The 121,896-nt window shown below is 54.2% G+C and overlaps 7 protein-coding genes across 19 annotated transcripts; 5 read left to right on the forward strand and 2 right to left on the reverse strand.

The window, feature by feature from the left end:
- Positions 1-5,799: 5,799 nt before the first annotated feature.
- Positions 5,800-15,648, forward strand: HYAL2 (hyaluronidase 2). 3 transcript variants are annotated; one of them, XM_038772276.1, is made up of 5 exons: positions 5,800-6,075; positions 7,831-8,026; positions 9,395-10,412; positions 12,792-12,881; positions 14,728-15,648. In XM_038772276.1, the coding sequence occupies exons 3-5, from the start codon at positions 9,477-9,479 to the stop codon at positions 15,136-15,138; spliced, it is 1,437 nt and encodes a 478-aa protein (XP_038628204.1). In that variant the 5' UTR covers positions 5,800-6,075; positions 7,831-8,026; positions 9,395-9,476; the 3' UTR covers positions 15,139-15,648. The 3 variants fall into 3 exon arrangements, with proteins under 3 accessions (XP_038628204.1, XP_038628203.1, XP_038628205.1); XM_038772275.1 differs by lacking the exon at positions 7,831-8,026; XM_038772277.1 differs by lacking the exons at positions 5,800-6,075; positions 7,831-8,026 and adding an exon at positions 8,626-8,644.
- Positions 15,649-16,997: 1,349 nt separating this feature from the next.
- Positions 16,998-23,824, forward strand: HYAL1 (hyaluronidase 1). Of its 2 annotated transcripts, XM_038772571.1 has the most exons (4): positions 16,998-17,119; positions 21,095-22,094; positions 22,379-22,468; positions 22,963-23,824. In XM_038772571.1, the coding sequence occupies exons 2-4, from the start codon at positions 21,135-21,137 to the stop codon at positions 23,272-23,274; spliced, it is 1,362 nt and encodes a 453-aa protein (XP_038628499.1). In that variant the 5' UTR covers positions 16,998-17,119; positions 21,095-21,134; the 3' UTR covers positions 23,275-23,824. The 2 variants fall into 2 exon arrangements, with proteins under 2 accessions (XP_038628499.1, XP_038628498.1); XM_038772570.1 differs by lacking the exon at positions 16,998-17,119 and having other exon boundaries at positions 20,891-22,094.
- Positions 23,825-27,612: 3,788 nt separating this feature from the next.
- Positions 27,613-30,167, forward strand: NAA80 (N-alpha-acetyltransferase 80, NatH catalytic subunit). Its single transcript, XM_038739948.1, has 2 exons — positions 27,613-27,772; positions 28,734-30,167. Exon 2 carries the CDS (start codon positions 28,835-28,837, stop codon positions 29,672-29,674), a length of 840 nt encoding a protein of 279 aa, XP_038595876.1. The 5' UTR covers positions 27,613-27,772; positions 28,734-28,834; the 3' UTR covers positions 29,675-30,167.
- A 2,620-nt stretch (positions 30,168-32,787) lies between these two features.
- Positions 32,788-46,961, forward strand: HYAL3 (hyaluronidase 3). Its single transcript, XM_038771716.1, has 5 exons — positions 32,788-32,837; positions 36,701-36,762; positions 36,889-37,796; positions 46,359-46,448; positions 46,683-46,961. The coding sequence occupies exons 1-5, from the start codon at positions 32,788-32,790 to the stop codon at positions 46,959-46,961; spliced, it is 1,389 nt and encodes a 462-aa protein (XP_038627644.1).
- A 7,216-nt stretch (positions 46,962-54,177) lies between these two features.
- Positions 54,178-65,871, forward strand: IFRD2 (interferon related developmental regulator 2). 3 transcript variants are annotated; one of them, XM_038740759.1, is made up of 12 exons: positions 54,178-54,395; positions 60,873-60,989; positions 61,256-61,340; positions 61,857-61,981; positions 62,244-62,401; positions 62,936-62,986; positions 63,295-63,464; positions 64,199-64,304; positions 64,531-64,668; positions 64,899-65,027; positions 65,213-65,308; positions 65,667-65,871. In XM_038740759.1, the coding sequence occupies exons 1-12, from the start codon at positions 54,338-54,340 to the stop codon at positions 65,745-65,747; spliced, it is 1,314 nt and encodes a 437-aa protein (XP_038596687.1). In that variant the 5' UTR covers positions 54,178-54,337; the 3' UTR covers positions 65,748-65,871. The 3 variants fall into 3 exon arrangements, with proteins under 3 accessions (XP_038596687.1, XP_038596689.1, XP_038596688.1); XM_038740761.1 differs by having other exon boundaries at positions 63,406-63,464; XM_038740760.1 differs by lacking the exon at positions 62,936-62,986.
- A 1,863-nt stretch (positions 65,872-67,734) lies between these two features.
- On the reverse strand, positions 67,735-70,922 carry LSMEM2 (leucine rich single-pass membrane protein 2). 2 transcript variants are annotated; one of them, XM_038740263.1, is made up of 4 exons: positions 70,622-70,922; positions 68,668-68,781; positions 68,359-68,553; positions 67,735-68,177 (listed from the first exon to the last, which is right to left on the reverse strand). In XM_038740263.1, the coding sequence occupies exons 1-4, from the start codon at positions 70,695-70,697 to the stop codon at positions 68,044-68,046; spliced, it is 519 nt and encodes a 172-aa protein (XP_038596191.1). In that variant the 5' UTR covers positions 70,698-70,922; the 3' UTR covers positions 67,735-68,043. The 2 variants fall into 2 exon arrangements, with proteins under 2 accessions (XP_038596191.1, XP_038596190.1); XM_038740262.1 differs by lacking the exon at positions 70,622-70,922 and having other exon boundaries at positions 68,668-69,350.
- Positions 70,923-72,361: 1,439 nt separating this feature from the next.
- SEMA3B (semaphorin 3B) lies at positions 72,362-121,696 on the reverse strand. 7 transcript variants are annotated; one of them, XM_038772861.1, is made up of 18 exons: positions 121,684-121,696; positions 87,299-87,512; positions 82,092-82,249; positions 81,573-81,635; positions 78,809-78,928; positions 78,468-78,561; positions 78,138-78,257; positions 77,610-77,755; positions 77,212-77,329; positions 77,032-77,101; positions 76,312-76,456; positions 75,945-76,164; positions 75,769-75,860; positions 75,383-75,424; positions 74,847-75,004; positions 74,401-74,456; positions 73,544-73,683; positions 72,362-72,846 (listed from the first exon to the last, which is right to left on the reverse strand). In XM_038772861.1, exons 2-18 carry the CDS (start codon positions 87,396-87,398, stop codon positions 72,394-72,396), a joined length of 2,295 nt encoding a protein of 764 aa, XP_038628789.1. In that variant the 5' UTR covers positions 87,399-87,512; positions 121,684-121,696; the 3' UTR covers positions 72,362-72,393. The 7 variants fall into 7 exon arrangements, with proteins under 7 accessions (XP_038628789.1, XP_038628793.1, XP_038628792.1 ...); XM_038772865.1 differs by lacking the exon at positions 121,684-121,696 and adding an exon at positions 94,444-94,634 and having other exon boundaries at positions 87,299-87,499; XM_038772864.1 differs by lacking the exon at positions 121,684-121,696 and adding an exon at positions 94,444-94,526 and having other exon boundaries at positions 76,312-76,453.
- Between the last annotated feature and the right edge of the window lie 200 nt (positions 121,697-121,896).

A 121,896-nucleotide genomic window follows, 5' to 3' on the forward strand; every position in this document is an offset into this window, starting at 1 on the left:
GGGACAGGGTGGGGAGACTCACCCCCACTGCCACTCTGTGGGCATCAGCAGGTGGAGGTGGAAAGCAACCGTAGTGGTCCAACATCATCATCATCAATCGTATTTATTGAGCGCTTACTATGTGCAGAGATTGCGGCTGAGAGTTGCCAGCCTGGTGATGTATTTTGGGCACAGCAGAGACCGGTCAGCCTCAGAAATAATGGCGGTGGCAACAGAGCCTGTGTTGGCCCCCGTTGCTGCCTTTGAAGATGACGAGGACTCCGGTGGTGGCTACAGCTGCTGCCACCCCAGTTTCTGTCTCTCAGTGGGTCCCGCTTTAGGCCTGTTGGGTAGCATGACTCGTTTTCTGCCAAGTGCCCAGGCACCTTCAGTCAATCAATGATATTTATTGAGCCCATACAGTGGGCAGAGCCCTGACTAAGTGTTTGGGAGAGTTCAATACAACAGAGTTGGTAGACACGGTCCCTGCCCACCAGGAACTGGGGGCAAGAAGGAGCCTCGACAAGAAAGTTCTGTTCTCTCAGACCAAAGTCCACCTAACCAACATCCCACTTTGGCTGCAGCTGCTCCTTGGAGGCCTCCCTTCCACAGGGGCCCCTGCCCAGGTTGCACCGGTCATCAGGACAGCACTTTTGGATCCATCAGTATTTTCCCTCTTCCGCTTCCCCTCCAGCTCCTGCCCAACCTCCCTCCTTTTTCCCTCCACGCATCCCCTGTGCACACCCCCTTCCGCCCCGCTCTTTTGAGAACTCTTTCCTATCCAGCTCCTACTCTGTCCACTCCAAAGAAACTGCCCTTGTCGAGATCACAGGTAGCTTCCTCATGGCCCAATTCTCTAATTCTCTAACCTCTTTCCTGCCTGGTCCTCCTCTACGTCTGTACTGTGGGTCTTAGCACGCTCCTCAGGACCCTTTTGGACTTCAGTGTCCCATCCCTCCTGCCTCACCTGCTTTGATTTTCCAGCGGCTCCTACAGTGTCTCCTACTCTCCAACCCCTCCTGAAAGGGGGTAGGAGCCCCCAGTTTCAGTACTGAGACATCTGTTCTTCTTCCCACATGCCCAGACCTTCACATCATCCTTTTCCACAGATTCAACTCACAACCGATCTCTCTGCTTTGGCCCAAGCCAGTGGCATATACTAACTTCACCTAAACACAGCACAGACATTCTGATTTACTCTTCGTGACCCACCCAGTGTCAATCAATCAATTGTATTTATTGAGCGCTTACTGTGTGCAGAGCATTGTATGAAGCACTTGAGAGAGTACAATATAGCAATATAATAGTAATAATAATGATGATGGTATTTGTTAAGCGCTTACTATGTGCCAAGCACAGTTCTAAGCACTGGGGTAGATACAAGGTAATCAAGGTTGTCCCACTTGGGGCTCACAGTCTTAATCCCCATTTTCCAGTTGAGGTAACTGAGGCACAGAGAAGTGAAGTGACTTGCCCAAAGTCAAACAGCGGACAAGTGGTGGAGCCGGGATTAGAACCCATGGCCTCTGACTCCCAAGCCCATGCCCTGGTAGGCACATTCCCTGCCCACAGCTAGCTTATTACTGTGGACAGTGCTGTATCACTGACCTCCCAGGCAATTAATCCTCAGTCATTTTTGACTTGTCGCCATCAATAATAATCGTGGTATTTGTTAAGCGCTTACTATGTGCCGAGCACCGTACTAAGCACTGGGGTAGATACAAGATAATTAGGCCCCACACGGGGCTCACATTGTAAGTAGGAGGGAGAACATGTATTGAATCCTCATTTTGCAGATGAGGGGACTGAGGCACAGAGAAGTGAAGTGACTTGTCTAAGGTCACACAGAAGACAAGTGTTGGAGCTGGGATTTGAACTCAGATGTGCTCTAGGCTTCTAGATGTGCTCTGCACATCTAGTCTTTGCTAAATTCTGCCATTAGAACATTAACATCTGTCCGTTGTACCCTTTTGAGGCCAGATCTTGGACCTCTTGCTGGACTATTGGAGCTGACCCCTCTTAGCACTCCCAACTTCCGGGGAGCTGGGAGAGCCTATCTGAAACCCATTCCCCCACTCCCTTGGTAAAATAAGGAATCCACAAGCACTTCCCTCCTCTTTCCTCTCTCAATTACAGTCGCAGCCTTTGGATGCCTGGGTCCGTTTGTTAGCGAAGGGGTGCTATCCACCTCTAGGTCTTTGTAGAGTGAGTGGGTGAGTGAGTGTGTGCGCGCGATCGTGCATCCGCGGTAAGAATGGAAACAAAGAATAAAAAGTTTCCTCAAGAACCTCCGGTGGTTGCCTATCCACCTCTGCATCAAACAGAAACTCCTTACCATTGGCTTTAAAGCACTCAATCACCTTGCCTCCTCCTACCTTATCTCCCTGATCTACTACGCCGCAGCCCGCACACTTCACTCGTCTAAAACCAACCTACTTAAACTGTACCTCGATCTCCTCTATCTTGCCACAGACCTCTTGTCCATGTCCAGCCTCTGGCTTGGAACGCCCTCCCTCTTCATATAAGGATAATAATACTAATGGTATTTGTTAAGCACTTACTACGGGCCAACACTGTTCTAAGCACTAGGGTAGATACAAGGTAATCAGGTCGGACACAGTCCCTGTCGTACATGGGGCTCGCAGTCTTAATCCCCATTTTACAGATGAGATAACTGAGGCCCAGAGAAGTTAAGTGACCTGCCCAAGGTCATACAGCAGACAAGTGGCAGAGTCAAGATTGGAACCCACGTCCTCTGACTCCCAAGCCTGTGCTCTTGCACAGCCGAAAGACAATCGCTCTCTCTACTTTCAAAGCCTCATTAAAAACACATCTCCTCCAAGAGGACTTTGCCAACTAAGCCCTCATTTCCTCTTATCGTGCTCTCTTCTGCCTCACCCTTGCAATTCAATTTGCACCATTTATTCACCCCTCCCTGTGCCCACAGCACTTACGTACATATCTGTAATTTATGTATTTATATTAATGTCTGTCTTCCCCTCCCCGCCCCCGCCCTGCCCCCAGACTAGGCTTGTTGTGGGCATGGAACTTGACCACCAACTCTATTATATTGCATTCTCCAAAGTGCTTAGTTCAGTGCTCTGCACAGAGTAAGTGCTCAATAAATACGACTGATTGATTGATTGATTGATTGAAGACTGGATAGGGAGGCTGTGGCAAGGAGGCGGAAGTCAGGTGGGATGGGAAGGGGATAGGATCACATCCAGGATCTTTCATTGAGGCATCTTGACCCAAATGCTGTAGCCATAGACTCTCTTGGGAGGGGGCTCCACCCAAGGATGGAGATGGAAAGGGAAGAGGATGAAGGGCCTGACACATAGGAGGAATGTAGGTACCCGTCCCCAGGGCCCCAAAAGAATGGTTAGGTAGGGGGTCACAGCAGCTGAGGGACCTCGGAGTTTCTGTCTGAAAGGGGCCAAGTAGCCTAGAACTTCCTGGAAAGTGGGGGGTAATGATCCATCAGTAGTATTTAATCGAGGATAATAGCGGTAGTAGAGGGGATCCCTGCCCTCCAAGAGCCTTCAGTCTGGTGAGGAAGACAGATGTTAAAATAAATTAGAGATAGAGGAAACAATAATGTTTAACGGTAAGAATTTAAGTGCTATTGGTTGGTGAGTACTTAAATGCTTAGGTGGCACAGAAGTGCACACTCCCACCCAGATACTGGCACCTTCCACCCATTGCTGTCACTATTCCACAGGCTGAGAGGCTGCCAGTCCTGTCCCCCGCCTTTAATTCTAAGTATTACAGAACGGGAACTTGGGACTCCCCTGACCCAAATGTCTCCCCACCAACAGGGGATGGAGGACACTCCCAAGGGAGGGATTGCTGCATCTGACCCTTGGAGCTGCAAACAATGGGGGTCAAAGTTGTGCTTTCCTCCCTACCCCTGCCGGTCTGAGCTCATTTCCTTCCTGCTCCTAGGGAGCCTCCCTGCCTGCCTAGCCCCTTCCCCAGCCTGAGCCTTACTCCCCACGCTGCTTTTTTCCACGGTCTGGGTCCTGGGCCTTTGTGTGGGTCCCTTCCACCAGCTAGGATCCCCAGATCCCCTCCCAGCCTCTCAGGCTAGGGGTTTTGTGCCTTGGGTGTCCCCCTTCCCTAGGCTCCAACCTCATTCACTGATCCCCCAATCTCAGTCTTTTCCCTACACCTCCTCTCCCCTCACAGCCCTTCCCCACCACTCCCTTGGGGAGCGGGGCCAATTGTTCCCATTTCACAGCAGGGGAAGCTAAGGCACTGCAAGGGGAAAAGGGGTCCACTGCTGCTAGCCAGAGTCAGGAAAAGAGTCCAGGCGGGGGAAGGCCATGCTGCTTAGAGAGGAGACTCCGGTGGATTAGACGGGGCTCCGAGGGTCAGACAGAACGAACATCTTCATGTGGAAACCTCTTCCCCCTCAAGACTTGGGGCATCTCGCCCTAGGGCTAGCCGGATCTGAGTTCGCCACCTCTCCCTTTTTGCCCAGTGAAGAAAATGAGGTTCACCTGGTCTTAGGTGTGGGGCGAGACCCTGGCTGGCTGGTTGGGCAGAGTCAGGGGTCCATCACACCCAGAGGGAAGGAGTTGAATTCCCACCCTCAAGCACTCACAAACCCACAGTCACATGCATTCAGACACAGTAACACACCCACTCAAAATAACATACTCTTCAGCCTTACCCTCACATTTTCTCACCAATACTCTTTACACCCCCAAATATACACACTTGAGATACACACATATAGATACACACTGGCTTGCGCGTGCGCGCGCACACACACACACACACACACACACACACACACACGACGGAATTTCCCTTCCCATCTCAGTGGAAAAAACCCGAGTCAGCTTCTGGAAGCTCCAGCCACCCCCACCACAGACAGACGCAGCTTTCTTTCTTAGTGAGCTGCTGCCAATTCTGCTCCCTGCCAGTAGCTCCTGACTTGCCAGCACTGCCCAGCGAGGGTCTGTCTGCCTGCTGTTCCTTGTCCCACAGAGCTGGTGCCACCTAAGCAGTGCCCTGGAGCCTCGGGATCTTAGGGAACCTGGTGCCCCTTTGGTGATTGAGTCTTCTGTGCCTGGTGGCTCCACACTGCTCATCAGTGAACCAGGGGCTGCTCCATCCCTCCCTGAGACAGTTCACCACGGGCCCCTCTCTGCTTCTGTCTACAGCCCCCAATGTCGGGGACTATTCCGCTCTGGATCCCAGAAACAAGAGGCCCTTTGGATGGGGAGGGCGAGTCTGGGGATGGATGGGGCCAGGGTATTGAAGATACTACTGTATACCCTCGTTCTCGCCCAGTGATCCTCCAGTCTGATCCTGGACTCTGCCTGCTTCCTCCATTTCTGCTTGAGTCTGATGACAGGGTACAGTTGCAGCTAGATAGTTTGTGCCCTTCCCACCCTCCCACCCCAGCCCCACCACTCAAGACTGCCCCGGGGCCTAAGAGCTATCACTAGGTTTGGGGCACTCCTCCTCCTCTTCTGGCCAGGGAGGATCCAGGGAGCCCATCTCAGCAAAAGGAATGGCTTGAGGGCAGAGGACTGGAGCTTGGAAAGGGCCAGCTGGTGAGGATGCTAGAGGGGATGCCGGAGGGAAGTACCGTCCATGTGTCTAGGGGAGGAAGTCACTAGGGTCCCCTCCTAATCCTGGATTCTCATAGTCACTGGATCGCTTCCTCCTGGACAGCCAGCAGGAAATGAGGCTGGGTTCCGGGAGAAAGGGTTTCCAGGGGATGGGGAGGGGAGGAAAGAGGAGGGGAATAAGCCAGAACCCTCAGCAGAGGGGAACAGCACGCATACAGAAGGCAGGAGGCAGCAGGGTGCACTCTAGGGAGCAGGGGAGTGGAGAGAGCAGGGAAGAGAGCAGGAACAAAGGAATTGATCTAAATAACGGAAGAACCGAGCGGAGGCAGCGGCAGAAAGAGTAGCAGGAAAATCGGACCTGGACTAGGAAATCTAGGTCAGATTGCAAGACACTCCTGCCTCACCCCAGTCCCGGGCCCATTTGGCTCTCAGCAGAGGCTCTTCAATCCAGCTGGTGTCCAGGACATCAGCTCCTCCCTCCTACAGAGAACACGGGTCTCTGCTGACTCAGGTGAGGAGACCCTGACTTGCCCTGGGGGGAGGGATGAGGACACCAACTACTTTGCGCCAGGAAGCCTGGCAAATGGGCATCGCCCGAGGGACTAGGTGGGTGATGGCTCCAAGTGCGCCCAGTTTCTCATCGACCAAGTAGTTGTGATTTCCCCCCACCTCCCAGGATGGGTGAGGGGGAAACAGGAGGGAGGGGGCCTCCCCGCTTTAGTCAGTCCGTCAGTCAATCGTATTTGTTGTGCGCTTGCTGTGTGCGGAGCACTGTACTAGGCGCTTGGGAGAGTACAATGCAATAATAGGCATATTCCCTGTCCACAACAAGCTTACAGTCTAGAGGGGGAGACAGACGGTAATATAAATAAATAAATTACAGATATGTACATAGGTGCTGTGGGGCTGGGCTGGGGGATGAATAAAAGGAGCAAGTCAGCGACGCAGAAGGGAGTGGGAGAAGAGGAAAGGCGGGTTTAGTCGGGAAAGCCCTCTTGGAGGAGATGTACCTTCAATAAGGCTTTGAAGAGGGGAGAGAGTAATTGTCTGTCGGATATGAGGAGGGAGGATGTTCAAGGCCAGAAGTGGGATGTGGGCATGAGGCCGGGGTGAGATAGATGAGACTGAGGCGCAGTGAGAAGGTTAGCATTAGAGTGAAGTATGTGGGCTGGGCTGTAGTAGGAGAGTAGCGAGGTGAGGTAACGGGGCAAGGTGATTGAGAACTTTAGCCGCTTAATTCTGGATGGAAACCTATAGTCCCAGGGGCCTAGGTTGAAGTCATCATTCTGGAGGCTCAACATCCTTGCTTAGGGAAGGGCGCGGGTGAGGAAAGCAAAGCGAGGGAGAGTGCAACCCTCAGGACCTGAGCGGAGTCCTTGCCCATTTCCTGCCCATTTACCAGCGCCTCTGCACAGGAAGCCACTCTTCCCTTCCCTATTGTTCTGTCTGAGGCCCTAGGCTGTCAATGGTCCCCCTCCCCCCCCAACTACTCATGCCTCCCACCCATCCAGCAGGGATATGAGGAGGAAGGGGCCCATTAAAGGCAGTTCTGGAGGTGAGCTGGAAGTGAGGAGGAAAAGAAGAGATTTGGATCCACGTTCAGTGTAGGGATACTTTGGGTTTGGAGCCGAGGGGTGGGGAATTCCATAGGGAAAGACTTGGCTGGATTGGGCAGGTGGGAACCCAGAAGAATCAAGCTGTACTGGGCATGAGGGGAAGTCGGGGAGATGGAGGGGAATGGGCTACAATTTTCTCTGTTAAACAAGGAGACAGCAACTGCCCTGGCGAACTCTGATCTACCTTCCTAAGGGGTCCTTGCAGCAATAAGTAGCCAGGGAGGGGGTGAATTCAAACTTGGGTAACTACCCACTCAGCCGCATACTCCAGGGGCAACCTAACTCTAAACTCTAGCTCAATGCTAAAAATGTTATTCCTTCGACTTGTTTAAACTTTTCACGCTTAGAAAGGTCTATCCGCCTGTGCCGTTAAAATGAAAATAAGACCACCAGAGCCGGCAGGTCCGGAAGTGATGGGGTGGGTGGGGGCAAGGCTGGGAAAGGACAGGCTGGCGAGATCTTGAAATGAGCAGGGGTTGGTCCCTCTGCCCCATTCCTTGGGGTCAGGCTCCTATCGTTTTCAGACTGTGAGCCCACTGTTGGGTAGGGACTGTATATGTTGCCAACTTGGACTTCCCAAGTGCTTAGTGCAGTGCTCTGCACACAGTAAGCGCTCAATAAATACGATCGATTGATTGATTGATTTTCAGGCCACCCCCTCTGTCTTGCTGAGGCCAGTCTCCTCCTCATTCCAATGACCGCCCCAGGCAGCCCATTCAATCTCCTCAGTAGGATCCCAGCCTCAGAAACTGAGAGGTCCAGAGAAGGAATACAGATGGCCCAAAGCATTGGCTCTTCCCGGGAGAGGAGGGGGCCGGCACCCTCAGCTCCACTGCAGCTTCAGAGGTACTTCTCATGCCTAGCCCACTGCCCTTTGTCCAAGGCCCAGCGAAGCCAGGGCAGCTGGTTATCTCCTTTATCCAGGGCCTCCATCGATCCCATGGCACTCAAACACCTCCCCCACTCCCCAGATGCCCGGTTTATTTCTTTAAATGACTACAGAGCCTCGCTACAGAGTGGACTGTACCATCGCCATCCAGCTGGCGGGAGGAGGGGGGGGGAAAGGCAATCACACAGTCGCGCCTCCCGGGTGACATTCCGGCCTTTCGAGGTGCCGTAACTCTTGGTCGAGGGCCGAGACGGTAGAAGTCGCCGTCAGGTTCCCTCAGGGGGAAATCCCTTCGGGCACGCGGCTTCCCGTGACCGGGGAAATCTCTCCCACCCCGTGGAGGTTCCCCCTCCCGCCCCCTTTCCCGCGAACCGACGGCCTTCCTTGAGCCCGCCCTCGCTCTGATTTTTTAAAGGGGCAGCGTCTCCGGCCCGCCGAGGGGGCGGGTGAAATGTGGCGGGGCGAGGGGGCACTTTAAGACGCGAAGGGGCACAGGTTGGGGCCGCACTCGGCTGGCGGAGCGGGGAGAGGGAGGGGGGGCGGGTATGGAGCTGGGCCCCCGTGTGCAGCGCTAGGTGAGTTTGGGGGCGAAAGGTAAGGGGGAAGTCAGTGTACCCTCTGGCCCCAAAGTTGGCATCGCCCCCTCCCACCTCGGGGGCTCGATCTTGCTCAGTCTCTGCCCCCCCCCCCCCCGCAAAACTCCGGGAGCCGGTCACCGAGGGTGCGGGGGATCTTCTCCCCGACCCCAGTTCCCCTCCCCCGGGCCGGCTACTAAGTTTGCTCCAGTGGCTTGGGACCCACGTGCAGTGGGGGGGGGGGGGGGGGCGGGGGGAACGCAGACCCACCAACAAAGGGGGCTTGTTCGGCCGAGGGGCCCGGAGAGGGAGAGCGGGGCTGGGGGGTCCGGGGAGGGGGAACGTGGGCCTGGAGGGGGGATCGGTGTGCCGGAGCGCCGGGGGAGGCGGCATTCCGGGCATGTTTGCTGGGAGCGCCGCGCTGCCCCGGCCCGACCCTGAGCGGTCCCGCCGTGGGAGGTCTATTCCCGCACCCGTTCCCAGGGGATTCCCGCTCCCCCCCCCCCGGAGCCGAGCGATACTTCCCACCCTGATTCCTGGAACTGTCTTTGTGCCCCAGTAGTCTTCTTTCCTCCCCCCTCCCGGCGCCGCTGGGGAGGGAGGGGCTGCGAGGGGCCCGAGGGGCGGTGATGGACAGGGTGGGGGGGAGGAGGAGGAAGAAGAGGCGGCGGTAGCCGCGTTGGCCAGAGGGAACTTGGGCCAAAGACTCGTCCGGGTCAGGGTCACCAACTCCAGCCTCTCTCCCTGCAGGTCCTGATCTGGCTCCCGACCCCTTGGGCCACCCTGCGACCCTCCCTCTAGCTGCCAGCCAACTGGCCAGCCAGCAACCAGGATGTGGACAAGCGGTGGGCCGGTGCTGGCAGTGCCCTGGCTCCTGGCCCTGGCGCTGGCCGGTCCCTGGAGTGAAGAGGGCAAGCCCACAGCCAACCCCATCTTCACCCGGCGGCCCTTTCAGGTGGCCTGGAACGCCCCCACCCAGGACTGCCGGCCCCGCTTTAAGGTGCAGTTGGACTTCACCGTCTTTGACGTCCAAGCATCCCCAAATGAGGGCTTTGTAGACCAGAATCTGACCATCTTCTACAAGGAACGGCTGGGCCTCTACCCCTTCTATGACACGGGGTCAGTAGCGGTGCATGGGGGTGTTCCCCAGAACAGCAGCATTGAGAAGCACCTGGACCGGTTGCCCGATGGGGTGAAGCGCTACATTCGTTCCTCAGAGCGGGAGGGCCTGGCTGTCATCGACTGGGAGGAGTGGCGGCCGGTCTGGATCCGCAATTGGCAGAGCAAGGACGTGTACCGCCAAGCCTCACGCCAGCTTGTGGCGTCCATGCACCCGGGCTGGCCAGTCGATCAAGTGGGCAAACAGGCCCAATACGAGTTTGAGTTTGCCGCCCGCCAGTTCATGCTGCGGACCCTGCGCCTGGCCAAGGACATCCGGCCCCGCCAGCTCTGGGGCTTCTATCTCTTCCCTGACTGCTACAACCATGACTACGTGCAGAACCGGGACAGCTACACGGGCCACTGCCCCGACGTGGAGGTGACCCGCAATGACCAGCTGGCCTGGCTGTGGGCGGAGAGCACGGCCATCTACCCCTCGGTCTACCTGGAAGAGGCACTGGCCTCCTCGTCCACCAACGTCTGCAAGTTTGTGCGCTCGCGAGTGCTGGAGGCGCTGCGGGTGGCCCGGGAGCACCACCCTGTCTACTCCCTGCCCGTCTTCGTCTACACCCGGCCCACCTATACCCGCAAGCTCACTGGGCTCAGCGAGGTAAAGCCGGGGCAGGGCGGTGTTCGGGGGACCGAGGGCACCCACGTTCCCCGGCCTCGCTCCCACGTGCGCACGCGCTTGCACGCTGCCCTGCTCCCAGCTCTGCCTGGGGTTCGACTTGCACACGGGGCTAGGACTGGGTGGGGAGGTCTTTCTGCAGTATGTGGGCCCCGCCGACCATGTCTGTGGCCTTTTCATTTCCCTGGGAAGAAGGGGGCTACTAACGTCTTGTCTGTGCCAGCCTCGGTTGGCCAGCCAGCATCTCTTGTGGTCCTCCTGGGCCCTGCGGTGCCCAGAGGGAGATTCCCACAGTGGGGTTTCCCTGTTGGAAACTCTTCCCCCTTGGGTAATAATAATACTTGGGGTATTAGTTAAGTGCTTACTATATGCCAGGCACAGTTCTGAGTGCTGGGGTAGATACAAGGTAATCAAGTTGGACACAGTCCTTGTCCCTCTTGGGGCTCACGATCTTGATCCCCGTCGTATAGATCAGGTAACTGAGGCACAGAGAAGTTAAGTGACTTGCCCAAAGTCCCTCAGCAGACGTGGCAGAGGCAGGATTGGAACCCATGACCTCCAGCTCCCTGGCTCGTGCTCTTTCCGCTAGGCCATGCTGCTTGCTCTTGGGTACCAGTGAGGACCCAGGGAGATGTGAGGTCGAACCCACCCTCCCACTTGGCTCCCAGGCCGGTACGTGGTAAAGAGGTAGGGTGGGGGTTTTTGGTTTTGTTTTGTTTTTTTAAATGGTATTTGTTTACCGCTTACTGTGTACCAGACACCGTACTAAGCGCAGGGGTAGATACAAGCTAATCAGGTTGGACACAGTCCCTGTCCCACATGGGACTCACAATCTAAATTTCCATTTTACAAATGAGGTGACTGAGGCACACAGAAGTTAAGCGACATGCCTATGGTCACACAGCAGGCAAGCGGTGGAGCCCGGATTAGAATCCAGGTCCTCTTGACTCTCAGGCCCGGTGTCTTTTTACTAGACTACGCTGGTTCTCTGGGGACCCCAGAGGCTCTTCTGGAGGGACACGGTTTCTCGCTTTGAGGAGCGAGGTGTCCACTTGCTGCCCTGTCTCTGGCTCAGTGAGGCTTGGGGCCCGGAAAATAGGCTGTTGACATATCCGGCTTGAGTTTGCACCCTCTGGTGCCTTCCCTGTGGTCTCACCACTTCCTATCCCAAGTGTGCGGCTTAGGGGCCATCTCTGGGGCGGGGGTGCCTGTGGGAGGGCTGGAACCCCAGCAATCTACTTCCTGGGTGTTTTCCCCTTCTTAGCCCAGCCCAGCTCCTCACAGCTCCGTTGGCAGCATATCTAAATTGGGCAGATTCTTGGAGCTGGCCTGGCTGGCTTAGTCCTAGGTGTCTGCCACACCAGTTTTGCGGGTCAGCCTCATTAACTCCCTTCCCTTCTGCCACTCCTTCTCTCCCCCCAGCCCAGGCTCGGTTCATGCCCTGACCTGCCAAGCGTCTGGGCCTGCCCGCGACCCCGGCTCCAGCCTTTGCTCTTTGGCAGCCTTGGGCCTGCGCCAGGGAGGTGAGGGTTGGGAGGTGGGCTCCATGTGGCCCATGTGTGATTAGTTGGGATCACAGTCCCGGTTGTGTGTTGTGGTTTTTTTGGCATGTGTGTGTGTGTAGTATGGGAGTGGGAGGCGGCTTTCTACATACACTCTTCCCCCAATGGTCAGGAAGATGAGGGTCCTTCTCTACAGGACAGCCTCAGGCCCCAGGTGACCAGCTGAGGGAAGGGAGTTTCAAGGGTATGAAAGTGCCAGGTCCTTGGGAAAGAAACCCAGCTACCCATTCCCCTGCTGGGCTCAGCTTGCGTGGGCCAGCGGGGGACCCAGGGCTGGAGAAGAAAGGAGCTGACGGAGGGGAAGAGGTAGGTGCTGTGGGATTCAGCCATTGGAGCCCCTGGAGCTCGTCCAGGGTTGTTATCAAGCGCCGTCGAGTCATTTCCGATTTATAGTTACTCTAAACGGTGCTTCCCCGCCTCTCAGGGCCCGCAGGACGTAGCCGTGTAAATGCAAGGGAAGGAGGTGGTAAGAGGGTCCATGCGGCCTGCCTGGCTCACAGGCGCCGCGGCTCGAGAGGAGGGTTGACAGCTGAGTTGGGAATGAGGCCCGGTGCTCCCTGCACTGCACTAAGCTCCTCTTTCGATCACTGGTGCTAGGCTGGCGGAGCCTCTCCTTTTCCCTGTCGATCCCTATCTTCCCTACTCCTTTGGAATGGAGGAGGGCCCAGCGGGGGCTGGGGGCTAGGCCAGGCACCCTTTCATTTGGACCTTACGCGATGGGCAGGGGCTCCTCTCCAATCTGACCTCTTTTCTCCTTCCCTCCTTTCCTGTCCTCCATTCTTCCTCTCTCTCCTCCCAGATGGATCTCATCTCCACCATCGGGGAGAGTGCAGCCCTGGGGGCGGCCGGCGTCATCTTCTGGGGAGACACGGACTACACCAAGAGCCGGGTACGTGAGAACCGGGGACTGCTTTCCCCCGCCTGCTGTCGGGAGCAGCCTGGGGCCGGAGCAGTGGGGTAGAGGGAGAAATCTTTCTGCCGAGGGGTGGGCTGGTTCCCTCTTCATTGCCGACCAGGTTCCTCGAGTGCCGAGCCAAGAGAGCCCGGGCCAGGCCAGGCCAGACGTGGGCAGCCTCTCCACCCGTATTTCAGGCCTCTTCCAGTTAGGCTAGGAGGCCGCCGTTCAAATGGACCCACTTACGGCCTCGCTCCTGTCCCTGCCCAGAAGTGAGGCTGGGCTTCAGGTCAGGTAGGGGCTGACCCTCCGCAGGGCTTGGTTTGGGCCAAGCTCCAGAGTTTCACCCTGGGTAGGGCAAGTCTGCTCCTTGCCCCCCATGACTGGATGAATTGCAGCTGTTGTCTGCTGCCCCCTCCCCCAGCTGAGCCACATGGGTTTCACATCCGTGACCCTAGGGGATTCATCCACTTCTCCCTGCTGCTTGAATCCTGTCCAGGTGCTGAGTCAGGGAGGGGCTGGAGCCTGCCCATCCGCAGAGGGGAAGGGGAAGTGCTGTAGCAGCTGCTCCTCTGCTCTGCCTTCCCCAGGGCAATTGGCTGCCTCTTCTGGCCTAGTCTGGGTGCTTTGCTCTGTCCTGGGTGCCCCTCCCACCTCCGTTTCTCCTCCCTTCCTGTGCCGGGCGGAAAGCCAACCAGACGCCTGGTGTGGCATATCCGGGGTGTGGGAGCTTTTGAACCTGAAAAAGTGGCTGGCTGGTTCTGGCATGGGGCAGTCTCTCTGTCTATCTGTCTCTGTGTCTTTCTATTTCTTTTTCGTCATTTTTTCTTTCTCTTTCTCTTCGTCATTCTTCCCCCTCCCCCCAGGTTTTAATTTGGAAATGGGGGTAGGGATTTTGTCCTGGGTGCCACCTATATAGGAAGAAGATGGGTGGCCTCAAAACAGCCAGGGCTGGCTTTAGACATTTGCTCTACCCCTCCCCTTTTTCCATATGTGATGGAATGTGTATGATGCATGCCCCCAACATAATATAATGACATCATGTACAACTTTTGCATTTCGCTGTCACCATACAGTCCCCACAGCCCCCTCTCTGTTTCAAGACCCCGGGCTTTCTACCTGCTGACAGATCCCTTCTGTCCCATCTCCATCTTTGGAAAGGGCACTGCCATCTCTGGGAGGGACTGTGGTGTCCCGAGGCAGTTGTTTACCTCATTTACTACAGCTTTGACTAGGGGGCACTTACGGATGGGGGCTGGGGTATTTGGGGGATTGCTGGCTTTATTCCTTTACTCTTTAAACTCGCCTTTGCTCTTTAAACTCGCCCGCCCTGCCCTCAGCTCCGTGAGGGACCCTGCTTCCTGCCCTTAATTAAACCTTCAGCCAGACGTGGTTGTCTCTCAGACAAGCTGGCTGGTGGGAACTGCTTGCCAACTTTAGCGGATTCATATTCTCTCTCTCCCTCTCTCCCTCCCCACGTGACTTGAGTGCCACAAGCTCTCCTGTTCTGTGGTTGGAGGGCCAAATCATTTCTCCACTTTAGAGATGAGCAAACCGAGGTCCAAAATAGAAGGGCCTGCTTCCCGGCTCTTTCATTAATTCATTCAATCGTATTTATTAAGCGCTTGCTGTGTGCAGAGCACTGTACTAAGCACTTGCGTTACCTCCCCTCCCTAATTAACTCTAGACTGTAAGCTCATCGTGGGCAGAGAATGTGTCTACCATGTCTATTGTATTGTACTCTACCAAGTACATAGTACAGTACTCTGCACACAGTAAGCGCTCAGTCCATACCATGGATTGATTGATTACCTTTCTGCCCTCCCTCTCCTCCCCCCAGGAATCGTGCCAGAGCATCAAGGACTATCTAGAACACAAATTGGCCCCATACATCGCCAACGTCACCACCGCTGCCCAGCATTGCAGCCTGAGCCTCTGCCATGGGCATGGGCGTTGTCAGCGGCGCGATAGCAACACCAGCACCTTCCTGCACCTTAATCCTGCAAGTTTCCACCTGCGGCACAGAGCCAACCTTGAGGAGCCCCTACTGTGGTTCGAGGGCCAGCTCTCCCCTGGCGACGTGGCTGGCCTCCGGCTCCACTTCCGCTGTCAGTGCTACCAGGGCTGGCATGGGGACAAATGCCAGCACAACCAGAGTTCTCGTGGTGGGGCGAGGCTGGGGCAAGGTGGAACTTCTGGACTCCTGGCATTGCCTGCCTTGATCCTCCTTGCCTTTACTGGGGCACAGTAGACCGAAACTGCCCCTTTCCCCCGACCCCCTCCGGGGCTGGTGTGCCAGCAGAGTGTGCAATTGGGCAAGTGAGTCCGAGGAGGCAGAGTCTAGAAAGGGCGTGTGTTGTAGCAGAGATGTAGTTGGGGGTGGGGTGGTGTTTTAGAGATGGCCCTTATGGTCAGGGACCCCTAGGACCAATGGGGTGCATTGGTTCCTCAAGCAGAGAGAATGTGAGGTGGTCCCCATGTCCTGCTGCCCAGGCTCTAGGGGGTAGGGAGCTGTTTTCCCTCTTCCCAGTACAGTAGGCCCCGGAGCTAGGATCCTGCTTTGGGGGTAGGGGAAGCTAGGCAAGGGTCCCCAGCGTGCTGCCTACTCTTACCCCTGTTCTAAGGGGGTGCTGTGGAGGTCCTCAGTGGGGCTTGCTCCGACCAACTGCAAGCAGCTGGGAGGGGGAAGGCAGAGGGCCCTGGGGCAAGGGCATCCCTCTCATTTGAGACTCTCAGCTCTCACGCCCCTGGGGGGGGGGAATCTGGGGCTTTGGGGGGGGGGGGGGTTGAGGACCTGCCCTCTGCTGGCCAGCGGGGGGCCTGGGTGCGGCAGGGCCGCGAGGGGGGGTGGGGGGTGGGGGTGGCCTGGTCTCTTCTCCCCCTCCTTATTTTATTATTTTTTGTAAATTAAAAACAAAACCCAAAAGTCTGTTACTTTGGAATAAAGGTTGTTAGTGGGGGTGGCCGAGGAGTGTGTATGGCGGGGCGGGGGGGGGGGACGGAAATGCCGGGCCAGGGGGAAAAAAGGCTGGGAGGGGAGTCCTGCTGTGATAATGCCTGCCCGTGTGTGTGTGCTTTCCTGGGATTTGGGCCAGAGCCGCTGTCCACCCCCATTCGTGTCTCAGGGAGGGGCCACCCCTGCTCCATCATCCTCCTTCTCTTCCTCCGCTTCCGCCCCTGCCAGGTCTGGGAGCCACCCTTCCTGATTCCGGACCAGCCCCTACCCACTAGGAGGGACGGCCCGCTGGCCCAAGGCCTGGTTCCCCCACCCCGTCAACCTGCCTTTTTGGGGGGTGGGCTCAGTCAGCAGGGCCGCAGGAGCTGCCAGGAGGGGAGAAGGTGTGGAGGGGGATGTGGCAGTGTTGCTCTCTAGCACCTTGTTCCCCTAGATGGGAGGTCCGGGGTGGGGAGAGGGGGACAGTCAATGCCGCCATCCACTGTGAGGGCCAAGAAAGGGGAGGGGGCTCTCTCTTGGCTCTAGACCAGGACTTGGCGCTTTTCCCATGAGAACCGTGCCCTTCCGCTCTTTTCTCTGGCCCCTTCCTGCTTTGTTCCCAACTGGGGTGCGGTGCCTGGCCACTAGTCCCCACCCACCAGGACTCTCAGGCCTTTTGTTCGGCCGGGTGGGCTGGGACTGGGGGTCCCGGGACAGCCCTCCCCGGCCTACCTCTCCCGTTTGGGACCGGGAGATCCCGCCCATCCGTCCCATCTGCAGCTGGGCCGCCTCCTCCCCCGCATCGGGCTATGGGGCCAGCAAGGACGCCCTGTTCAGCCCTGGGGCAATCTCGGGGCTCGCCCGCCCGGGGGGTGTGAGGGATGGGGAGGGAAGGGAGGGGATATGTATCGCCGTGTATCAGGCCCCTCGGGGGCCCGGGACAAACTCGTGTCTCTTAAAATGTCATCTGGCCGCCCTCTGGGCCCTTCTCGGGCTGCCATCGGGAGCGGGGCAGGCGAGGATCGGCTGGAAGGCGGAGAGCCCGGGGGAAAGGATGGGCCGGGCCAGCCTTCCCGGTTCCGCTTCCTCCCCCGGGAGGAGTAGGGAATGGGCGGAATCTCCGGGGAGAGACGCCCTTCCCGGCCCTCTAGCTCCCAGTCTGGAGCTAGGAGGTCCCTGCCGCCTGGGTTCCCTTCCCGGCTACCGCGCCGGCTCGCTGGACGAGGGTGGAAAAAAAAAAGAGAGAGAGAGAGAAAGAGAATAAAGTCCGTGTCTCTCCCCTTCCTCGGGGAGGAAGGTGGGTGGTCGGGAGAGTCCGGGGGGCGGGGGCGCGGAGTAGATGGGGATCAACTCCCGGGGCGGGGGGGTCGGACGGAGGTGCTTCTCCTTCCCCCCCAGTCCCGGTGCTCCGCCTGCCAAGAAGTCCGCGGGGGGCGGCTCCGGTTGCGACCACTCCGGGGGGGGGGTCCCAGCTCGGGGAGAACATCCGGCAGCTGTGTCAGCCTTCCTACCAGCGACCCCCTCCCCGCGCTAGTCCACAAGGGCCTATCCGAGTCATCTACCAGCCGCAGGGCTCAGCTGCCCAGCCAGGGAAAGGCCTGGAATAACAACAATCAATCAATCGTATTTATGGAGCGCTTACTGTGTGCAGAGCACTGTACTAAGCGCTTGGGAAGTACAAGTCGGCAACATATGGAGACAGCCCTACCCAACAGCGGGCTCACAGTCTAGAAGAAAAAGCCAAGGCCGGGCACAGGGGGTAGCTTGCGTCTGGGGCAGGAGGCCCAGGAAGGGGTTGGGAGCAGAGAAACTTGTAGGAGTTTGGATGGGGATGGGAAAGGCAGTAGAAAGAACCCCCTATAGGGGGTTGGCCGCCCTATAGAAAAGCCACTTTCCACATATCATCCATAGACGGTGCCGCCCTTTACCAGCCCTACTCCTTCAATCGATCGAGGGCATTTATCGAGTGCTCACTGGGTGCTGAGCGCCGCACTAAGCTCTGGGGAGAGTACAGTGCAATAGAGTTGGGAGACACGATCTCGGCCCAAAATGAGTTTACAAGTCTACAGGGGGAGGCAGACATTCAGATAGGGGAAGTGGTAGAGTATAAGGATGGGGACCTAAGGGCGCGGGGTGGGGTGAGTATCTCAAGGTCCTTAAGGGGTACAGATCCAAGTACACAGGAGATGCAGAAAGGAGGGCAAATAGGTTCATCAGGGAAAGCTTCTTGGAGGAGATATGATTTAATGAGGCTTTGAAGAGTACTGTACTCTCCCAAGCGCTCTGCACACAGTAAGTGCTCAGTAAATATGATTGAATGAATGGGGAAAGGCGAAACCTGCCGGTCTCAGCTCCACTACATTGCCAAGATCCGCCCTTTCCTCTCCATCCATACAGCTACCCTGCTCATTCAAGCTCTCATCCTATCACGTCTAGACTACTGCATCAGCCTTCTCTCTGATCTCCCATCCTCGTGTCTCTCTCCACTTCAATCCCTACTTCATGCTGCTGCCTGGATTATCTTTGTCCAGAAACGCTCTGGGCATATTACTCCCCTCCTCAAAAGTCTCCAGTGGCTACCAATCAATCTGCGCATCAGGCAGAAACTCCTCACCCTGGGCTTCAAGGCTGTCCATCACCTCGCCCCCTCCTACCTCACCTCCCTTCTCTCCTTCTCCAGCCCAGCCCACACCCTCCGCTCCTCCGCCGCTAATCTCCTCACCCTACTTCGTTCTCGCCTGTCCCGCCATCAACCCCCGGCCCACGTCATCCCCCGGGCCTGGAATGCCCTCCCTCCGCCCATCCGCCAAGCTAGCTCTCTTCCTCCCTTCAAGGCCCTGCTGAGAGCTCACCTCCTCCAGGAGGCCTTCCCAGACTGAGCCCCTTCCTTCCTCTCCCCCTCGTCCCCCTCTCCATCCCCCCATCTTACCTCCTTCCCTTCCCAACAGCACCTGTATATATGTATATATGTTTGTACATATTTATTACTCTATTTTACTTGTACATATCTATTCTATTTATTTTGTTAGTATGTTTGGTTTTGTTCTCTGTCTCCCCCTTTTAGACTGTGAGCCCACTGTTGGGTAGGGACTGTCTCTATATGTTGCCAATTTGTACTTCCCAAGCGCTTAGTACAGTGGTCTGCACATAGTAAGCGCTCAGTAAATACGATTGATGATGATGATGAAGGTAAGATGGCCTGATTCCCAGCACGGGGCTATCCCCACACAACGGAGCTTCCTAAGGAACCGCATGGGTATTGGACCTGTCATTGAGCGTTGTTTGTTGCTGCTTCCTAGTGCATCTGCTGCCAACTGCTATTCCCAGCCCATGCCAACTGCTGCCGGGCCCAGGAGCTGCTCCTTTAGTGCCCAATCTGGGCCCGCTACTGCCTGGCCTGGGGGCTCCCCGAGCAGTATCCAGTGTGTGCCAGCATCTGGCAGCCTGGGAGCTTTCTCAGTTGTGCTCAGTTTTTGCCAGCCGACAGCCAGCCCGGAATTCCTAGAGGGAGGCAGCAGGGAAATGTGAGGGTCATCTTTCTACTGCCTTTCCCCTCCCCTCCCACCATCCCCATCCAAAGTCCTACAAGTTAATGAGGTTGGACACGGTCCCTGTGCATGTGGGGCTCCCATTCCCAATCTCAAGAGAAGCAGCGTGGCTCAGTGGAAAGAGCACGGGCTTGGGAGCCAGAGGCCATGGGTTCTAATCCCCACTCTGCCACTTGTCAGCTGGGTGACTTTGGGCAAGTCACTTAACTTCTCTGAGCCTCAGTCACCTCATCTGTAGAATGGGGATTAAGACTGTGAGCCCCGTGTGGGACAACCTGCTCACCTTGTATCCCCCCAGCGCTTAGACCAGTGCTTTGCACATAGTAAGCACTTAACAAATGCCATCATCATCATCATCAATCGTATTTATTGAGCGCTTACTGTGTGCAGAGCACTGTACTAAGCGCTTGGGAAGTACAAGTTGGCAACATATCATCATCATCAATCCCCATTTTATAGATGAGGTAACTGAGGCGCAGAGAAGTGAAATGACTTCCCCGAGGTCACACAGCAGACAAGTGGCGGAGTTGAGATTCAAACCCAGGTCCTCCTGACTCCCAGTCCTGTGCTCTATCCACTAGGCCAGGCTAGGTGACCTTGGGTAAGTCACTTCCCTTCTCTGCACCTCAGTTATCTCATCTGTAAAATGGGGGTGAAATGCCTGTTCTCCACTCCTCTTTAGACTGTGAGCCCTATGTGGGACAGGGACTGTGTGTCCAACTTGATTATCTCGTATCTAACCCAGTGCTTAGAACAGTGCTCGGCATGTAGTAAGCGCTTAACAGATACTATTATTATTATTATTGTTATTATCATTATTATTATTGTTATTCCCCCCACCTACACAGCCATGTTCCCCATGCTTGCCCCCCAAATAGCACTGCCATTGCTAGTTCTTCCCTGCCTTACCCTGGCAGGTGCAGACACCTCAAGCTCCAGCACATGACTGTCCCCACACGACCTGACTTCCTGAGGTCCATAATGAGAAATTATGCTTTCGCAGAGTTTCAGGAGATATTGACGGCATCACTCTTGCTTTCCGTCATAGTACCTGTCTATGCCAGCTGCCGTGTCTGGCCCGTAGCCATGCCAGGTGCCGTCCAGCTGCCCCCGAGCCTGAGCGCTCTCCCCAGATGCCTTGGTCTGTGCCAGCCGCGGCCTGGCCTGGGTGCTTCCTCCACTGTGCCCAGTCTGTGGCAACAGTTTCTCGAGTTGGGGAACCTCCTTCCCTTCCCCCCACCACTGTAGATGTCCTGTCTGTCTCTCTGTGCCCACCGCTGCACCCACCCCCACCCCTCATTGTCCCTTTGACCTCCCTTATCCCTTGACTGATGAATGATGAATGTTTAACTTGCGCTCAGAGCGGACAGGCAGGTCTCTGATCTGCAAACAGTGTTTTCCTGGGTCTGGTCCCCCCGTCCATAGTAGGTCCGGGCATAATTCGGTGGAACAGAAGTCGGGCTGGAGAAAGAGAAGGCACCGATGCCAAAGCTGCTAGGGAGACAGTACCTTAGGGCCCCAGCGGCCTCCGGGACTCTTGTCCCATCGGGTGGCATCCTGTCAGGGGATATGGCGGATGAGAGAAAGCCAGGAGAGGAAGGGGCGGGATCCTCGGGCTCAGGAAAAAAACAGGTGTATGCTGCGGATTGGGCAGATTCTGGAGTGCCCCAAATCCCACCGCCCCGTCTCGTCACGCCTCGAACTTGTGATTTCCCCCGCATCAGGACTCAGAGGCCTCCGCGCTGCTCTTCCTTCTTGCACGCTATGGCCCTGACCACCTTCCTGGCTGGACTGCTGCTGCTGCTGCTGCTGCCACCGCCTCCACTACTGCCACCGCTGCCGCCCAGCTATGCTCTCCTGCTGAACCTGCCCAGCCTAGGCCACGCACTCGGGGGCCCAGTGGTCTCCAACCATCCCTTTACCACCATCTGGAATGCCGACACCCACACCTGCCTGGAGAAGTTTCACGTGGACGTGGACCTGGATGTCTTTGACGTGGTCGCCAACCCTGGGGAGGAGTTCATGGGCCAGGAAATGACGATCTTCTACAGCAACAAGCTGGGCCTCTATCCCTCCTACACCGCCGGCGGACAGCCTCTCCATGGGGGACTGCCCCAGAATGCCAGCCTGGCAAGCCACCTGGCCCAGGCCCAGCTGGACATCCAAGCAGCCATTCCCAAGCCGAACTACCGGGGCCTGGCGGTCATCGACTGGGAGTCCTGGCGCCCACTCTGGGCGCTCAACTGGGACTCCAAGGAGGTGTACCGGGAGCGCTCGCGGGCCTTGGTCAAGGAGGCGCACCCTGACTGGTCCTCCTGGCAGGTGGAGGAGGAGGCGGCGATCCAGTTCCAGACGGCGGCCCGGGCCTGGATGAGCCAGACCCTGCAGCTGGGGCAGAGTCTGCGCCCAAGAGGCCTGTGGGGCTTCTATGGCTTCCCCGCCTGCTACAACTATGACTTCAAGAACCCCAACTACACGGGGGCCTGCCCTGCCATTATTCGGCCCCTCAACCAGGAGCTGCAGTGGCTGTGGAACCGGAGCCGGGCTCTCTACCCCAGCATCTATCTACCTTCGGAGCTGGAAGGCACGGAGTACACCTGGCCCTTCGTCAGGGAACGTGTGCGGGAGGCATTCCGCATGGCCATGGGCACCGGGGATGCCAGCCTGCCTGTGCTGCCCTATGCCCAGATCTACTATGATAAGACCAACCACTTTCTACCCTTGGTGAGGATGCCTGCTTCTCCTTGCCCCACTTCTGCTCAAGCCTACTCACCTCCTTCGTCCATCCATCCCTCCCTCCCGTCCCCTCTCCCCCCACCCTCCTTTCGTCTTCCCTTCCCTCCGTTCCCTCCCTCTACTTCCCACCATTCCCATGTATTACTGGGACTGCCACCAGCCCCAGTAGGGATGGTTGGGGACTGCCTGAGTCGGGGGGGAGAGGCTTCGGCAGGGAAAAGGACATCTGCCTCCTTCTCCGCCCCCCTCCCCCCAACCCCTTTTCTTCATAGGAGGAGTTAGAGAACAGCATCGGGGAAAGCGTGGCTCAGGGAGTGGCCGGGGTCGTGCTGTGGGTCAGCTGGGAGGACACCCACACCAAGGTGAGTCCCGAGGGCTGGGGTGCTCAGCCCAGGCGCTGGGGGAGGGGCTGACACCGGGAAGAAGGGCTGGCCCAGGGAGCAGGGGCTGGGCCGGGGGTGAGATAATAATAAGAATAGATATGGTACTTGTTAGCGCTTACTATGTGCCAAGCACTGTTCTAAGCGCTGGGGTGGATACAAGTCAGTCAGGTCGGACACAGTCCCTGTCCCACATGGGACTCCCCAGTTTACAGATGAGGTAACCGAGGCACCGAGGAGTTCAGTGACTTGCCCGAGGTCACACGGCAGATGTTTAGCGGAGCTGAGGTTAGAACCCAGGTCCTTCTGCCTCCCAGGCGTGTGCTCTGCCCACTGAGCCACGCTGCTTCTCTGATTTGAGCCCCGAGGGATAAATCCCTTCCTGGGAGGGTGGCGGGTCTAAGGAGGGAGTGCGAGGGCTCCGGGAGGGGCCCCGCAGGCATCACTGAGATGTGAGGCTGCCTTGTGCCCTGCAGGAGTCATGCGAGAACATCAAGGACTACGTGGACGGCACCCTGGGGCCTTTCATCTTGAACCTGACCAGCAGCACCCAGCTCTGCAGCCAGGCACTTTGCTCAGGGCACGGGCGCTGTGCCCGACGGCGGGACCACCCCCGGGCCTTTCTGTACCTCAACTCCTCCAGCTTCTCCATCCACCGCCCCCGGGGCAGCCGGCACTTGGTGCTGACGGGCAAGCTTCCCAAAGAGGACCAGGCCAGGATGATGATAGAATTTGAGTGTCACTGCTACAAGGGATGGAGAGGGGAGCAGTGTGAAAGGAAGGAGTGACATAAGCACGCATATAGTTGTCCACCCAAGACACCTGAACACACACACTGTACCCACACCCTTAGTTGTACACCCATGCCCGTACACACGTGCCTCCTCCCAGATGCCGTCATACCTCTACACACACATGCACGCACACCCACTCATTTCCCACAGAAACATACCAATGCAACCCTGGCCATCCACTCATGTATCTAACCTGTGCCTCAGCCCATCATCTCTCCCATATGCTCATGCATCCTAGGAATCCGCCTGCTCATGTGTGCGCATACACACACATACACAAGTACAAGTATCACCTACATTCCTTGCCCATCACCCATCAGAGCCACTCAACCTGCAACCAAGGGGAAGGGGACAAGCTGGTCAATCACTCCTCCAGTTCCAGGTTTGGGCCAGGGAAGTCCTTGTCTCCTATCCTTATTTCTGAATGGTTAATACAGAGATCTGGCTACTCTGGGCTGCTCTGGAGAAAGAACAATAATGAACCAAAAAGACCTATTGGATTCCTCACCCAACTCAGATCCCAGAAAGCGGACACGTAATAAAGCAAACGTTTACTAAAGACCTTTGGGTTTTGGGGGGTTTTTTAATGGCATTTGTTGAGTGCTTACCGTGTGCCAGGCATTATACTAATCACTGGGATAGATACGAGATCATCGGGTTGGACACAGTCCCTGTCCCACATAGGGCTCGCGGTTTTAATCCCCATTTTCCAGTTGAGGTAATCGAGACACGGAGAAGTTAAGCGACTTGCCCAGGGTCACACGGCAGACCAGTGGCAGAGCCGGGATTAGGACACTGGTCCTCTGATTCCCAGGCCTGAGGTCTTAGAGAAGCAGCGTGGCTCAGTGGAAAGAGCCCGGGCTTTGGAGTCAGAGGTCATGGGTTGAAATTCCGGCTCCGCCAATTGTCAGCTGTGTGCCTTTGGGCAAGTCGCTTAACCTCTCTGTGCCTCAGTTACCCCATCTGTAAAATGGGGATTAAAGCTATGAGCCCCAGGTGGGACAGGGACTGTGTCTAACCCAATTCGCTGGTACCCGCCCCAGCACTTAGTGCAGTGCCTGGCGCACAGTAAGCGCTTAACACATTGTTGTTGTCTTATGCTGTCAGGTCATGCCCGGCCCATAGCGACGCCATGAACACATCTCTCCCAGAATCAATCAATCAATCAATTGTATTTATTGAGCGCTTACTGCGTGCAGAGCACTGTACTAAGCGCTTGGGAAGTACGAGTTGGCAACATATAGAGACAGTCCCTACCCAACAGTGGGCTCACAGTCTAAAAGAATGCCCTACTTCCACCCGCAATTGTTCTGGTAGTGTATCCATAGAGTTTTCTCGGTCAAAATAGGGAAGCGGTTTACTATCACCTCCTTCGGCGCAGTAAACTGGAGTCTTCGCCTTCGACTCTCTCCCATTCCGCCGCTGCCCAGCACGGGGGAGTTTTGACTTGTAGCAATCAATCAATCAATCGTATTTATTGAGCGCTTACTGTGTGCAGAGCACTGTACTAAGCGCTTGGGAAGTACAAGTTGGCCACATATAGAGACAGTCCCTACCCAACAGTGGGCTCACAGTCTAAAAGATCTAAAAGTAGCAGATTGCCATCCACTCGCTAGCCACTGGCCAATTTAGGAAATGGAACGGGTGGGCCTCGGCTCGACTCTCCCTCCCGTAGTGGAGGGAGAACTCCTGCCAAATGGGGATGAAGACTGCGAGCCCCCCCGTGGGACAACCTGATAATAATAATAATGTTGGTATTTGTTAAGCGCTTGCTATGTGAAAAGCACTCTTCTAAGCACTGGGGGGAATGCAAGGAGATGAGGTTGTCCCACGGGGGGCTCACAGTCTTCATCCCCATTTTACAGATGAGGGAACTGAGGCACAGAGGAAGTGAAGTGACTTGCCCCAGGTCACCCAGCAGACATGCGGGGGAGGCGGGAAGCGAACCCGTGACCTGCGACTCCCAAGCCCGCGCTCTTTCCACTGAGCCACGCTGCTTCACCTGATCACCTTGTAACCTCCCCGGCGCTTAGAACAGCGCTTTGCAAATAGTAAGCGCTTAATAAATTCTATTATTATTATTATATTACCGCGGTTTTCCTGTCCACTCGGCCGCAGAGGCGTGAGGACGGGTTGGGGGCCCCGGCTGCGGTGGGTCCTCCGGGACGCGAGGGGGCGCACTCGCGCGCCGGGGCCCACGACAATGGGGCGGAGCGCTGCGGCGGTTTCCTTCGAAGAAACCGGGGCGCGGAGCGAGGCCGTCAGGATGTCAGTACCGCCGCCGCCCCCCCCCTCCCCTGCATCCCCCTACATCCTCCTCCCCAAAGACCCCGGTTGCCCCCGCTTCCCCTCACACCATCACCCCAGCCACCTCCCTCTATTCCCGCCGATTCGCCCCCGCCACCCTTCCCTCCTCCTGCCCGGGCTCCGGGGGCAGGACGGGGCCCCTCTCTTCGGGAGATGGCGGGCCGCCAGAAAAGGTTTCGAGGCGGGGGAAGCCTGGAGGCCGGGGAGCTGCAGCCCTCCCTCAAGGGCAGCAGAAATAAGAACGATGGGGTGTCTATTAAGGGCCTGCTATGTGTCGAGCCAGGGTAATCAGGTTGTCCCACATGGGACTCCCAGTCTTCATCCCCATTTTACAGATGAGGTAACTGAGGCACAGTGAATAATAATAATAATGGCATTTGTTAAGCACTTACTATGTGCAAAGCACTGTTCTAAGCGCTGGGGGGGATACAAGGTGATCAAGTTGTCCCACATGGGGCTCACAGTCTTAATCTCCATTTTACAGATGGAGTAACCGAGGCTCAGAGAAGTTAAGTGACTTGCCCAAGGTCACACAGCAGACATGTTGCAGGGTCGGGATTCGAACCCATGACCTCTGACTCCAAAGTCCGTGCTCTTTCCACTGAGCCACGCTGCCCAAAGCTGACAAATGGCGGAGGAGGGATTCCCCCCCCCGCCATCCCCCCCATCTTACCTCCTTCCCTTCCCCACAGCACCTGTGTATATATATATATATATATATATATGTATTTGTACATATTTATTACTCTATTTTACTTGTACATATCCATTCTATTTATTTTATTTTGTTAGTATGTTTGGTTTTGTTCTCCATCTCCCCCTTTTAGACTGTGAGCCCACTGTTGGGTAGGGACTGTCTCTATATGTTGCCAACTTGTACTTCCCAAGCGCTTAGTACAGTGCTCTGCACACAGTAAGCGCTCAGTAAATACAATTGCTTGATTGATTGATTGATTAGAACCCATGACCTCTGACTCCCAAGCCCGGGCTCGAGTAAAGAAGCATCAGGTCAGACACAATCCCTGTCCCACATGGGGCTTACGTCCCTGTGCGTGTATGTGTGGGGGGAACAGGTGTTTCATCCCCATTTTGCAGATGGAAACAAACCCAGAGAAGTGAAGTGACTTGTCCAAGTCACACAGCAGGTAAGTGGCAGAGCCAGGGTTAGAACCCAGGTCTCCTGGCAACCAGGCCTGGGCTCTTTCCACTAGGCCACACTGCTTCTCTAGTGTTGAGTTGGGGCCAGGACACAGACCTCCTGGAGAGAGGGGGGAAAAGTGCCGTTGTTCCCTGCTCATCACTCCAAAGGGAAGGTCAGCCATTCTACCTATTGACATTCAGAGAGAAGCCACTTGCCTTAGGGTACATTTTTGAGAAGAGATGGCCCTGTCTTCATTCATTCAGTCGTACTTATTGAGCACTTACTGTGTGCTGAGCACTTACTGTGTGCAGAGCACTGTACCAAGCGCCTGGAAAGTACAATTCGGCAACAGAGTTGCTACCCAACAACTGGCTCACAGTGTAGAAGGGGGAGACAGACAACAAAACAAAACAAGTAAACAGGTGTCAATACCATCAAAATAGATGAATAGAATTATAGATATATACATATTAATAAAATCAGTAGAGTAATAAATATGTACAAATATACACAAGTGCCGTGGGGAGGGGAAGGGGGTAGGACAGAGGGAGGGAGTGGGGGTGATGGGGAGGGGAGGGGGGTTCAGTCTGGGAAGGCCTTTAGGGAGCTTCCTGTCTGTCAGTGGAGACAAGACAGACTGATTGATCTGACATTCTGGAGTGACGAGTGCGTGTGTGTGTGTGTATAATTATACACACACATATATATGTATGTATAGACATGTATATACACACATATACATATATCCACAGTCATGACAGGGAACAGGTGAACTTTTATTTTAAAAGAGGTATGAGACCAGGTCATTTTCCAGCCCACCGGCAGCGTGTCCAAGTGGCTCGCTCTCTCAGCCAGCACCGAAGGAGTTAAACCCAAATTGTCCGAGGAGAGAAAAAACCGTTGCTGCTTCCTCCCTCCTACCAGAACCTGAGCTGGTGCAAAGGAGAAGCAGGAGGAGGTTGCAGGGTCTTGGCCAAAGGCTCCCACAGGGCAGCTGGGTGGGCCTGGCGAGCACGGTGGAGGCAGAAGCTACGGCCTGGACAGGTATCGTCCCTTTTCTTGTTCCTTTACCTCCCACTTCTCTGCAGGGCCCACCTCTCTGTATATGGTCCTCGAGAAGAGGCCGTTGGCAGGACTTTGGGGCTAGACGGAGCGTGCTACGTGGCTGTGACTTCTGTGCTGACTGGAAACTTAGAGCTGAGGCTAGCAGAGTGATTCCTGACTGGTGGTTGATGGATTTGACCTACACTTTATTGGGAGCCAGATGGAGCTGGCTCTGCCCTGGGGTCAAGGGGGTGAAATCTGGTCTGTAGGGGCAGCCTTCTGACCAGGCCTGTAGCACGGGATTGTTAGATGAGGGTGGGGCTCAGGGCTCGGAGCGGGTCTGAGGGCACGGGAGGAGTGAGGGGGAACGGAGGGGTGTGGACTGTTGAACCTCTGCACAAGAGGGGCGGAAGCTATGTGTGCTGCCTAGGCCCTGGCTGGGGCTGGCTGTGCAATTCCGTGGGCATGAACCGGAAAGGGAACTCGGCAATGAAGCGTCCCTTCTGGAAGGCAGAGGCCCTGGGTCCCGTCCCTCTGAGAATTCGGTGAAGACCCGCTGAGCACCCGGGCCAGCGAGCCAGATCTCGCCTTTCAGCCGGCCGAGCTCGAGACCGGGCCTGGCGCCTGCTCCCGGGATCTTCACGGGGAAACCGTGGGGAAGCACGTGCCCTCTCAGCCTGCTGCTGGGGGGGCCGGGTTCCTGGGGTTCTTGCCCCCAGCTTCATCTCTGGGTGCAGTCTCCTCAGGGCCTTTGGAAAAGGGGGTCCCCTCCCGATGAGGTCTCTAAGAGACATGGAGGGCCTCAACCAGAGCCCTGAACGGTTTCCTCTTGTGCAACCCCATAGATGCAAGTCGGGGGGATTTGGGCGCAAGAGGATCCTGGGGTGGGGCCTCCCCGGTGCGGTGGAAGTCAGACTGGGGGTAGCCCGGGTAGGACCCTGCTTCTGTCGTTGACTTTCAGGCCTCCGGTCCATCTGTCGGGAGCCCTGGGCTGAGCCAGGACTAGGTTGGCACCGGGGCCCAAGCTGCCTGTGACGGGCAGCTGTCCCTACCGGAGAGAAGATGGGCTCGGCCCCCGAGGGGCTGACCCTGGAGCCGCTCCACAGGCACCCGGACCTGCTGGACGCCTGCGTAGACCTCATCAATGAGGAGTGGCCGCGCAGCCGGGCCTCCCGCCAGCACACCCTGCGCCAGTCTTCGGACACCTTCCCCCTGTCCCTGGGGCTGCTGCAGGCTCCCTTGGCCCCCGGAGCCCCCGTTCGCCTCCTGGGTCACGCCCGCCTCTCCCGGGTCACGGGCCAGCCCCACAGCCTCTTTCTGGAGACGGTGGTTGTGTCCCGGGCCTGGCGGGGCCAGGGTTATGGCCGCCGGCTCCTGGAGGCCACAGAGGGTTATGCCCGGGCCCGTGGCTTCCGCCAGCTGCACCTCATTACCCGCAACAAGCAGCACTTCTATGCTCACCTGGGTTACGTCCTGAGCGAGCCAGTGCGAAGTGTGGCTTTCTGCAGCACTGCCCTACCCGCTGCCTTCCTCCAGGCCACCTCCGGCCCAACCTCCCTCCCCAGAGATCCTCCTCAGGGGCCTAGTGGTCTGAGGCCTGGCCCCCCAAGCCTTCCCAGTGCGAAGGAGGGGCTCGGTCTCACCCCCACATCACTTCCCGCAGCCCCTCCTCCGCCTCCTCCCCCTCCTCCTCCTGCCCTCCCCCGATCTTCTACTCCTTCCTACGCCATACAGGTTCCTCCTATACCCCCACCATTGCCCCCAGATCTCCCTACTGATTGCTTCCGACCTTCAGTTCTCTCCCATCATGGGCCCGTGTCCTGTATGGGACAGACCCTCTGGAAGACCCCATACCGGGACCTGCGGGGCCGCCCCATCTTCTGGATGAAGAAGGATATCTGATGGCTGCGGGGGCTCGGGAGGAGGGCTTACAGCTGTCTGCCTTCACCCCTTGGGCTGGGCAGTTACAGGGTCTTGTTGTTGGGGGCCCTGGGGGAGGCCCCGAAAGAGCCCAGGTGGTGCCAGCTTCGTGGAGTACTCTGCCCCCGGGCAGAGGGAAGCAAAGGCCAAGGAGCCCATGACTTGGGCAGGGCCCTCTGAGGAGCTAGCGGTCTGACCCTTCCGGGATCCACGAGTGGCCATCGCCGAGAGCTGGAGAGACCCAAATTGGAATCTTGGACCCCCCAGCCTCCGTCTCCCTAGCTGCCCTTGGGAGAGAATCTGCGCAGCCCCAGCCACTCCCTGGTGGTCCCAAGCTACCCTGCAGCTGCCTGGGAATCGAGGCGACTGGGAGACGGGAACCAAGTCCTTTCCCCCACGTGGCCCCTGAGTCGCTCTGTCTAGGGCCATGCCAGCCCACAGTGTTGAATGTGAATAGCTGGAATAAACCTGGTCCAGGAGGGTTAATGACTTGCTGTTGTTTCGGTTTCATGTTTAGCGGGCATCCACTCAATCAACAGCATCTGTTGAGCACTTACTGTGTGCAGAGCACTGTGTTAAGTAAGCCGTTGAGACAGTACAGGAGAGTTAGACACGATCCTTGCCCTCAAGGAGCCTCCGGCCTAGCGGGGAGTGGGGAAGCAACAGCGTTTCAAGATGTGTACTTATAAATCAGTCAATTGTACTTATTGAACGCTCACTGTGTGCAGAGCACCGTACTAAGTTCTCGGGAGAGTACACTATAGCAGAGTTGGTAAACAAGTTCCCTGCCTACAGCAAGCTTATAGTCTAGAAGGGGAGACAGATGTTAATATAAAAATAATGTGGATATCAATCAATCGTATTTATTGAGCGCTTACTGTGTGCAGAGCACTGTACTAAGTGCTTGGGAAGTACAAGTTGGCAACATATAGAGACAGCCCCTAACCAACAGTGGGCTCACAGTCTAGAAGGGGGTGACAGAGAACAAAACCAGACATACTCACAAAATAAAATAAATAGAATAGATATGTACAAGTAAAATAAATAAATACAGTAATGAATATGTACAAACATATATACAGGTGCTGTGGGGAAAGGAAGGAGGTAAGATGGGGGGATGGAGAGGGGGATGAGGGGGAGAGGAAGGAGGGGGCTCAGTCTGGGAAGGCCTCCTGGAGGAGGTGAGCTCTCAGTAGGGCCTTGAAGGGAGGAAGAGAGCTAGCTTGGCGGATGTGGGGAGGGAGGGCATTCCAGGCCAGGGGGATGACGTGGGCCCGGGGTCGATGGCGGGACGGGCGAGAGCGAGGCACGGTGAGGAGATTAGCGGCAGAGGAGCAGAGGGTGCGGGCTGGGCTGGAGAAGGAGAGAAGGGAGGTGAGGTAGGAGGGGACGAGGTGATGGACAGCCTTGAAGCCCAGGGTGAGGAGTTTCTGCCTGATGCGCAGGTTGACTGGTAGCCACTGGAGATTTTTGAGGAGGGGAGTAACATGCCCAGAGCGTTTCTGGACAAAGACAATCCGGGCAGCGGCATGAAGTGTGGATTGAAGTGGGGAGAGACACGAGGATGGGAGATCAGAGAGGAGGCTGATTCAGTAATCCAGACGGGATAAGATGAGAGCTTGAACGAGCAGGGTAGCGGTTTGGATGGAGAGGAAAGGGCGGATCTTGACAATGTTGCGGAGCTGAGACCGGCAGATTTTAGTGATGGCTTGGATGTGGGGTGAATGAGAGAGCGGAGTTGAGGATGACACCAAGTTTGCGGGCTTGTGAGACGGGAAGGATGGTAGTGCCGTCAACAGTGATGGGAAAGTCAGGGAGAGGGCAGGGTTTGGGAGGGAAGACAAGGAGTTCAGTCGTGGACATGTTGAGTTTTAGGTGGCGGGCAGACATCCAGATGGAGATGTCCTGAAGGCAGGAGGAGATGCGAGCCTGGAGAGAGGGGGAGAGAGCAGGGGCAAAGATGTAGATTTGGGTGTCATCAGTGTAGAGATGATAGTTGAAGCCGTGGGATATGTACATAAGTGCCGCAGGGCTGAGGGAGGGATTGAATAAAGAGCAAAGCCAAGTGCAAAAGGTGACACAGAAGGGAGTGAGGGAAGTGCTAAGTGCTTCGGGCTCTTCCCCCCGCCATTAATACCCATGTCACTCTGTCTGATTTGTCCATTTTCTCCCTGTCCGAGGTGAGGAACTGCAGAGAGGGAAGAGCTGACCTTCCTAAACTGAGCGTATTGTTGGGACACCCACACACCAATTCCATTACAGCTGCAACAAAGATCTGGTACTAATTTTGAAGGCCTTGGGGACCAGAGTCCCTTTTACTTACCCCGGTAGTGAAATCGCCCATGTTTCTGGCTCAATCTGGCCCAGGGCCTGTCTCCCTCCTACAGACCCCCCAGGGTAGGCTAGAGAGACTCCCTGGGATTCAGACCCCTGGCCCTGTCTCGTCTCGGGAGTTACTCAGCTCCTTGCTGGGGCCCGAGATCCCAGAACATCTCCAGAAGGGAGCAATGTCTCGAGGTAGCACAGAGCTCTCTGCTTAGTTCAGCTCATCTGACATCCATGCAAGCATTTTCCCTCTCCTGCTAGTCATGGAATCAGCCTGAGTTCTCCCGGACATGCTCCCACCCCTACATTAAAGGCTCAAGCAAGAGCCTGGGCTTGGGGGTCAGAGGACATGGGTTCTAATCCCCGCTCCGCCACTTGTCTGCTATGTGACCTTGGCCAAGTCACTTCACTTCTCTGGGCCTCGGTTACCTCATCTGGAAAATGGGGGTTAAGACTGTGAGCCCCATGTGGGACAACCTGATTACCTCGGATCTATCCCAGTGCTTAGAACAGTGCTTGGCACATAGTAAGCGCTTAACAAATATCATCATCATTACCATTATTATTATTATCAACGGGATTTATTGAGCACCTCATGTGGAAAAACCACCACTTTGGGGATCAGAAGACCTGGGCTTTAGTCCTGGGCTCTGTCTCCTGGGGCCATGCCATCAGGGTGAAGGTTTTGGACCGAAGCACCCCCTAGGGCATTCTGTGTTGGGGATGGGCCCAACAGGAATCTTCAAAAATACCTGCCCCTGGTAAAGACCATGGTGGCTACCAAGATGTCCACCTTCTGGGTTATGGAGCTATGGCCCAGGTATGGCACTAGGCAGTGGTCACTATGGCTATAGTTGGGCCCTAGGCTTCAAAAAAACCTTCACAGGTACCATGTTACTTCCCTACATTATACTCCACGCCCCAGCGGGAACGTTAACTGACAGGGAAGAAAGAGTGTAAGTAGCACTTTGCAAACCACTGTAAAGTATAATTTATTAGTATTATTAGTATACTAATATCTAATACTATATATTACTATATATTATATATGCTATATATTACTATATACTAATAATGGATATCCCTGATGACTCCTCTGCCGCCCACCTTCTATCTCTCCTCGACGCTGCCAACCTCTTGCTCCACCCCACCTCACCCACTCACCAACTTGGTCATACCCTCGACCTCATCATCTCCTACTGCTGCACTGTGTCCACCCTCACCAACTCTGAAATCCCTCTCTCTGATCATAATCTTCTCACCTGCCTCCTCACTCACACTCCTTTCCCCTGTAAATCCATATTACTCCCTCACAGAGATCTCCGCTCTCTTGTCCCCATCCATCTTTCTGAGCGCCTCACGCCCCACCTTGCCTCCCTCTCCTCTCTACCCAGTCTTGATGATCAGATTACTGCTCTGAACTCTACCCTTTCTACTCAGCTAGACTCACTTGCTCCTCTTTCCCTTCGCTGCTCTCGTACCACTAACCCTCAGCCATGGATCACTGCCACTGTCTGCCTCCTTCGCTCTTATGCTTGAGCTGCCAAACGCTGCTGGCGAAAGTCTAAACACCATGCCAACCTTGTTCACTTCAAGTTTGTCCTTTCCTGCCTTAACTCAGCCCTCTCCTCTGCCAGACAAAACTATTTCTCCTCCCTTATTGACACCCATGCCCATCATCCCCGTCAGCTCTTCCGTACATTCAACTCCCTTCTCAGGCCCCCGGTCCCTCCCCCTCCTCCTTCCCTCACCCCCAACGATCTGGCCTCCTACTTCATTAATAAAATTAAATCCATCAGTTCCGACCTCCCCAAAGTCACTCCCCGCACTTCTCCAAGCCCCCGGTCTCAACACTCTCTGCTACTCTCCCATCCTTCCCAGCAGTATCCTCAGAGGAGCTCTCCTCCCTCCTCTCAAGTGCTACTCCGGCCACCTGTGCTTCTGACCCCATTCCTTCTCATCTCATGAAATCTCTCTCTCCGTCCCTTCTCCCCTCCTTAACTTCCATCTTCAACCGCTCACTCTCCACTGGTTCCTTCCCCTCTGCCTTCAAACATGCCCATGTCTCTCCCATCCTAAAAAAACCCTCTCTTGACCCCACCTCACCTTCTAGTTATCGCCCCATCTCCCTCCTACCATTCCTTTCCAAACTCCTTGAACGAGTTGTCTACACGCGCTGCCTCGGATTCCTCAACACCAACTCTCTCCTCGACCCCCTCCAGTCTGGCTTCCGTCCCCTACATTTCACGGAAACTGCCCTCCCAAAGGTCACCAATGACCTCCTGCTTGCCAAATCCAACGGCTCATACTCTGTCCTAATCCTCCTCTACCTCTCAGCTGCCTTCGACACTGTGGACCACCCCCTTCTCCTCAACACACTATCCAACCTTGGCTTCACAGACTCCGTCCTCTCCTGGTTCTCCTCTTATCTCTCCGGTCGTTCATTCTCAGTCTCTTTTGCAGGCTCCTCCTCCCCCTCCCATCCCCTTACTGTGGGGGTTCCCCAAGGTTCAGTGCTTGGTCCCCTTCTGCTCTCGATCTACACTCACTCCCTTGGTGACCTCATTCGCTCCCACGGCTTCAACTACCATCTCTACGCTGATGACACCCAGATCTACATCTCTGCCCCTGCTCTCTCCCCCTCCCTCCAGGCTCGCATCTCCTCCTGCCTTCAGGACATCTCCATCTGGATGTCTGCCTGCCACCTAAAACTCAACATGTTCAAGACTGAACTCCTTGTCTTCCCTCCCAAACCTTGCCCTCTCCCTGACTTTCCCATCACTGTTGACGGCACTACCACCCTTCCCGTCTCACAAGCCCACAACCTTGGTGTCATCCTCGACTCCGCTCTCTCATTCACCCCTCACATCCAAGCCGTCACCAAAACCTGCCGGTCTCAGCTCCACAACATTGCCAAGATCCGCCCTTTCCTCTCCATCCACACCGCTACCCTGCTCGTTCAAGCTCTCATCCTATCCCGTCTGGACTACTCTCTGATCTCCCATCCTCGTGTCTCTCCCCACTTCAATACATACTTCATGCCGCTGCCCGGATTGTCTTTGTCCAGAAACGCTCTGGGCACGTTACTCCCCTCCTCAAAAATCTCTAGTGGCTACCAATCAACCTGCGCATCAGACAGAAACTCCTCCCCCTGGGCTTCAAGGCTCTCCATCACCTCGCCCCCTCCTACCTCACCTCCCTTCTCTCCTTCTACAGCCCAGCCCAGCCCGCACCCTCCGCTCTTCTGCTGCTAATCTCCTCACCGTGCCTCGTTCTCGCCTGTCCTGCCATCGACCCCCGGCCTACGTCATCCCCCGGGCCTGGAATGCCCTCCCTCCCCACATCCGCCAAGCTAGTTCTCTTCCTCCCTTCAAGGCCCTACTGAGAGCTCACCTCCTCCAGGAGGCCTTCCCAGACTGAGCCCCCTCTTTCCTCTCCCCCTCGTCCCCCTCTCCATCCCCCTGTCTTACCTCCTTCCCTTCCCCACAGCACCTGTATATATGTATATATGTTTGTACATATTTATTACTCTATTTTACTTGTACACATCTATTCTATTTATTTTATTTTGTTAATATGTTTGGTTTTGTTCTCTGTCTCCCCCTTCTAGACTGTGAGCCCACTGTTGGGTAGGGACTGTCTCTATATGTTGCCAACTTGAACTTCCCAAGCGCTTAGTACAGTGCTCTGCACACAGTAAGCGCTCAATAAATACGATTGATTGATTGATTAGTATTTGTTAAGCACTTACTATGTGCCAAGCAATGGCATAGATGCAATACAATCAGATAAGACACAGTCCTCCTCCCGCTGTCTGAGGGGGAGGGAGCACAGGTATTCTGTCCCCATTTTGCAGATGAAGCACAGAGAAGTGACTTGCCCAAGGTCACACCACAGGTGAGTGACAGAGCCTGGATTAGAACCCAGGTCTCCTGACTCCCAAGCCCGTGTTCTTTCCACTAGGGCATGTCACCTCATAATATTTAATCCTATATAATTTCTCCCCGCAGATCCTCGGTCCTGCAGTCTGCTCTATCAGAGCACTGTACTAGGCACTTGGAGAATATTACAATAGAAGTAAAAAATGTGATCTCTGCCCTCCAACTTCCAATTCCTGAGGGAGATGGTGTTTTCTGCCTCGAGTGTTTCGAGCCAAGCTGGGAATGGGGTGCTACGGGGGTGGGGTGACTGTAAGCTTGTTGTGGACGGGGAACGTGTCTACCAATCCTCTTTTATTGTAACTTGTACTTCTTGTAACTTGTAACTTGTACTTCCCAAGCGCTTAGTACAGTGCTCTGCACACAGTAAGCGCTCAATAAATACGATTGATTGATTTTATTGTACTCCCCCAAGCTATTAGTACAATGCCCTGTACACAGTAAAGGCTCAGTAAATACCATTGATGATGATGCTAGTGACTGTCTCTATTTCCCCTGTGGAGACAGGAGAAGGGAGCAGGGGGCTGCCTTCTCGCTCCCAGAGCTCCTGTCGTCCTGGCTTTTATGGTGATGTGGAACCCAGAAAACAGAACAATACACTTTAGAGGTCATCATGTCCATCTCTTGTCTGGGAATCTGAAAACGCTCTGGGAAAAACACTCCCACCAGCCCTGCTTTTGAGCATCCCCCATGTGGACTCCCCTCCCTGACGTTGGCCAGGCGGGGTCTCTTTGGGGTATCTCAGTTGTGGGGAAGGCCTGAGGAATCTGGGATTGGAGAGGGCATTGCAACGAGGCTGTTCCAGATGTAGGAATGGGAGAGTCCTGGCTCTCTCCCTCAGAATTGGGCAGCGGGGAGGGAGTGCTGTGTGGGGACTGGCTGCCGCAAGTTTCTCCTCTGCCTCTCATGCCCCTTTTCCTCTCTCCCTGCCAGGTGTGCCTTTCCCTGGAATGGCTGGGAGCCCTGGCCTCGCCCTCTGGGCTTGGGTGGTCCTGTGTCTGGTGAGCGGGTGGGAGACCTCGGGGGCGCCCCACCGCCCCTTCGTGGTCGTGTGGAATGTGCCTTCAGCCCGGTGCCAGACCCGCTTCGGGACACCTCTGCCCCTGGCACCCTTTGGCATCCTGAGTAACCGGGCCCAGCGCTTCCGGGGTCAGAACATCTCCATCTTCTACAAGAACCAGTTTGGGTTGTACCCCTACCTGGCACCCTCAGGGTCTCGGCAGAACGGAGGCATCCCCCAGGCCGCCCCCCTGGACCGACACCTGGCACGGGCAGCGAGGCAGATCTGCCAGCTGCTGCGTGGGGATTTTGAAGGCCTGGCCGTGGTGGACTGGGAGGAGTGGCGCCCGCTGTGGAGTCGCAACTGGGGACCCAAGAGGATTTATCGGGAGGCCTCCCTGGCCTGGCTGCAGCAGAAGTGCCCGTGGCTCGCCCCCAGCCAGCGGCTCCACGTGGCGCAGACCGGTTTTGAGCAGGCAGCCCGGGAGTTCATGGAGGACACGCTTCGGCTGGGACGGGCACTGCGGCCCCGCGGGCTCTGGGGCTTTTACCGCTTCCCCGGCTGCTTCAACCCCTGGCGAGCAGGGCGCAACTACACGGGACGCTGCCACCCCGCCGACAGGCCCCGCAATGATCGTCTGCGTTGGCTCTGGGAGGCCTCCAGTGCCCTCTACCCCAGCATCTACCTCCCCCCGGGCCTACCCGCGGCCCAGCGCCAGCGCTACGTTGGGCACCGGCTGGGAGAAGCCTTCCGGGTAGCTCAGTTTGGGCGTCCGAGCCCCCTGCCCGTGCTGGCTTATGCTCGCCTCTCCCACCGTAGCTCTGGCCGCTTCCTGTCCCAGGTAATAGCGATGATGATAATAATAACAGTTGCGATGTTTGTTCAACATTTGCTAGGTACCGAGCCCCGAGGTCAACGCTGGGGGAGAGTTGAGATCATCGGGTCAGACACAGTCCCTGTCCCGTACGAAGCTCACAGTCTAAGGGGAAGGGAGAGCAAGCATTTTATCCCCATTTTACAGCTGAGGAAAACAGAGCAGTTAAATGACTTGCCCAAGGTCACCCAGATCTGAGATTAGAACCTGGGTCTTCTGTCTCCCAGCCTGGGGCTCTTTCCACCAGGCCAGGTCGCTTCTCGTAACCATCTGAGTAGCTGAGCTCCTTGGGAGAGTGAGTTTAGAACAAGAAGAGTAGGAGACCTAGAACGGTTAAAAGGGTGAGGGAAGGACCAAGACCCAATCAAGAAGACTGAGTAGGAACTGTAGAAAGGGAATGGGAAGAATACTGTGTCAGTAAAACAAAGGACAGAGAGAGGTTCTAGGGGAGGGAGTGGCTAGCAGGGTCACCAAAGAGGATTAGAATAATAATAATGATTGTGGTATTTGTTAAGCACTTAGTATGTGCCAAGCACTATAGTAAACGCTGGGGTGGATACAAGCCAATGAGGTTGGACCCAATCCCTGTCCCACCCAGTGCTCACAGTCTCATTCCCCATTTTACAGATGAGGTAACTGAGGCACAGAGAAGTGAAGTGACTTGCCCAAGGTCACACTGCAGGTCTCCCTTCTCTCCTTCTACAGCCCAGTCCGTACCCTCCGCTCCTCCACCGCTGATCTCCTCACCGTACCTCGCTCTCGCCTGTCCCGCCATCGACCCCCGGCCCACGTCATCCCCCGGGCCTGGAATGCCCTCCCTCTGCCCATCCGCCAAGCTAGCTCTCTTCCTCCCTTCAAGGCCCTGCTGAGAGCTCACCTCCTCCAGGAGGCCTTCCCAGACTGAGCCCCTTCCTTCCTCTCCCTCTCGTCCCCCTCTCCATCCCCCCCATCTTACCTCCTTCCCTTCCCCACAGCACCTGTATATATGTATATATGTTTGTACATATTTTTTACTCTATTTATTTATTTTATTTGTACATATCTATTCTATTTATTTTATTTTGTTAGTATGTTTGGTTTTGTTCTCTGTCTCCCCCTTTTAGACTGTGAGCCCACTGTTGGGTAGGGACTGTATATGTTGCCAATTTGTACTTCCCAAGCGCTTAGTACAGTGCTCTGCACATAGTAAGCGCTCAATAAATACGATTGATGATGATGATGATGATGATGATGAAGTGGCAGAGCTGGGATTAAGAACCCACAATCTCCTGACTCCCAGGCTTGTGTTGCCTCTCATTGGATTTAGCCAGAAGGTGGGCATCCGAGACCCCGCGCGGTCTCGGTATTGAATGAAGGGGCTCAAGAAGAGAGTTGCTGAGGAGGAAGGGAAATTGTATTCAGGGAGTACGTGTAGCTGGCTATTCAAGGAGTTTTGACAGGAACAGGAGGGAGCATGGAGATATGGTAATAGCTCGAGCCAGGAGTGGGCTATAGCAGGATGATATTTTTAGCATGAGAGGAGACTGGGGTTTGTCTGAAGGCAGAGCGAAGAAGAGCCAGAGGAGAGTAAGATGTTGAAGATAGCTTTAAAGGAGATGAGGAAGGTGGAAGTAAATGTTTTTAGAGATGAAAAGGGACAGGGTCCAGGGCATAGTTAGAGGGGTTGGAGTTTAAGAGCAGGCGGAAGACCTCCTCTGGAAAGGAGGAAAAGGGGGATGTGGGGGACTTGGGTGCAGGAGAACATAGAGGAGGTGAAGGTGACCTCTGAAGAAGTACACATATCACGATCTCTAAATCGCATCACTCTGCATGCTCTGATAGGCAAGCCAGCCCCCCCATTACACTGATTATACGTGAAGAGAAAAGATAGAGCTAGATGAGCTCATTTAGGCCTAGTAGGTGGGATGATTCATTCAATTCATTCCATCGTATTTATCGAGCGCTTACTGTGTGCAGAACACTGTACTAAGCGCTTGATAGTAATAGTTAAATGCGGACTATGTGTAGATAGTACCACCATCCTTCCTGTTTCACAAGCCCTTAACCTCATTATCCTTGACTCCCCTCTCTCATTCAACCCACGTATTCGATTTATCACTAAATCCTGTCAATTCAACCTTCACAACATAGCTAAAATCCACCCTCTCCCCTCCATCCAAAACTGCTACCAAGTTAATCCAAGCACTTTACCCTATCCTTAGTAGTAGTAATATCTGCAATTTATTTATGTATAATAATGTCTGTCTCCCCCTCTAGACTGTAAACGCATTGTGGGCAGTGAATGTGTCTGTCATACTGTACTCTCCCAAGCATGTACTACAGTGCTCTGCACACAGTAAGCGCTCAACAAATACAATTGAATGATTAAGTGGTGGAGTAGATGCAAGATAATCACATAGACATAGCCCCTCTCACACATAGGACTCACAGTCTAAGAGGGAGGGAGAGCAGAGATCTTATCCCCATTTTGCAGATGAGGAAACTGAGGTACAGAGAGGTAGAGTGACTTGCCTAGGGTCACACAGTTGGCCAGTGGCAGAACTGGGATTAGAATCCAGGTCTTCTGATCAGAGTCAATCATATTGAATGCTTACTGTTTAAGTAAGAATGCTTACTGTACTAAGCTCTTGGGAAAGTACAATATAACAGAGTTGGTAGACACTTTGCTTGCCCACAAGGAGCTTATAGTCTAGAGGGGGAGACAGACAAAGTAAATTATGGCTGTGTACGTAAGTGCTGTGGGTCTGAGAGTGGTGTGAATAAAGGGTACAACTCTAAGTGCAAGGATGACACAGAAGGGAGGAGTAGGGGAAATGAGGGCTTAGTCGGGGAAGGCCTCTTGGAGGAGATGTGATTTTATTAAGGCTTTGAAGGTGGGGAGAGTGATTGTCTCTTGGATATGAAGAGGGAGGGAGTTTCAGGCCAGAGGCAGAACATCGGCAAGGGGTCGGCAGCGAGATAGGCAAGATTGAGGTACAGTGAATAAGTTGGTGTTAGAGGAGCGAAGTGAAGGTTCGCGAAGTGAAGGCTGGGTTGTAGTAGGAAATCAGAGAGGTAAGGAAGGATGGGGCAAGGTTAAGGACCGATGTTAAGGAGTTTCTGTTTGACGTGGAGGTGGATGAGCAACCACTGGAGATTCTTGAGGAGTGGGAAGGAGAGGAAGTGTAGGCAGTGGGTGTAGACAACTCAGTCAAGGAGTTTTGAGAGGAATGGTAGGAAGGAGATGGGGTAATAGCTGGAGGGAGCCGTGAGGTCAAGCGAGAGTTTTTTTCTTGACTCCTTGGCTCCTGCTCTTTTTCCACTAGGCCTTACTGCTTTCCAGGGAAGGCATCCAAGGAACCAGTGGCAGAGCCAGAACAGTGAAAATGGCGATAATGATAAAGATAATAATAATAATAATAAACCCCTTGGATTCATTTTATGCCTTCTCAGCATCTCAAAGCACTTTAACATCTATGTAGTACTCCCTTTCTGGTGGCGATCCCGTAACACTAGGATTTGGTAAACAGTTTGTCCCAGATCAGTTGCAGTAAAGTCTATTTATTGGCCAACTATTGAGCCTTGTGGTGCAGAAAGAGGCAGTTATGTGGACTGTTCTCGTGGATAGGCAAAAGGTAGCAAGAGGCCAGGGCCATGGAACTCGAGTCAGGGCACGCACGCACGCAACCCCCCCCCCCCCCCCAAACCCTCTTTCTTTCTCTCTCTCCCCCCCGACCCTTCTCATTTCATCCCCAGTCCACCCTTTCTCATGCTCGTGGTTCTTGGTACGAGGTCCAGGGTGAAAATGAGGCAACATTAGAAACCCCTCCCAATCTAAGAATAAAGTGGGGAGAGGGGGACCGGTGACAGACAGTGAATCAGGCAGTCGCTCAATCAGTGGTATTTATTGAGTGCTTACTGCTTGCAGAGCACTATACGAAGAGGAATGAAAAGTACAATATAATAGAATTGGTAGATGTGATTCCCTGCCACCAAGGAGCTTACAGTTTACAAGGGGAGACAGACATTAAAATAAATTACATAAAGGGGAAATGGTAGAGTATAAGGATATTTACATAAGTGAACGAGTTGTCTACACGTGCTGCCTAGAATTCCTCAACAACAACTCTCTCCTCGACCCCCTCCAGTCTGGCTTCCGTCCCCTACATTCCACGGAAACTGCCCTCTCAAAGGTCACCAATGACCTCCTGCTTGCCAAATCCAACGGCTCATACTCTGTCCTAATCCTCCTCGACCTCTCAGCTGCCTTCAACACTGTGGACCACCCCCTTCTCCTCAACACGCTATCTGACCTTGGCTTCACAGACTCCGTCCTCTCCTGGTTCTCCTCTTACCTCTCCGGTCGTTCATTCTCAGTCTCTTTTGCAGGCTCCTCCTCCCCCTCCCATCCTCTTACTGTGGGGGTTCCCCAAGGTTCAGTGCTTGGTCCCCTTCTGTTTTCGATCTACACGCACTCCCTTGGTGACCTCATTCGCTCCCACGGCTTCAACTATCATCTCTACGCCGATGACACCCAGATCTACATCTCTGCCCCTGCTCTCTCCCCCTCTCTCCAGGCTCGCATCTCCTCCTGCCTTCAGGACATCTCCATCTGGATGTCTGCCCGCCACCTAAAGCTCAACATGTCGAAGACTAAACTCCTTGTCTTCCCTCTCAAACCTTGCTCTCTCCCTGACTTTCCCATCTCTGTTGACGGCACTACCATCCTTCCCGTCTCACAAGCCCGCAACCTTGGTGTCATCCTCGACTCCGCTCTCTCGTTCACCCCTCACATCCGAGCCGTCACCAAAACCTGCCGGTCTCAGCTCCGCAACATTGCCAAGATCCGCCCTTTCCTCTCCATCCATACCACTACCCTGCTCATTCAAGCTCTCATCCTATCCCGTCTGGACTACTGCATCAGCCTTCTCTCTGATCTCCCATCCTCATGTCTCTCTCCATTTCAATCCATACTTCATGCTGCTGCCCGGATTATCTTTGTCCAGAACTGCTCTGGGCATATTACTCCCCTCCTCAAAAATCTCCAGTGGCTATCAATCTGCACATCAGGCAGAAACTCCTCACCCTGGGCTTCAAGGCTCTCCATCACCTCGCCCCCTCCTACCTCACCTCCCTTCTCTCCTTCTACAGCCCAACCCACACCCTCCGCTCCTCCACCGCCAATCTCCTCACCGTACCTCGTTCTCACCTGTCCCGCCATCGACCCCCGGCCCACGTCATCCCCCGGGCCTGGAATGCCCTCCCTCTGCCCATCCGCCAAGCTAGCTCTCTTCCTCCCTTCAAGGCCCTACTGAGAGCTCACCTCCTCCAGGAGGCCTTCCCAGACTGAGCCCCTTCCTTCCTCTCCCCCTCGTCCCCCTCTCCATCCCCCCATCTTACCTCCTTCCCTTCCCCACAGCACCTGTATATATGTATATATGTTTGTACATATTTATTACTCTACTTATTTTACTTGTACATATCTATTCTATTTATTTTATTTTGTTAGTATGTTTGATTTTGTTCTCTGTCTCCCCCTTTTAGAATGTGAGCCCACTGTTGGTAGGGAGTGTCTCTATATGTTGCCAATTTGTACTTCCCAAGCGCTTAGTACAGTGCTCTGCACATAGTAAGTGCTCAATAAATACGATTGATGTTGATGATGATGATGATGCCATGGGACTGGGGTGAGTATCAAAGTGCTTAAGGGGTACACAGCCAGGTACATAGCACAGAGGGGAAGGTGGGTAGGGAAAATGAGGGTTTATTCAGGGAAGGCCTCTTGGAGGAGATGTGATTTTAGGAGGGTTTTGAAGGTGGAAAGAGTGGACTGTTGGATATCCAGGCCTGAGGGAGGATGAGGGCCAGGGGTTGGTGGCGGGTTAGATGAGATCAAGGTATGGAGAGTAGGTTGGTATTAAAGGAATGAATTGTGTGGATTAGGTTGTAGAAGGAGATCAGTGAGGTAAGGTGATAGGGAGAGAGCTGATGGACTACCTTAAAGTTGATGGTAAGGAGTTTCTGTTTAATGCAAAAGTGGATGGGCAACCACTAGAAGCTCCTGAGGAATGGGGAGACATGGATTGAACAGCTTTTCAGAGAAATGGGCAACAGAGTGAAGTATGGACTGGCGGTGGGGAGAGACAGGAGTCAGGGAGATCAGTGGGAGACCGATGCATAGTCAAGACGGGATATTATAAGTGCTTGGATGAGTGTGGTAGCAGTTTGGATGGAGAGGAGAGGGATAATTCTAGAGATCTTGAGAAGGTAGAACCGGTAGGATTTCATGACAGACTGAATGTGCAGGTTTAATGAGAGCAATGAGTTGAGGATAATGGCAAGGTTATGGGCTTGTGAGGCAGGGAGATTTGTGGTGGTGTCTCCGGTGATAGGAAAGCCAAGGGGGAGGACAGGGTTTGGGTGGGAAGAGGAGGAGTTCTGTTTTGGACATGTTAAGTTGGAGGTGTCAGTGGGGCATCCACATAGAGGTGTCTTGAAGGGAGGAGGAAATGCGAGACTGCGGAGAAGGAGAGAGGTCGGGGATAGAGAGGTGGAGTTGGGAATCATCCGTGTAGACATAGTAGTTGAAGCTGTGGGAATGAATTAGTTCTCCAAGGGAGTAGGTGTAGATGTAGAATAGAAGGGAACCCAGAACTGAGTCTTAAGGGACCCCACAGTTAGAGGGTGGGAGGCAGAGGAGGAGCCTGTGAAAGAGACTGAGCAGGGTCGGTCAGAGAGATAGATACCAGCAGAGGACAGTGTCAGTGAAGACAAGGTATAGTAATCTTTCACAGAAGAGCACTTAAGGAAAGGAAGTTAAAACAAAACAGACACAAAACAATTTAAAAGATAAATACAAAAATACTGTGCCTGTGAAGTAGGGAAGGACAGGAATTATTCTCCTCCATTTCTCAGATAGGAATAGGTTGAAGGACTCGTCCAAAGTGTCAGAACCTGGCTGAGGACCTGGTGTCTTGACTTCTAGTCCAGTCTTCGGGCTTCCTGTTCCCCACCCCAGAGTTCTTCAGTTCTCCCCCTGGTTCTAAAACAGGAACTTGGGGGGCAATGTCCACTAGATTTGAAATGCCTTGTGGACAGGGATCATGCCTACCATCTCTGTTATATTGTACTCTCCCAAATGCTTAATCCAGTGCTCGACACCTAGTAAGCGCTCAGTAAATACCACTGATTGGTAATGTGGAATGAGTGTAGTGTTGGTAATGTCCCATGGCTCAGGTTATAATAATAATAATAATAATGATGATGATGATGATGATGGCACTTGTTAATCGCTTACTGTGTGCCAAGCACTGTTCTAAGTGCTGGGGTAGATACAAGTTAATCAGGTTGTACACAGTCCCTGTCCCACATGGTGCTCACACTCGTAATCCCCATTTTACAGATGAGGCAACTGAGGCCCAGAGAAGAGAAGTGACTTGCCCAAGGTCACACAGCAGACACGTGGCAGAGCTGGGATTAGAACCCAGATCCTTCTGGCTCCCAGGCCCGTGCTCTATCCACTAAGCCACACTGCTAACCGTCCTAACCATCTGACCCCCACGAGTGAATCCCTGAATGCCAAGGAAAGACAAATGCCCCATCCTGAGATGAGAGCAGAAACTTCCCTGGAGTGAGAGAAAAGAGAAAGGCATTGGACAGAAGACAGAAGACTACTCTTCCAAACGCTCAACCAAGGAAAGTTGTAGAGGCATGTAGTCATGGGTTGGGCTTACAGTGTGAGCCTGCACTATTTGGCGCTCTGCTTCCCGTGCCTTCAAAATTCAGCAAGGAGAAGCAAATTCAAGTCAGTAAAGGTTAGGCGGAAGGCAGGGTTTAAAACAGGCAATGTTAGTGTCCAATCTAATTAACTTGTATCCACCCCAGCACTTAGAACAGTGTTTGACACATAGTATGCACTTAACAAATACCATTAAAAAGTGTCCCATCACCCACTCACCCCATTTTCTGGGAGTGGCAGGTACTAGCTACCATAGGGACCTCACTTCACTCCCACTGCTATGTGACATTTTGGTATTTTACTTGTACCTATCTATTCTATTTATTTTATTTTTTAGTATGTTTGGTTTTGTTCTCTGTCTCCCCCTTCTAGACTGTGAGCCCACTGTTGGGTAGGGACTGTCTCCATATGTTGCCAGCTTGTACTTTCCAAGCGCTTAGTACAGTGCTCTGCACACAGTAAGTGCTCAATAAATATGATTGATTGATTGATTGATTGACACTGGGCATTGGCCAAAGCACTCACAGAGGTAGGCCAGGGGTTGCCTGCATTATAAGCGTGGTTCCAGTGGCTCAATTAATCAATCCATCAATGGTATTTATTGAGTGCTTACTGTGTGCGGAGCACTGTACTAAGCACTTGGGCAAGTACACTACAATAGAGTAGGTAGACACAATTCCTGCCCACGAGGAGCTTAGAGACTAGCAAAGGAGAGACATCAGTAAATTACTTATGTAATGTGGCTTTACCTCCTGATGTTCTAGGTGATGCCTGGGTTGCATCTCTCTCTTTCTCTCTCTCTCCCCATCCAGGATGACCTAGTTCAGACCATTGGTGTGAGTGTGGCGTTGGGAGCTGCTGGCGTGGTGCTCTGGGGAGATCTCTCCTTTTCCAACTCAGCTGTGAGTATCCTCTCCCCTTTGCCTGGACCCCTCTTTTTCTTCTCCCAGATCTCTCCCTTGTCACTCCAGGGGCTGAGGTGGCCTCTCCCATTCTGGGTCTTAGCGGCAGGCTCAAGAAGGAGCCCTGGGTAGACCCCCAGAGCTGGGACCCCTCTCCAAGGGGCTGGGAGGGAGGCAGGGCGAATTGTCTGGGCACCACAAACATGTCTCCATCTTCCCCTCTCCCCATCACAGGAGCAGTGTGGGCGCCTCCGGGATTACGTGATGGGTACCCTGGGCCCCTATGTGCTCAATGTGACCAGGGCTGCCCGCGCCTGCAGCCGTCAACTCTGCCATGGCCACGGGCGCTGTGCCAGGCAGGAGCCAGGGCAGCTTGGCACCTTCCTCCATTTACAGCCTGGGGCAGAGGGTGCTTCCTTAGGTGGCAAAGAGAACTGGCCATCCTTTCACTGCCACTGCTACCATGGCTGGATGGGCAAGGCTTGTGAAATGCCTATCCGGGGCCCTGAGTGAGGGTCTTCCGGGGAGGGGGCCTGGGGCGGGAACCATTGCCAGTGCACCCCGGATACCCGAGGATGGCACCTGGGCTTGGGATGGGGATTCCCCCTCACGGCTCCGTAGGGAAATTCAGTTTCCTTGCCGGCAGCCTTTTGGGGTCGCTCTATGTGTCACCTCCTGCCCACCCATCTGGCACTGGGAGGCTCGGCTCAGGTGTGTCCTACCCTTCCCTCAGCTACCTACCCCAAGACCCGACCCCTCCCCACTGATACCCACCCCACTCACTCCCCATCTCCCCCACAACCAGAAGGTTATTTTTCTGTACCAAAAAGTCCCATATTTCTGAATGTCTGGGTCTGACTCAGCCAGTTAGATCAGAAGAGGGGATGTTAGTTCCACAGATGGGGTCTGGGGAGCTCTGGACATCTGTTTGGAGGTGGGTGTTAGGGCTACTCTTTACAAACAAACCAAACATCCTCCCCCCACCCCCACAACCACCTGAAGCATCTCCTATGCTAGATGTTGCCTTTCCTGCTGTTTTGTTAACACTGAGCATCTTTTGACTTTCCCTTTGAGAGGTTCCAGACCTTCCTATTCATTTCTCAGGGGAAAAAAAAGGCGCAGCCAGCCCAGAAGGGAGAGACGATTGTACTTGTCACTCACTGGTCCTGAGGGAGAGTGACACCCCCCCAACCCCTCCCCCTGAACTCTGGATTGCCCTTCTGTCTGTTCCCTTGGGCGTCAGTAGCTACTCATGCACATAGGTGCTTCTTGAACACTGGGCGATTTTAAGTAAAGAGCCAGTGGGTTCTGCTCCCTCACCAAGTAGCCGCCCTGGCCAGAATATGGGGCCCCCGGACTTCTCTTTTTATTTCCACTTAGGAGCTTCAATCGCATGAGCCACATTGACTTGCCGAGAGACCCTGGGGCGAGGGCCAACACCTGTTCTTTGGGGGTAGTCGCCCTTGACCCACCTTGCAACCTTCCCTCTCTCTCCACCCCAGAATGGGGTTGGGAGCTGAGGGCATTGCTGTGGTTTTAGTTGGCTAAGCTACGCTTCAGTCTGTACAGCTATTCCTCACTTAATTGTGGTTATAATAATAATGATAACAATTATGGCACATACTAAGCGCTTACTAGGTGCCAAGAGCTGGGGTAGATAAAAGGTTATGAGTTCAGACACAGTCCCAGCTCCACGTGGGGCTCACAAATCTATCTTATCCCCATTTTACAGATGAGGAAACCAAGGCCCAGTGTATTTATGCTCTTGAAAAATATGACAAAGTGAAAGGGGTCAAGCCAACTCATTTTCTCCCTTAGGAATTAATGAATATAGGAAGGCAGGGAGTGGTGATGTTCCAGGGAAGCTTTTTCCCCAGATCAAAGGCATTATCTACATACACTATAAAAGGTTTAAATAATTTCAAAAAATGTAAGATACTGGAGGAAACATTCCAAGGAAGCAGTAAAGTTAAATCTCAGGCAATGTGACGTCTCCCTTGAAAGCTGGGAGACAACAGCCAAACAGCAACAGGGTACAACAACAAAAAGCAGCTTTTGTGTGGGCATAGGTGTGGTACTCCAGTGTTTGACACAACTGTAAGCGCTTAACAAATACCATCTTCACTAAAGTGTCTGCAGCGTAATGCCAATGCTGTGCCGTAGCACCATGACCTGGCTTGGGTATCTGCTGATGTCTTCACCACCCATAATGGCCAGCTATTTTTCAGAATTGATTTTGGGCTTGTCCAGCTCAGGTTCTTTAGTCAGAAACCTCTACTACTGGTGGCAAAACCCCAACAGGCAGAGCCAGAACTAGAATCCAGGTCTCCTGATTCCCAGAGCAGGGTTCTTTCCCTTGGGCCAAGGGTCCGGCTTCTTTGAGTATGGACGACAACTATATCATCATCAATCGTATTTATTGAGCGCTTACTATGTGCAGAGCACTGTACTAAGCGCTTGGGAAGTACAAATTGGCAACATATAGAGACAGTCCCTACCCAACAGTGGGCTTACAGTCTAAAAGGGGGAGACAGAGAACAAAACCAAACATACTAACAAAATAAAATAAATAGAATAGATATGTACAAATAAAATAAATACATAAATAAATAGAGTAATAAATATGTACAAACATATATACATATATATGTATATATGTATATATACATATATATACATATACACACACACATATATATATATATATATACATACATATACATATATATACATATAATTTCCCAAAGATGATCATGAAGCTTGGTGAAGTGATGGAGTCGGAAAACATCAATTACTGGTACCCAAATTAGCAGCCTCCCTGGTTTTCCCACTAGTAGGTACTTCACTGTCATATGCTGAACATTTTTGATTTATGATGATTGAGGGATACCATCATATTGAGCTAGAGATGTTCAGGGAATACTTGTATTTGTTCTCTGTACAAAACAATGGCTGCCACGATGAAACAGGAGCATCCCTTGGCTTCTGATGCAGGTGGCTGTGGCCAAACAAGTTGAATAGGCCGTTGGATGACTTTAAATATGAGCTCTTAATGGGACGTTAACCAGGATGACTTGCAGTGAGGAATGCTGGAAGCTATGCATTAGCTTTAATAAAAATATACATATATTTCTTTGAAATTGTTCTTGTGTCATTTCTGATCCCGAAGGTGTGCCCCCTCCCCTTTTCCATCGCTGCTGCTGATCTCCTCAACCGTTCTGTGGACAAAAGAGGCAGGGCAGGGGGAGGGGGCCCGCAGAGCTCCGTCCTAGTACCGTCTCCATACGTTGCCGACTTGTCCTTCCCAAGCGCCTAGTACAGTGCTCTGCCCCCAGCAAGCGCTCAGTCAATACGATTGAATGAATGAACGGACGGATGGATGGATGAATAGTACCAGGCGCGTATCACCTCATTCCGTTAGCTGGGGCACTTGGGGAGGACGCTCTCCGGGGCGCCACCTGCAAGGTTCGTACACGCGTCCTCACTGGAGCGCTCAGTACAGTGCTCTGCGCACAGTAAGCGCTCAGTAAATGCGATTGAAGGAGAGCTAACGGGCCGCTGGTCGGGGCGGCCCCCTTGGCTGTTCTCAGGTGATGAGAACCTCCTGTCGGCTCTCCCTCCCTTTCTCTCTCCCGGGTTTCCACAGGCCTTTGTCGCCCAGGCAAGCCAGGACAGGAATCCCTAGCCAAATCGTCTCAGCCACCGTACCCTCCCATGGCCCAGAGTACAGACAAGGGGAGCCTCAGGGCACCTTGTTCAAGGATCCGTGGGTTGCCTCCTCCTCCCTCCCTCCACTGGGAGGAAGAGTCTGTCAGCCACCAAGGTAAGGGACTTCCGACTGGGCAAACCACTTAACGTCTCTGGGCCTCAGTGACCTCAGCTGTAAAATGGGGATTAAGATGTGAGCCCCACGTGGCACAACCTGATGACCTTGTATCTCCCCCAGTGCTGAAAACAGTGCTTGGCACAGAGGAAGCATTCCCGTTGTTGGGTAGGGACCGTCTCTATTTCCCAAGCGCTTAGTGCAGTGCTCTGCACACAGTAAGCGCTCAATAAACGCGATTGAATGAATGAATGAACAAATACCATCTTTATTATTATTATCAACCTGGAATAGACCAAAGTAGAAACACTTCCGTTGGGACTTTTGTACAGGATGGGGTAGCTGTTCGGCCCCTGTTGGCACAGGTAAATATTCATTCATTCAATCGTATTTATTGAGCGCTTACTGTGTGCAGAGCACTGTACTAAGCGCTTGGGAAGTACAAGTTGGCAACATATAGAGACAGTCCCTACCCGGCAGTGGGCTCACAGTCTAAAAGGGGGAGACGGAGAACAAAACCAGACATACTAACAAAATAAAATAGAATAGATATGAGATGATGATGATGGCATTTGTTAAGCACTTACTATGTGCAAAGCACCGTTCTAAGCGCTGGGGCAGATACAGGGGGACCAGGTTGTCCCACAGGGGGTTTACGGTTTTATACTGATGCTATTGATGCTTGTTGACTTGTTTTGGATGTCGGTCTCCCCCCTTCTAGATTGTGAGCCCGTTGTTGGGTAGGGATTCTCTCTGTTACTGAATTGTACTTTCCAAGCGCTTAGTACAGTGCTTTGCACACAGTAAGTGTGCAATAAATGCGATTGAATGAATTTTTGATATTTTAACACTTACTATTGTTCTTTTTATTATTGTTCTCGAGTGACTAGGAGCTAGAAGTATTCTGAGGATGAATTGACAGGGAAAAATATTTAGATGATAATTATGGCATTTGTTAAGCGCTTACCGTGTACCAGGCACTGCACTAAGCGCTAGGGTGGATATAAGCAAATCAGGTTGGAATCAGTCCCTGTCCCACATGACGCTCACAGTCTCAATCCCTATTTTACAGATGAGGTAACAGGCACAGGGAAGTGAAGCGACCTGCCCAAGTTCACACAGCAGACTAGTGGCAGAGTGGGATTAGAACCCACGACCTTCCGACTCCCAGACTTATCCTTGCGTGCTTTTCTTAAGAGGGGGGCGGTCAGCGAAAGGGTGTTCTTTATTCTGTGTATGGACATGATCGGGGGGAGGGGTAGGGGTCAGCAAAAGTGTGTTCTTTATTTTCTAGGGCTACCAATGGCCGGCCTTCTTAGGAGGACCTGGGACAAATCTGCAGGTGAGGATTTTTATTCCTCTGGATGGTCGTTGGAATGGAGGAGGGAAACGGAAAATGGCATTCGAATTTTCTGGGTAACAGAGGGTGAGGAGCAGCGAGAGGGGACTGTATGGAAACAAGGGCAGAGGATGAAGAGAGGAAGCACTGAGGTTCTGGATCGATCGACTGATCGATCAATCAATCAGTCTACAGCATGTATTGAGAGCCTACTGTGCGCAGAGCACTATACTAAAGCACTTGGGAAAGTATAATAGAATTAGCAGACATGATTCCTTCTCTCAAGGAGCTTCTATCGAGGGAGACGGACACTAAAATTACAGATAATTGGAAGTGAGAGTATAAAGATATGTCCATCAGTGCTGGGGCAGAGGGGGCATTCAAATGTTTAGGTGGTACTCTCCTTACAGTGGAGAGGTGAGAATCAGTGGAACGTATTGAGTGCTTACCACGAGCAGACACTGTACTAAATGCTCGGGAGAGTACAATAGAATAAGTATTCATGATCTCTGCCCTCAAGGAGCTTACAATCTAGCGGGAGAGAAACATTAAAATAAATTACAAGCAGGGGAAGCAATACAGTATAGGGATGTGTACATAAGTGCAAGGGAGGTGGGGTATCAAAGTGCTCTTGGGGGATACAGACGAAGGCATAGGTGATGCAGAAGGGAGGGAGAATAGGGTGGGGGGGGTGACAGATGAGTAAGGGAAGACTTCCTGGAAGAGATATGATTTTAATTGGGGTTTGAAGACGGGGAGAGTGGATATGAAGGGGAGGAAGTTCCAGTTAGGGAGGGTGTGCGCAAGATGTCGGGGCAGGTCAGGGGTGGGGAAGCAGCAGACGAGAACGAGGCAAAGTGAGTAGATTGGCTTTAGAGGAAAGAAGCCCGAGAATTGGATGTAGTGGGAGAAGAGAGTGGATTAGCAGGAGGGAGAGAGCTGATTGAGTGCCATAAAACAGTCGTCCAGAGGTTCTGTTTGACGCAGAGAGGAAAGGGCAACCGCTGGAGGTTTATGAGGAACGGGGAGACATGAGCATAATGACGTTTTAGAAAAAAACGATTCGGCTCTGGCACTTGCTCAGACTTGTGTGCGGCAGATGGGACTAGTCTCGCAGCATGCACCAATTTATTCATTCAGTCAGTTGTATTCATTGAGCGCTTACTGTGTGCAGAGCACTGTAATCAATCCATCGTATTCATTGAGCGCTTACTGTGTGCAGAGCACTGTAATTAATCAATCAATCAATTGTATTTATTGAGCACTTACTGTGTGCAGAGCACTGTACTAAGCGCTTGGGAAGTATTGGGAAAGTGAGGGGTCGGGCCATTAGGAACCGTTTGCCGAATCACAGGGCCAGAGGTGGTTGCCCCAATTTGCCATTTTCTAAGGATGGCTTAGCACCCCCAAAGCAAGATACCAGTGAGGGGGTGGCGTGGTACAGGAAAAAGGGTCGGAGTGCAGCGAGGGCTTCGACTGGGGCATATACCCCCCGTCGTGCAACAGCATGGCTCAGTGGAAAGAGCCCGGGCTTTGGAGTCAGAGGTCAGGGGTTCGAATCCCGGCTCCGCCAATTGTCAGCTGTGTGACTTTGGGCAAGTCACTTAACTTCTCTGTGCCTGTTACCTCATCTGGAAAATGGGGATTAAGATTGTGAGCCCCCCATGGGACAACCTGATCACCTTGTAACCTCCCCAGCGCTTAGAACAGTGCTTTGCGCATAGTAAGCGCTTAATAAATGCCATTATTATTATTAAGGGAAAGGGCACGGGCTTGGGAGTCAGAGGTCGTGGGTTCTAATTCCGACTCCGCCCCTCGTCTGCTGTGTGACCTTTTGCGAGTCACTTCCCTGGGCCTCAGTTCCCTCATCCGTAAAATGGGGATTAAGACTGGGAGCCCCACGTGGGACAACCTGATTAGAACAGTGCTTTGGCCCACAGTGAGCCCTTAACAAATCCCACCATCGTCATTCTCATTCAAACTGATGGAGTGTACATATTTATTACTCTATTTATTTATTTATGTATTTATTTTACTTGTACATTTCTATCCTACTTATTTTATTTTGTTGGTATGTTTGGTTCTGTTCTCTGTCTCCCCCTTTAAGACTGTGAGCCCACTGTTGGGTAGGGACTGTCTCTATGTGATGCCAATTTGTACTTCCCAAGCGCTTAGTACAGTGCTCTGCACATAGTAAGCGCTCAATAAATACGATTGATTGATTAATTGATTGATTGAGTGTGCGCCCCCGCCCAGGTACACATCCGCAGCAGACCCCGCAGGCCTGGACGGCTTTTCACTGTGGGCGTGGCCTTCCCCCGTCGGCCGCCGAATGCGTTCGTCCGCCCCCTTCCCCTCCCTTTTGCTCCTCTCTCTCTGACGTACGAAGGGACGGCGCGTCGCGGAGCACCCTGGGAGTTGTAGTTGCGGCCTCCTTTTCGGACGAGGAGGGAGGCGGGAGGCAGGACTCTGTTTCCCGACGGCCCCTGCGGCGGCGGCGGCGGGAGGAGGAGAAAGAGGGGAGAGAAGGCGGAACCACGTCCGAAGATGGTGGCGGGCGCGGCGTGCTGCTCTCGGCTGTCAACCCACCCTCCGAGCCGCGCGGGCTGGCCCCGCCAGTCAATCAATCAATCGATCGTATTTATTGAGCGCTTACTGTGTGCAGAGCACTGTACTAAGCGCCTTGGGACCCCTCCGAGTCTGAGGGCGAAACCCCGCTGCTGAGACATGCCCCGCGCCCGCAAGGGCCACGCGCCTGGCCGGAGGGGCCAGCGCCGAGCCGGGGGTGAGTGGCGGTGGGGGGCGGGGGAAGGGGCGTGAGGGAGCGGGATTCCTTCAAAAGGGTCGGGAGGACATATTTATTACTCTATTTATTTTACTTGTACATATAATAATAATAATGATGGCATTTGTTAAGCGCTTACTATGTGCTGTTCTAAGCGCTGGGGGGGATACAAGGTGATCAGGTTGTCCCACATGGGGATCCCAGTCTTAATCCCCGTTTTACAGATGGGGTAACTGAGGCTCAGAGAAGTTAAGTGACTTGCCCAAGGTCACACAGCAGACATGTGGCAGAGTCTGTTTATTTTGTTAGGATGTTTGGTTTTGTTCTCCGTCTCCCCCTTTTCGACTGTGAGCCCACTGTTGGGTAGGGACTGTCTCTATATGTTGCCAACTTGGACTTCCCAAGCGCTTAGTACAGTGCTCTGCACACAGTAAGCGCTCAATAAATGCGATTGATATGTATGTATGTTGGTACATATTTATTACTCTGTTTATTTTACTTGTACGTATCTATTCTATTTATTTTATTTTGTTAGTATGTTTGGTTTTGTTCTCTGTCTCCCCCTTCTAGACTGTGAGCCCACTGTTGGGTAGGGACTGTCTCATTATGTTGCCAACTTGTACTTCCCAAGCGCTTAGTGCAGTGCTCTGCACATAGTAAGCGCTCAATAAAAACGATTGATGATGATGATGATGATGATGAGAACCCCGGGGAGGCGGATCGCCGGGCGTTTCCTCAGAGAGCGAGGCCGCAGCTCCCAGCTAATTCGGGGCCTGCCTTCCCCGTCCGCACCCCAGCGCGTGTCAATCAATCAATCAATCGTATTTACTGAGCGCTTACTGTGTGCAGAGCACTGGACTGAGCGCTTGGGAAGGACAAGTTGGCAACATCTAGAGACGGTCCCTACCCAACTCACAGTCTAAAAGACTGTGTCGTCGTGGCGGTGGCAGCGTGGGGCTGGCAACTTGTCCCCTTCTCCGGGCCGGTAAACTGGTCGGCCCAGGTGGAGGCCTGCCCGGGAAACCGGCTTGCTTTCCTGGCCCTTACGGGCCCAACCCAAATCCTCCCGTTTGCGGTGACAGGGAGGCCAAAGTCGAGGGAAAGGTTATTTTGTTAGGATGTTTGGTTTTCTTCTCTGTCTCCCCCTTTTAGACTGTGAGCCCACTGTTGGGTAGGGACTGTCTCTATATGTTGCCAATTTGGACTTCCCAAGCGCTTAATACAGTGCTCTGCACATAGTAAGCGCTCAAGAAATACGATTGATGATGATGATGATGATGAAGATGATGGAGCCGTCGGTTGCTGCAGGACAAGAGGGCCATTGGAGGACCGTCTCGAGACCTATGGGGCCGGGAGGTGGTGGAGCAACTGAAGTAGGGGAGGCCAAGTTCTGGGGCGGGAACGCAGAACCTTATCTATAACTGCCAGGTGGCTTATGAAATGAGCTGAGGCCCCAGGCGTTCCAGAACTGCCATAGTGGCATTCCCAAGGCTGAGGAAGTTAGGGGCCCAAGTTCCCAAGGGTGGTGTATATACATATGTATATATGCTGGTACATATTTATTACTCTATTTATTTTACTTGTACATATCTATTCTCTTTATTTTATTTTGTTACTATGTTTGGTTTTGTTCTCTGTCTCCCCCTTTTAGACTGTGAGCCCACTGTTGGGTAGGGACTGTCTCTATATGTTGCCAACTTGGACTTCCCAAGTGCTTAGTACAGTGCTGTGCACACAGCGCTCAATAAATGCGATTGATGATATGTATATATGTTGGTACATATTTATTACTCTGTTTATTTTACTTGTACATATCTATTCTACTTATTTTATTTTGTGAGTATGTTTGGTTTTGTTCTCTGTCGCCCCCTTTTAGGCTGTGAGCCCACTGTTGGGTAGGGACTGTCTCTATATGTTGCCAACTTGGACTTCCCAAGCGCTTAGTACAGTGCTCTGCACACAGTAAGCGCTCAATAAATGCGATTGATGATATGTATATATGTTGGTACATATTTATTACTCTATTTATTTTACTTGTACATATCTATTCTCTTTATTTTATTTTGTTAGTATGTTTGGTTTTGTTCTCTGTCTCCCCCTTTTAGACTGTGAGCCCACTGTTGGGTAGGGACTGTCTCCATATGTTGCCAACTTGGACTTCCCAAGCGCTTAGTACAGTGCTCTGCACACAGTAAGCGCTCAATAAATACGATTGATGATATGTATATATGTTGGTACATATTTATTACTCTATTTTACTTGTGCATATCTATTCTGTTTATTTTATTTTGTTAGTATGTTTGGTTTTGTTCTCTGTCTCCCCCTTTTAGACTGTGAGCCCACTGTTGGGTAGGGACTGTCTCCATATGTTGCCAACTTGGACTTCTCAAGCGCTTAGTACAGTGCTCTGCACACAGTAAGCGCTCAATAAATACAATTGATTGATTGATTCATGGCGTGGAACCCCTCACATCTGCATCGACCTGTCAAGTGCCTCTCACTTGGCGAGTCAGTGGGGCAAGTGGCCCAAAGAGTCTAGGGTGCTTGCAGACAGGTCTACATAGACTCCTTGCCTTTTCCCCAGCTCTTTTCAGTCAATCAACCGATCAGTCGTATTTATTGAGTGCTATGTGCAGAGCCCCCAATTGCCTGCCTGGTGGATTGCCAGGGCCATGGTTCCCCCACAGAGAGGGGGTTTTGCTTCCCAAGGGGGTTTCCAGTCCCAAGGCAAGATGTATCAGTAGTTCTAGGGCAAGGCTCTTAGTTCCTTTTTTTTTTTTTCCTTCTTGCTTCCAGTGGAGTCTGATCCTACAGACAGCGAGCACCTTCTACTCTGTGGCCGGCCCATCGGTGCCACAGGCTGCAAGAGAAAATCTGTTTTGCTTCCAGGGTTGGTCTAAAGGCTTTCCCCATCGAGGAGGCTCCTATTTCTCAGTGTCTGCTGCCCTGTGAGCTGCAGGCTGGCCTTCAGATACCCCTCAAGTGGGGGCAGAGCAGGGAATGATTGCCTTCTCTTCAGCCATGATCCTGAAGTACTAGAGAAGCACTTGTTCAACCCTGTAACCCTTTAGGTCACATTCAATTTTGAGAACATCCTTCTCTTGGGGGCCGTGTGGAACCAGTGGTGTTAGCACAAGGCGGAGCTCAGATTGGATTATGGTATCACTCGATCAGTTAATGGTATTTATTACACACTTACTGTGTGCAGAATACTTTACTAAGGGCTTGGGAGAGGACAGTGCAACAGAATTGGTAAACACTTTCCCTGCCCACAAGGACTTTACCATCTAGCAGGGGAGACAGACATTAAAATACATTACAGATATGTACAAAAGCGCTGTGGGCTGAGGGTGGGGTGAATATCAAGTGCTTAAAGGAGACAGATCCAAATGTATGGGTAAGGCAGAAGGGAGAGGGAGTAGGGGAAATCAGGGCTTAATTGGAGAAGGCCTCTTGGAGGAGACATGCTTTTACTAAGGTTTTGAAGGTGTGGAGAGTGATGCTCTGTCAGATATTAAGGGGGAGGGAGTTCCGGGCCAGAGGGAGGACATGGGCGAGGACTTGGCAGTGTTATAGACGAGATGGAGGTACAGTGAGTAGGTTGGTGTTACAGTAGCTAAGTATGTGGGCTGGGTTGTAGTAGGAGAGCAGTGTGGTAAGGTAGGAAGGAGTGAGCTGATTGAGGGCTTTAAAGCAGATGATAAGGAGTTTCTTTTTGCTGTGGTGGTGGGTGGGCAACCGCTAGAGGTTCTTGAGGAGTGTGGACTGAACAGTTTTTTTTAGAAAAATGATCTGGGCAGCAGAATGAAGTGGGGACTGGAGTGGGGAGAGACAGGAGATAGCGAAGAGGCTGATAACAGTAGTCAAGATGGGATATGGAGATCAATCAGTGGGTTTATTGAGCACTTACTGTGTGCAGAGCACTGTACTAAGTGCTTGGGAGAGTATAATACAACCGAGAAGCAGTGTGACTAAGTGGAAAGAATGCAGCCCCGGGAGTCAGGGGACATAGGATCTAATCCCGGCTCCACCAGTTGCCTGCTGTGTGACCTTGGACAAGTCATTTAACTTCTCTGTGACTCAGTTTCCTCATCTGTAAGATGGGGATTGCTAAGCAGTGGGGTAGAGACAAGACAATCTGGTTGGACAGCCCCTGTCCCACGTAGGGCTCATGTTGTAGGTAGGAGGGAGAACAGGTATTGACTCCCCATTTTTCAGATGAGGGAACTGAGATACAGAGAAGTTGTGACTCGTTCAAGGTCACCCAGCAGACAAGTGGCAGAGCCAGGATTAGAACCCAGGTCCTCTGACTCCTGGGCCCGTGCTCTTTCCACTAGACTATGCTATTTCCTGTTCCCCTTCCAGGTGGTTTTATCCCTGTTCTTCCAGCTCAGGGGCTCTTTAATGACTGTCTGAAGCCTCAGAACTGACCTCTGCTTCTCAGAAGCCTCTCTGGGCTCGTGTCCAATATTTGGGGGTAGCTTGCAGGTCCAAGTCCAACTGGCTTGCAGACTCCCTCTCCCTCCACCCCCTCCCCATCTCAAAATCTGGAGATACTCAGACCCCCCCATACTTCCATGGCCCTCCCATTTTAGGCTGAAGAAATACTGTCTCATGGGTTTAGGACAGGCTGTGGGAGCCAAACCCTTTGGACTAGGCTTGGGTGCCCCCCCCTACAGCCTCTCCCTTTGGGGGCCATAGCAGGGTGGACCCCGAACCAGAAATGAATAGGACAAAGCCAGAAGTGGACTGAACTCCATTTCTAAGGGGCACTGTGCTGCATGGTAGAACCCCTGGAAATTAGGTTCTGGACCAGTTTTGGCTTGGTGTGGCGCGCTTCCAGTTGGGCAGCTCTCTTACTTACTGCCAATCTGACAGGCTGGGTCAGAACCCAGATTTCAGTTCTGGGCATGGCTCTTCTGTGGCATCTGGGCGATTTTTCTGCAAGTGTGATGAGTGTGTTGGTGCATGGCAGTTGCCTTGTGGACTGTTGGAGTCAATAGTCCTGGCAGCCTTTGGAGTTGCCTGGTCTGCATGAATTCCTTTCTGGGGGAGCTGTAGGCTCCCCTTCCTCCAGCCCCCTTTCCACTCTTCCCCTGCCCTTGCTCACCTTCCTCCCTAATCCCTGGAAATGGAACTTGGTCTTAACCAGGCCCGGTGTTTGGCTGGGGCTACGTGAGGTATGTCCAATCTGTGCTAGGCACAACCAGGGCGCCTATGCTAACACTAGAACAACAAGATGGATCCTGGGAATCAATCAATCAATCAATCGTATTTATTGAGCGCTTACTGTGTGCAGAGCACTGTACTAAGCGTTTGGGAAGTACAAATTGGCAACATATAGAGACAATCCCTACCCAACAGTGGGCTCACAGTCTAAAGGGAAGGCAGCCGATGTGGCTCCCAGACACCTAGGAGCTGCTGTTCAGAAGGAGGAGGAGCCATTACTGAAAACTGCTCCTGAGTGTACCTCTTCGTCTGGGACAGATTCCCAGAGCAGAGAAAGGCAAGGTGAGGAGTTCTCTGCCCTCGGCAGATTAATAATGGGAACAGTACCTGATTTTTCTCCCCCTCAAAGTCCCGAAACATCCCTCTACTTCCTTTTGTCCAGAGCCTTGCTCCCCAGTTTCTTCTACCCTTCTTGTTCTAAGTCTGTTCACTGTCTGTTGAGAAGGAGCAATTGGTGAGCTAAGTCCTCAATAGTCCTGCACCTCGTCTTCCTGGCATTCTGGGAGAGGAAATAGGTGGGATGATGACTCTCTGGGCCTGAGGTGAAAAGAGTCTGGGCCTACTGGCAAGAAGAACTTGTCTCTCTGCCAGCAGCAGTTTGTCCTGGCAAGCACAGTGCCTTTGTTAACCTCTTCGTAGAACACCCCATCACTGACTACAGAGCTCCGATCCATAGTAGGCTCAACATAGGGGAGAGGAGTGGCTGGGATGAGGGCAGAAGTGGGGGTGGGGAGGGAGGGAGGATGCAGGGGAGTGGGAAAGGAGATGGGGAGGGATGGGAAGGAGGTGGAGATAGGTGATTCTTGGTCTCTGGGCCTCGGATGACCTCTTAGTGATGAGGGTGAGAGGAGGAAAGTGGGCATGAATGTCTGTGACACCCTCTTAGCTCCTCAGATGTCAGGAGAAACTAAACCCACATGGGTCACTGACCCTGGGATTAAGGGGATAGAGGCCAGTTTGTCTTCTCAGACCCCAGGCTGCCCATAGGTCAGTCCAATGTTCCTGCTCCTTGCCAACGTAGGAGTGTGCAGCTTCGGGTCCTTGCTTCAGGTCTCTAGAAGCACAGTTGATCGGAAATTCTCTCTGGAACTTTGAAATGTCTGTTGGGGAGTCGGCCCCTGAATGGAGAAGTACCCCCAGGTGGTTTTAGGCGTTGGATCCAGAGAATAAAGGGGGAGGGGGAAATGAGGGGGAAATTACCTGGCCCCCAGGGATGACCCTCCCGCTTTGCCACCCCGACTTTCCCAGGAGCTAGGAGCAACATCCAGCCTGACTCTCCATCCAGCGACGATGAGGCGGCCAGTGAAGCGTTGAGTCACTACAGTAGCACCAGTGAGGTAGCCAGCATCGTGGAGGAGAGCCCTGGTGAGGAAGGGGTCACAGCTGGGGGAGAAGAGGGAGGGAGCAGTGGAATATGCACCTCCCGCCCTTTTCCCTTGCTCTATCTTCCGAAGATGGCAGAAGAGACAGATGGTGCCAGGCTCTGCCACCCTCTGATGGCCCAGCTGCCTGCTTGTTGTGTTGGTGGGGAGGAAGTTCTGCTCTGCCCTGCACTGCTGGTGCCCCTTCTCCTGGTTTGGAGAGGGGGAGGGCTTTAGCTGGGAGTGACATGGCTTGTTTGGTGGTTGCAGGCAATGATGTGGTGGATGATCAGGCCCAACAAGAGGAGCTAGAAGAGAAGCTGAAAGAGTGCATTGATAATGTGACTGACAAGAGGTATAGGGCAGCCCTCAGCCTCCCACCCCCTTTCCCCGCACCTCAGCTTAGTGGGATTGTCCTGGATCGGACTGAGGAGGCCACTGCAGGCTGAGGCAGTGGGAGAAAAGACTTCTTCACTCACAGACTGTGATCCCTTCTCTCCCAGCATATTTGTGTCTGGGTTGGTCCTCTCTCTGCCCTGTCTGAAGATGGCACCAGCTGGGTGGTAGCAGTATCCCAGCATTTTTCTTGGGTGTAAAAACACCACCAGGCAGCACCCCAAGAAGGCAGATTTCTCTCCCTCCGTGGCTGGTCCTTTTCCCCAACACCTCAGCCGTGAGAGGTTTTCTCCCCCAGCCCCAGTCCTAATCCCAAATTTGCCTCTGGGATCTGCCTGTGTGTGTCTTTTGGCCTGGATTGGTTTCCAGGCGCCTCTGGAATAAATCAGGTGCTAAAGAAAGAGGTATGGAGGTGGTGGAAGTGGTGGGTTGGGGGTGAGACCTGGGGCTGCCCTCAAACTCTTTTCTCCCCCAGCACCACGACCCGACAGGTGGCCCTGCAGAGTCTGCGTCTGGCCTTCTTGTCTCATGTGCTCTCTGACCTCCTGTTGGACCGGTGCCTCACCCTCGCCGACTCCCTCGAGAAGTGCCTCAAGAAAGGTCTGCTTGGGTCTTGGTCTTTCAGTCCATCTGTCTATCTCATCCCTGGCCAGCCACCCCCCCCCCCCCCCCCCCCCCCCCCGCCCCCGTATTCTCAGTCTGGTGCCCAAAGCTGGGCCCTGGAATGAGGAACGGTTGCTGGGAGAACAGATGGGGTCATATGGTGATGTAAGGGTGGGGGAATGGACTCCTCAAGGCTGGTGGCTTGCCTTGTGATCTCAAGCTTGACAGTGGCCTGGTTGGCTCCTTCCCCTTGCTGCAGGTAAAGGAGAAGAACAGTCTCTTGCTGCTTCTGTGCTAACCCTTCTGTGCCTTCAGTTGGGCTCAGAGCCTGAAGGGGAGGAGCTTTTTCATAGACTCCGACCCCTGCTCATCTCCATCCTCACGGACCCCTCAGCCAGCCTTGGTGCCAGAAATAGTGTGAGTTGTGACCTCTCCCCCAAACTCCTCCCCCTTCCTCCCACATCACCCTTCCTTTCTCCTAGCCTCGGGGTCCAACTGCCTTAGGGCCACAGAAGCCCCAGGTGGCATCATCTGGCCCTGACTCGGGGCACAGAAGGGCGGGAATGCTCTCTCCTCAAGGGAGGGAGGTTGTTAAAGTGACTGAGTGCTGATCCCCTTGCAGCCTGATTCCTCAGGCCCTGGTGGGGATTACTGCTTGGAAGAAGGTAGATTTGTCGCTGCCCAAAGGGAGGCCGTGGGAGCCCGTGTGACCCTGGCCTCAGTGGGCCTGGGTAAGTCAAAGATGCAGGCTGGCCCTTCCCCTCCCGATGGCTCACGATTAAGGCGGGTGCCAAGGGAGCGGTCAAGAGGAGCCGAAGCGTCCCGAGCTGGGTGTGTGGAAAATTGCTAATTGCTCAGGCAGGGCCTTGGAGGCTGGGGACCTGAGCTGTCGGGGACTTCCCGGGGAGTATGTCTCTGGGAATCCCTTCCCCAACCCCCTCTTCTCCACAGTGTGCCACAGCCCTTGGGATGTGCTGTTTCATTGCTGCTGTTGAAGTAGAGGTGAGTGAGCACAGCTCCTTAGTATACATGACTCCCTCCGCACTCACTGTGCCTAGTGGTTTGCTGAGAAGTTCCCAAGGCAACTGCCCCCTCCCTTCGGGGCTTTGCCTGGTCTCCCCTTTTGGGCCTAGAGGGACATGAGCCAGACCACCCAACTGTGTGGTCCTGCAGCCGCTGCTCCTTCAGAGGAAGAGGGACCTGCTGCAGGCAGCAGAGGCCACAGGGCCTGCAAAACCTAGGTCTTGGGAAGTGGGCAGCTGTCCCTGGATCCCTGCCCTGATCCCCCAGGCACCCCTATCCTCCTACAGGACCTCATCTCGTGCCTCACCTGCCTAGAGGCCACCTTCACTGGGGCATGTGGGGAGGAGGGAACTGTGGCCCTGACCCTGCTCCAGCCACTGCACTGCTGTGCCCTCCAGGCCTGGGCCCTCCTCCTTACCATCTGTCCCAGCTCCCACATCCAAAGAATCCTGCGCAGGTACGTAGACCTCCAGTTCGGAAGGCAGTATAGGAGGCAGTTGGCAAGAGCTAGCTAAGGAGCCTGGAGCCTCCCTTCTCCATCACTCTCCTCTCCCCCCCTCCCCTTCTCTCCACCCTTTCCAGTCCTCTCCCACCCCTATCCATTGATCTCCCCTTTCCCTCCTCCTCCTCCCTACCCGCTCTCCTTGCTTGTGCTGTGGCTGCTCAGTTAACCTCCGTGCCTCTTGCAGGTGGGTTTGGTTCCCTCATTTTGAGGAAAATAAGTTGGGTCTCAGCTCCTCAGGGCTGTGGAAGGTTGGGGGCATGTAGCTGGCAGAGGAGTGATGGTGATTGCTGTATCTCAGTAGGGGCAGTTCGGGAGCCTTTGGAAGCTCCACTTGACGTAGAGGGCGGCTACCCGCTTTCCTCCTAGGGACTGCCCGGCTTCCTGAGTACAACTCATAGGAGTAGCCTTTGAAATTTAGAGGCTCAGGGCCCTGTTGATCTCCCGTTTCCCCACAGCTCCTGTGAGTGTGAGCCTTGGCACACTAAGTCCGCCCCTAGACTGGTTAGTGGGGTAAAGTTGGCATAGGGAGAGGATCAGAACTAGATTACCAGTTCCTTGGGAACTCCCTGAATGGTTTGTTCCCAGATGGTGCCTTGCTTGTGGGTGGACCCCCAGGGATACCCAGGTGAGGCTGACCTCTTTGTGGGGACCCCTCCCCAATTCTGTGTTCCCTCTTCCTCCAACAGTCAACTGGCCCAGTTGCCCCAGCTCCTCTCCAGCGACAACGTGCACCTGCGCATCGTAGCAGGGGAGACCATAGCTCTCCTGTTTGAGTTAGGCCGGGACCTGGAGGTACGGGGTGGGTAGGGTGTGGTGAGGGTGTGAGGGCCAGATTGGCGGGTGAAAGGGGTTGGTTCTTGTCCGGTTCTGGGGGTGGGAGTGACCCAAGGAGGTTGGGGCATCTCTAAATGCCTTGGCAGATAGGCGTCCGGGGTGGGATGATCAGGGCTGCTTCCCATGCAGTTGGGTGGGAGGTGGAGGAGGGGGATCAGAAGGTGAGGCCCTCCTCTGTCCCCAGGAGGATTTCTTGTATGAGGACACCGACTCACTGTGCAGTAAGCTCCGGGACCTGGCCACTGACAGCAACAAGTACCGGGCCAAAGCCGACCGGCGTAGGCAGCGCTCCATCATCCGTGATGTCCTCCGCTTCATCGAGGTGGGGCTTCCCTCCAGCCCCAGAGAAGGGGACTCTTCCACCCCTTACCCTCACTCGGACTCCGGGCTGGGGACCTGCTTGGGCCTCTAGAGCTCGGATCCTACCACCCATCAGCCTCCCCCTACCTCGACCCTCAAAACCAGCCTGAGGCCTGCAGTAAGACTGGGGACTCCTGGGTCCTCCTCGCTAGGGACTGTCTGACTGTCCTGCTTCTCACTGTGGCTCCACAGAATGGGGAGTGCCATGAGGAGACAGTCAAGTTTGGGATGGAGTGTATGTACGTGGGCAGCTGGGCGCGCCGCCGCACCTACACCGCCTTCAGGGAAGTCCTGGGCTCCGGGATCAGCCATCACCTGCAGGTTTGAGTTTTGCACTTTAGAGTGCGCATGGGCCTCGGGTGGTGGGGCAGAGGTGGAGGGAGGTTGGCTCACCACAGCGGGGCATGGGGTGGGATGGGGATGCCTTTCTATCCTGGAACCAGTGACTAGCGATGGCTGTGGTTCATTTTCTGTTGTGCCCAACTGCCCTTTCCTGCTTCTCCCAGAACAACGGACTGCTCCGTGACATCTTCAGCCTGGGCCCCGTGTTGGTGCAGGATGCTGTTGCCATCAAAGCCAACAAAATCTCCCGCTTTGAGAAGGTGCGAGAATGACTCTCCTCATTCTTATCCTAACCTTTCCCCTTCCCCCGCCACCAACTGCCGGTTTCCTTTCTCTTTCCCATCCTTGCCTCTAGCCCCAGACGTTTGCCCAATGATGAATGTTGAGATTTACCAGGAATGGAGAGGCTTGGGGATTAAGTGGAATCCCCACCCTCCTCTGTCCTCATTTCTTGAGGATAGGTGCTTGTTTCTCCCAACATCCCTGGTGTACTGTCCCAGGGGACCGGAGGTGGGACAGCAGGCCCAAACCATCCATTGTTTTCCCTCCTCCCTTCCTCTCTATTGCCCTGGCCTGAGACTGAGTTGCACCTCTCTCTTTCCCCTTCTCCCATTCCAGCACCTCTACAACTCTGCTGCCTTCAAAGCCCGGACAAAAGCACGCAACCGTGTGAGGGACAAGCGAGCGGATGTCTTGTGAGTGGAGACCCTCAGCAGCCCCTTGGGACTGGATGAGAAGGTTCCACTCCCTATCCCTGTTTATTTTTCTGTTAGTGGAAAGACAATGCTGCAACACTATCGGCCATGTGGCCTGGTTCCCTGGGGCCACAGTTTTATTTTTATTTTTTTAACAACAAAACCAAATAGAGGTATGGGGAGGGGATGGGAAAAGATGGAAAGGCTGCCTCAGAATTGCCGGAACTTCCCGATTTAAAGGGAGGTTTTAGCCCCCCCCCCCCCTTTTTACTTCTCCTTCCCCTCTACCCTTCTCTCTGGCCAAGGTGCTGTTAGAGCTGTGGACTTTTTTGATGCCAGAGTAGTTACCTCCTGTTCCTCCCTCACCCAGTTGAAATGGATGTGAATATGGTCTGTATTGAAAAAGATGGAATTGGCAATCCCCATCCTGTGGAGTGGGGATATGTCAGGAGAGGGTGTCTTGGATTTCCATTTCTGCCCCTCTCCATCCATCTGTTGGATGTACCCTCTGCAGGCATGACAGGGACATCTCCAGGGCCCACATAGACCTCAGAGAAGGCCCCGCTAGAGTGGAGCAGAGGTTGCTGACAGCCAGGCTGGACTCCCAGCAAGTAGCACAGCTCCCCCAATTCCAACACTGACATATGTTTGTGTTGATTTTATAAGATTAATTTTGGAAGTAATTTTAAAAAAACTCAGACCCCCTGCTGCCTTCGGTCCCAGTTGGTACTGCCACCAGCAGTGGGTCATTCCCTAGAGTCTCTAGAAACCAAGCATTCCAGTTTAACTACAAGGTGAAGTCAAGGCCCCCCCTTTCATCTCACTGTTGCCTAGTGAGGAGGTCAGAGGTGTGATCGCTCTCTCTTATGCCTAGGAGGAGGATGTTTGCTATTCCTTTCCTCTCCCCTTTTCCCTCTAAGCCAGCTCCCATGTAGCTTGGGGGAGGGAACAGCAATTCAACTCTCTAGAGTTTGTTCCTAAGCCCAGGGGTGCTCTGTGCTGTTCTGGGGAAGATCACATATTTGTATTAATTCCCAGAATGCGGTGGGGGCAAGCATGGCCAGACGTTGGCATGTTAGAGGGCCCCACCCCCTCCTCAACTCAGCGGAGGCTCAGAAGCCCCAGCCCTCTCCCCATTTCCCGCTTCCAGGAGCTATTTGGATGGAGCCACCGGAAACTGGGAAAGGTGTCCCTCTCCCATCCCTCCAAGTCCTATCTCCTTTGGTGTGTTTCACTAAGCCATCAGTATTCCTCCTCCCCTCTCCATTCCTGCCCTTGCTTCCTCACGGGGGAGCGTGCCAGGGTGGCTTCCACGTCATTTTACCTTATTTCTCCAGCCCTTCTTGGTTCCTCCTGGCTAAGCTGAGCCCCAGCCCACGTGGCAGGCCCTGGAAAGCGTGAGGAAAGCCGACCCTCTCGCCTCTGCAGGCCTCCTCGTCTTCCCTCGCTGTAGGGCACTTTGAACCTCTGGAGCAGGAGGCTTGGTTAGTCAGGTTGGGTCAGGGAAGAGGAGAGTAGTTATTTTGGGAAAGTGAGGCTGCCTACTGAGACAGTGCCATGAGCTCCTGGTATCTGTGCAATGCAGACAGTGTGGGGTCGGGGGAGTCACTGGGGCCAAGGAGGGATGATGGCAGGAGCGGACAGAGCAGCACCTCAGCGGGGCTCTGCTTCTCTCCAGCCAGGGACCAGGCAACCTGGGCTGTTTGGGCCCTTCCTTGTCTTCCCGAGAATGCTCTGGGGGCTCGAGGCCCCTCGCCCTTTCTTCACAGCCCCTCGGGGACCAGGGATGGGGCTCGGGTCACAGAGGGGTAAGCTGGGGCCAGGACAAGAAGGCTGGTTTACGGTCGGGGCCCGGGTCGGTCGGTGCTGGTTGAGCCCGAACTCTACCCCTGACCTGCCTCAAGACGAAAAGGACGAACCCGTTTGGTAGCTGGTGTGGCCAGCCTTACCGGGCCCCCAGGATCATGATCGCCATGTGAAAGGGCCAGGTGCAGGGGCCGTCTGCAGTTTATTTATACAAAAATCACCCATGGCAAGAAGCAGATAGAGGCATGGGGTGATGGTGGGGGAGGGGAGTGATGGGTGAGGGGCAGGCATCTGCACCCTCTGCATCAAGGAGGGGGTAGATGGCAGGACCGGAACCCGAAAGCATGCTCTAATCTGCTCCCCCCCGAGTCCCACCTCTACCCAGGGTATCTCTGGGGTGGCCGCCACCCCCACCGGAGGCAAGTGGGAGAGGTCCTCGGCCCCGGCCGCTCTGTGCTGGGTGGAGGCGGGGGAACCGGTGCGGGAAGGGTGTCTTAGCTGAGACCTTGGGCTTCGCTGGCATTGAGCCGTCTCCACTGGCTGAGACTAGCCAGCCGCAACTTCAGCACCATCTCCTCCTGGGCCTGCAGCACGTGGGCCACGACCCGCAGGGACTCGCTCTGCAGCACTGGGGGGAGGGGGAGAGGCCTCGTGGGGACCCACCTCCCATTTTCCTGTGCACTCCACCTTCTCAGCCTGGAGAGCCTCCCTGCTCTCCTGTTCCCTCTCTTCCCCCGCCTGTGTCCAAGTCTCCCCCAGGTGCCCATTTTCACTCTTCCCACGCCCCCTCCCCCCAAGGTGGCGCGTACCACTCAGGTAGACAGCCAGGATGGCAAGGGCCAGGCAAGTGAACACCAACAGAGCCAGGAGCAGCAGGAAGGCCCCACGCCCTTGAGCGGGGCTGCAGCCGGCCTGGGTACAGAGTGATGGCGGTAGAACGCCCATCAGCTCCTCCCACTGCTGGGTGGCTGGGTCCTCCTCACCCAGGTAGGAATGCAGGGGGCCTGGGAGGGACAGACAAGGATCAAAAAAATGCCTTCCCTGGACACATGTCCCCCCAGGGACGTATCAGATGCCCCTTAACCCCTGGGGGCCTGGAAGGGCAGCATAGGCATTACCTCCGCTGTGCAGATCGCTGATGGACTCCACGGAGTGCAGGCTGACCTCTGCCAAATGGCTGTGGGGCAGGGGGACCCTGCTCCCTGGACTCACTGTAATAGGCTGCATGGCATCTGTTGGTGGGGGGAAGAGAGAAGCAGCCCTCTTGTGTCCACCCTCTCCTTCCTGCAGGACCTCTGTGCCGGGATGCATGGGTCTGCACTTGGTCACTTTCTCTTCCCGCTCTGTGTCCCTGGGGCCAGGATGCCCGGCGCTTTTCTCTCTCTTCCCCCTCCCTCCAGCCTCACTGCCTGGACAGGCTCTTTCCCCATGGGCCTTCCTTCCCTCTTCTCCCTGGGACCTTCCTGTCCTGGGTGGCAGTAAACCCTGGGCCCCGGGCTACCCTCCAGAATGGGTACTGCCCAGAAGCTGGGGGCACGTGGCCCTTGTAGATGTAGCCTCCAGCCAGTTGAGTTGCAGTGCTGCAGCTAGAGCAGCAAGGGAGAGTTTGTTTACCCTCAGGGCTGGGGTGGGGGGAGAGGCAGAGGAAGAGGGTCAAAGAGGATGGGCAGAGTCCCTAGAGGTAGCCTTTCCCTTCGCTGGAGCTGGGGAGCTGAGCCTAGAGCAAGAAATGACGATCCTCCTGTTTACATAGGCAGTGGGGGAACCCAGCAATCTTCTGTCTAGGGCCTTGCCCAGACTGCCTTTCAAGGGCTAGCCTTTAGACCGGTCACCCTGTCCTCTCTGCCCTCGATCAGCGAGGAGACTCAAGGGGCAGGAAGTTCCCCATTTAGATCTTCCATTTATTTCACCCTCTCCATCCAATGGAGCAGAAGCTCAGCAGACCAGTCTAGCCCCACTGCAATGCAACCAAGTTCCATGATGGCACTCCCTTCCGATGCCCAAAATTCAGCCCGACTTATTCCCCTGAGAGCTGCCGGCCAGCCCAAGCATCCTTACAGATGGGGGTAGGATCGGAAGGAACCCAGATGCTGGAGATTGAGTCTAGAATGCTATGCCTCCAGCTGTCTGGTTGCCAGACTCCTCCCCTGTTCCCTTGCATCCTCACACTCGTCCTCACACTCATGGCTGGCCACCCTCCCCCCACCCAACACAAGCATACTCTCACCGGAGAAGCAGCGTGGCTTAATGGAAAGAGCATGGGCTCGGGAGTCAGAGATTGTGGGTTCTAATCCTGCCTCCGTCACTTAGCTGTGTGACTTTGGGCAAGTCACAACTTCTTTGTGCCTCAGTTACCTCATCTGTAAAATGGGGATTAAGACTGTGAGCCCCACGTGGGACAACCTGATTACCTTGTATCTACCTCAGTGCTTGGCACGTAGTAAGCACTTAACAAATGCCATCATTGTTATTATACTAGTGTCCCTTTCCAGTAGGAAGGCAGGGAGCAGAGTTAGGAATGGAAGCCAGGCTTGCCCCCTCCCAGCCCCAGGATCAGACTGGTTAGTCAGCCTTGCTGGGCCGCTCTCTCATGCCTGCTCCTGTCTATGCTGGGCCCAGGATTGAGTTTCCAGGACCCAGAGCAGCTAATCCCTGGAGTTTGAAGCTGACGGTGTGCAGCGGGAAGGCTGTGCTAGCTAGACCCAGAGGAGAGGAGAACACCCCCTTGGCTTTTGCACAGGTTGCATTGGAAAGCAAAGGCAAGTTGCCTGCTCACCACCCTCTGCCCCAACCCTTAGGAAAGGGAGGGGAGGGCCTTCTTCCACACCTGGCCAGCTTTTAGTCCCCTGGCCCAGCACGAATGCTCGAGACACCCCTCCCCCCAACACCCACCCACCCAGCATCCCTTCAAGCCACCCCAGCATCAAAATCATGAAATCCCATAATGAATGAAATGCTTACCTCTGGAAACACCTGGGGCTGAATGGTTCCAGCTTATCCCCTCCCCGCAAGTCCTCCAGTTTCTCCAAACAGTGGTGACCTGGCCAGTTCCCACCCCCATCAACCCCTTACCTTCTCCAGCTTCCTCAGGCATGGCCGGAGGCCCTCCAAGCAGTGAGGCTAGGTGAGTGGGCACCGACTGGGTCATGGGGTGGAAAGGGGGAGGAGTGTAAGTGGCCGGCAGCCTCCTCAAGTCCCATCAGCTGAGTTGGGTCACGGCTGCCTGCTCCCAGGGCCTAGCTGCCTCAGCCCAAAATAGGCATGAGCTCAGCCTGAGGGGGCGGGGGGATATATTTAGAGGGTTGGGGACTAAGATGGAAGGGCAGAGCTAAAATCCCTGGAGAGGAAGAACCAGAGATGTGAGGGCAAGAGGAGTCTGACGGAGCAGGGAACAGCCAGGTTCCGGGGACAGCTTCGTCATGCCCCTCCAAGCAGCACTTCCTCTGACATTTTGGTTCCCCCTCAGGGCCTGCACCAATTTCAACCCCCACCCCGCACATTTCTCAAGCCTTGTACTCTCCTGGGTTCAGTACCCACCTACTCCTTCCTCCCAACTTTTCCAGTGTGCTGTCTATGTCACCTGGCCGACAGATTGCATTCCTGATTTGAAGTTGCTTTCACCTCCTCTCAACCACACCCTCTTTTGTTCTACATTTGCCCCCACATGCAATTAGTGTGCCACTTAGGTAGCCACTGTTTCCTAAGGCCCTCAAAATAGATTCCTGATCTGGAACCACCGCATTCCCATGAAGATGTGGGCCCTCAGGGAACCAAATCAGCAAAGTCACTTGAGGCTTGCCCCATTAGGCTATTTCATCTACTACAGTCCCGGGTCACGATCGTCCACTCCCCGCTTCTTGAGTGAGTTGATGCCCAGCTCATCTATCTTTCTTCCCAACACCCAAATACACAGTGCAACACCCTCGTGTGATGCACTGTGTTTTCCACCCCCAGCCCCACCACCAGTATCAGCCCCGCTTTCCACAGCTGTAGCCAAGCCCACAGAGAAGCACAGGTCCTTCCCGACTAATCACCTGTGTTTTATTGTGTTAACTTAGTACATTTCTTCTGGGGTCCTCCGCCCCCCACCTTTCCAGTCTTCTCCACCCCTCTCCTCTCTAGCCTAGGTAGGGGGAGAGGCACGTCCCCACCACAGTCCCTTAGAAGTTCCAGGCTTGAGGCAGATCCCGAGAGGAGGGGTGGGTGTGAACCAGGAACCTGCCCCCTCTAGGGCCCCTGGTGCCATGGGGGGATGGAGGCCATATCTCCCCCACCATTTCTCCATTTGGGCCCAATCAATGTCCAGTCCGACGGGCAAGGGGAAATGGCTGCCTGGGGTACCTCGAGGGCCCTAGAGTAGGGAGTGCTTGGACAGTTCCAGTTGCCCTGTGTCCCCCTGCCATTGGCTCAACTTGGCCCTTCCAAACCATCAGAGTCCTACTGGCAAGGACTTCAGGCTCATTCCACCCACCCCCCATCCCCCCCTCCATGGCAGGATGCCCCTCATCCCTCGTCCATGGAGTTACATTCATAGGTTACAGTTTGTTAATAAATACATCAGTGGTTGCACCTCCCCCCTCATCCCAGGCTCCTTGGGGTTGGGGAGGGCTCCCAGGTCCAGTCCCTTGCTTTGATCAAGTTCTCCCTCCCCCCCCCCCCCCCAACCCCGCTCCCACCCCAGCAAGTCTGGGAAGCTCTCCCTAGGGAATGTGGCTTGCCAGTGGCAAGTGAGGGCAGTGCTCTCCCCTCTGGCACCTTGGTCCCTCGATTGCCTATCCCTCCCCACCCCCCCAAGCCCCCCCAACCCCCAGTCTCACTGGCTGCAGGGCCCTAGGTAGGGTCGATCACCAGGGGATGGCACTGCGTGGCCCCCGCTCAGCCCGAGGCTCGGGGTGGGTCCGGCGGTTCCGTCCCTTGCGCTTCTCCAGGTGCTTCCACTTGTGCCCATGGGGCCGAGGCCCAGCTGGCTGGAGCCCGGGCGGCGGGAACTGAAGCTCTTTGCGGCTCCACAGCTGCTCACACATCTGGCCCATGCTACCCACCGGCTCCACCAGCTGCAGGAAGTCCCGATACCACAGCTTGTGACTGGCGGGGGATGTGGCTCTGGGGCCCAGGAACTCCTCCCGGGCTAACTGTTCAGCATGGTGGGTCCCCAGCACAGTCAGGGCCAGGCGGCGCAATGGCTGGGTGAAGCTGTGCTCCTGGGTGTGGCAGTGATAGACCCCAGCATCCAGACGTCCCAAGCTCCGCAGCAAGATGCCCCGCTCGGTCTGTATCACCCGCTCATCCAGGTGCACCTGGCAGGGAGACAGTGTCAGGGTTATCATTTAGGCTTATGAGGCTCAGAGTGGAAGGACTAGGTGGAGAATAATAACAATCATTGCGTTTGTTAATAATAATGATGATAGTATTTGTTAAGCACTATGTGCAAAGCACTGGGGGCGATAACAAGGTGATACAAGGTCCCATGTGCGGCTCAGTCTTAATCCCCATTTTACAGATGAGGTAACTGAGGCCCAGAGAAGTTAAGTGACTCGCCCAGAGTCACACGGCTGACAAGCGGCAGAGCCGGGAGTAGAACCCATGCCCTCGCTCTTTCCACTGAGCCACGCTGCTTTGTTAAGCGCTAACTATATGCCAACCACTGTACTAAATGCTAGGGTAGATATATGATAATCAGGTCCCAAGTGGGGCTCACATTCTAAGTAGAGAGCAGGAAGAGAGATTACCTGGAAAGGCAACGGTAATAACAATAGTAGTAATGATGTGGTATTTGTGCAGTGCTCACTATGTGCCAGACACCTTACAAAACACTGGGGCAGATACAGGATAAACGGGTCAGATACAGTCCCTGCCCCACACGGAGCTCACAGTGGACGGGAGAGGGAGATCAGGTATAGAGAGCTTCTTCTGGGGGAAAGACCAGGAATAAGGATGAGGTGGAAAAAAGTTAGAGGGGGTTTTGGAGATGAGGGCTAGGGCTGGGGAGCTCACCGGGACACGGGGACTGTCATTAGTGCGTTGATAAGTCCACAGTACTTGGGCCTGGAGTGACCTGGGCTGGCACTCCAGGAAAGCACTGTTGCCCTCCACCCCAAACACCTTCTTCTCCAGCAATGTCAGGCGGGGAGGATCTGGGGAAGGAGAATGAGAGTGTTAGTTTGGCCCTCATCAGTTTTCGGGGGGAAGAGAGTAAGCCCAGGAAAGGGGTGGAAGGGAAGAACAGAGGAGAAAGAGGATGACAAAGAGGGACAATCCCAAGGGAGAAGGGGACCTTGCAAAAACAAGGGGTTGGGTGGTGATGGAGGTGCCCAGGGCAGGCTTCTGACTGTGAGGGAAACCATCGCTTCTGGGGGCCGGGGAGTGGGGGCGTTCGCCCGGTACCTTCCGAAGATGGCTCAAAGATGGGGATGGGATGGACAGAGGTGGTTTGTTAAGCGGGGAGTAGGTAGAAGTCGGGATCTCGGACCTCTCTAGGGCCCTCGATCAAGGGGTGACGGTGGCAGTGGGGAAACACTTATGCTAAATGCTGCATATGACATCTTACCTATGATGTGTGTGCAAGCCCAGTATGACCTGATGGCATTCATTCAGTCGTATTTATTGAGCACTTACTGTGTGCAAAGCACTGTACTAAGTGCCCAGGAGAGTACACTACAACAACAGACACATTCCCCGCCCACAGCGAGCTCAGGCATCACATGGAGTTGGGGGGTGGGCCTTTTGGCCCTGCCTTAGAGTGGTGGAATGTCTGAAGCTGGCCCTGGGAGTGCCAAGAGAACAGGAGGGTACTTGGGGAAGGGGAGGATGCTCAGGAGATAAAGAGCTCCTGAAAGAAAGTGTTCGTTCACCTCCAGAGCAGAGGGTGTTGGGGTCTCCATTTCTCACATCCTGGCGCCGAAACCTCCTGCCAAGGAAAGGGTTGTGGAGATAAGGTTGAAGCCCACTGGAACACTTAATCCATCCCCAGGCCCTAAAGAGAGCCCTGCCCAGGCTCATAATATTAATAATAATAATAAAAAATTGTGGGATTTGTTAAGTGCTTACTCTGCACTAAGTGCTACGGGAGACAACACTGGAAACTTCCCAGTTCTGTTAACCCCCTTGGCATTGTCCACCATGCCCCCCTCCACCTTGATGCCACAAATAGCGCCAATCCCACCCTCCCCTCGGCAGAGTCAGATGGCAGCATGGCCACTGATCCTCATCCGGCTTTCTTCCCTTCCCTGCTTCTCCCTCAAGGTGAGGGGCATCCCCCGAAACCTCCCTGTGCCCTGGCCCTCCTAGCAGCAGAGACCTCTTGGTGTTGGGCAAGTAGCGGGTGCAGGCAGCCCCATCCCAGGCGCAATAGGGGTCTCGTGCCAGGCAGCATTCGGCACAGGCCCGCCCATAGGCGCTGCAGCGGTGCAGAGGCAGCTGGGAGAGCGAACTCCGTGAACCCACGTAGAGCTGGTGCTGCCGGACAGATGAAGTAGGGAAGGAAGGAAGGGAGGGAAACGGGCTGTTTATTATAGGTCCGGTCTGGCCGGGGGAAGGACGAGATGACAGGGAAGGGGAAAAAGAAGAGGGAGAGATGAGGGAGATGGGAGAAGTGGAGGAGTGGGGTAAAGAGGGGGAAGGAAAAGGGAAGAGAGGCTGGGGCCTCGGGAGAGGAGATGGTCACAAAAGAGAGTTGAACCTTTAACCGCTCCCACCCCCTCTACGTGGCTGAGAGCATGGGTGCTCTGCCAGAGCTGGGCTTCCAGGGGCACAGTTGGCATGAGGCATCCCTAGGGATGCACAGATGGATGGATTTGTTTGCTCCCTTCATCCCTCCCATCCTAGGGCGCTTACCCTTTTGGAGGAGATCTGCATATTGGTAATAGCTGAAGAGTCCTGCAAGGGGAAACAATGGTGCGGTCAAGGCAGTGGAGAGGGAAGGTCCTGGTAGGAGTCCACAAAAGGCACCAACCAGAGGGGTCTGGGCGAGCAGGCTTATCCTGAGTTAGCACAGTTTGGCACTGCCTCCCGGCAAAGACAAAAAGAGAGGAGTGTGTTTGCCCTCCAACTGGGTGGACAAAGCAAAACACTGGGACATGGCATAGCAAGGCCTAGAGTAGGAAAAGTTTGAAGACAGGAAGAAAGAGAACTCTGGTGACTGCCCAGAGGCTGGGGGTAGGGGGCAGGGAGGGAGGTCCCAGGTGAGCCCTCTTCCAGGGCCTTCCCCACCCAGTGCTCACCTGGAACACCTGCAACTCTTCCAGGAGTAGCCCTTCCATGTTGGCCCCACTGTCCCCGGGGACTGAGATGACCTTCAGCACTGTGCCAACATCTGCAGGAGAAAGGTGGGTGCCAACCAGCGATAGAGGGCAGGGAGTTTCCTGCCTGGGGTCCCAGTGGGGAGGAGACCGCTCACCTGTACCAATGAAGAGAACGTCGTAGTGCCCATCGGCGGCCGCCACGTGGTCGGCCACGATCCGGGTGAAGGTGTAGCCGGCACTTATACGCAGGAAGAGCGGGCGCCCACCCACGGGCAACACTGGAGAGTACATGAGAGGGTGGTTGCGAGCAAACTGGATCACATCGTCCGGGAAGTCCTTGGTGGAGCTGAAGGTGCCAAAGGTCTTGCTGGGGCACTGATGGGTGTCGGGGGCAAAGTGAAGTGTGAGCTCTCTTCATACACCAAGCTTGGCCCCCTTCTCAGGCCCTCCAAGTCCAGGCGTCCCCTCCTGCCTCCCTTCCCACAGTTCCTCCCTCTGGGCCCCGGTGGGCCCAGCACATACCATGCCTGGGCGGGGGTAGGGCACACGACCTTGATATGACACCCACTGGTAGTTGGGCCCCTCTTTGTGGGCAAAGGGTCCCAGGAAGGCCCGACGCACGTCGTTCATGCTGTACAGGCATACGGCCGAGCCCTGGAAGATGCTACTGTTGAGGGAGAAGAGGGGAGCTGAAGCGAGGGCTGGCAGGGGTGGGAGGAGACAGCCTTTCCCCAGAGAAACCAGATCAGGGATCTCGGCTCCCCCGAACCAGGCCTACAATGCTGAAGGCCCCCCGCTCCCTGGAGTTCCTTACCTCCCAGACTTCTTCCTCTGCTAGTTGCGTCCCAGGGAGCCAGAGGCAACCGAGTGATCAGAGGGTGGCTGGTTCCAAGTAATCCCTAGGCTTGGGATGTAATTGGTCTGGCCTAGGGACTCCCCCGCTGGCGGGGTCTGGGCGTGATGGTGGCAGGCTCCGGTGGGACAGAATCCCCCCAGGGAGACAGCTCTGTACTAGCCCTTCCGTGGGGGGAGAGGTTCGTGTTGCTGTGTGGGCAGGCCGGGGTGGGGTCTAGTTCAGTCCAGTCCCAACCCCCCGGCCCAAGAGGTAACTGAGAAACCAGTCTTTCACTAGGAGGGAAGCAGCGGTCAAATAGCAGCCAGGTACTCCTCTTCACCTCGGGACCCCTGGGTTCCCCCATCCTGACCTCCCCTGGGGTCTCCACCCCTCCTCTTAAGTCTGACCTGGAGGTGGAGAAGACGGCATAGAGGAGAGGGCTGCGGCGGTCCCGAGAAGGCAGCAGGAAGACATCACCTGAATGGGAGATTGGGTAGGGGTGAGCCAGGGGTATGAGCTCTACCCTCCCCCTCAAGACCCTACCTGAGGCAAATGGGCTCTCAGGTCCCATCCCTGTGGGGACTCACGTAGCTCATCAAAAGTTGTGTCGCTGGCACCATCTGTGCCAGGCACCGAGCACACCAACCGCGCCTTCAGAAAGGTTGTCCACTTGTTCACCAGGCTCCTCTGGCCACCTAAGTCATTCTGCCCGGGCGGTGGGGGGAAGAAGAAGGTGGGGGGCGGTGAAGTGGGAGGGTTCTCACTGGCCTGAGGGGCGGCTATCCGGCCCACAGAGCACTCACTCTCCAGGGAGAGCAGCTCACCAGAGGCTGCTGCACAAAGAGCCCTGCAACCCAGGAGTTCCAGCTCCTCCCCACTGTGTGTCCTGTTCCCTAGGTCCCCTGACCAGCAGCCTGCTGCTGAGGGGGCCGATCCGGGCCGAGGGGTGGACGGATTACTGTGTGTGGGGGAGAGGGGGGCTCACCCTGCAGATCTGGCCGATGCGGGCGACAGGGGACCGGCCCAGCCCGGGGGGACCCTCCACCGCCGTTTCGCGGAAGAAGAAATAAATCTTGTCGTCGTCGGGGTTTTCGCTCTCGGGGATCCAGAAAACCTTCACGAACTTGGGCTCTGCGGCCCCCTCCCCGGGTCAGTGGGACCAGTCCGGGCAGCAGCCCACGCTTTGCCGCCCCCCGCTCCCTCTCGCCGCCCGAGGAGCCGGGGGCCTGGCAGTGCCAGGGGGCAGCACGCGACGCAGCTCAGCCCCAGCTTGCCGCCAGGGAGACAGCGGCATCTCGGGGCCCGAATGCGGGCCAAACTGCTAGCCCAGGCCGGAGGGGCCGGGCTTTGTCAGCACAGAGGGGCGACTGGCCCTCGCTTGTGAGAGGACAAGGACCCCTGGGCCAGCGAGGAGCTGGAGAGGAGGGGCGGGCCAGATCGGGGGACCCCTCCCGCCCTCCCACCAATTAGCAGGGGGCCGCTGCCCTTCCAGACGCCCCCTGCCCGCTCTCACCGTTGAGCCAGCGGGAGTCATGCTGCTCAGTGCGGAGCGAGGGCCGGCGGCCCAGGCTGCGGAAGATGGTGAAGTCCCGGCCCATCAAGTCAGTGGCCACTCCCGAGTACAGCTCCTCGCCTGAGGGACGGAGGCCGGGACGGTCACGCTGGGTGGGACGCGGGGATCCCCATCCTCCCTCTCCCCCGAGGGGGGGGCTTCTCCCTCCAGGCTGACTGGGCAGTTGGGGGGCCCGAAAGGTCCCTCTCCTCTCCTGCAAGGCTGATCAGCTGCGGTCCCAGCGGTGCCAAAGGGCCGCGGGATGGCGGGGAGGGGCTGCTCTTGGCTTACCTATGAGCACAGAGGCAGCCCGGTGCTTGGGGTCATACGGGCTCTTGCCCTTGCCGTCCTCCAAGCTGCTCAGCTCCAGTTTGAACACGGGCTCCTGGGGGAGGACGTCGAGCAATTGAGGGGCCTCGCCGGGTGGTGGTGGTTGAGGAAAAAGGGGGTGGGATCTAGGGTTAGGATTTCCCCCTCCCTCCACCTCTCAAGGGGGTTGGCATGAGTGGGGGCCAGGTGAGTCCAGAACACCTGTGGACCTCCATGGGTACATGGCTAATTAGGCAGGCCCTTTCCAGACCAGAGAGAGCATCCCCCTCGTCGCCACCCCTCCCCGCCGGCTTGGGGCTCACCTCGATGCGGTGCCCCACCTCAACAAAGCCACAGGTGGGGTGGAAGGCTCCGGTGCCGCAGGCGTACAGGTGGGTGCGATTGTAGAGGTGCAGGATCTTGATGAAGTTCATGCACTCCGTCTGGGAGCAGAAGTGGGGGAGTGAGGGACTCCCCAATCCTTCCTCTTCCAGCAATCCTCCCACCTCCTCTCTCAGATTACTGGGAAAGTCTGGAAGCCCACATATCTCAGCTCTATTCCTGCTCTATCAATGCCCCTGCCTGGAGGTATCCTCCCCCTTGGGACTCCGTGCCATTGGCCCCTCCACATGCCACCTTACACCCTCAAGGGACTTCTGAATCTGGTTCTCCAATCTCTAAGGGAGAAGAGGGGGACTCAGTCCTTTTTCCCTGGAGGCCCAGATTCTCCTCCCCCTAATTGATATGGGGGCCAGGTGGGAGTGATTCCCTTGGCCCAATTAGTTTATTGATTACTTATGGCATCTTTTAGGCACTTTCTATGTGCCAAACACTGTGGTAAACATTGGGGCAGATACAAGATAATCAGATCTGACAAAGTCTGCCCCACATGAGGCTCATGGTCTAAGAGGGAGAGAGAGCCAGTAACGTGTCCCCATATTACAGAGGAGGGAACTGAGGCCCAGATATGTTAAGTGACTTGCCCAAGATCACCCAGCAGGCCAAAGGCTGAGCTGGGACTAGAACCTGGATCCCTTGACTTCTAGCCCTAGGCCCTGACCACTAGGCCACGTTGCTAGACCCTTCTCAGGGTCCCTGAGCCAACAGCCTAGTTTCCCTCCCTATTCTCCTCGACAACCCCACAGTCAGATGTAGCTGAGCTGTCCTTCCCCACGCTGCCACACCTGCAGCTTTTTCCCCAGGCTCCCCTGCCTCTACCTGCCCCTGTCCACTACAGTTGTCACAGGAAAGCAGAGCCGGCCTGCCCCCCGCCCCCCCACCATCCCCTCTACCTGACCACTGGGGACTCTCCTCCCCACTTAGCCAAGACGGCTCAGGACTATGTTGCTCCTCTTCCTCCCCCATCCCGTCAAGCCAAGCCCTGTCCCCCAGGTGAGAAGTTTGGGTTCGGGTGAGGGAGGGGAGCCAGGCATCCTTATCCCCCGTAGCAGGGCAGGTCTGAGCTCAGTCTCCCCCTAACTCCTCCTCCTGCCTCCCCCCACCCCACTCCACCTGAGTGCCTCAACCTCATCCCCCTCCCGGCTCCCAGACCGCTGTCATCATCCCAATCGCTCAGCCTCAGTCATATGGAAACACAAATAGCCCTGGGGGCAGGCTGGCCTCCTGCTCTCCAGACCCTACATCTCCTCCCGGTGAAGGGCTCCCCCTTGCCCATCCTGCCCTGGAATGGGGTGGGGGGTGTAAATGGACACAGGAGGTAGCCATTTCACCTGCCCCTAGGCCTTGGTCCCCACTTGCTCAGTGTGGGACAAGGGAAGGGGAGGAAACCCTGCTTTTGGCTCCTCCATCTGCCTCTGCCCAGGCCCTCTCTCTTTCCTGGAGACTTCGACTTACTCCCCTCAGCCCTCCCTTCCCCCAACCCTTCAGGGACCTTCCACCTGCCCCCTGCTCCCACTCCCTCTTAGGAGACACAATGGCCCTTGTCTCGGCTCCTTTGTCCTCCAGAGACCTGAGTGGAGGGGGAGTGAGCGAGTGGGGCCTCTAGGGCGAGTGGGGCGGTGGTATTGGGGTCAGTAAAAGGCTGGGAGCTCTGACCCCTTCACCCTGGGAGGCAGGGCTGAGGGGAGCTGGGGCTTGGAAAGGGTAGAGTTGGGGGAGGGGGGCTGCTGCTTGGGGGAGGGGGAGAGAGGACAAGACTGGGGGCCTTTAAAGAGCCTAGAGGGAGGCTCAAACAGGGCCCTCTCCAACAGAGTTTCCCTGACTGTTGCCCACCCTCCACCATTTCAGTACAGGAGAAACAGAGCCCAGAGTGGCAGCAGGGAGTGACCCCCCCCTAATCAGCTGCTGCAAAGCTTGGGCCACTGGGCAACAGACCTGTGCCTCTGCAATTGGTTGGGGCAATTTGGAGGCTCTTAAGTGGTTTGCTTTCTGGGGTGGGCTGCTCTGCTCCATTCTGGTTCCAGGGTCCCCAAGGGGAGTTGTACAATGGGGAGGGTCTCGGTTCTGTCCAGGGCCATTGGAATTCAGCCAGCACCCCCCCCCCCCCACCATCCCATCCCCTCCCCTTTTACCCCGGGGGTGGGGGGGCCCTGGACTGCCAGTAGTCAAAGGTCCTTGGGTAGATCCCAAAGTCTTGTGGTGACAAATCTCCCTACCTGGAGCACGGAATCATTTTGTTCTTGGCTACTGCTCCTGGGGTCGATTGTCCAAGCCCCTCCCCCAACCTGTTGATTCTGAAAATTAGACCCTAGGCAGCCTGCCTCCCTGGATGGGGTTTCCAAACCAGCATGGCCTCCTTCTCACCTCCGTCCCCAGGGCAGGAACTCTTCTGCAGCCTCCACAGGCCTCTGCATGTCCCTCCTCTGCACCATGAGCCGGGTCTGATTCACCTGCCCATCCCCCTGCCCGGTGGTCCCCAGGTTGGCCACCCCACTCTACACCACCACGCAGAGTTGGGGCCCCTAAAGCATGTCCACTCAGGTCAGCTGGCTCCTGGCCCAGACTGCTCAGGGGCAGCCCCCAGGCCCTGATGGTACTGTCCTCTCCCAAGCACTTAGTCCACTGCTCTGCACACAGTAAACACTCAATAAATATCATTGATTGATTATTGGAAGGATGGTCACTCACACTGATGTCTTTGCCTGCCCAATTGCATTCTTCTCTCCACTCCACAGGTGCTGGCCAGTACAGCTAGGGGAGAGGGAGACAAGAGAAGGGCCTTGGTGAGAAGGGTGGGGAAAACGAGGGGCATATGGGGTGCCCACTGGAGCTGGGCTGCTCCATGCCTCACTCCCTCTGCCTCCAACCCTCTTGGCCCCGGAGCCCCCCTCTAGACTGTAAGCTCGTTGTGGGCAGGGAATGCACCTGTTTATTGTTGCATTGTACTCTGCCAAGCGCTTAGTACAGTACCCCACACACAGTAAGCGCTAAATAAATATGACTGAATGAATGGGAGGGGGGTAGCCAAAGTCCCATAAAATCATTACAGGTGAAATAGCCCCTAGCCCTGGGTCACAAGTGCCAGTGCTCCCGACTTTGGGTGCAGAGATCGGGCCCCGAGCAGGGTGGTTGTGGGGAGGACCAAATGGGGGTCCTGGAGGGGGCAAGGCAGAGCAGCCTATGGATGAAGACTGAGGGAGCCAGTACCTTCTTATCCTGCAGGCTGATATTGTCCAGGCTGAGGGAGGCCAGGTGGTTCTGGGCGCCTACAAAGAGCCTGCCCCTTTCCTCATCCAACAGCAGCGTCTCGTAGCAGCAGGAGCGTTCCAGCTGGTAGGTGAGGAGGCCGTGACGGGCCCGCAGATCTGGCAGGGGAGAAAGATGTGTGGGATGGGATGAGGGCTCCGGAGTCCTCTCACCTGGGCCTGTCACGTTCAGTGATAGGGAGCACCAGACTGGATGGAGTCTCCCGGCGGGAATGACAGGTGAGCCATAGTTCTGAAGCGTCGGCATGGAGAACCTGCGCAGAGGAGTCGACCCTAGGGCTAGTGGCTTGCCCACTGCCACTCGTACTCTCTCAAATGATCAGTGTTATTTCTTGAGCGTTTACTGTGTGCAGAGCATTGTACCAAGCTCCTCGGGAGAGGACAATCCACTAGCGATGGTAGACCACAGTCGTCCCTGATGGCCACGTTCCTACTGGGGTGTGGAAGACAGCAAGCGAGTTGGTGGGCAGGGGTGCAGCCCATCGCCAACGTTGGCAGAGTCGGGATGAGAGCCCAGGACCTCTGCTTGTCCGAGCACTGTTCTTTCCACTGGGCCAACAGCAGGGCTGCACTGCACCAGGTGCTTGGGGAACAATCAAGAAAAGTAAAAGGTCGTGACTAGAGCTGTCTTTCACCCAAATCCCAGGCTGAATCACCACATGACCCTGACCTCTCTCTGCCTAGGTTCCCCGCCCCTTAGACTATTTTACTCCCTATACACTGTTGTCCTTTGATTTCAAAGATATCCTATTGATGGTGAAGTTTACCAATGAAGGCAGGACACAAAGACTGTCCTTTGTTGTGCCTTGTCTGCTTTCTGCATCACCTGTTTTTACTTTTGTCTCTGAATCTCAGGATTCCACCCCACCCCAGTCAGAATTATACTTCCAACCATGGGATGTTCCAATTTTTGAGCTAAAGAAGTCCTGGAGCCAGGCCCTTAGGGCACTGCATAATATAAATAGATGGGAAGGAGAGAAGGATCCAGGCTGGGCTTCAGCAGACTGGCAGCTAGAATCCCCTCTCTGCTCTCCATCGAATCCAAGAGAGCCCCTTTTTCCACCGTCTCCTCCCTCCCTTCTAAGGCAAACACTGGCTGGGTCCAAGCCACTCAGATAGAGAGGTGGGGAAGTAGGTAGAGAGGGTGGGGAGAAAAAAAGGTTTAGAGAGGGAGAGAGTGTGTATACAAATTTTCACTGTAAATTATTGGGCCCGGAATTTCTCTGAATCTGGGTTTTGGAGGAAGTGGGGGAGGGAGAATGCGAAGGAGAGTGTGCACACATGAAGAAAAGAAAAACCCAGTTCTAGAACACGAGAGTTGCATTCTTGCAGAATCCCCCGTCTAGGAAGACTGGCGTGGTAGAACTCACCTGTTCCTGACACCGTGTGCCTGAGCACATCTGTTTCTTCCAACACTGTGTTGCGCCATAACCAAACGGACATGCACTGTTGGAAGAATGTTCCCTAACCCTGCTGTTGGGGGGTCTAACCAAAATGCGTCATTCTTATTGGCAGACTAAGTGCATAAGGGAAAGTGCATAAGAGCTTTGGGCAAGTCACTTAACTTCTCTGTGCCTTAATTACCTCATCTGTAAAATGGGGATTAAGATTGTGAGCCCCCTGTGGGACAATCTGATCACCTTGTAACCTCCCCAGTGCTTAGAACAGTGCTTTGCACATAGTAAGCGCTTAATAAATGCCATCATTATTATAAGGGAAAGCAGAAGGTTCAAAATTGAAGGTTCAAAATTGAGGAGCAGGATGGCATAGTGGATAGAGCACGGGCCTGAGAGTCAAAAGGTCATGGGTTCTAATCCCAGCTCCACCACTCGTCTGCTTTGTGGTCCTGGGCAAGTCACTTCATTGCTCTGTGCCTCAGTTACCTCATCTGTAAAATGGGGATGAAGACCGTGAGCCCTATGTGGGACAGGGACTGTGTCCAATCCAATTTGCTTGCATCCACCCCAGCATTTAGTACAGTGCCTGGCACATAAAGTGCTTAAAATACCATAATAATAATAATTATTATTATTAAAGGGATGGGAAAAGAGTGTGCTGGGACAATGTGAAAGGAATTGGGGCAGTTTTGCTTGGAGAAGCAAAGGGTAAGGTGTGACTTGATAGCTGTCTTCAAGTGGATGAAGGGTTTTTCTGTTGTACTTGTCCATTGTAGATTGAACTCCCTAGATTGCCAGCTCCTCGAGGGCAGGAGTTGGAGGTCTTCTAACTCAATTGGACTCTACCAAGCATTTAGTACAGTGCTCTTCACAGAGAGGGTGCTCAATAAATACTCTTGATAGATTGATTTGACAAAAGGAAATGGATAGAACTTGAAGCAAGAGAAAGTTGGGTGAGACACAAGAAAGAACTGCTCAGAGCTTCCGGGAGCTGGCAGGCCTGGGTGGGTTTGGGGTGGGCAAGTGTGCAGCTTTACCCACACTGGCCCATCTGGCCCCAACATGCCACGTGGTCAGATAATGAGAGGGGCCCCTGTAGGTGTCTGAGCCCCCCGAGAGTCAACCTTCCCCAGCCAGAGAGAACTAGGACAACTCAGAGCAGGCCATAAAGCAGGTATCCTGGGGGCTTTGGTCTTCCCCCCTCCCTCTGACCAGTCATCAGGAGTCCTGGGCCAGTTTCTGCTTCTTCACCCCCACCGAGCTCCCCCCGCTGAAACCCAGACTCCAGCTCAGAGCCCCCAAATCCTCCGTTCTTTCCAGCAGTGGGAGCGTCCCCAGGATGGGGGGCCGGCCCACACTTGCGTCCCTCCCTGTCCCACACCCTGCTGGCCGTGGGCGCTGAGGGCCTGGCGGCCACCGCGGCAACCAGCCCGCCAGACGCCGCTGCCTAGCAACCCCCGTGGCCAAAGTGGCCCCCCTTTCTCTAAAGAGGCTGCCATTGCCTGAGAGGGGGTGGAGGGCTGAGCTGAGAAGGGGAGCTGCTTTTGCCTAGCCCTGGGGCTGGGCCATGGAGCTGTGGGAGTCAGGGGGCACCAACTATCAAAGGTGTCTGGCTTCCCTCCACCAGCCTTGGAGCCGGGACTTGGCCAGTGCCCCCACCTCCAGCCACCCTGAGACCTGGATGGGGGGCTGGGAGAAGAGGTGTGTCACCCCCTCTTCTCCCCCACCCGCTCCCCGAGGCAGAGGAGCAGGCTAGAGACAGCACAGGCTGTCACCTTGGAAACAGTCATCGTTGGGGCAGGGTGGGGGAGGAGAGGGGAGAGAGATAGGGGAATCCCACTTCAAGCCCTGGCCCTCAGGGCTCACGGCAGGGACGGGGTTAATTAGAGAGGGGGAAGGAAGAAGTCTGAAAACACATACTGGCCCCAGAGTGTCCCAATACTCCCCCAATGTACTTTCCAATAACCCTTCTAATATGGCCATAATAATAATAATAATGGCATTTGTTAAGCACTTACGATGTGCAAAGCACTGTTCTAAGCACTGGGGAGGACACAGGGTGATCAGGTTGTCCCACATGGGGCTCACAGTCTTAATCCTCATTTTACAGATGAGGTAACTGAGGCACAGAGAAGTTAAGTGATTTGCCCAGTCACACAGCTGACAATTGGCGGAGCCGGTATTTGAACCCATGACCTCTGACTCCCAAGCCCGGGCTCTTTCCACTGAGCCACATGCCCTCCTCACCAACTCCTCATGCCCCTTCCTCAGGCCAGTCCCAACTTTGTCCCTCCCTCTGACCCCATGCTCATCCCCAAACCCCTGCCAATCCATACACCCCACTCCCTCACTTCATCTCCTCCTCTCCACCCACACCACCCTATCATTTCCAGGCCCCTCCCAGCACTGCCCCTGGCCGGCTACTAACCCAAACTAGCGAGGGGCTTATAGTCAGGAGCTTATACAAATGGGAAAACTACTGCCCTCGATGTGTGTGTCCCCCTCCCCAAATTCCCTTCACTGCTTATCCCCCCCCCACCCACCCCACTTTGTTCCCGGGTTCCCACCACTGTTCCCTTCTCACTCCCCTGCTCTGTAGGGTTGGGCCTACAACTTCAGGGCACAAGCAAAATCAACCTATCCCGATTGGATTACTGCATCAGCCTCCTCTCTGATCTCCCATCCTCCTGTCTCTCCCCACTTCAGTCTATACTTCACGTTGCTGCCTGGATCATCTTTGTGCAGAAACGTTCTGGGCATGTTACTCCCTTCCTCAAAAATCTCCAGTGGCTGCCAGTCAACCTATGCATTAAGCAAAAACTCCTCACTCTCGGCTTCAAGGCTCTCCATCACCTCGCCCCCTCCTACCTCACCTCCCTTCTCTCCTTCTACAGCCCAGCCCGCACCCTCCGCTCCTCTGCCACTATTCTCCTCACCGTGCCTCGTTCTCGCCTGTCCCGCCGTCGACCCCCGGCCCACGTCCTCCCCCTGGCCTGGAATGCCCTCCCTCCACATATCCACAAAGCTAGCTCTCTTCCTCCCTTCAAAGCCCTACTGAGAGCTCACCTCCTTCAGGAGGCCTTCCCAGACTGAGCCCCCTTTTTTCTCTCCTCCTCCCCATCCCCCCGACCCTACCTCCTTCCCCTCCCCACAGCACCTGTATATATGTTTGTACAGATTTATTACTCTATTCATTTTACTTGTACGGATTTACTGTTCTATTTATTTTGTTAATAATGTGCATCTAGCTTTATTTTTATTTATTCTGATGACCTGACACCTGTCACATGTTTTGTTTTGTTGTCTGTCTCCCGCTTCTAGACTGTGAGCCCATTGTTGGGTAGGGACTGTCTCTATATGTTGCCAACTTGTACATCCCAAGTGCTTAGTACAGTGCTGTGCACACAGTAAGCACTCAATAAATATGAATGAATGAACCCACAGACCCAGTCTCTCTCTCCCTCTCTCTCTCTCTCTCTCTCTCACACACACACACACAGTGCCACCGACACACCCTCAGACCGACACACACGTGAGCACAAGCCTGTGCAGATACTCATAATTACGACATTAAGAATAAGCTCGTATAGAAACACAGTCACACACATATGCACATGGTATCCAAGACACACAGACTCCCAGTTATGGACGTCCAACCACTGTCGGACACCAAACACAGCAAGCACACATTCAGAAACCTGTTCTCCATGCCCTCCCCCACCTCCCACCCAGTGCCGTGCTTGTCCCCTACCTTGGAAGGAGAGTCTGAGCCGAGGGTGGGGGTTAGAGCTGGCCGAGTCCCCCTGGCCCCACAGTGCCAGGCCCCAGAGCAGTGCCACGGTCTGGAGCATAATGGTGGTCACCGGTCCACTCGCTCGCTTGCCCCGGCTCTCCAGATGCTGCTGCCAACAGAGAGAAAGGCTCGTCTGCTCCTCGACTCTGCTCCTGAGAACTGGAAAGGGAGTCTGAGCCAAAGTGAGAGAGCCAGAGACATATACAGAGACACAGAGACACACAGAGATATATAGAGAGAATTCTTGTCAGCCCAGTGGGATCAGGTTACAGGGGATTTGGATGCTGGGAAGAGGGGATTGGGTGGGTTGTTCAGAAAGTGAGGCATATTTCTTCAGCTCCCTCCATCTCTCTCCCCGTTGGAGTTTCTCTCCTCCTCCTCCTCCTCAAGATGAATTCCCCAGATAAACGCTCCATCCCTGTCCCCACCCAATGTCAGGCCAAACCCCTCATCTTTAATGCCCCAAGGCCTGAACCTGTCCCACAGGCCTTGGTCTGTCCTGTGGAAAAGCCTTTGCAAACTGCATGTGCTGGTTCTGGAGGTGCCAGTTCAGCACCAGCCCCATCCTGCAGACACCAGTCAGCGCTCCTCCTGGTCACCTTCCTCCCCTGGGAGATCTGTTGGTCAGAGCTGAGGGGGAGATCACTGGGCATGCAGGTGCATAGGGGTTTGTGTGCATGTGAATACACCTGTGAGGACAACAGTGGATCTGGATAGGTGTGCATGTCCTTCTGGATGGGTTTGCGTGTGTGGGGGTATTTGTTAAGCGCTTACTAAGTGTCAGGCACTGTTTTAAGCGCTGGGGTAGATACAAGGTAATCAGGTCAGACAGTCCATGTCCTACATGGGGCTCACAGTCTTAATCCCCATTTTACAGATGAGTTAACTGAGGCACAGTGAAGTGAAGAAGATCACACAGCAAAGTGGCAGACCCAGGATTAGAACCCAGGTCCTTCTGATTCCCAGGCCTGTGCTCTATCCATAAGGCCATGCTGCTTCTCAGTGTCCAGTGTGTATGACTGCATACACACACATGCATATGTGTGAGTCCACATTGGATTGTGTATGTGTGTGTGTGAGCATGTGGGTGTCTTAACAAAACAGCCAACAGCCCTCTTCTGGGCCTAAAACAGCATCTCTCCCTCCCTGACCCTACTGCTGGGACCTCTGTGATCTGGACTAACTCTCTGAACATCCTGGGGAGCCAGGGTTGGGGGGCGGGCAGAGCAAGGGATTCTGGGGGTTTGAGTTTAGGGAAAAGGAGGCAAAAGCCTAAGGATATTATAGGCTCCTGGTTTAGGATGGTGCCCGAGTTTCCACAGCTCTCGGCTTGCAGCAAGGTTCCCCACCCTCTGCCTTTCTTCTCAGCATGCTACATAGACCACCCTGGCCAGCCTGCCCTTGGCTCATGGGCCCTAACAGCAGGCCCTCCTAGGCTCTGGTTTAATACACTCACTCCCTTGGTGATCTCATTTGCTCCCACGGCTTCAACTATCATCTCTACGCTGATGACACTCAAATCTACATCTCTGCCCCTGCTCTCTCCCCCTCCCTCCAGGCTCACATCTCCTCCTGCCTTCAGGACATCTCCATCTGGATGTCTGCCCGCCACCTAAAACTCAACATGTCCAAGACTGAACTCCTTGTCTTTCCTCCCAAACCTTGCCCTCTCCCTGACTTTCCCATCACTGTTGAAGGCACTACCATCCTTCCCGTCTCACAAGCCCGCAATCTTGGTGTCATCCTCGACTCTGCTCTCTCGTTCACTCCTCACATCCAAGCTGTCACCAAAACCTGCCGGTCTCAGCTCCGCAACATTGCCAAGATCCGCCCTTTCCTCACCATCCAAACCGCTACCCTGCTTGTTCAAGCTCTCATCCTATCCCGTCTGGACTACTGCATCAGCCTCCTCTCCGATCTGCCATCCTCTTGTCTCTCCCCACTTCAATCCATACTTCACGCCACTGCCCAGATTGTCTTTGTCCAGAAATGCTCTGGGCATGTTACTCCCCTCCTCAAAAATCTCCAGTGGCTACCAATCAACCTACGCATCAGGCAGAAACTCCTCACCCTCGGCTTCAAGGCTCTCCATCCCCTCGCCCCCTCCTACCTCACCTCCCTTCTCTCCTTCTACAGCCCAGCCCGCACCCTCCGCTCCTCTGCCGCTAATCTCCTCACCGGGCCTCATTCTCGCCTGTCCCGCCGTCGACCCCCGGCCCACATCATCCCCCCGGCCTGGAATGCCCTCCCTCCCCACATCCACCAAGCTAGCTCTCTTCCTCCCTTCAAGACCCTACTCAGAGCTCACCTCCTCCAGGAGGCCTTCCCAGACCGAGCCCCCTCCTTCCTCTCCCCCTCCTCCCCTTCTTCATCCCCCCTGCCTTCCCTCCTTCCCTTCCCCACAGCACCTGTATATATGTATATATGTTTGTATGTATTTATTACTCTATTTTACTTGTACATATCTATTCTATTTATTTTATTTTGTTAATATGTTTTGTTTTGTTCTCTGTCTCCCCCTTCTAGACTGTGAGCCCACTGTTGGGTAGGAACCGTCTCTATATGTTGCCAACTTGTACTTCCCAAGCACTTAGTACAGTGCTCTGCACACAGTAAGTGCTCAATAAATACAATTGATTGATTAATTGATATCCCCAGGGCTTGGAATCTCCCCCTGGAGAAGGAGGTAGGGGGACAGGGCAGGGGGATTTTCTGGGGGGGAGGAGGGGTGGTGGCGCAAACAGGCTGTAAGCCCAGGGGTACTCAAGCCAGAAAATAAATGAAATCAGCATTCTTTGTTCCTTGTTCAGCATAACAGTACTGACCCACAGTGAGTGGGCATTTTCAAGTTTGTTGGGTAATTATTCCCTGATGTCATTTTCCTGGAGTAACAGGCCAGGGGGAGGCCAGAGGGGCCCCAAGGGGCTTGTGAGGGAAATGAAGGGACCTATCATTCCCTGCTGCTGGGCCTCTATCTCTTGCTCAGAGGTGAGCCTGGGGAGAAAGGCAGATTTGCCTGGGGCTCTGGACCTCCCCTCAACCGCCCCCCTCACCCCACCAATCTAAGCAGAGTGCAAACCTGACCTTGGATCGAGGGTCTGTCCAAAATATGAGTGCTGCCAAGTTGTCACTGAGGGTATGGGGTGGGGTTGGGGGCAAGGGTGGGCTATGGGATCAGAGGGAGCTATTTAGATCCATGGGCCGGACAAAGTCAGCACAAAAGACTAAGAGCCTAAACTCCTGGGTTCTATTTCCAGTTCTTTGCTGGATCAGCCTTTCCTCTACTTTTTCCTCTCTCCTATCCCTCTTGTCTCTAATGGAGGGTTGGGGACCACAACCTCAGGACACAAGCAAAGAAGGAACCCACAGACCCAATCTAGCTCTGGACATGATCACCACCTGTGGCAAAGCGAGGGGAGGTGGTGCTTCCATTCAGTCATCCCTGTCCTGGGCCACGGGCCATCTCCCCATTTCATTAGCCTCACCTCACCTCACCTATGACTCCCATCCCTGCAAGGGGATACCAGCAAGCACCTGGACCAAGGTTGTTTGGGCCCCATCTGGAAGACTGACATTGTCCCCTCTGACCCCTTGATCTCTTTGGTCCTGGGCAGAAAATCCCCTACTTGGGGGAAGTTACTAGTCCCATACGTGTGGGCCTCACCTCGGCCAGGCCTGACCCTACCCAGCATCCCGTGAGTGTGGAGGGCAAACCAAATTTTAAAAGGTGTCACCTCCCAACCCCATCTTCTCCAATGTCAGGACCCAAAGAAACCCTTCCTGTTACTGCACACGTACCCCTGGCCCTGCCGAGACTTAGCTCTGTGGCTCTCCTGCCCCTAAAAGGGTGAGTGGGCAGAGATTTAATCTAGAACACCTTTCCCCTCTTCTGCCCTGGAACTCCCAGGCCCCAAGGAGCCACAAAGTTTCCAAAGTCCGAGAATTCCTTTGCCTGACTGGGAGAGTTTGGTAGCTGGGGATGGAGGGATGGACCCACAGGATTTTTGGAGATCCTTCCAGTTCCCAGGGTGATAACAGCCCACAAAGCGTGGAGCCCAGCATGAGCTCAGATTGTTTGGGAATAAAGATACTGCTGTCAAGGCCACAGGATCCTCCTCCACCATCCTCCCTGCCCTGGTTCTGCAACACTGTCCGCTCTACACCTTTCTGGCTACATTGTATCTACTCAGGCCACAATGTTCTCATCTCACATTGGCTCCCATAGACTCCCTGCCACAATCCTCCCATACTCTTCCCTGTACACACAGTTCCTCCTCTTCCCATCTTCCCCCACACCCACCAACTCCCTAATATTGTTATCTACATAATCCTTCCCTCTGCTCTCATTTCCCTCCTCCTCACACCCACTCCCTTCCACATACTGGTCACCCATTCTTGGGCTTACACCTGCAGCCTCTGTCTGTAGCATTTTTTTTGCCTGGGACAGTTCTGTCCCTCATCTCCTCTCAGATTGCCCTCTTCTTAGTCCTTGAAGGCATGGGGGATTGTTTGCCACTGGGACTGACATGACTGCAAGGGTGGCCATTTGCCCAGTTTTAAGCTGGTCCATCCCCCATCTGGTCCAGATACAGCACTGGATGCCTTTCTGTCCAGTAGTTTTAAGCGCCCAGCCTCCCTCCGCCTTGACTCCTGTGGCCAGGTTCTGCGGCTCAGAAGTTGCTTCTATGTTCACGGGGATCTGAGAGGGGAACATAAAGGCTCTGGAGCAAGGACAGTTGAGATTCTTCCAGGAGCAATGCTCTAGGTTTGGCTGGCCTCGACCTCTGTATGGCACCATTATCTGATAATACGTGCACAGTGTAATGTGTGCCTGGTATAATGCACACAGTGCCACATGCTCCTAGCTTTCTGGTATCTGTGAGGGCCATCAAGAAGCATACTACCGATGGGCCTCATGGGACATGGGGCTAGTCAGGGTTGCTCCAGGTGTACCTCCTTGCATGCTCCGGGGGCCATGTCCTCCCTCTGGCATCACCCATCTTCCTTGTGCCCAGCTGGCATGGCATACAGGCAGTGATGGTTGCAGGCCTCCAAAACCAGGCTCCCCAGACTGCCCAAGCAGCATGGCTTAGTGGAAAGAGCACAGGCTTGAGAGTCAGAGGACGTAGGTTCTAATCCTGGCTCCGCCACTTGTTTGCTGTGTGAACTTGGGCTAGCCACTTAACTTCCCTCTGCTTCAGTTACCTCATCTGTAAAATGGGGATGAAGACTGTGAGCCCCAAGTGGCTCTACAGTGGGGTAATCACCCGACCTGATTACCTTGTATCTACCCCAGCACTTAGAACAGTGCTTGGCACATAGTAAGTGCTTAACAAATACCATTATTATTATTATTATCATCATCATGTTTCCTCGCTCCCCAGAACACCACCCCCTCTTGGAATCCAACTGTCTTCAAAACGTCACCCCCTCTGGGGAGTGCTCCACTTCCCAGAATGGGCCGCGCTGGATTTCGGGAACGAGGCACGGAGGATGGGCTGAGCTCTTCGTTGGAAGCCTCCCGCCTCTCAGTGCCAGCAGCTTTTCCCTGCCGCCGGTTTAGGTGAGGGAGAGCTAATCTCGAACCCTGGCCGAGGATAAAGCCTCCGATTAGATGTTAGGCGGCGGCAGGCCAGGTAGGTCCTGGCCAGTGCTGGAAGGCGAAAGCATCGGAGACCCCAGGCTCTGGAAAGAGAAGACTAGGCCGGTGGAGTGCGGTCCCCCCTCCAGTTGTTTTTTTCCCCAACTGCAGGTGGCTGCCCTGCTCCTCAGCTTGGGCTGCAGCTTGCGGGCCCCGAGCTTCCTCCCTCCGCTGTCCCCCGCCGGCCCTCAAGGTTCCCATGGGACAGACGGCTGTCCCGGCCTCGAGTCCCGGGGACCGCAGCGACCCCTGACCCCTCGGCCCGCCTCTCCCGCTTGGCCTCTTTAAACGACCAAGCCGGGCGAGCTGCTGTGACAGCGAAAGGGAGGAAAGCCCCGACCCTCCGTCCTCCGCCTCGGCTGGGTCACCCGTTGGTCACCCTGGCGACAGGAGGGAGACCGCCGGACAGCCATTAAAGGCCTCGGGTGACTCGGGTCACCTGGTCTCAGTTTCTCCTGACAGCGGGGTGGCTGGGACTGAAGACTTCAGGGCCCAGGACCCTTTCCTTTCTCGTTCCTCTCGCGACTCCTCTCCTTCCCTCCCGCAGCACAGTCATCCAGGTTGGGAAGGGATCAGCCGGGGCAGGGCGCCTGACCCCACTGCAGACGGGCCCCATTCTCGGGTGCCCGCTCACCCCGATGCTCCGTGTGGCCCATCCTCTAAGTTCCCCAGACCAAAGTAGGACGGCCGCAGGTGTTACCCCTATCCACTCCCTGCGACACTGCCCGGCTCGCCCGGCCTTGGGGAAACTAAGAAGAGAAAAGGGGTCGCTGGGGCAGGACGTCTAGCCCCGACTCTCCTTCCGGGAGCCCCGGAAAGGGGCAAACGAACGGTGTTAGTACTCCTTGAGGACCTCGGCATCCTCTTCCCACCCCCCCGCCCAACCTCCCCCGAAACAAAGTAAAAAAAACTGGACCCCAAAGCGTGGTACCCGCAGCAGGAGCCTCGAACCGGGCGCCCGGGCCGAACTGAAGGGGCTTTAAGGGGCCTCCTCCAGGAGGCCTTCCCAGACTGAGCCCCTTCCTTCCTCTCCCCCTCGTCCCCCTCTCCATCCCCCCCATCTTACCTCCTTCCCTTCCCCACAGCACCTGTATAGATGTATATACGTTTGTACATATTTCTTACTCTGTTTTATTTGTACATATCTATTCTATTTATTTTGTTAGTATGTTTGGTCTTGTTCTGTGTCTCCCCCTTTCAGACTGTGAGCCCGCTGTTGGGTAGGGACTGTCTCTACATGTTGCCAATTTGTACTTCCCAGGCGCTTAGTACAGTGCTCTGCACATAGTAAGCGCTCAAGAAATACGATTGATGATGATGAGGGAGATGAGGAGTGGCCCTCTCCGAGGAGCTCCAAGCCCCCCCACGATTCTCCCTCCGACCCCCCTGCGGCCAAACCTCCCGGGGCCCAGGACTCACAATATCCTCCCCCCCCACCGGCGTTCCCCTTCTTTCCCCTCACCTGGTTTGGCTCCTGGTGGGGGGGAACCCAGGCTCGGGACCCCCCAGGACCCGGTCCAACCGCCGAGAGCAGTGAGGGACGGGGTGGGGGGTAGGGGTTTGCCGGCCCCGGCGACTCCTCCGGCCCCAGGAGCGGGATGGCAGGCAGGCGCCAACCCAGTGGAGAGCCGCCGCCGCCGCCGCTGCCACGAACTCAGTCAGCTCCGGCTGCCTCCGGGGCTGCACAGCTGGATTTCGCCGCTTCCAGATGTTGCCGGAACCTCCCGCAGGCTCCCTCCGCCCACCTCACCCTCCCTGGCTTCGGGCACAGCGGGCCCGGCCTCTCCTCCCCTGCCCTCCCCCCCCTCCGCTAATCTCGGCGCGGGAGGGAGGCAGCCCGCAGTCCGCCGGGGTAGGCGGCAGAGGGCCGGGAGAGGGAGGCGGCGAGGGCAGGGCAGGGGACACAAGGGGGAGGGACCGGGAGCCAAATCCCCAGCCACGCGGCCCCGGAGCCCAGGGAGACCGTGAGCGGTGGTGGTGGTGGTGCTGGTAGTGGGTTAAGGCCAGACACACATTAGCCAACACATCCGATAACACGGGTAAGTAAGAAGACGGTACATTACCGTGGCACACTAACATTTCCCCACACACAAGAAGGAGTCATTGCAAAGCCCAGCTGCTCTGCCCAAGTCTCTCCGTTCCCGCTGCCTGCGCGCTCTCTATCTTGCTTCAGCCGAAGCTGGAGCGTGAGATGGGATGAGGTGATCTGTGGTCAGACGCTGCCTTTTGGATACGCAGCCAGAACCACATATAATACACAGTGTGACAAACACTCGAACCGGGTTCCAGTTCACCCGCAGGGTTACCCACTATCCCCACCCTACCCAGACCCGTGGAAGAGGGGAGGGGCTGAAAGAAAATTCTCCAAGAGGAATTTAAGGAGCTAAACCTTCTTTACTTCTCTCTCCCTTTGGCCCATCCCCGTCTCCTGCGCTGACCCCAGCCTCTTGCTCTGGCCTAGCCCACGGCATCACATCTGGATGGCATGATTCCCTGTGTCAAGGAGGGCTGGGGTTCCCGTAGGGGTGAGACAGGGACACCTATGTGGTGCTGAGCTCGTTCCCCAATGCAAGGGACTAAACTGGAGCAAAGCTGGATCTCCTGCTCACCTTGCCTCAGGCTCCTTCTGACCTGGAATAACCCCAGGAGTGGGGTGACCTTGTCAACCCCTAATTCAGTACACTCAAGATCCACAGGACAGTGACTGTGCCAGACTGAGCTTCATCCTTTAGTGCTTGGACTCTGATCTGTGCCATGGGAAGAGTGCCAAATGGGAGGAGAGATGTCAGGGTCTTCCTTCTGGACTGGCATCCTAACTCTCTTTGGAGGGGCTGGGTGGGCAAGGGATTGCCCTTTGACAGTTTCCATGTCAGTCACAAGGGAGATAAGAATAGTAGTCTTGTCCCAGCTCTGGAAATCTACTGGAATGGGCTGGTGGGCAGGGAAAGGGAATAAGTGCCTTGTGAGCAGGGAACATCTCGCTGAAGTGTTGTACTTTCCCAGGAACGTAGTACGGTGCATTGCACAGAGGGAGTACTCAATAAATGCCCTTACTACTATGAGGGGTTTGTGAAGCAGCGTGGCTTAGTGGAAAGAGCCCGGGCTTGGGAGTCAGAGGTCATGGGTTCGAATCCCGACTCCACCACTTGTCAGCTGTGTAACTTTGGGCAAGCCACTTCACTTCTCTGTGCCTCAGTTCCCTCATCTGTAAAATGGGGATTAAGATTGTGAGCCCCCCGTGGGACAACCTGATCACTTTGTAACCTCCCCAGTGCTTAGAACAGTGCTTTGCACATAGTAAGTGCTTAATAAATGCCATTATTATTATTAGTAGTGGTATTATTAAGTTGGTTGGGGGAGTGGGGAGGAAGGGAAGTCCCCAAGTGTAAGGCAAGTGTGTAATTCCCACATGGTTGGGCAGGTGTGGCAGGAGCCTAACCTTCCTTAAAGTCCCTAGGCTGAGAAGGTCTGACTCAGGAAAGGGGCACAGAGTGTGTGATGGAGAGGAAGAGGGGAAGGGAAGGCAATCCCTGGAAGGCAATTCTTAACCCAGTTTTCAATGGTAAGAGGGTTTTGTGTGTGTGTGCACAACCATGAGCATGCACAGACAGCTGTCCCTGCATGGTCCTTCCTCTCCCTCCGCTCAGCTGTCTTGCAACTGTGGGCCCCCATCCAGCCCCACACAAACAAAATTCTTTGACTGTTTCCAGTTTTCCACTGTGAGCTGCCAAGATCAGCAAGTGCTATCCACTCCCTCAACCCCCCCTAACCCCCCAGTCCAAGGCCTCTGCTCCCGGTGGAAGTGACTACTGCTCCTGGCGCTTAGGGTTCCATGCCTCTGGACACATGTGTCAGGAAGGGGACAGGGGCTTCCATGAGGGGCCCCAGCCCACAGAAAGATGAACTGGACAATTCTCATCTTGGGGGGCCAGGTGGCTTGGGTTCACCGAAGATGACTCAAAGCAGATAAAGGGCAGTGCCTTCATTTCATTGGAGGTGGAGCCACCACTACCACCAACACCCTGACACCCCTAGTCTCCTCCATTTCTGTAGCTTCAGAGTTTAGTCCTGGACTCAGCCCCCAGTCCAAAGACCCTACCAAGGTGTGGGCTGTGTTTTTCACCTCCGATTCCCCCTTCACCTTCTAGGTCTTCCACAGCCTGCTCCGAACACTGCTCCTCACTACAAGCCCATAGGACTGGCTCTGGCTCGCTGGGCCAGGATGGGGGAAGGCTCTTTTTGCCCCGGAGGAGGAGAAAGGGGGAAGGAGCCCAGGGGCCAGGAGGGTGGCTCCCGGCCAGGGGATGTTTAGGCTGCAGCAGCCTGGCTGAAGGTCTCTCTCGCACTCCCTCCTTCCCCCAGAGGCTCTCTCCCCAAGGTCAGGCTGGAATTCCCAGGGCCAGGGGCTCCTCCTCAGGGTGGGGCTCCCTGTTCCTTGGAGAATGCAGAGCTGCACATACCCATCTCTCTCCAAGTCTTTGGCTGCAGCTCAATCAATAAAGAATATTTATTGAGCGCTTACTATGTACAGAGCACTGTACTAAGCCCTTGGGAGAGTATACTTCAACATAATTAGCTGACACGTTCCCTGCCCACAACGAGCTTACAGTCTAGAGTGGGGGGGGGGGGGGGGGGGACGACAGACATTAATATGAAGCTGTGACTCCAACCTCTCCAGAGGGGGTGAAGGATCCACTCTCAACTCAAATGCCTCTTGCTCCCACTGTTCCCAGAGCCTGGAACTCCCTCCCGCCTCCGTCTTTAAAGCCCCCACTAAAATTCCACCTCCTCCAACAAGCCTTCCCGGACTTATTATCAACACCCCAAATCTTATCATCCATTCAGTTGCCTCTTGCACTTATGCACTTCTTTATGTCTATCCTGGGGCCTTGTGTTTATATACTTATTCGAGACTGTAAGCTCATTGTGGGCAGGTAATGTGTCTGTTATATTGTTATACTGTACTCTCCCAAGTGCTTAGTACAGTGCTCTGCACAGAGTAAGCATTCAACAAATATGACTGACTATTCGATACTTCATTGTCTGTGACTCTGGTTAGAGTGTGAGCTCCTTGTGGGCAGGGAATATGTTTTGTGCTTCTGTTTGATCTCCCAAGTGCTTAGTAATAATAATAATAATAATGGTATTTGTTAAGCACTTACCATGTGCCAAGCACTGTACTAAGCGCTGGGGGGGATACAAGCAAATTGGGTTGGACACAGTCCCTGGCCCACATGCGGCTCACAGTCTTCATCCCCACTTTACAGATGAGGTAACTGAGGCACTTGAGAAGTGAAGTGACTTGCCCAAGGCCACGCAGCAAAGTGGCGGAGCCAGGATTAGAACCCATGACCTTCTGACTCCCAGGCCTGTGCTCTGTCCACTATGTCATGCTGCTCCAGCACATCATACCTGGTATCATACTTGCGGGCAGGGAATGTGTCACTTTGTTCGTCTTTACTTCCCAAGTACTCATACAGTGCACTGCACCAAGTGGGCATTCACTAAATGCCATCACTGCTACTACTACTCAAGCGGCACCTAGCAGGGCCCAGATTCTCAGCCAGCTACCCGCTGCACTCACAGTGCTCCCTTTCTTTATCCTTACCCTTATCTCCGTTGAAAAACATGCAATACAGAAACACCCTGTCACACACATATACAAATACACGGAGACCCAGAGAAACACCCACTCTGACAAACGCACACTGATTGACTGGCCAAACTCCGGCTGGGACGTGGGCTTCAAAGAAAAGCAGGCATTTTATTTTGTAGGAGGCTTGGGTTATAGGGAGCGGGTGCCCAGGACTTACGACGCTAGGCACCAAGTCACATCAACCTTTGCCCCTCCAAGTACCCCCAAAGTCTGAGTGTCCCTCGTGCGGACACACCCCACTCATCTATCCTCCATCCTTGATACCCATTACCTAAAGCTCTGCACCAATCTTCTCTCTGACCTGCCAGGGAGACCTGTGTTGGCCCAAGTCCCTTTTGGGGCCTCACGTGCAACCTCCACGTCTCAGGGAGTCCTCAGTCCTGCTCACGGAGGGTGTTACAGTGAATCCTGACTGCAGGGCAAACGGAAAAGGAGCTGCCTCCACCATTGTCATCCGAGGTTGCCTGGGCCAGGGTCTGATGGCAGGCAATGATAAGGAGGGCCCAGACAGCCCTGGATGTGACTGCTAGAGCAACTTGGGAAAACTGGAGCTACTGGGAAGCAGGAGGGAGTGGCATCAGCAGAACTGGTGATCCAGAGCATCAGGTGAGGGGGGGGAAGGAGCGTAGTGGATAGAGCATGGGCCTGGGATGCAGAAGGTCACTCGTCTGCCGTGTGGCCTTGGGCAAATCGCTTCACTTCTCCATGCCTCAGTTGCCTCACCTGTAACCCTAACATCTAACCCTGGAGCCCAAAGCAAGACCAGTCCTTCAACCTGGGGTAACCCTTCCCTCCCCACTTCTCATCCTCCTCAATGGGCTCCTGAGTCATCCCGGCTCAGAGGGGACCAGCGGCCCTCCCTGCAAGGAAGCAAGGTCCCCCAGGGACCTGTTCTTCTCTCAACTGCGTCCAAGAAACCAAAAAAGCAAGAGCCCTTTATTCCTTCGCTTCTGGCTCACCAACAGGGTGCAGCAGGATGGCAGGATATTGGACAGCCCACTCCAAAGCAGACTGCATTCAGCACAGGGAGCAGAGACCCTGGCATGCCCCCAACCCCAGTTAGAAAGTCTGGGATGCACTGGGGGCCATGGTGGAAGAGGGGAATTGTGAGGTTGGAGGAGATGAGGTCACTGCACTGGAAAAACCCCTTCTGCTGTTGTGTCACTTCCTCTCTGGACACTTAGATGTCCTCTCAACATCACCACAAACTTAACATGTCTAAAACAGACTTCTTATCTTCCCACCCAAAACCTCTCCTCCCCGTGACTTTCCCATCATTGTAGATGGCTCCACCAACCTTCCTGTCTCACAAGTCCATAACCTTGATGTTATCTTTGTCTCCTCTCTCTCATTCAACCTACATATTCAATCCATCACTAAATCCTTTCGGTTCGACCTTCAAGACATTGCTAAAATCCGCTCTTTCCTCTCCATCCAAGCTGCTACCATGATAATCCAATCACTTATCCTGTCCCGCCTTGATTACTGTATCAAGCCTCCTTGCTGACCTGCCTCCTGTCTCTCCCCACTCTTGTCTATACCTCGCTCTGCTGTCCGGATCATTTTTCTACAAAAACATTCAGGCCATGTTTCCCCATTCCTCAAGAGACTCCAGTGGCTGTTCATCTACCTCAGCATCAAACAGAAACTCCTCACCATTGTCTTTAAAGCATTCATTCATTCATTCAATCGTATTTATTGAGCACTTACTGTGTGCAGAGCACTGTACTAAGCGCTTGGGAAGTACAATTTTACAACATCTAGAGACGGTCCCTACCCAACAGCAGGCTCACAGTCAAGAAGGGGGACACACAGCTCTTAATGGCCTCACCCGATCTGCCTAATCCCGTCTCCGCCTCTTGTCTGATGATGGCATTTGTTAAGCGCTTACTGTGTGCTGAGCACTGTCCTAAGCGCTCTAAGCTCTTGTCTGCTGTGTGACCTTGGGCAAGTCACTTCTCTGGGCCTCAGTTTCCTCATCTGTAAAATGGGGATGAAGACTGGGAGCCCCACGGGAGACAGGGACTGCGCCTAACCTGATTAGCTGGTGTCTGCCCCGGCGCTTAGTACGGTGTGTGGCACATAGTAAGCTCTTAAATACCGTCTGACTCTCGCCCAGCACTCAAAGCACTCAATCACCTTGCCCCCACCTACCTCACCTTGCTACTCTCCCACTACAACCCAACCCGCACATTTCACTCCTCTAATGCTAACCTTCTCCCTGTACCTTGATCTCGTCTATCTCGCCGCTGCCTCTCGCCCATGTCCTGCTTCTGGCCTGGAATGTCCTCCCTCCTCATATCCAACAGACAATTACTCTCCCCCTCCTTCAAAGCCTTGGAGATGTGTCTTCAATAAGAGGCCTTCCCTGACTAAGAAGCCCGCCTTTCCTCTTCTCCCACTCCCTCCTGCAACACCCTGACTTGCTCCCTTTAATCATCCCCCCTCCCAGCCCCACAGCACTTACATACATATCTGTGATTTATTTATCTATATTAATGTCTGTCTCTCCCTCTAGGCTGTAAGCCCATTGTGGGTGGGGAATGTGTCAGTTTGTTATATCATACTCTCCCAAGCGCTTAGTACAGTGCTCTGCACACAGTAAACGCTCAATAAATACAACTGACTGACTGGCACATTTCACCTTCCCCCAAGCCATCACATGCTGACTGGGAACTCATTTTTTATGGTATTTGTTAAGCGCTTACTATGTCCCAGGCATTGTACTAAGAACTGAAGTAGATATAGATAATGGGTTGGGCACAGTCCCTGTCCCACATGGGGCTCACAGTCTATGTATGTGGGAGAACAGGTATTGAATCCCCATTCCAGGTGAGGAAACTGAGGGACAGAGAAGTTCAGTGACTTGCCCAAGGTCCCACAGCAGACAAGTGGCAGATCTGGGAAACCAGTCCTCTGACCTGACTTCTGACCCCTGGGGTGCCCTGTCAATTGAAACTGCATTGACAGGACTGGCGTGTGCGCACGCCCACACACACCTCTGAGCTGGACCCGAACTCTGGCAAACCCCATTTAGGGTTCAGTCCTGGAATGGGAGGCAGGACTCCTAGGTTTGGGTCCCAGCTTTGCCCTTCTCCCACTGCCTGACCTTGCATATCCTTGTGCTGGGCCTCAGTTTATCCTTCTGTACAATGGGCATAATGAGTCCCAACCTTTCTCAGCCAGGGAGGACTGGGCAGGGTTAGCCTGCTGGAGAAAGGGGCAAGTTACCCAGGGCACCTCAGCCAGGACATCTTTTCCCAGATCACCATAACAATTAATAAAATAATTATGGTATTTTGTTAAGTGCTTACTATGTGCCAGGCACTGTACTAAGAGCTGGGGTAGATACAAGCAAATCAGGTTGGACACAGTCCCTGTCCCGCACAGGGCTCACAGTCTTCATCCCTATTTTACAGATGAGGTCACTGAGGCACAGAGAAGCAAAGTGGATTGCCCAAGGTCACACATCTGACAAGTGGCAGAGCCGGGATTAGAACTCATGACCTTCTGACTCCCAAGCCCATGCTCTATCCACTATACCATGCTGCTCCTCCTCCAAACGCTTTCCCCCACCCCCAACCAAATCCCTGCGCAACAGCCTCAGGTTACCTTTGCTTTCCTGCACTGCAGCCCTTGAGCACCACCCATCCCACCTGGCCCCTTTCTATTTGCTCCCACCAGACACACAAAGGCCGCTGGGCATCTTTGTTATCGTTTCTAACCCCACCCCACCCCCGCGCCCACTCACCCCATTCCCTTTCTGCACGGAGTGGGCATTGCTCTGAAAGGTCCTTGAGGCAGTAGCGGCAAAGCTGAGCTGGGCACAGAGTAAGGCAGGTGAAGCAGGCACCCCCAGCCCCTACCTGGGTTCTTCTTATTATGGGGGTGCTGTATCAGAGAGGGCTGAGATGACAGGAAAGTGGCAGGGCCGGGCAGGGCAGGCTTGTGGCTCATTCCAACCACATGTAGGCTTGCCCAGACTCAGGAATGTGAGGCTGCCTCCAGAGGCCACCTGCTTTAGCCATTAAGGTCAGCGGCTCCACGGCTTCCCGCTCCTGGGGCACCCCAGACCCCACCCAGAGCCTTCTGAGAAGAGACAGATCCTGATGTGGAAATTGGGACACCCACCTCTGGAGAGAGAGAACCAGTCAATGATAGAGATAGACCTTCGGGTGGAGGCAAGGTGGTCTCTCGATTGGGCTCTAGGGTACGTGGGGTGTAGGTGGGTGGGGATGGAGTTGGTTGGTGGGAAGTGGGTGGTGATGGGGCCTGGGATCGGAAGATGAGGTACCATATTTTGGGAGAAAGGGCTAGAGGAGGACCCAGGGAAGAGGACTATACATAAAATGTCTGGGGAGGCTTCCCATAGAGGGGCAGATACTCTCCCAAGTACCCCCCTCCCCACAAAGAAAGATATTTCCCTTCATCTTCATCTGCTGCTCCATCCTTACTCTCGGGATGCAAGAGGCCCTTAGCCCCTTGCAGAGAATCAGTCTCTTAGGGGGCTCTGGGCTTCGGCTCAAAGCTGCTCTCCCTTCTTAGTCTGGAGTTTCCCTTTCCTCCTGGAGCTTGCAACTCCCAGAGGTGAGAGAGAGAAACTCTGTACTCTCAGCCTGACACAACTGTCCCCAATGGTCTCTCCTAACCCAGGCTCCCCCCAAGTCCCATCAGGGTCCCAGATCCCTCTCAGATCCTGATTTAGTTGGGTGGGGGAGGCGAAGAGTGACAGGGGGAAGAGTTGGGGAATCTGTCCCACACTCTCCCACCTCCAAATTCTTTCTGTCAGATGGCTTCTGGAATCTTCCTGGTTTACTGGGGAGCAGCTGGCCTTCTCCCTCCCACCCTAATCCCTGGAGACAGATAGGATCCAGCCCCCCACACCCCCATCAACTCCTGGACCAATATCTATCTCTTAGCCCTGTCCACTTCTTCTGGGGTTTTCTGGCTCTGCAGAAACAAGCAGGAGGGAATCCAGGGAGGAGGAGTGAGGGTGGGGAGGGGGATCAGGGGGCTGCAACCAGTGCAATGAGCAGTGGGACCAGAGAAGACAATCAGTTCTGGAACAGAAAGCTGGTGGGGTCTGGGGCTCAGGAACAGGCTGAGGACAGAGTGGTCAGGGCCAGGGCTGTGGTGGAGGTGCTGACAAGGAAGGAGGGAGGGAGGGAGAAGAAAGGGAAAGAGGGAGGGAAGGTGCCACTAATGACAGCGCCTGGGGAAAGCAGTGAGCAGCAGCTCAGCCCATACCCCCACTCGATAGGGTCCCCGCCTCTTGGCAGCCCACGCTCCTGCACATTCCTTTCGGGGTGAGGTCAGCCCCTGGGGGAGCACCAGCCACATCACAACTTCTTCTCCAGCTCCTGTTTTCTCCATCTGGGCAGGGAGGGGGCCTGCCAGGCGCAGGAAAACAAGTGCATGGTGGGGAGGAAAGATTGGGCCAGGCCACTCAACTCTCACAGCTCACCTCCTTTCCCAAGCAGCTGACAGGAGTTGGGCTCTTGGAACCAGTGTTCAGGTGGGAAGTCCAACTGGCTCCCTCATCGCCCCTCTCCTCCCTGGATCACCTGGTGTCTATATCCCCCTCCATTCTTCCAGATAAGAGATCAAAGGCCAAGGAGAGGGCATCAGGCTAGGCCCTAGCCAGCGCCACCAAAGGGCCTGGGTTCCACAGGTTAGGGCCGAAGGGGACCGGGTCCTCCGGTGTCCTTACCACGGGTATCGGGGAGGGGGAAGCAGATGCTAAGGTAGGAGCAGGGAGGAGAGACACAGGGAGGAAGTCTCACAAATCTCGGGGACTTAGCTGGTACTCTACCATGTGATCTTGTAAGAGAGGGGCGCCCCAGTGACAAGGTAACCTCCATGTCATCTCGTTCACCGTCCCTTCCTGCCACTGACAAGTCTGAAGTAGGTTGGGCCTAGGGCTGGGAGTGGAAGGGTTAGGGAGGTGGGAGGCAGGGTCCAAGGGCAAGAAGCTGAGGGGGGTCAGGGCTTAGGGGTGTGAGACCAGAGCCTGGGATCAGAAGGCCTGGGGAGGGGGAGGAGCTGGCTAGGGGAGAAAAGGTCATTAGCCAGCTGGAGACAGATGAAGTAGATCACCCAGCACCAGCTCCCACCCCTTCCCTGGGCATCTCTGGCATTCACGGCAACCCTTAACCCTTTCCACACCATTCATTCATTCAATCGTATTTATTGAGCGCTTACTGTGTGCACAGCACTGTACTAAGCGCTTGGGAAGTACAAGTCGGCAACATATAGAGACGGTCCCTACCCAACAACAGGCTCACGGTCTTCTCTTTGGGTCAACTGGGTCCCCCATGCACATAGGCCACAGGGGAGGGGAGTGGCGAAGATCCTAGAAGAAACTGAGGGGAAGGAGGTCTCAGAATGAAGCAGCAGGACCTGGTTGAGAAGTCAGGCATCCCGGACCTATCCAGATCAGGCAGATGATCTCACGGCTGTGGCGGGAGCCTTTGAGGAGGACTTGATTTCCCCCTCGGTTTGCTTTCTTCGCAGGAGGCGGGGCGGGGGGGGGTGGGGGTGGCACAGGCAGGTGATGAGTCTGCTCCTGATGTCCAGATTAACTCTTTGCCAATCATAATGCTCTAGACCCACTCTATAGATAGGGAAACTGAGGCCCAGGAAGAGGAAGAGACCCAACCAGGTCCCAAACCCAGTCCTTCCCCATCCTCTACCCTTTGACCAAGCCCTTGACCCAAGCCCTGACCACCTGATTCTAGATCCACCACTAAGCCCATTATCCAAGCCCACTCTCTAAAGAGTTAATCTGACTCTCTCTGCCCTCCTCACCTCCCAGACCAAGATCCCGTGGACTGGGAATGCTGACAGTTCAAGTCACAATAGTAGTGGCATACTAGTGCACACACATACATCCACATGCAAACCACACAGAACCCCTCAACCCCACCCCACTAAACCCCTCATACACACCAAGCAGAAAGACTCTGGGCCCATGCCCAGGTTGACACTGCTTTCTAAAATCCAGAGGTTTTTTTCCCCGGTCAGTGGAGGGGCCACTGTTCATCAGCAGCTGATGTTTCTCTCCCCACTACACATCTCCATGACTTTTCCCCTGTCCCTGGATGGCCTGGACTCAATTGATCATATTTATTGGATTGTTTACTTTGTGCAGAGCACTGTACTAAGTGTTCAGAAGAGTACACTATAACAGAGTTGGTAAACACTTTCCCTGCCCACAATGAGCTTACAGTTTAGATGGGGAGACAGATATTAATATAAGCAGCATGGTTAGTAGATAGAGCATGGGCCTGGGAATTCAAAAGGACCTGGGTTCTAATCCTGGCTCTGTCACTTGTCTGCTGTGTGACATAGATCAAGTCACTGCGCTTATTTGGGCCTCAGTTACCTCATCTATAAAATGGGGATTAAGAGTGTGAGCCCCATGTGGAACATGGACTGTGTCCAGCCTGATTAACTTGTATCTACCCTAGCATTTAGAACACTGCGTGGCACATAGTAAGCACTTAACAAGTACCATTATCATCAACATCATCATAAATAAAATACAGATATGTACATAAGTGCTGTGGAGATGAGGGAGGGGTGAATAAAGAGTGCAAATCCAAGTGCAAGGGTGATGTAGAAGGGAATGAGAGAAGAAATGAGGGCTTAATTAGGGAAGGCCTATTGGAGGACATGTTCTTTCAATAAGGCTTTGAAGGTGGGGAGTGTGGTGGTCTGTCAGATATGAAGTGGGAGGGTGTTCCAGGCCAGAGGGAGGATGTGGGCAAGGGGTCAGCGGTGAGATAGACGAGATCGAGGTACAGTGAGTAGGTTGGCATTAGAGGAGTGAAATGCGCGGTCTGATTTGTAGTAGGAAATCGGGGAGGTAAGGTAGGCGGGGACAAGGTGATTGAGTGCTTTAAACCAAATGGCAAGGAGTTTCTGTTTGATGCAGAGGAGGATGGACAACCACTGGAGGTTCTTGAGGAGTAGGGAAATATGGACTGAACAGTTTTGTAGAAAAACGATCCAGGCAGCAGAGTGAAGTATGGACTGAAGTGGGGAGAAACAGGAGGCAGGGAAGTTAGCAAGGAGGCTGATGCAATAATCGAGGCGGGATAAGTGCTTGTATTAATGTGGTAGCAGTTTGGAGGGAGAGGAAAGGGGGGATTTTAGCAATGTGAAGGCTGAACTGAGAGAATCTGGTGATAGATTTAGCATGTGGGTTGAAAGAGAAAGGAGTCAAAGATAACACCAAGGGTATGGGCTTGTGAGACAGGAAGGATGGTGGTGCTGTCTACAGTGATGGGAAAGTCACGGGGAGGACAGGGTTTGGGTGGGCAGATGAATAATTCTATTTTGGACATGTTAAATTTGAGCATCAGCAGGACATCCTGCCTGAAGGCAGGAGGAACTATGAGATTGCAGAGAGGGAGAGAGATCAGGGCTGGAGATGTAGATTTGGGAATCACCTGCATAGAGGTGGTAGTTGAAGTCATGGGAGTGAATGAGTACAAGGGAGTGGGTCAGCCAGTCAGTCAACTGTATTTATTGAGCACTTACTGTGTGCAGAACACTGTACTAAGTGCTTGGGAGAGAACAATATAACAGACACATTCCCTGCCCACAACGAACTTACAGTCTAGAGGGGGAGACAGACAGAGAAGCAGCATGGCACGGGCTTTGGAGTCAGAGATCATGGATTCAAATCCCGGCTCCACCACTTGTCAGCTGTGTGACTTTGGGCAAGTCACTTAACTTCTCTATGCCTCAGTTACCTCATCTGTAAAATGGGGATGAAGACTGTAAGCCCCCCGTGAGACAACCTGAACACCTTGTAACCTCCCCAGCGCTTAGAAGAGTGCTTTGCACATAGTAAGCACTTAATAAATGCCATCATTACTATTATTAATATAAATAAATTACAGATATGCATACATGCTGTGGAGCTGGGAGGGAGCATGAATAAAGGGAGCAAGTCAGAGCGATGCAGAAGGGAATTGAAGAAAGGGAAAAGCGGGCTTAGACAGGTGGTTGTAGATGGAGACTAGAAGAGGTCCCAGAACTGGGCTTTGAGGGACTCCCACATTTAGGGGGTGGGAATCAGAGGAGGAGCCCGTGAAAGAGACTGAGAATGAGCAGCCAGAAAGATAGGAGAACCAGGAGAGGACAGTGTCAGTGAAGCCAAGGTTGGATAATGTGTCCAGGAGATGGGAGTCATCCACAGTGTCGAAGGCAGCTGCAAGGGGAAGGATTAGGATAGAGTAGAGGACATTGGTTTAGCAAGGAGATCATTGACCCTACTCCACCCAACAAGGCTCAGGGGCTTTATCCCAGGAGCCCCAGCCCCATTGGGCACCTTCTCCTTTCGGGTGCCATTGTAGAGCCATTTCCAAAAAGGAAATCAGGAAACAAACTCATAGCCCAGGTGCTCCCACCGGTCCCTCCCTGTCACATCTGCCAACCTTATCACCTTTGTGGTTGCAGGCTCTGTGGAGACTCCAAAATGTATTTGAGGACTCTCACCCACCATGACTTCAAGGCCCTTTCCCAGATCCAACCCATCCTGCACCACTTTGGTGCTGTTCCTTCATGTCCATCCCCACTCCTTCCTCGCATGACCTGCCTTGCCCCACATCCCGGGTTGCCCTTGTGTCCCCTGTTCCATTCATCATCCAGCCCCTCAGAGGAGGCCCTAGTCCCATTCATTCATTCATTCAATTGTATTTCCTGAGCACTTACTGTGTGCAGAGCACTGTACTAAGCACTTGGAAAGTTCAATTCGCAAGGGATAGAGACAATCCCTATCCAACAACAGGCTCACAGTCTAGAAAGGGGAGACAGAAAACAAAACAAAACAAGTAGACAGGCATCAATAGCATCAAAATAAATAGAATTATAGATATATACACAGCATTAATAAAATAAATAGAATAATAAATATGTACAAATATACACAAGTGCTGTGGGGCGGGGAAGGAGGTAGAGCAGAGGGAGGGAGTAGGGGCGATAGTCTTTTAGACTGTGAGCCCACTGTTGGGTAGGGACTGTCTCTATATGTTGCCAACTTGTACTTCGCAAGCGCTTAGTACAGTGCTCTGCACACAGTAAGCGCTCAATAAATATGATTGATTGATTGATGGGGAGGAGGAGCAGAGGAAAGGTGGGGCTCAGTCTGGGAAGGCCTCCTGGAGGAGGTGAGCTCTCAGTAGGGCTTTGAAGGGGGAAGAGAGCTAGTTTGGCAGATGTGAGGAAGGCACTCCAGCCCAGAGGTAGGATGTGGGCCAAGGGTTGGCAGTGGGACAGGACAGAAAAGGCACATTGAGGAAGTTAGCGGCAGAGGAGCAGAGTGTGCAGGCTGGGCTGTAGAAGGACAGAAGGGAGGTGAGGTAGGAGGGGGCAAGTTTATGGAGAGCTTTGAAGCCAATAATGAGGAGTTTTTGCTTCATGCGAAGGTTGATAGGCAACCACTGGAGATTTTTGAGGAGGGGGCGGTGACATGACCAGAGCGTTTCTGTAGAAAGATAATCCGGGCAGCAGAGCGAAGTATAAACTGAAGCAGGGAGAGACAGGAGGTTGGGAGATCAGAAAGGATGCTCATGCAGTAATCCAGTTGGGATAGGATGAGAGACTATCCCGACTGGATTACTGCAACAAGGCAGCGGTTTGGATGGAGAGGAAAGGGCGGATCTTGGCGATGTTGGGAACGTGAGACCGGCAGGTTTTGGTGACGGATTGGATGTGTGGGGTGAATGAAAGAGCGGAGTCAAGGATGACACCAAGGTTGTGGGTTTATGAGAAGGGAAGGATGGTAGTGCCATCCACAGTGACGGGAAAGTCAGGGAGAGGACAGGGTTTGGGAGGGAAGATAAGGAGCTCAGTGGGCAGAGGTCATGGTCAGTCTGACTTATTAATGCTCCCTAGTCCAGGCTCTTCCCACCCCTTCACCCTCCTTCACACACACCCTTCCTCCCAACACCTCATGAATCCGACTTTTATAGATTCCACCTTCTGCCAATCCCTCAGCCACTTTTCCCTCACAAATATCTGGAATTGCTTACTCCTGCTAGGATGCTCCCTATAGGATGGACATAGTCAGCTGGGCAGAGCTGGCATGGGGCCCTGTGGCGGGGTTGGGGGGGAGAGAGAGGGAGAGAGAGGGAGAGAGAGGGAGAGAGAGGGAGAGAGAGGGAGAGAGAGGAAGAGAGAGGGAGAGAGAGGGAGAGAGAGGGAGAGAGAGGGAGAGAGAGGGAGAGAGAGGGAGAGAGAGGGAGAGAGAGGGAGAGAGAGGGAGAGAGACACACAAAACAAAAAACAACCATCTGGGGTAGGGGGTTGCTCAGACTCTTTCTTTCCCCACCTTAGCATTTGGCCTCTTCAGGGTAGGGGGGAGGGAAATGAACCACCCAGCACAGTCTGACTCTTGGAAGCTAGCCATGGCAACAGCCAGGCCGTGCTCCCTCAGACCTCTTTGCTGGGCACCAGCACAAGCAGTGCCTCTTCAACTTCCACTGGGTGGTTTGTTTTAGTGCTAAATACCCCTGCGGAAAAGTGCAACCCCTGGACAGAACTCCCCACCCCCAGCCCTACCAGCTCTCCTTCGCCTGGTGTCTCCCTGGAGCCCCTCCCCACTGCCAGGCAAGGCAGCCCCCAGCACAGCCATCACGGGCACATTCCTGCTGGGATTACCCGGCTCTGGGGATGGCCCCACAGCCACCCGACTGACTCCTAATCCCTTTGTGACTCCCCTGGCCTGGCTGGGGGTGGGAGCACGGGGGAGGCAGAGGGCACCTGGACTGGTGGGGAAGAGGAGTGAGTGGACCCTGCCCCTGCAGCTCCTGCCATAACCTCTTGCTGTAAGCATCACTGGGGGAGGTGGAAGCAAGAGACCACCAAAGGCTGGGGAGCGGAACTGGTTAAGTCAATCCTCTCCTGGCCTCCTGGGGCACAATCTCCCTAGAACTGCTCCACCATGTACACCTCTAATCCCTGAAATTTTCCATGTGAGGCAGGGCGCCTCACTGCCCCTTCAGGCTCCTTCCTGCTCTCATCTCCTCCTTAGACTCGGACTGAACTCCATTTCCCGGTCCTCACTGCCTCATCACTCTCCCAGCTGGTAGCATTATTAAAAGGCAGGCTCAGGTGATTCAGGAACTGCAGGGGTTTTGCCCAAACCCTTGGGCTTGAGGTAGGCCCAGACACCCTGGGGAGCAGCATGGCCTCCTGGAAAAAGCCCAGGCTTGGGAGTCAGAAGACCTGGGTTTTAATTCCAGCTGAGCCACTTAGCTTCTGTGTGACCTTGGGCAAGTCACTTAACTTCTCTGTGCCTCAGTTTCCTCAACTGCACAATGGAGAGAAGATGCCTGTTGTCCCTCTCCCTTAGACTATGAGCCCCATGTGGCACAGAAACTGTGTCTGACCTGATGAACTTGTATCTATGCCAGTGCTTAGCCCATAATCAGCACTTAACAAAATTATTATTGCTATTTCTTGAGGGGGCTCATGCCTGTGGGCAGTAGATCTTGGTTATCTGGGAGAACCCTAGCCCCCAAGCCACAAGTCAATAAATCAGTGGTATTTACTGGGGAGACAGCATGGCCTAGTGCCAAGAGCACGGACTTGGGAGTCAGAGGACATGGGTTCTAATCCTGGCTCTGCCACTTGTCTGCTGTGTGACTTTGGGCAAGTCACTTAACTTCTCTGTGCCTCAGTTACCTCATCTGTAAAATGGGGATTGACTGTGAACTTCACGTGGGACAACCTAATTACCTTGTCTCTACCCTAGTGCTTAGAACAGTGCTTGGCACATAGTAAGCGCTTAACAAATACCACAATTTTTATTAGTATTGAGTGTTTACTTTGTACAGAGCGCTCTACTAAGTGCTTGGGAGAGTGCAGTACAACAGGGTTGGTAGACACATTCCCTGTCCACAGGGAGCTTATTACAGTCTAGAGGGAGAGACAGAACTTAATATAAATAAATTATGGATATGTATATAAGTGCTGTGGGGCTGAGGGTAGGGCAAATATCAAGTGCTTAAAGGGTACAGATCCAAGTGCAGAAGCAATGAAGAAGGAATAGGGAGTTGGGGAAAAGAGGGCTTAATTGGCTAAGGACTCTTGGAGGAGATGTGACTGTTGTAAGACTTTGAAGATGGGGAGAGTAGTGGTCTGTTGTAATATGGGGGCGGGGTGGGGGGGGAGCTACAGGCCAGAAGGAGGGTGTGGGAAAAGGGTTGGGGAGAGATAGACGAGATGGAGGTACAGTGACTAAGTTGGCATTAGAAGAGGGAAGTGTGTGGATTGGGTTGTAGTAGGAAATCAGCGAGGTAAAAAAGGAGGGAGAGAGCTGATTGAGTGTTTCAAAAATCAATAGTAAGGAGTTTCTCTTTGATGTGGAGGTGAATAGGCAACCACTGGAGATCTTGAGGAGTGGGGAGAAGTGGACTGAATTTTTTTTTTTTTTAGAAAAATAATCTGGGCAGCAGAGTGAAGTATGGACTGGAGTGGGGAGAGACTGGAGAGGGGAGGTCAGCGAGGAGGCTGATGCAGTAGTCAAGGTGAATTAAGATCAGCTAGCAACAGTTTAGATGGCAAGGAAATGACAGATTTTAACAATTTTGTGAAGGTAGAACTGACAGGATTTGGTGACAGATTGAAGATGTGGGTTGAGTGAGAGAGATGAGTTGAAGATAATGCCAAGGTTATGGGCTTCTGAGATAAGGATAATAGTGATGTTGTCTACAATGATGGAAAAGGAGAGGACAGGATTTGGGTGGGCAAATGAGGAGTTTTGTTTTGGACACATTAAGTTTGAGGTGTAGGCAGGATATCCAATTAGAGATGTCATTTAGGCAGGAAGAAATATGAGACTGCAGAGGAGAGAGGATGGATTTAGGTTTGGAAATCATTGGCATAGAGGTGGTAGTCGAAACAATGGGAGTGAATGAGTTCCCCAAGGGAATGGGTATGGATGGAGAATAGAAGGGGACCCAGAACTGAGCCTTGAGGGACCCCCACTGTTTGAGGGTGGGAGGCAGAGGAGGAGGAGCCTACGAAAGAGACTGAGAATGAGTGGCCAGAGAGATAGCAGGAAAACCAGAGGAACTTTCCCTCTTGTCAGTTTGGGCATTTGGCTTGTAGTTCCACGAGCCCTGTAGGGCCATAATCGTAACCTCCTGGGAAGCGCAGATACTTCCGAGTGTCCCCTCGTTGCTTAGTGGAAAGATACTGGCCTGGGAGTCGGAGGACCTGGGTTCTAAACCCAGCTCTGCCACTTGCCTGTTGTGTGACCTTGGGCAAGTCACTTAACTTTTCTGTGCTTCAGTTTCCTCATCTGCAAAATGGGGATTTAATACCTGTTCTCTCTTCCTCTTAGACTGTGAGCCCCATGTGGGACAGAAACTGTATTTGACCTATTACAAACGCTTAACAAATACAATTATTATTATTATTAGGAACCCTCAGGTCTGGGATTATCTAGGCTGATCCAGATCACATGGACCCCTCAAGAGAGCTCCAGGCCAGACTGGTTTTGACCAAAACCCATTGAGCTTGGGTGAGATGGGTCCCTGACCTGGAGGGAAACAGCAGCTGAAGGTCCTTTGGCTGGAACACTTCCTTGTACGTCACACTCTTTTACCTGACTGGGACCGGCTCTCTCCTGCTCTTTCCCACTTGGAGGAGCACAGTTGCTGAGCCAGGGGTGGAGGAGGAGGAGACTTGGCAGCCCTCCCACATTGAACCCCGCCCATTACATCCTACCCCCACCTGATTCCCTGGTCATAACCCTTTTCCCTTAAGTCCCTGGAGCAGGAGGAGAAAGAGGAGAAGAAAAAAGAGGAAAAGGAGGATAAAGAGGAGGAAGAAGAGGCAAATGGGGGAAGAGGAGAATGAGACACAGCACGGCATAATGGATAGAGCATGGGCCTAGAAGTCTTCTGGTCGTGGGTTCTAATCCCAGCTCCACCACTTGTCTGCTGTATGACCTTAGACAAGTCAGTTCACTTCTCTGTGCCTCAGTTACCTCATTTGTAAAATGGGGATTGAGAGTGGGATAGGGACTGTATCCAACTCGATGCTTAGTACAGTGCCTGGCACATAGTAAGACTTTAACAAATAGCATTACTACTATTATTATTAACGGGGGAGGAAGAGGAGGAGGAAAAGGAGGAAGATGAGGACAGGCAGGGAGAGGAGTAGGAGGAGTTGCTGACTGAGGCTTCCCCCTGCCAAGGGGAGCGTGGCGAGAGTGTGGCAGGGATCTCTCTGGGGAGGTGAGTCAGTGAGGCAGGGGAGGGAGTGTGGTGGGAGGGTCAAAGAGGCCCACAGCCTGGGATGCATTAGGAACTGCGTCTCTGGCAATCTCCCCGGCAGCAAGGAGAGACAGATTGGTCCTGGGACGGGAAATGTGGGTCAGAGAGAAAACAGGGAGGCACGGGGGACCAGAGGGTGAGTGCCTCCTGGACAAAAGGGGGCAAACTAAGATGGGTGGAGGAGAGTTAGGGTGGCAAAGCAGGGGTATCTGGGGCCTTTAGAACCAAAACTGCCCCCTTGCCCTCCCCAGGAAAATCCCTCCTGTGCCTGGTGACTCACAGGCCCAACCCTGCTGGATCTGTCCAGCCTCTCTCCCCATTCCTCCACACCCTGTTCCCTTTTGTCTCTGATGACCTCCGGGGGTCTCCTGCTGGGCTGGAGGGCACTGTACAGGGCACTGAAGGATGACCTGGGTTGGGGAACATCACCCTTTCTGCCCTGCATTCCTTATATCCCCAAATCTGACTCGACTCCTGCCCCAGTGGGTTCATGCTGTTTGCTCTGCACACAGAAAGCACTCCAGCAATATCATTGCCTGACTCATTGATTGGTCAATTGCTGGTCACAGCTCAACCCAGAGACCTTGTCATCATCCTCCACCCCACCCCCTCAGACCCCCACACCCACTAGGGACCCAGAGGGTCCATTCTTCTAGGATGGGGATTTTTCTTGGTGTGGTGGAAGTTGGAGAGAGGAGGGCTAGAATGAAAGGGGGCAGCTGAGTTGTCTGAGAGTTCCCCTGTTTAAATGCCCTCAGGGGAAGCACCTCCCCAGCAGCAGAGCCCCTGCTCAGGCTCATCCATCACCTACATAATAATGATGATGGCATTTGTTAAGCGCTTACTATGTACCAAGTACTGTTCTAAGCGCTGGGGAGAATACAAGGTAATCAGGTTGTTCCACATGGGGCTAACAGTCTTAATCCCCATTTTACAGATGAGGGAACTGAGGCACAGAGAAATGAAGTGACTTGCCCAAAGTCACACAGCAGACAATTGGTGGAGCTGGGATTAGAACCCATGACCTCTGACTCCCAAGCCTGGGCTCTTTCCACTGAGCCACACTGCTTCTCATAGCCACGCTGCTTCTACATGTCAGGGAGGGGTGGGGGTGTTCAGAAGCCCCTGCACCAGGACCAATTCCCTCTGGGCTCCTTCTCCAGGGAAGGCCCTTGGCCCCGTCAGTCTCTCTCCGCAGCTGTTGGTGTGGAAGCTGGAGCTGGGATATGGTCCCTAGCTGGGTTCTGCTTCCCATCTGCTCCCTGCAGGCTCTGTCACCCCACCAGTCTGTTAAAAATAGCCTGCCCACCACATCACTACCACCACTTGGGGCCGGCGGCGCCTATTTTAGGGCTGGGTGGAGCTGGGCTGGCAGCAGCCCCAGGGAACTACTCATGCCACATACATTGTCGAACTCTGCTCCTCTTGCTGACCCGGTATCTGGGGGCACTGGGTGGAGGGTGGCCGGGGGTGGAAGGGAGAACAGGATGGGAAATGCAGTCTTAATTTCTGCATTCATAAGGCCTAGGGCAGCTGAATCAGTGGCAGAGACTGGAAAGCCACCAAGCTCTTGCCCCAACTTCTCCAGGAGCCTTGGGATTATGTTTCCGACTGGGCGGAGGCAGGAGAAGGAGAGAGAAGTGTGGCATATCTCACCACCAGCATCTACTAGAGTCACGTTCAACTGAGAAGCTGAACCACTGGAGGAAAAGAATTGACTCACTTCCTCGGTTCTCCCACCCTCTGTCCCCAAACCAAGAACACTGCTGCCTCTACTCCTTCAATGGCTGCTATCCTCCTTCCCCAGCTTCCACAGAGCTAGTACTAACAATTCTCCTCTCCCCAGCCCCCAAGATTGCCCCCTTACTTCCCCACAAGCCCCAGGAGCAGCAGCTGGTGAGGCCTGGTCTTCTCTCTCTCAGTGAGCAGCCCAGTGAGCTGGGCCTGACAGTGGCTGGGACGCGGGGGCCCCCAGAGACCCCAGCTTCCCTTTCTGACATCTGCCAATCCACAATCCATCCCTCCCACCCCCGCAGGGCCAGGACGTGGTCGGGCAACGGGAGTCACCCGACTCATTAGCAAACATACGTCTGCAGGCAGCTCCCACAAGGCCCGGCAGCCTGTAAGTCTAAGGATCCTTGCTGGGTCCCCATGTGTGGGATGCTTGGGTTTTTTGCAGTCATGGAGAAACCACACCCTCGGGACCCAGACACACCAGACACCAACTTGAAAGTTGGCTTCATGTTTCTGCTCCTCAGATCCCGAGTCAGGGTGTGTCTAATCTGGGGCTCAGGGCTTAGCTATCCGGGCATCCCTGTACACAAACTGCAGTGCCATGGGCACCAACATCGGGGGCTCTGGAGGCTGGCGGCTCAGGTTATGAAGTTGTCATGGCCCAGGCGGTGTGGGGATTTTGCTGAGGGCCTTAGCCCTGCTTGGCTTAATTAACTGGATCTAGTTTATAGTCTCATCTTTCCTTCCAAACCAGCTCACCTCCTAATTTATCCTATCCCAACTGGATTATTGCATCAGCCTCCTCTCCGATCTCCCATCCTCCTGTCTCTCCCCACTTCAGTCTATACTTCACGCTGCTGCCTGGATCATCTTAGTGCAGAAACGCTCTGGGCATGTTACTTCCCTCCTCAAAAATCTCCAGTGGCTGCCAGTCAATCTACACATCAAGCAAAAACTCCTCATTCTCGGCTTCAAGGCTCTCCATCACCTCACCCCATCCTACCTCACCTCCCTTCTCTCCTTCTACAGCCCAGCCCGCACCCTCTGCTCCTCTGCCACTAACCTCCTCACGGTACCTCATTCTCGCCTGTCCCGCCATCGACCCCCGGCCCACGTCCTCCCCCTGGTTTGGAATGCCCTCCCTCTGCACATCCGCCAAGCTAGCTCTCTTCCTCCCTTCAAAGCCCTACTGAGAGCTCACCTCCTCCAGGAGGCCTTCCCAGACTGAGCACCCTTTTTCCTCTCCTCCTCCCCACCCCCCCGCCCTACCTCCTTCCCCTCCCCACAGCACCTGTATATATGTTTGTACAGATTTATTACTCTATTTTACTTGTACATATTTACTATTCTATTTATTTTGTTAATGATGTGCATCTAGCTTTATTTCTATTTATTGTGATGACTTGACACCTGTCCACATGTATTGTTTTGTTGTCTGTCTCCCCCTTCTAGACTGTGAGCCCGTTGTTGGGTAGGGACCGTCTCTATACGTTGCCAACTTGTACTTCCCAAGCACTTAGTACAGTGCTCTGCACACAGTAAGCGCTCAATAAATGATTGAATGAATGAACTTCCCCATCTCCATTGACACCACCACTATCCTCACGTGCCCAAAGCCAGCAGACTTAGAATCATCCTCCATTCCTCCCTATCATTCTCCGCTCACACCCAGTCAATCAATAAATACCATTGATGATGATCAATTAGTGGTATTTATTGAGCACTTACTGGGTGCAGAGCACTGTACTAAGCGCTTGGGAGGGGGCAAGACAACAGAGTTGGTAGATATGTTCCCTGTACACAAGGAGCTTGCTCCAACCTGCCATTTCTTCCTCAGAAACGTCTCGTGGCTCCTCCACTTCCTCCCTACCCATACAGCCGCCACCTTGGTTGAAATGCTCATTGTCCCCACTGGAATTACAGCAGCCTCCTCGCTGACCTCCCAGCCTCTGGCCTCTCCTGAACACAGGCCTGGGAGTCAGAAGGTCTTACGTTCTAATTCTGGCTCCACCACTTGTCTTCTGTGTGACCTTCGGCAAGTCACTTCACTTCTCTGTGCTTCAGTTACCTCATCTGTAAAATGGGGATTGAGACTGTGAGCCCCACATGGGACAGGGACTGTTCCCTATCTGATTTGCTGGTATCCACCCCAGCGCTTAGTACAGTGCCTGGAACATACCTCACTGTACCTCATTCTTGCCTGTCCCGCTGTCGACCCCTGGATGGGAATGCCCTCCCTCCACACATCCGCCAAGCTAGCTCTCTTCCTCCCTTTAAAGCCCTACTGAGAGCTCACCTCCTCCAAGAGGCCTTCCCAGATGGAGCCCCCTTTTTCCTCTCCTCCTCCCCATCCCCCCCACCCTACCTCCTTCCCCTCCCCACAACACCTGTATATATGGTTGTACAGATTTATTGCTCTTACTTGTACATATTTACTATTTTATTTACTTTGTTAATGATGTGCGTTTAGCTTTAATTCTATTTGTTCTGATGACTTGACACCTGTCCACATGTTTTGTCTTGTTGTCTGTCTCCCCCTTCTAGACTGTGAGCCCGTTGCTGGGTAGGGACTGTCTCTATATGTTGCCAACTTGTATTTCCTAAGCGCTTAGTACAGTGCTCTGCACACAGTAAGCGCTCAATAAATACGATTGAATGAATGAATGAATGAACAAAGTGAGCACTCAACAAAGACCACAATTATTGTTATTACTCTCCCTGCTTCAGTCTACGTTCCCCACTGTTGCCCGGAACACCTTCCTGAAATGTTGCTCGGCACACATTTCTCTCCTTCTCAAAATCCCCCAGTGGTTGTCCGGCTCCCTCCACATCCAGCCAAGATTCCATATCATCAGGTTTAAGGCCCCTGCCAGCTATCTTGGCCTTACTGGCTGTCTTCACCCACTTGCTGTCTTCACTCCTCCCGGCTGTACCCTGCTCTCGGCTTGCCCACCTCCTTGCCGACCCCTCGCTCACATTGTCCCTAAGGCTAGGAACCCCCTTTCTCTCCCAATCCACCAGTCCTCACCCTTCCTTACCATCAAAGCCCTCCTAAGATCCTACCTGCTCCAACAAGCCAGATGTATTTATTTATACCCATTCTTAGCACTTATGGGAATATTTGTACTAGATAATTATTATTATTATTATTATGGTATTTGTTAAGCACTTACTATATGCTAAGCACTGTTTTAAGCATTGGGATCGATACAAGGTAATCAGGTTGGACACAGTCCCTGTCCCACATGAGGCTCATAGCCTTAACCCCCATTTTACCAATGAGGTAACTGAGGCACAGAGAAGTGAAGTGACTTACCCAAGATCACACAGCAGACAAGTGGCAGAGCCATGACCTTCTGACTCCCAGTCCCGTACTCTATCCACTAGGCCATGCTGCTTCTCTGCTGTCTCCCCTGTCAGTACATATGCTTTTTGAGGGCGGGGACTGTTTCCTGTGCTTCTGTTGTACTTCTCAAGCATGTAGTATAGTGCACTGCGTTCAGTAGGCCCTCAATAAATACCATCACTACTGTCCTAGCCATATGCCTATATATAAAACTATGGTGTTTATTATTAATAAGCACAATGTTACTTATTGTAAGTTATATCCAATCTCTCACTCTTTAGAAATAATTATATATTTGCCAATTGACATCTATGGTCTTCATTAAACTGCACACTCCCAAGCACCTAGTCTGAGCGCTCAGGACACAGCTGGCCCTCAATAAATACTGTTGATGATGATACACTCCACTACTTGGGGTCCAGAAACCCATGGGGCTTGGGGGCCCATACAAACCTCGGGGAGGGCACAGTCTCTGTACCGCATCTAGCCACAAGACTCCTTATCCAGGCTCTAAGGCTGGGGCAGAACAATGATTACCTGCTGACCCTAGCCTAGAGGGCCAGACATACACTCAGAAGGGCCGCCCAGAGGGTCACTCCCATTCTACCCCACCTTTCCCCACACCCCTGGATTATAAACTTCCCCACTAGACTGTCAGCTCCTCAAGGGCAGGGATCATGTCTACTGACTATTGTATTGTCCTCTCCCTCTCCCAGGCACTTATTATAGTGCCCTGCACACAGTAAGCACTCAGTATATTTACCATTGATTGGCTGAATGATATTCTCTTCAGCCATCAGGCCCAGGTACAGCTTCCTCCCTGTCTCCTACCCCTCAACCCTTCTTGTCTTTCCTCTCTTCCCTCCCACTAACTCAGAGGTCCTTCTCCCTCTGGTCAGAGAACCCCTGGCCCTTAGGCCAGACCCCACCCCCCACCTAGCCCTGGGGGTCTCTTTGAGGCTTCTTGAGCTTCCCTGACTTCCAAGACCGCCCCTCCCCCAGTCCCCGCTACTCTTCCTGTCCCCAGCTTCGAGATCCAGCTCCCCAGGCAGACAGCTCTCTGAGCCATGGGGAGGAACCTGGCCAAGCCCCCTTCCCTAAACGAGGGAGCCTTCTAGCTGTTTTCACAGGGTACTGGAGAGGCCAGGCACTCATCAGCTCCTTATTGGAGCATAGCGTCATAGGCTTGGGAAGGGTCAAAGTCCGTCTGGGGATGGAAGCGGGGAATGTATTATGGCTGAGAGAAGGAACAACAACCCTCCTTACTACTGCTTAGAATCATCGTTCCTCCCCTCCCCCCTGCCATGCTGCTGGTTCTCCAAGGGCCCTAGAGGACCCCAATTGCCCAACCTTTAGCCAGTCAAGATCAGCTGGTCTCTGGAAGCCAAAATTTGGTCTGAGCCCCCCCAGTCTGCACCAACTCCAGGGACCCCTGAAGATGCCCAGAGAAATAAAGGTCTTCCCCCAAGAACCTTGCAAACTGCCCTCTGGATACCCACAGGGGCTACCCAGAATGAGACCAAGCCCGGGGAGGTTGCAGCCCAGCCTGGGGTGACTTGCCCCAGGACAGACCCTGCCTGAGAGTTCTTCGGAAGACTCTGGAGCCAGTCCAGGCATCTGGCATTTGCACACCCCACCCCACAGCCTCTGCGCAGGAATGTTGACAATTCACCACTTCAGGCCCGGCAGTCAAGGGGCCCTCAGCAGCAGCCACAGGTGGACGGGAGGCTTGTCTGGGTTCCCCAGATTGGTCCAGACCCCTCTGAGCAGGGACACCCTAGGGGGTTTGGAGCTGAACTTCCCTAGCTCCAGAGGCAGGGGCCCTTGTTGGCCGAGTACCAGGGTGAGGGGGCACCCTCTCTTCCATCCCTCCCACTCTCCTCTCTACTCTCTCCGGTCTCTTCCCACTGTCCTGTCCCACTCCTTTCCCTGCCCCTCTCCCTTCTTCCCCTAGCAATCTGAGACCCCATCCCACAGTCTGCACGCCCCAGCCCACGGGCCCTCGGCTGTTGGGAGTTTCCCTGGCTGGGCTGCCCACAGGCGAGGATAAAGGGCCCATTGACACAGGCCCTGTCCCTGTCCTCCTGGGACAATGGGGCCTTGTGGAGGGGCCAGCCCTAGGCGCCGGCCATCCGTTAGCCCCTTGCACTCCAAACTAGGGAAGATTGCCAGTGCAGGCCTGGGCTGAGAGCCACCACCACCACCACTACCACCACCAGTGGGCTGAGTTGGGCTGGGCCTTCACAGCTCCAGGTCACCTGTGGCATCATCCCAGCCTCCCCTGGGGAGTTGGGGGAAGGGAGAAGTCCATCTCCATATGTTGTCGATTTGTACTTCCCAAGCACTTAGTACAGTGCTCTGCACACAGTAAGTGCTCAATAAATATGATTGAATGAATGAGAGCTGGGGAGCCTAGGGGTAGCCAGCCAGGGCCCTCTCCCTGGCCCAAAATAGCTCTCAGGGGGCAACCCAGGCTGCCCGGGGGCTGTTACCCCCAGCTCCCTCCATGCCCCAGCTCCAACTGGGGATGTGTCCTGGCCCTGCTTGGAAAGCTGGCTGAAGAATGTAGAGAAGGAAGGTAGCAGGGGGGAGGAGACAGCCCCCAAACAAGGTGCCTCTTCCGGCAGAACCAGGGAGGGAGAGGGGAAGGAGCAGGAGATCTAGACTCACCTTTCTGGTCCACCTATGTGCCAAACGCGCCCTTGCCTGCTCACCTGCTAGCAGGCCTATGTATCAAGACAGTCTCCAAGCCCCTCCCGCCACAGGTCGGGGGGCGGTCGCAATTAAAGCCTCGGGAGGAAGGAGGGGGTGGAGGGCCCAGGGAGGAGGGCGGGGACGGAGGCCGGCTCTGGGGCAGGGCCGTGGTGACTCAGCAGCCGAAGT

This window comes from Tachyglossus aculeatus, chromosome X1, assembly GCF_015852505.1.
Source record: "Tachyglossus aculeatus isolate mTacAcu1 chromosome X1, mTacAcu1.pri, whole genome shotgun sequence".
Taxonomy (NCBI): Eukaryota; Metazoa; Chordata; class Mammalia; order Monotremata; family Tachyglossidae; genus Tachyglossus; species Tachyglossus aculeatus.

What these genes read in the sequence shown, in the direction of transcription:
- HYAL2 (XM_038772276.1), top strand. Translation starts at nt 9,477, where the DNA reads ATGTGGACAAGCGGTGGGCCGGTGCTGGCAGTGCCCTGGCTCCTGGCC. An exon ending in AGCTCACTGGGCTCAGCGAG is followed by an intron (nt 10,413 to 12,791) that starts GTAAAGCCGGGG and finishes CTCTCCTCCCAG; the next exon opens with ATGGATCTCATCTCCACCAT. An exon ending in CGGACTACACCAAGAGCCGG is followed by an intron (nt 12,882 to 14,727) that starts GTACGTGAGAAC and finishes TCCTCCCCCCAG; the next exon opens with GAATCGTGCCAGAGCATCAA.
- HYAL1 (XM_038772570.1), top strand. Translation starts at nt 20,940, where the DNA reads ATGGCGGATGAGAGAAAGCCAGGAGAGGAAGGGGCGGGATCCTCGGGC. An exon ending in CCAACCACTTTCTACCCTTG is followed by an intron (nt 22,095 to 22,378) that starts GTGAGGATGCCT and finishes TTTTCTTCATAG; the next exon opens with GAGGAGTTAGAGAACAGCAT. An exon ending in GGGAGGACACCCACACCAAG is followed by an intron (nt 22,469 to 22,962) that starts GTGAGTCCCGAG and finishes TGTGCCCTGCAG; the next exon opens with GAGTCATGCGAGAACATCAA.
- NAA80 (XM_038739948.1), top strand. Translation starts at nt 28,835, where the DNA reads ATGGGCTCGGCCCCCGAGGGGCTGACCCTGGAGCCGCTCCACAGGCAC.
- HYAL3 (XM_038771716.1), top strand. Translation starts at nt 32,788, where the DNA reads ATGGTGGCTACCAAGATGTCCACCTTCTGGGTTATGGAGCTATGGCCC. An exon ending in GTTATGGAGCTATGGCCCAG is followed by an intron (nt 32,838 to 36,700) that starts GTATGGCACTAG and finishes GGGGTATCTCAG; the next exon opens with TTGTGGGGAAGGCCTGAGGA. An exon ending in TCTCCTTTTCCAACTCAGCT is followed by an intron (nt 46,449 to 46,682) that starts GTGAGTATCCTC and finishes TCCCCATCACAG; the next exon opens with GAGCAGTGTGGGCGCCTCCG.
- IFRD2 (XM_038740759.1), top strand. Translation starts at nt 54,338, where the DNA reads ATGCCCCGCGCCCGCAAGGGCCACGCGCCTGGCCGGAGGGGCCAGCGC. An exon ending in TTGCTGCTGTTGAAGTAGAG is followed by an intron (nt 62,987 to 63,294) that starts GTGAGTGAGCAC and finishes ATCCTCCTACAG; the next exon opens with GACCTCATCTCGTGCCTCAC. An exon ending in GGATCAGCCATCACCTGCAG is followed by an intron (nt 65,028 to 65,212) that starts GTTTGAGTTTTG and finishes TGCTTCTCCCAG; the next exon opens with AACAACGGACTGCTCCGTGA.
- LSMEM2 (XM_038740262.1), bottom strand. Translation starts at nt 68,860, where the DNA reads ATGCATCCCGGCACAGAGGTCCTGCAGGAAGGAGAGGGTGGACACAAG. An exon ending in CAGCGATCTGCACAGCGGAG is followed by an intron (nt 68,554 to 68,667) that starts GTAATGCCTATG and finishes TGTCCCTCCCAG; the next exon opens with GCCCCCTGCATTCCTACCTG. An exon ending in CCTGGCTGTCTACCTGAGTG is followed by an intron (nt 68,178 to 68,358) that starts GTACGCGCCACC and finishes CCCTCCCCCCAG; the next exon opens with TGCTGCAGAGCGAGTCCCTG.
- SEMA3B (XM_038772861.1), bottom strand. Translation starts at nt 87,398, where the DNA reads ATGCTCCAGACCGTGGCACTGCTCTGGGGCCTGGCACTGTGGGGCCAG. An exon ending in GCTCAGACTCTCCTTCCAAG is followed by an intron (nt 82,250 to 87,298) that starts GTAGGGGACAAG and finishes CTCCCCTGCCAG; the next exon opens with ATCTGCGGGCCCGTCACGGC. An exon ending in AAGAGTTGCAGGTGTTCCAG is followed by an intron (nt 75,425 to 75,768) that starts GTGAGCACTGGG and finishes TTCCCCTTGCAG; the next exon opens with GACTCTTCAGCTATTACCAA.